General features: G+C 50.6%; 2 protein-coding genes, 1 long non-coding RNA gene and 1 pseudogene across 5 annotated transcripts; 1 reads left to right on the top strand and 3 right to left on the bottom strand.

The window, feature by feature from the left end:
• Positions 1–27,683: 27,683 nt before the first annotated feature.
• Positions 27,684–45,209, bottom strand: Parvg (parvin gamma). 2 transcript variants are annotated; one of them, XM_048444973.3, is made up of 14 exons: positions 45,067–45,209; positions 43,128–43,206; positions 42,798–42,893; positions 41,789–41,853; positions 41,131–41,233; positions 39,752–39,892; positions 39,076–39,191; positions 37,930–37,985; positions 37,543–37,565; positions 36,082–36,140; positions 35,823–35,891; positions 32,766–32,867; positions 29,779–29,851; positions 27,684–29,431 (listed from the first exon to the last, which is right to left on the bottom strand). In XM_048444973.3, exons 3-14 carry the CDS (start codon positions 42,874–42,876, stop codon positions 29,322–29,324), a joined length of 996 nt encoding a protein of 331 aa, XP_048300930.3. In that variant the 5' UTR covers positions 42,877–42,893; positions 43,128–43,206; positions 45,067–45,209; the 3' UTR covers positions 27,684–29,321. The 2 variants fall into 2 exon arrangements, with proteins under 2 accessions (XP_048300930.3, XP_048300928.3); XM_048444971.3 differs by lacking the exons at positions 41,789–41,853; positions 42,798–42,893; positions 43,128–43,206; positions 45,067–45,209 and adding an exon at positions 41,525–41,758.
• Positions 44,157–46,698, top strand: LOC125407403 (uncharacterized). The gene is made up of 3 exons (XR_007234203.3): positions 44,157–44,530; positions 44,634–44,702; positions 46,497–46,698. It is a non-coding gene; the product is annotated as an uncharacterized LOC125407403 (long non-coding RNA).
• A 6,393-nt stretch (positions 46,699–53,091) lies between these two features.
• Positions 53,092–53,584, bottom strand: LOC125407404 (large ribosomal subunit protein uL24 pseudogene; annotated as a pseudogene).
• A 6,982-nt stretch (positions 53,585–60,566) lies between these two features.
• On the bottom strand, positions 60,567–140,282 carry Parvb (parvin beta). Of its 2 annotated transcripts, none has more exons than XM_048444975.3 (13): positions 140,123–140,282; positions 102,186–102,275; positions 100,466–100,536; positions 92,095–92,197; positions 84,452–84,592; positions 82,559–82,674; positions 79,841–79,899; positions 76,059–76,078; positions 70,629–70,690; positions 70,149–70,217; positions 65,101–65,202; positions 61,326–61,398; positions 60,567–61,142 (listed from the first exon to the last, which is right to left on the bottom strand). In XM_048444975.3, exons 1-13 carry the CDS (start codon positions 140,190–140,192, stop codon positions 61,066–61,068), a joined length of 1,053 nt encoding a protein of 350 aa, XP_048300932.2. In that variant the 5' UTR covers positions 140,193–140,282; the 3' UTR covers positions 60,567–61,065. The 2 variants fall into 2 exon arrangements, with proteins under 2 accessions (XP_048300932.2, XP_048300934.1); XM_048444977.3 differs by lacking the exon at positions 140,123–140,282 and adding an exon at positions 117,225–117,366.
• Positions 140,283–142,767: the final 2,485 nt, after the last annotated feature.

Here is a 142,767-nt window from a genome sequence, read left to right as displayed (position 1 = left end):
TATATAGAAGTTGTATACTCTAATATACTGTATATTATATAGAAGTTATGTACTGTAATATTCTGTATATTATATAGAAGTTATATACTGCAATATACTATAGATTATAGAGAAGTTATATACTGTATTTTATATATATATATATACTGTAATATACTGCATATTATATAGAAGTTATATCCTGGATGGTTCTGTCTCTACAACAAGCTTAAAATTTATCGAAGATATGACTAATATATGAATGGTTGCCAGGGATCAGTGGGAGGAGAGGAGGTAAGTGGGAGTGGTTATAGAGAGGATAGGAGGAGTAGGTCAGGCCTTTAGTCCCAGCACTTAAGAGTCAGAGGTGGGAGAACACTGTGAGTTTGAGGCCAGCCTGGTCTGCAGAGCTCCAGGCCTATTTGAGAACAAACAACAGAGAGTACGAGATCACGATGTTAAAACATTTAAACCCAAGCCCCACAGTGACCCCAGTAAACACACGTGAATGGAAAGCTCTAGCAGAAGCATGATGTCTCCACACAGGTACTGTGACATATACATGCATGCACACAGAAAATAAATAAATGAGAATGTTGTTGAAATATTTTTTAAAATAGGTATTTGTAAAAGTTATGCACAGCATGAGTATATATGGGGAAAGTAAAGAGAAAGGACAGGAAAATGTACCATGGTCACTAACCCAAAGCAGCAAACCAACCAGAACTTGTACTGATGGAAGCAAGCAAGGGAAGAGGAGAGAGGAGTGGAAGAAAAGGGAGGGGAGGGGAGGGAAGGAGAGGGAAGGGGAGGAGAGGGGAGGGGAGGTGAAGGGAGGTGAAGGGATGGGGAATTAGAGGGAGGGAAAAGGTCTGAATGACTAAGAAGCAGACAGCTCATGATCAGCAACTGCGTCCAAATTGATGCTGGAGCTTAGCTAGCTGAAGGCTAGTGCGCGAGCCACACCTCCCACAGATCAAAAATAGACTAGTAAGAGAAACACAAAACAGAAGGAAAAGAGCAATGGTAATGAACGCACAACCACGGGAGAAAAAAACCAAACACAACACAGAGGCTGCAAGGCCAAGTGATGGTTTACAACAGGTCGGTTAATACATCTGACCAATCCTCGGCAAAACTCTTCAGGATGAAAATAAGACCCACACAAAGTCCCGGGACCACATGCGAAACAAGCACAGGAAGATATGAGACCGCTGTGGTTGGGTGGACCTGAGTTCCTGAGACTCCCATGGAGGGGTCTGGGGGACCAACCCAACAGCACTGAGGGACAGATCCTGTTAGAGATGAAGCTGAGATGGTGAAGCCCACGCGAACGCGATAGTGACCTTAAAAAGAACTTCATGAAGTATCCGGCTCTATTCTGACTCTTCTGCCCTGTCCCTTACGGCCTCTGTCCCTTTCACTGTGTGAGCACGCAGCGTGCTTTCCCAGGGCGCACAGCTCAGAGATGGAGGGTGGCCTCCGCCTAGCACCGTGTCTGTAGGCTCCTTGATCTTGGCCTTCAAATCCAGTCAACCAGTTGCCTCTGTAGTGCGGTTGGGCAATATGTCAAGCTCCACACATTTTTATTATTTATAAGTGACAGAGATATTTGAAAGTGAAATGTCTCCCCAGGGCTCAGTGTTTTGAACCTTTAGTTCCTGGCTGATGATTCATCCCATTTGGGGAAGTTATGGCACCTTTAGCTGGTTGGATTGCTTTGGAGGAAGTAGGCCTAGGGGAGGGAGGGAGGGAAGACAGGCCTGGAGGATTACAGCCTGGCCCTGCTTCCAGTCTTCTGTCCCCTGTCCCGCTGAGGACAAGCCCCCATCACCATGGATCCACCTGGAGCCATTTTTCCATCCTGATAGACAGGATCACCACAACCCATAAGCCAAATTAAGTTTCTCTTTCCGGACTTGCTGGCTGTGTTTGTTCACAGAGAAGGCAACCGGTGTAAAGAAGTGGAACAGAGACTCAGGGCTGCTGTACCAAACCTGACCACGTGGTTCTTAAGCCTTTAGATCTGGTTTGTGAAAGGAATATGGAAGAGGTCGGAGCTGAGAGTTGAAGAAGCCTGAGACTGCTTTGAGCAAAGATTAACAGACCAGTCACGTGGGAGTTTAGATCAGAAGGCCGAGAAAAGCACAAACAGTAAAGACTATAGATGTTTGGGGTCTGTGCTGCCGCCGAAGGCTGTGTTGAAGTCCGTGGTCTGTGCCGCTGCTGGAGACCGTGTGGAGGTCTCTGGTCCCTGCTACTGCCAGGACCCATGTGGAAGCCGTGATCTGTGCTGAGGTTGACTGTTGGGGGGAGGAAAGCTTCTTTGGCAGTGGCATTGATGATCCCAGACTCAGAATTGAGAATGAGAGACAATGATGGTTTCTCTGACAACTTTGTCCCTCACTCCCCCCACCAAAAAAAGAACTGGTCTAGAGACAGGGAGCTATTGAAGAGAGTTCTTAAAAATTGTGATAAAAATGCTGAAGTGTAGTTTTTCACAGTTGTTCCTGCCTCTGGCAGGATCAGCGGGTGAAGGACTCCGTTTGCTTTAAGGAGCTAGCCACTGGGAGTTTGACCATGCTCCAGCGAGTGAATATACAGACAACACAAGTTGGACTTGGTGGGTTCTTCTCTTTCTCTTTTCTTTTCTTTGGAGAAGGCACTAAGTGAGAGGGTGGACATGGAGGAATGAGGAGTGAGTGTGATCAGGGTGCATTGTATGAAATTCCCAAATAATCGATAAAAATATTATGTTAAAAAAATAAAGGCTACACTCTCAAAGTGTCAGAGAAGAGAGCAGACTCTACCAGGAACTGGGCTGAAGCCAAGACTCTGGCCACATTCTGCTTGTGTCCTGAAAGCTTGTTATGATTGTGTAAGTGGAGAATTCAAAATAATTGAAACTAAACTTAAGTTCAATAAGTAGGCAGAGTAAAACCACACCTACCATTCATGCAAACTCTAATGTGGATCAGTAAGAAGCCACCCCTGCACTGGACTGGGGGAGCTGGGCACCCTTTGTTTTGTCTCCTTGACGATCTATTCTGGTTTGAATGAGACAGTCTCCATGGGCTCATATGTTTGAACACTTGGTCCACAGTTGGTGGAACTGTTTGGGAAGGATTAGGAGGTGTGGCCTTGTTGCAAGAGATGTGTCATTGGGGGTGGGGCTTTGAGGTTTCAAGAGCCCACACCATTCCCAGTTCTCTCTCTCTCTCTCTCTCTCTCTCTCTCTCTCTCTCTCTCTCTTTCTCTCTTTCTCTCTCTCTCTTGGCCAGTGCAGACTTTAACCCTCTGGAACCATAGGCCCAGTTAAATGCTTTCTTTCAGAAGTTGCCTTGGTCCTGCTGTTTTCTCACAACAACAGAAAGGTAAGATTGGCAGGAAGTGAAGCGAGGAGTCCTGCAGAGACATATAAAATTGCAGGACACGGGGAAATATTCCTAACCAATACTAGATGCCCTGAAGCTACAGGAGACATGATGAACATTAAAAAAAAATGCCATTTCTACTGATAGAAGGCAGCAGAGCACAGTCAACATCAGCATATAAAGCAGAGACTCAGAGCACAAAAGCACAAGCAAGTCTTGGTTTTAACATACTGCAAACATGAACACACTGACAGAAGGGACATGGAGAGGCACTGATCATGAGAAACTGCCGTGAGACAGGGGACCTGGTGAGGTGATGAGGTTGCACTGGGCACCCTCCAGGCTGGCAGGAACAATTCTACAAGCCCTCTGTAGCCAAGGTTGTGGAGGAGGGCCACCTATTCCGAACTCTAAAAGACGAGTCTAGAAACTACCTGAAAATATTCATTCTAAAAGGAGCACCCCCTCTGATCCCGCATGAACAGAATGGAATTCTTTATTGAGAACAAATTGTGTGTGTGTGTGTGTGTGTGTGTGTGTGTGTGTGTTCTATCTACAGGGGATAGGCTCCAGGATGTGTGAACAACTAACAAACAATTTTCCATCTATCACGCTCAGTGTGATAACAGCCAGTGTGACTTTCACTCTGAGACAGAAGTGAAGCGACGGTGTGGGCAGAAGCCTCCCTCCTTGGCGTGAGCCCCCTCTTTCTGGGTGGAGTAAGAGTTTCCAGATCTCAGAAGAACATTTCTCCAGCTCCATCCTGCTCTCCATGACACAGTAGCCACAGACGTGACGCACCTTGAAGTTGACCGGGTTGGTAATGTTCCCTCTGTGACTTGCTCCAGTCTAGACAGTCAACAAAACAATCCATCTGGCCCTGAGGTGCAGCGCTTGCCAGGCTCCGTGGGGCACAGACGGCCCATAGCCAACTTGAAATGCCAACACGTCATCCTGGAGTACTATCCTGGGAGAGATGTGCCGTGCGCCGCTGGGTCACGTGCCATAGCAACAGTCAACAACTTCCAGAACACTTACCATGGCAAAGGAGGCACAATCAATATTCTGAACATGGATTGCCTTTGTTTTTGATATAAAGTTTTTATTAAATGTTATTCATTCTTCGAGAATTGCGTACAATGTATTTTGATCTTATTCTTCCCCCGTCCTTCTCCAGCTCCTCCCAAATCCACTTTCACACCTCCTCGTACAATCCAAATCTCATGCTCTCTCTCTTCTTTAAAAGATATCCCCTGAGTTGCACGTATGCTCTCACACGTGCGGCCATCCACAGGAGTGTGGTTGACCTACCAGCAGCCAGTGACACCCTGAAAGAAAACTGACCCTCCCTCCCCCGAGGCCCCTTCCCTCCCTGCTTCGGCGTTAACTGACTTGATCTTGGGCAGACAGCCACAGCTGCTTCAGATTCATGTGTGCAGTGGTCCCTGTCATTTCCAGAAGACACAGTTTCATTCCGGTCCTCCCTGACCTCCATCTTACCATCTTCCCACTCCCTATGGTCCCTGAGCTGTGGGCGGTGGGGTGGGGTGGGGCAGGCATAATGTGCCTATGGAAAGTTCCCATTATGAACCTTTGCTGACTCTAATAGTCGAGTCATAAGCTCCCTGGGCATGCACAATCTACCATCACAGGCATCCACATTGCCTCAGGCCACTGCTGACTGATGGAAGGACAAGGAATTCCCTGCAACTATTTAGAAGGATGCGTTGAAGGGTGTCATGAGGTGGCTGTAGAAGGATTGTCACAAGGAATTGTTAATCAAAGCAGAGAAGATTTAAGATGGTGGAGATCACACTGTTGGTCATGTTTTTACAGCTCTGTGGCCCCTGGCGCCTTTCTGCATGCATCTCTGAACACCGGTGCCCAGTGCCATAAGCCTCAGCAGAATAAACCAGAGCTTGGTTGTCCCAAGAATGAGCTGGGTAGGAAAGAGAAAAAGGAGTCAAACAAAATAGGAAAACAGAACCAACGAGGCGGCCAAGAAAGCAAACGGTGCATATGTTAACCCATTTGGCATTTGCGTAAAATCTATGGATGCATTTAGTTTGTTTATGTTGCTTAAAAATCCACTTTTCAGCCAAGGTCCCTTCTGGGCAGTGGTTTAGAGTCTCCGCCTGTGCTGCGAGTCACTCCAGCTTCAACTGGTTCTTTGGTTTGAAATGCCCCCCCCCAAGCATTCCTCAGCTGAGAAATTGGTCCCCCAAGTGACTGTACTGTGAGGTGAAGGTTTCTCGAACATGCTTAGATCTCAGCAGCTGTACCTTCAGGAGTGGACTCATGCCACCATCAAAAGGTCTGGGCAAGCAAGGGGGCTTTTATATTCTCTTCTGCCATTCAAGGGTACAGCAAGATGCTGGACTCTATCTTGGACTTCTGGGCACCAGAACTGCAAGAACATAAATTTCCATTCATTAGAAAGTACTGGCTGTGGAACATTCTACTGAGCCAGCATGGCACAGAACAGGCAGCCCCCCGTCACCATGTTCTGTGGCAAAGCCATAGGTTATGCTTACTCCTATTGCTCTGTGTTGTGTTGGTTGGAGTGTGATGGCGTAAGGCTCCACATGACCTTCCTTGGCTAGTGGATCCCACAAATGTACATTGGCTGCCTACTGAATACCCTTAAAGGACCCTCCATCCCAAGAGTGGGGGACGGAAAAGCAACAATAACTAATTAAATATGGTGTAATGGGAGACGAGAAGACCGAGTAGAGCGAGGCAAGAGTTTGCAGTGTGGGGAAGGGTCACAACCAAGAAGGTGAGCAGAATTAAAGCTGGTGAAGGCGTGAGTCCAGTAGGGATCTTGGAATACGGTATCCAAGAAGAGGAACGTCCAGTGCAAAGGTCCTGGGGTGCATCTTCAGGGGAATCTCAAGGTGGGCAGCATGATTACATGAAGAGGGGAGGAGAGGGCAGGGAGGTGACATGAGAGGAGACACAGGAAGTCCCTGGAGTGGACACTGAGGACCTTGGTAAGGACGTGAGCTATACTTCCAGTATAATGCAGGATGACTCAGGAAGTTAGAAGGCTAGGGGTGGTGTGCTGTGGCTTGACATTTATAGGAATCCGGAGTGCTGAGGAAAAGCTGATTGCAGAGAGCCAGGGTGGAGGAGAGAAGCCAGCAGGTTCCCATGCTTTCAGAAGACAGAGCTGGGTGTGAGCCTGGTGGATGAGTCTGGGCTCTTAAGCTCTGAGAAACAGGAAAGATGGGAGCTGCTGTCTGGTTTGACAGGAGGGCTTCATTGTCCTTGTGAAGACTTAGCTCTGACACACCAGTGTCAAGGCCCTGGGGACAGGTAGAAACCCAACTGGAGGTGATGGTGGAGACCTGAGCATCTTGGTAGCTTATAAAGCTACCAAGTAAGATCAGGTCAGCAAGACAAGGAGGAGGGGGAAAAAAGGATACAGAAGTTAAGACCACGCCAACACATTCAAAGTCAAGGGACCAGCAGGGGGATGGGGCAAGGAAGACTCATCAGGGAGGTTGGAGCAAGTCACATTGTGCAGCGCCCCCCCCCACGGGGGGAGCCAGGGCAGGTAAGGGAGGTGACTTAGCATCGGGAACAAATGCTCCCGAAGGCTAGTGTGGCCGAGGAGTGATGCAAAGCTCTGGGTTAGTTCTGAAGAATTAATTTGCCTTCCCAAAAACTCTTTAATAAAAACACACGACCTGTTCTGGCTATTGCACAAAAGGGAACCGGCCATGAACGGAAATCCCTGTTTGTATAGGTGCATGGCCCCAAGTTACACTTGGAGCCGTTACACGTGCTCCATAGAGACAGAGCTCCAAGGTCTGGTTGTCAGGACAAACGGGGAGATTTGCAATGTAGAAATATTTACTGCCATAGTTATCCCAAGACAGACCAAGGCTGCTTTTCCTGGGCCAGTGCCAGAGTTGTCCTGCCCACCTGGCAGAATTATGTTCTTCCCAGGAAGAGGCAAAGGGCTTAACAATGGACCAGGACTTGATGCAGCCCTGACCTGGTATTGTCCCCTTTGAAGTGCCCTATAGAGGTTCCTCGATGTGGGGGTGGGTCTGATGTCTGGCAATGAGCCAAGGGTGTCTCCTTGTGCTATGAGAATAGAGTCCAGTTGGCAGCAATCTTAGTGAACCTACGACACAATCTTAAGAAGCATGCTCTTGGCAAACTTAAAGCTTAGTTATGTCAGAGACACAGAATTTCCTTCCTGGCATTTCTATGATAGTCTTGGTCGGTGTATGCTACTCAGCGTTGAACACTCCTTTAGCTAAATTCCACTTTGCGTTACTTAGTATTTTCCTAGCATATCCTTTATAACATCCAGTTATATATTATTATATATGTATATCCAGATATATATATATATATATATATATATATCCAGTTATATATTATTTCCAGTTTCTTCTATACCATTCAGACCAATCAATCCCTGCGCATCCTGCCAGGAGTTGGTCTGAAGAGTTACAACCTGGAGCTTTCCTGGGAGAAGGGAATGGTCAGAAAAGAGAAGGATGGATGAGCTAAGAGAAACAACAGGGCATGAACACAGCTGCCGGGAGCCAAGGCTGGAAGGGAGTTATCCTCGCACGGGTCCTGAGCTGGGTGTGGACTGAGACGGACTCTGGCCAAACGCACAGAGAAGGAAGTCAGTGTGCTGCACCCAATCTGAAGCCCCGGCTTTGCTAGGGGGCCTCCCAGCCAGAGGCCCTCATTCCTCATGGTTCTTTTGTCTGCTGCCCGTTCCGAAAGGAGGCCGGTCTCTGCACATGTGGCCTTGGTGCTCAGACGGAGGGGACATCCGTGCTTTCAGAATAACATCCTGCCAGCATTCGGACGGCCCACCTTCTCATTAATCCCCCCAGGAAATAATCAAGCAGCTGGCAAATATCCAATTCTCCGAGCAGGAGGTGGCAAGATGCAATGAGTGAGGAAAGTGAGAGCCCCGCAGGCAGGAGCAGTTGCTAGAGATGTCTATTTGTGGCTCTCCGTCTAATGTCTGAAGACGATAATGAATAGCTGTCCTTCCTTCTGCGGCGTGTATCTGCATGGCTCAGACACGGGATGCTGCTACCTCTTGTTTTTCAGAACTACAGGAATGCCTGAGGAAGGATAGGGGTCCTTCTTGGTCTTGAGGGGCAGGGGGACACAGGCCGGAGGCATTTGTCTCTAGAAGCAGCGTACACGCCACCAGGGTAGGGAGCTTGCAACTGTCTGGTGGTCTCTGTTGTCAAATGAACCCAACTTCTCTGTCTGACAAAGTTCTTTTTGAGACCTGGGGAGAGACACAGAACCACGGCAGTCAAGAGAGAGAGGTGATGGCAGAGAAAGCCAACATGGGACAGAGAATAAAGGGTGACTTAGGAGAGTAATGGGGTGGCCAGAGCTGGGATCCAGCAGGCAAAACACTAGGCGACAGAGCGGATTGGGGATGCACTGTAGACAGAGGGGTGGGGCTGTGGTGATGGGCTTGTGCCCTCAGCGAGTAGATACCCCCACTTCTCCCACCGTCCGGTGTTGCCCTGGAGACCCATCCCTGTCCCTAGGGACAGCCCTACAGAGACCCCCAAAAAAAGTCTTCAAAAGAAAATCTTGCCCTTCCAGGGCCCTCGCCAAGACTCCATCAAGTTGAAGAATGTCCCTAAAAGAAGTAGAGTTCATACCCCAGGCCCCATAAGTTATGATGTAAGCTGTTGGATCTTTGAAGATATGGTTACAAGGCAGCTGTGTCTAGACTCACAGACTAACAAGAGACAGACTCCCCAAGTCATCCAGAGGCCCCCATAGCGGCAGGGGTGCAAAGAACAACCACCTTGTGGCACTGCATGGTCTGGGCCCAGACTCGTTAAAAGCTGTGTTCCTGCCAATTTCCACGGGCAACTCTGCTGAGCAAGTGACAGTGGCCTGCCTTTCCCCTGTGTGTGTGTCCCAGGGACTGGTCAAAGTGGGGCCAGTGCAAAAAGGGAAGGAAATGGCCAAGGAAAAGCTGGGTGGCCAGCCCTACACACGTGGCAGCCATTGCTGGTCACCTCTGACTAAAGAACACGAATAATCATCTTTAAAAACTATTTATTATTTTAGTGTGCATTGGTGTTTTGCCTGTGTGCTTGTCAGTGTGACAGTGTCAGATCCCGTGGAGAACTGGAGTTACAGACAGCTGGGAGCCGCTGGGAACCGAACTCGGATCCTCTGGAAGAACAGCCAGTGCTCTTAACCACCGAGCCATCTCTCCAGCCCCTGCAATAATAATCTTTCACCGCCTTTCAAGGTGGTACCGAGGAAGCAGGAGAAAAGACTCAATTCATTAGAACATCTGAAACCATAAAAAGATGACCTTGGTGTGCCCACTGTAAATACTGCCCAGTGCCACCAAGGAGAAGCTACCTTGATTCCTCAGTGATTGGCTGGGGTTTTTTGTTTGTTTGTTTGCAGTATTAGGGCTTGAACCAGGGACCTCTGTCTCACTTTGTTTTCTATTGCTGTGATAAAACACTGACCAAAAACAACGTGGAGAGCAAAGATTTATTATTATTATTATTATTATTATTATTATTATTATTATCATTGTTATTAGTAGTAGAATTTGGCTTACATTTCATTACAGTCCATCTGAGGGAAGTCAGGGCAGGACCCTGGAGGCAGGAGCTGAAGCAGAAACCTTGGAGTCATGTTGCTTACTGGTTTTTCTTATACAACCCAGATTCACCCACCCAGTCGTGGCCTCACCCACATGGGGCTGGCCCCTCCCACATCAATCATTAATCAAGAAAATGCCCCACAGGCTCACCTACAGGTCAAATTGATGGAGGCATTTTCTCAAATGATCTTCCTCGTCCCAGATGAGCCACATCCTCTGCCTTTTCTTTTCTTTCTTTTTTTCTCTCTTTAGTTTGAGACAGGGTTTCACTAAGTCCCTTAAGGGGGAACTTGATCTAAGACTACAGGATGGCACCAACAGACCCAGCAGGGGTTGGTTTTCCAGTACCCCACCGTTCAGAACCCTGCCCTCACCTTGGTTGTGTTTTCAAAATCGAACACACCCCTGCAGCTGTGAATTATTTAAACAGCGCAGAATTGTTCCCCTATTAAGCTTCTGCTGTTAAATTAAACCCATGAAAGCATTCATTTCAAAACCAAGGATTTTCTTTTATGGAACACATTGATTAAAATGTCCCCCTGAAAAGACATTCAAACTCTTATAACAGAAGTGAAATGCGTACAAGCATCACGGGCTCGGCTGGGGAGCCTCACTTCTTGGTGCACCCCCAAGGTGGGGGCTCTGTGGCCTCAGCTGAGGGTGGAGGGGTTTGTTCCTAGGAGGGCAGGCAGCCTGCAGAAACCCAAGCCCTGATCAGCCTCCTGGGGGTAGAGAATCCAGACTTTGTGGACGCGGAGCCGCCTGTGAGTCATTTTGTTATCTGATGATATTGAGGTCACCTCCTTGCCCACAGTCCCTGTCAGCACTATCCCTTCCCAGAACAGCCAGAGGTGCTCCAAACTCCCCTTTATAATTTGATTTTTGTTTATTGTTGTCATTTGGTTTTGTTTGGGAGTTTTGAGGGTCTTGCTTGTATAGCCCTGGCTAGCCTGGAACTACCATGTAACCCAGGTTGACTTTAGATTTGTGTCAATCCTCGTGTCTCCGCCTTCTGAGTGCTGGGATTACAGGTGTACATTGCCGAACCCAGCCGTGTGTGTGTGTGTGTGTGTGTGTGTGTGTGTGTGTGTGTGTGTGTGCCCGACACCCTCCACCTCAGTTTCTGAGAGGGGCCTTTCACTAACCTGGGATTCACCAATTAGGCAACATTTGCCGACAGCAAGCACCTGTCTATCACTGCCCTCCCAGCCCCTGGGATAGGAAGTGTGTGCCACAGCACCTGGCTTTTACATGGGTGCTGGGGGCTGGACTCAGGCCTTGAGTGGCAAGCGACTTCGTAGACGAGTCCTCTCCCCAGACCTTTTGTTTATATTTTCAAATGGTGAAATGAGTGTTTGGGGGAAGAGCTCTGAGCCACACAATGTGGAAGAGACCCAGAGGGGCAGGTATATGAGGGTGGGGCAGAGAGGCAGCATTGATGAAGCCGAGAGTCAGGGAACCACCAAGATCAGGGAAAGGCCTGGAACAGATTCCCTTGAGGATTCCAGATTCCAGGGATCCACAACCTAGCACTCACCTGAATTGCAGATGCTACTCCAGAACTGTGAGCGAAGTCAGCCAAGTTCTACGAAGCTGCCCAACTTATGATCACCTGTTACCACCCTTGGGGAGACCTTGCCTAGCATTGGCAAGACCAGAGTTTCATCTTCAGCACCAAGCGGGGGGGGGGGGGGGGAGCTAACGCAAAAAAACCTGCTAGCAAGACCAGGGCTCCACAAACATTAGCGGGAAGGGTGATGAGTGGTGATTGGCCCAGCACAGGCAGAGTCAAGCATCCCTCAACCGGCCTTCCTGCTGTTGCTCACCCCAAAAAGTCCCTCTCATCTGGTCCCCTCGGAAACCCCAGCCTTGCCCAGCACCTTCCATGTGTGGTTCTCCTGGATCAACCTGTCACTCTGTGGCCTGGAGACTCAAGCGTATGTGTGGGCTTCTGCTGTGGGCAAAGTGGGGGGGGGGGGGCTGGAAATACACAGCCAGGAGCGGCTCACAGTAGCTGTGCAGGCAGCAAGCACCCATGTGTCTCCTCCATCTCGCCAGGAAGCCGTCACTATCCTGTGCCTTGCACCAAACACAGGGTGTTTTTGCCTGAGGTTGATGTTTTTCGTGTGTGATTTTGTTCTTTCCCACAGAAACTGTAGAGCTAAGCGTGTTTGAAGGATCTTGCTGTTGTGTAAAACGTTCCCTCAAGGTATTCAGAAACCGAGGGGCAGGATGTCCTTTGATGCATTGCACAGCTGAAGTCCAGCCAGGCGGGATATGTGGTTCTCCTTCCCCAATGCTTTGAGAGAATGGGAACTCTCTGTTTGTGCCTGGAAATTAAACAGCCTAGAACTTCTCAGCTTCTGGCACAGCTCCCTTGGGTTCGTGATGTCAGCCCATAGATGGTCTTGAATCTGAGCTCTGAGGAAACCCAGGTCCAACACATCATTCTCTGCCTTTACTCAGAGAAGGACTAGGCTGGATCCTGGAGGTGACGGTGTGACCCACTCTGCCACTTACAGAGCCCAGTGGGGCTCCATCTCCTGCTGGATCTCAGGCCCCCTCTGCTGTCCACAATCTCTCGAAGGTCCTTTGGTTTTGATCAGTTGGAAACGAGACCTGCTATATATACTCTCACCACCAAGTGTGACAACGGGAAAGGCTCCTGACACCGGTTATACACAAGAGTGCTCCCCCATAAAGCAGGTGTGTGGCTGGTTTCAGTGGTGTGTGGTGCAATGCCAGTTCCTCCCCCCTCCCCGAATCTTAACATTTTCGAAATACCTGAGGCAAAGGAGTTGGGTATTTTTGCCTCCAGCACAGTTCTAGGCTGGCCCCAGGGCTGGTTTGGTCCTTTATATGGAAGCTGAGCCAGGCTTCTATGGAAACACAGCTAGGGTAGAGGGAAAGTGAGAAGCGTCTAGAATGTTCTAGGCCAACATGGTGGCTATAGCTCTAACTCTGACATCTGCTGGAGCACAAGGACATACAGCAGAGCGGAAGGAGAATCCTTTCCACCAGGATAGCAGGATGAGGCGTGACAGCTGGGCTTCTCTGCTGGTGTGACCTGAGGACAACTCGGAAAGCAAAGGAACGACCTGGGAGTAGATGCTCCAAGGAGCCCTGGGCTATGGGGCAGGGCTGACCATACGGCGCCTTCCTGTGGTCCTGGATCCAATCCCCACCACCACCATGGCCCTAGAACTCACCCAAACTGCTCTACTTGAGCCAACAGCAGATGGCCCGACAATAGGATGAGCTGACTGCCACACTGACCACGACCACCTCTCCAGGCTGGACTGGCATCACCTATGTGGCTCAGAAGGACACACACCAAGTCAGCTAACCAGAAGCAGCAGACTGGTGTAGTCAGAACACCCCAGGGTCTCTCCCTGGCCCCCATCCAGCCATTCAGCAGGTCCTCATTCACTGTTCTGATCTGTTCTAGGGTAACGTCACATTCAGCCAGGAGATAGATCCAGTCCTGGTCCAAGACCCCCAGAGACATGGCAGTGTCCCAGCATGGATGGGGCTGTGTTTCCGGGCCACAGAGCACATAACAGAGTCTAAGACACATTTACCGCCCTGTTTCAAGATCAAAGCTAGAAGTGATTCCTATGATCCAGAGATGGCTGCTGGAGTCAAGGTCCAAAGCCAAGGACACATAATAAGGAAATGGAGGTGGCCACCCAAGGGCCCCGGGAGGCATCACTAGGGCTTTCTTCTCTACTCCTAACAGGTTTCCTGTCGAAGGTGCGATGGTCTCTGCTTAGCAAGAATGAAAAGACTATGAAATGGCTGTGGCATTGTGGTAAAGGAGCAGCTGGAGCTTCTAGAAAGAACACATCCAGACTGCGGCAGAAACAAAGTGAGTGATGGAGCCACGGCAGTCCCCGCTCATCGAGGTGCACAGGTTTGGCGCACCAGCTGCTGCAGCAAGCACCAGACGGTGAGTCTGGGTGTTGCTTGCCCGTGTAGAGGTGGAAACAGGTGCTCCTGACTACCAGGCCCTGCTCCCTGGTGCGTTCGTCTGTGACCTCACCACCTTGCGCACACAACCTCCAAGACTGTCATGTTGGATCGCCTCCCCTGAGCATCAGAGAGCCCAAGCATGGGCCAGAACCAGACTCACAAGCCTACGTCTCACTTTATTCTTCTCTATTGACTAGGCAGGCTTTGCAGGGCTAGATCAGATTGCAAAGGACGCTGGGTAATGTAGTCCGGTGCAAGCTCAGTGGGAGGAAGAAAGGGGATTGGTAGATATCCAGCCTGTCCAGGGTGTGGCTGTTGATGGAAGGGGAGGATCAAGCCAAAGCGGACTGTGGCCTTTGTCTAGCACATTGCCCAGCTCAATTATCATCATCATTATCTCAGTTGCTCTGTCAGCTCCCTCCCTGCTATTTAACCCAAACAGGGAGGATCACCCCCATTTTTGACACAAGGAAACTCCAGTTCGGAGACAGGCCATGATTTACCCAAGAGCACACGGCTGTTAAGAGGCCTGGTTGGAGATGATGGGGCCAGGCCTTCCTGCTTTCCACTGCTACCTCTCCCTCTAGACAGCAGGACAGGGAAGAACAAGAGCAGTTGACTCCTTTGTCCCCATTCTCTTGGCTGAGCTGAGGAGCCTACAGCTCCAACCCAGGGGCCAGGGAAGTGCTAGGAGTCGGTTCCCACTTCAACATTGGCATCCTGGGGTGATAGGGTCTCAGACGTTGGGGGCTGGGAGGCAAGGTAGCATGTACAGACCTGCCTGACCTGGAAGGTGTAAGAGGTCATCATCAGTGTGTCTTCTACCAAGTATGACACAGTGCCACCTGCATGTCCACAGGCAAGACTGGGACAAGGAAGCTGTCAATCAGTATATAGGCATGTGGATGAATGAAAGAATCCAGGTAATTGTTGGCCAACTGTGTGGGGGAGGGTGGCAGTGAGCCATCCTTGAAAGATTTATTTCTGGGGTATCTTCCTTGTCTGCTCTCCACCTAACCACGTCTCTTCAGAATCTGAGGCTTCATCTCAAGTAAGACCCCCACTGACAGAGGAGGCCAGGATGCTCCCTACGCTACGGCCCCCCAGCTGGTGAGGACCCTGTGGAGACCCTTCTGGAATGGAAGGAGCTGCACAAGACTTATAAGGAAAGGAACCGGAGGCCGTGGGGGAAGGGTGACTTTGATCCGTAGCCAAAGGAGTGGGGAGTGGGCAACACTTCAGCAGACAAGCTGTTCCTCACCAGCTGACTTTGGTAAAAGAAAGGAAACTCACTAACACCATCTGTTCCTAGAGCGGGGCTAGCGTGGGGCCGGGGGCTCCCGCGGCTCCCCCGGACAGACCCAGTTTCAGAAGCTGAGACAGCTGCCCCTGGATTATTTTGGGAGTCGGCTCAACTCCGAGGCACCCCGGCCTTCGAGGCATTTCCCGGCACTCTGAAGCTGTTCACATGCCCCACCGGGGCTGCCAGCTCCTCTCTAGCCCTGGCCGGCTTCCCATCTTCCTGTTCAGCCCACTATAATTATCCTGCTTCCAGCTTCGTCTTCAACAGCAGTTGCAACTGGAGTCGGATTTCATGGCATGAAGGAGGCAGGAGTAGCCTCTGGATCGTGCAGAGAAAGCATGGGAAGGGCTTCTCTCCACTCACCCCCCTCCCCCAAGTATCCGCTCCCAAGTTCCAGGGATACCCCCCACGCCCTCGGGGGATGGTGTGTTTCTGCCTAGATGGCATGGGGCCTCTTGGGCAGAGATGACATCAGGCATGCTGGAGAGAGCTTGGGGATGCCAGGCACTAGCAGAGGCAGGAGGGAAGCACGAGGAAGACTAGACCGTGAGTCAGCAGCTCCCACTGTGCCCAGAGGGTTAGAACAGCTTTCAAAGAGGCCAGTGAAACAGGGTCACTCGGGCTGTCGGAGAACTGCAGTCAGAGAGGATAAAGCAGGGAGGCGAGAGATCTAGACTTCATGGGTGCGGGGGTGGGAGTGAGAAGAAGGTGAGCTGGAGGGAAGCATGGGGGTTTGGTACCCAGATTCTGGAAGAATGGGCTGCTGATCTCAAGTATGGGGGATCATGTCACTAGATCAAAGACAGCAAGGCAGGGAGGTCAGAGGCAGGGTTGGAGAGAGCAGGCTCTGACTTGGAGGTGAGGGGTTTGAATGGCACCCCAACAGAAGCCAGCCTCTGGGCAAAATATGTGAGCTGAGCCCAGAGGAAGTAGCCTGGTGGCTGCCAAGAAGGGGTAAAGGGGGCGGAGTCGCCACCTAATAAGGACAATTTTCATAAAGAGGGTGGTGCTGGTCCTTCAGGGACTTGAATGAACCACACAGTTAAAGGCAGTTCATCATGGAGACAGGGAGATGGCTCAGTTGTTAAAGCCTTGGCCTTACAAACATAATGACCTGAGTTCAAATCTGCCTTAGGGTTTCAGAAACAACCATGACCAAGCAAACTTGAGGAAAGGGTGTACTTAAGCTTAGGGAAGTCAGAGCAGGAACCCAAGCAGGTACCTGGAAGCAGAGACCATGGAGAAACACTACTTACCTGCCTGCTCCCCATGGCTTGCTCAGTCTGCTTTCTTCTAACACCCGGAATACACCAGCCAAGGGGTGGCACCGCCCGCAGTGAGTTCCGCCCTCCGCATCATTAAGAAAATGCACCACAGGACACTCTGGCGGGTGTATCCTATCAACTGACTCTAGTTTCTGTCCCTTGTGCCAAGATGATATAAAACTAGTGGGCACAAACCCCACTTGCACAAACCCCACGAGTCTACCTTCGAAAGGCTGTGCAGCGGTGCGCACGCACACGCACGTCTCTAGGCTTCCGGGCAGCCAACCTAGCCTACTAGTTGAGACCCTGACCAATAAGAGGCTGTGTAAAAAAATAAATAAGAAGTAAACAGCACCCGAAGAAAGACACTCCATAGTGTGCTGGAAAGAACTCTAGTGTTCTTTCCAGCACACTAGAAAGAAGAAATACAGGCTAGAGTTAAGCTGGGAGAGTGGCCCTCGTGAGTGGGGGAGGGGTGGGAACTGTCAGGCAGGGGAATTGAAGGCCTGGGAACACGGAAGGAGGGACCAACACTCCCTCCTCCAGAAAGCAAAACAACCAGAGGAGCCTGCTGAATTGAGGCTGGGCCCTGACAGAGACCCAGGAAGAGGGGCGGGGCTTATGTGGGAGACCATCGAGGCCCCCAGAATCCGTGGGTCAGAGCACCGGAAGTGGGAACTGCAGAGAGAAGAGGGGGGTTGGCAAACTCTGTCCTTCATCGCACGGGTCAGGGAGAGAGCTCCCTGGTGTGTTCTGCTGAGGAAGGAGCCACCAGCAAGAAAAAATGACACAGCCTTCAAGATCAGGCTGGGCTCCCTGTCATCCCCCAAGGGTAAAAGCCGCCCAACACAGGGAGGGTCTGTACTGCCTCAGTGGTGAGGCCCCTAAGCTCCGGACCCACCTTACAGGCTCCTGCTATGTCTCCAAGGACCAGATGAAAGTGAGGGTGTGACTCAGTACCCGGAAAGCAGGAGGCAATGGGCTTGAGACCTGCACCCACAGATGGAATGGACTCCCAGTAACTTAACTGAATCTCAAATGCATGTAAAGAAATATTTTAGGGGGGTTAAGAGCACTTGTTGCTCTTGCAGAAGACTCAGGTTTGATTCCTAGCACCCACATGGCAGCTCACGACCATCTGTAACTACAGTTTCAGGGAATCCAACAACCTTTTGTGGCCTCTGTGGGCATCAGGCATGTATGTGGTAAACACACGTGTATGTATGTAAAGCATAGACATATATAAATACACATAAACACAAGACATAGATGCATGTATAGCATCCCTACACATAAAATAAAATAAATGACTCTTTTTAAATGCTTCGTTTTTATTTTGCGTGCATTGTGTTTTGCCTGCATGTGTGTCTGTGTGAGGGTTTCGCTTCCCCAGACTGGAGTTACAGACAATTGTGAGCCCCCATATGGGTGCTAGGAACTGAATCCGGGTCCTCTAGGAGAGCACTGCTCTTGACCACTAAGCCATCTCTCCAGCCCCCAAATAAGCAAATCTTAAAAAAAAAAAAAGAAGAAAAGAAAAGAAAGAAATACCCTATTGCATCTTTATTTAGTTGACAGCTACCATGTGCTTGCCACCACATCTATGTGGAGGTCAGAGGACAACTTTTGGGACTTGGTTTTCTTCTCCTACCACCCAGGTCCCAAGGGATTGAACTCAGATACCAACCAGGTGCTTTTCAGTCAGCGAGTCATCTCACGAGCCCCAGGAACTACTGCAAAAGAAAACCAGTGCTCAAGGATTTACATTAATCCGTGATGGCGCACAAATTCTTTTTACAAGACAGACAAATATCATAATCAGAAGAAGAAGTGGTCAAAGGAAAGAATCCCAGAAGTATCACAGAGTAGATGGTAGTCTCTAAACACAAGTAAAAATGGTCGATCAGTAGCCGGAAGTGTTTAAACACAAATATAAATAGGCCTCAGATGCACAGAAGGTAGAAGAAAGCGTGGCGGGAACTGGGAGTTATTTTACATGACCTAAATGAATTCCCAAGGTGACAGAGCGCGGCGTCTGAGGTTGGAAACACAATGGAGATAAAAGCAAAGGAGACTGTGCTGGAGAGGAGCGATCGATGGATCGATTGATGGATGAACTTGCAAACAAAAGAAAGGCTGACAGGAAGCGAAGGCGCCGCTGCACTACAGTGCAGACGGAAGCGCTAGCCCAGCTACAGCTGCAGAGGGCGAGCCCAGCAGGTCGGATTCCTTCACTTTGATCCCCGGCACCAGAAAAGAAAGGAAAAAAACAAAACTACAGCATTCGCATGTGACAGCATCAAAAGTCACTTAACCTGGAATTCAGGAAGGGTCAGAGAGAAGGGAACAGGAAAAAACAGTTTGCATAAATAACGGCCAAAGTCGTCCCAAATTTAATAAAAATCATAAACCCACAAAACCAAAATTCTTCACAGACTCAAAACACAAGACAGATGTACGAACTCGTGCTAAGGCTCCTCAAACACAGGGAGAAGCTGGGCAGTGGTGGGGCCTTTAATCCCAGCACTGGAGAGGCAGAGGTAGGCAGATCTCTGAGTTCAAGGCCAGCCCAGTCTACAGAGCAAGTTCCAGAACACCCAGAGCTACACAGAGAAACCCTGTTTCGAAAAACAAAATAACAAAACAACAACAACAAAACAGAGATAAATTGAAAAAAAAATCACATAAAGCAGCCAAATAGAAAAAGATTCAGTGGGCAAGAGGGAACGAGTGGTCAGTTTCTCACTACAAAGTTTAAAAGCTGGAAGAAAGAAAATGTAAAGAAAGAAGAGCAAAGGGGATGGGGCGATGACTCAGAGAACCGAGAGCACTCAGTGCTTAAGCGCACTGGCTGCTCTTCCAGAGGACCTGGGTTCAGTTCCTAGCATCCACTTGGCAGCTCACAGCTGTCTGCAACTCCAGTTCCAGGGCATCCGACACTTCACACAAATGTAGATGCAGGCAAAAGCACCCTTGCACATGAAATAAAAATAAACAAATTTTAAAAGAAAGAACAACAAAGAATGAAGAGGGCCAAAGAGGTGAAAATAAATACTAAATAAATGAATAAATGGGTGGAGAGCTGGCTCTGTGGTTAAGAGCATTGGCTGCTCTTTTAGAGGACCTGGGTTCTGAACTCTCAGCACCTGTGCAAGGTAGCTCACAACACACTGTGATTCCAGCTCCGGGGGTTCTGGCGCCCTCTTCTGGCCTCTGTAGGCACTGCTTTCATGGGCACATACCCATACAGGAATACCCATAGTTGAAAATAAAGTAAACCTTAAAAATAAATAAAACGAGAAGAAGAAAATCCTGTTCACCTGGAATTTCACACCCAGAGACCTTTCTCTTTAAAGTGACCCAAAGATACAGACTCCCTAACAACTTGCTGGCACTGTGATGAAGGCCAAAGGGAGTTGCTCTGCTTTGGGCTTAGTTTGTCTTGGAAACCCATAAGTGGAAACTTAATCCCCCATGTAGGTGTTGGAATAGAGGTCCAATAAAAAGTGTTAGGTCATTGAAGCTCAACTTCATGAGCAGATGCACGACCATTATAAAAGGGCTCGAGGCTGCCTCCCCAAGGTCTGTTGCTCCCTTTACCCACCTGCCTTCCACCCAGGGGTGGGGTCCCTTTCACCCCGGATTCCCCAACTTCCAGAACTGTAAGAAACAAACCTTCATTCTTTATGAATCACCCAACCGCAAGTATTCTGTGAGAACAACAGAAAACGAATACGCACCATCACACTTAGTGTTTTTATACAGGTTCTAGGGACCAAACTCGTGTCTTTGCACTTACAAACCACATACTTAGTTGGATGGTGGTGGTGTACACATTTAATACTAGCACTTGGGAGACAGAGGTAGGTGGATCTCTGTGAGTCCTAGGACAGCCTGGTCTACAGAGCTAGTTCCAGGACAGGTTCCAAAGTTACTCAGAGAAACCCTGTCTCAAAACAAAACAAAACAAACAAAAAACAAAAACAAAACAGCACATACTTTAGCAACTGCGCAATCCTCTCATTTCCTAGTTAGGGAGCGTGGCATAAAATAGGCTCATGGGTGGGGGTTATAAATCCCACGGCAAGTGTTCTTACAGGAGACCCAGGAAGAGGGTTCAGAGAAAGAACTAGAGGGTGAGGCAGGGTGACACATACCTTTAATCCCAGCACTTGAAGAGGGGCAGAAGCAGGCAGATCTCTGTAAGCCCGAGGCCAGCCTGGTATATATAGTGAGTTACAAGTTAGCCAGGACTAAATAGTGAGACCCTGTCTCAGAAAGAAAGAAAGGAAAGAAGGGAAGGACGGAAGGGGAAACAAGAAAGACAGAAATCAGACAAACAGGAAAAGATAAGGAAAGGAAGGAAGGTATAAGAAACAAGCGGCTTGAGGCAACTGTGGGAGCAATGTGGCCACAAGCCTAAATATGCAGATGTCTACCAGGAGGCGATAAAGACGAGGGACAGATGCCCTCCTTGAGCACAGCCCTATGGGCCTTCATTTCAGGCTTGCAGTGTTTAGAACTGTGAGAGCCCAGCAGCCACGGGAAAGCAGTACGGATTCACCTTAGAGATGCCAAAGAAAAGGGAAGCCAAAAGGCTGGGGAATCCAGTGATTGAACCAATGATGGGAATTAAGCAGGCTGTGAAAATGTCCCCAGTCCAAAAGAAGAGCAGATATGAGCAGGACACAGCAGGAACCAGTAAGGCACGTGGCAGGGATGCCACTTTCACATGTGCCAGAGTGCCAGGCATAGTTAGTGCTGCAGAGATGGGACACAGAAAGGTAGCCACCCCAAGGCTGGCACGGGTACTGGGGATGAAGACACAGTGATGCAGCATCTCAGCCTGCAGACCCAGGTGCGGGTGGGCACAGAATGGTCGGACAGCAGTGTGAACACACTTGGTGCCACAGAAGTCAGGCGTGAAAGTGATGACGTGGTGAAGTTCATGTCACAATCAGTTTGCTGCAATAAAGAAATGTGAGAGAGGCCCCCAGAGATGGTTCAGTGGCTAAGAGCATGCACAGCTCTTACAAAGGACCTGAATTTGATTCCCAACACCCACATCAGGTAGCTCACAACTGTCTCTAACTCCAGCTTCAGGGGATCTAACCTCCTTTTCTGGACCTTGTGGACACCTGCATTCATGCACATACACAGACTTTAAAATATCAAAAAATTTTGTTGTTGTGAGATAATCTTTTTGTACACTGTGAAGTGTCTCTGCCAGGGCACCTTGTGATTGGTTGGATAAAGAGCTAAATGACCAAGGCTGGAAAGGATAGGCAAGACTTCCAGGCAGAGATAGAAACTCTGGGAGAAATAAAATAAAATCTTTAAAGAAAGAGTAAAGTAATATAAAAAGAATAAGCTACATAAGAATGGGAAATACACACGGCATCTGGATCCTATATAGTGCTTTATTAACTTCAGATTTTAAATGCTAATAAACAAAAAAACAAATGCTGCTGAGAGAAATTGGACAGTAGAAAAAAATTACTCAATTAAACCAGCCTATATTGTTTAAGGATATCTTAACTACAGAATGAAAGTCAGTAAATGTGTTGCATTGGAGAAGAGGTTATGACTTTGTTTCCACAGAAAACAAAAGCTGTAGATTTCTTTAAAATTAACAAAGACCAGACTGAGTCAGGGAGACCTCCTGAAAATCTTGGCTGCAGACAGGAAGGAAGAAACCAAAGAAAACTGTAAGACAGGTGGACAGGTGGCATATGCTGATCCCTCCACATGGAACAGCTCTGAGACTGATGAGACGTGTTAAAGCTTGCTGGCTGCAGAGTCCTCATGACTTATTATTATATGCTATCCTTTTGTGGCATGAATGAAGATTTATATTACATTTTGGTTATGCAATCTAAAAGGAATTATAAAGTTAACAGATGCCCTTTACCTGCTCAAATGTAGAACAAAAAAAATCATCTTTAGCTGACTTGTGCACATTGCACATTCCATACCTGTGTTAATGCAGATATGTCTGCTACCTTTAAAAGGTTTTGGGAAAAAAGCCAGGCACCAATAAAGACAAGTAACTAGGTGGTCCAGCTTCACAGAATGCCTCTGTTGTCATTCCCTCAGAAATCTGCATCCAGAAAAACTTCAAAGCAGCCAGTTGAGATGGTCCAGCCTCACAGATGACTACAGTCAGGACTGTAGATAAGTTCTACACTTTCCCACCATACAGAGACTGAGCAACAAATGATATTGCTAGCTTTCCCAGGACTTGGCCATTATCCCAATTTTCTCAGGGTCTTATAAAGATGCCATAACCCCCAGACAACAGTAATTTTAAGAACATAATGCCCACATTCCCAAGAGGTGGAGTGGGTGGGTTTTGGGAGTTCAGTGCATTATGGGTGTTTGTCACTGTTTAGGAGGGATTAGTTACAAGTTGTTATTGATCAGGGTCAGGGAGGAAGCTAAACAAAGAAAGTTAGATTAAAGGATTCCTTTCTTTTTTTCTTTTTCTTTTTTCTATCTTCTTTCTTTCCTAAATAGTGTTGAAAATAGCGGAGATGAAAAGAAAAAAAGGAGGGATACAGGAATGATAGGATAAGAGGGTAGATTATTGAACCTACCTTTAGACTAAAAACAACTACTAATTTCAAATATTTTACATTGTGATGGATTTTTATATATTAGTACAAATTTAAGGCTAATTTTGTTGCAACATACTATATAAGTTATTATAGTTATGAAACTCATTTAAAATTTTAATGTAAAGTTCTAGTCCTTGAAAACTACTATTACAAGCTGTTGAAGATAATTAAGATAATCAAACTTGTAGTCATGTTAGGTATGTTTTCAAGGTCAAACTAATATATTTAAGACAGGTGGTCTTCAAATACTTCAGAGATCTACAGACTATGGCATTTAAATGGTATTAATAACATAAGCCTTTCCATGACAGTGAGACATGTCTGCTCCTGGCAGCACCAATCTACTTCAGAGAAGATGATGGGAATTGAAGAGCCTCCTTGTGGAGTTTGCTTTCAATGTGGCAGGGCTAGCCATCTGGGCAATAAACTGCCTTTGCTTTGACTGCTGATAGTATGCTGTCCAAATTGGACAAGGAGGACACACAAAAAAAAATGGTGACTGATAAACTTGCCAAGACAAGATAGGACAAGCCTTCAAAATACCTGCTTCCCAGGAAAGTCTGTCAGATATTTTAGACCTGTAGGCTGAAAATGGGTGCACCAACATTGTAAAGGAACTTTGGGTGACTGTCCAGGCAGTCAGCTGTCTCTTTCATTTCTATAATTTTGGGAGTTGTTTGCTCTGCACTTCCTGTTTACTTAGGTAATATTTTTATCCTTTTTGGCTCTCTGGTGGGAGCTGAAGACTAGATAGTTTTAACATTTTCATTGTTACCAAATTTAAAAAAAACTCACAAAAGAGATGTAAAGTTTATAAAGGTTGAGAGACATAAAAACTTAAGTTGCTTATCTAAGAGAATGTGCTAAGGTCTATAAGGTTATTTTTTGGTTGGTAATACAAGTTATGATAAAATTGGTTTAGGTATAAAACTATGAACTCACTACAATAGATAGATAATAGAGTATTTTCTCTGAATTTGCCAAACACAAATGAACTAGACATCATGATTGTACTTCTTACTGATAATTGTTCTTATTGTGTATAGTTTTACTGTGTTTGAGTTAAAAAAACGTTTCCTTTTTATTTTAAATAAGAAAGAGGATATGTTGTGGGATTATCTTTTTGGACACTGTGAAGCTTGTCTATATCAACCTTCTGATTGGTTTAATAGGGAGCTGAATGTCCAGTTGTTTGGCAGGAGAGGATAGGCGGGGCTTCCCAGAAGAAAGAGAACTCTGGGAAGAAGAGAGGTGGGATTCACTAGCCAGACATGGAGAAAGTGGAATACATGTACTGAGAAGAGGTAATGAGACACATGGCAGGATGTATATGAATATAAATGGGTCAATTTAACTTTTTTAATTCATTTGTTTATTTATTATGTATACAATATTCTGTCTGTGTGTATGCCTCATTACAGATGGCTGTGAGCCACCATGTGGTTGCTGGGAATTGAACTGAGGACCTTTGAAAGAGCAGGCATTGCTCTTAACCACTGAGCCATCTCTCCAGCCCCTCAATTTAACTTTTAAGAGCTCGTTTGACCTGCCTGAGCTAAGGCCAAGCTTTCATACTTAATAAGAAGTCTCCATGTCATTATTTCAGAGCTGGCGGTACAAAGAGAGACCGACGACATCTTTTACAAATAAAAATAGACTAGACACCATAATCAGAAAACAGGATTTTAGATTCAGGCATGATGGCTCACACCTGTACTTCCAGCACTCAGAGGTGGAGTTGGGAGGATCAGCAAGGCAAGGTCATCCTGGGCTCCATGATGATACCAGAGGCCAGTCTGGGCTACATGGGGTCTATGATGGCTATTCTTGGTTTTGACAACTTGACTATATCTAGAATTAAATAAAACCTAAATGGCTAGGCACACCTGTGAGGAAGGGAGTTTTTCTTTTCTTTCTTTCTTTCTTTCTTTTTTTTCTTTTCTTTTTTTTTTTTTTTTTTTGGTCGGGGGATGGTGTATTTTGAGACAGGGTTTCTCTGTATAGCCCTAGCTATCCTAGAATTTGCTCTGTAGACCAGGCTGGCCTCAAACTCAGAAATCCACTTGCCTCTGCCTCCAAAGTTCTGGGATTAAAGGCATATCCCACCATCACCTCACTTTTTTTTCTTCTTCTTTTTTTAAAGATCATTCTCTATTTTTATATCATTTTAATACTAATGATTTACTTATTTTTATGTTGTGTGCATTTGCATGTTGCCTGCATGTAGGTCTGTGTGAGGCTGTCAGATCCTCTGGAATTGAAGTTATAGGCAGGTGTGAACTGCCAAGTGGGTGTTGGGAATTAAACCTGGGTCCTCTGGAAGAGCAACCAATATTTCTAAACCATAGAGCCATCTCTCCAGCCTGAAGGAGTTTTTCTTAATTAGCTCATTTGAAGCGGGAAAACTCACTTCTAATCTGAATCTTTGAGGTAAAAAGATACATCTTTAATCCAGATCTTTTGAGGTTGAAAATCTACCTTTAATCTGGGCCACACCTCCTAGAGGCAGCCTATAAACAGAATATAGAGGAAAAAAGTGTTCGCTCTTTGCCTACTTGCTCTCGCTCTCACTGGTAGGTCCATTCCTTCACTGGCATTAAAGCCTACTTCTTCAGGATTCCAGCACACACTGAAGGCCATCTGAGACATCCTGCCTCATAGACTGAACAGGTACTGGATTCCTGGACTTTCCCTTTGTAGGCAGTCACTGTTGGACTGGTTGGACCACAGCCTGTAAGCTCTAATAATCTCTAATTATTAATAATCTCTAATAATCTCTCTTTCTATATAAAGAAAGATTTAGTTCATAAATTCTGTTCCTCTAGAGAACCCCGACTAATACAAGATCTTATATCAAAACAAATAAACAAACAACAAACCCCGCCCCCTCTCCTTACTAAGGAGCTATGGACAAGTTGATGGTTTTTGGGAAGGGAGAGGCAGTTTTCTTTAAGGGTGTGGCTCTGGTTGCTGGACCTGCTCCAATGGATGGCCACACAGCAGGAGTCTGTGGACTGCACAGCGGGTTTAAAAAAAAAAAAAAAAGGACATGAAGTTGGGGACTATGTAGGTAGGAATGGGCCTGGGAGGAGATAGAGGAGAGTTGGGGTGAATGAGATCAAAATACATTGTATGAAAGTCTCAAAGAATTGATACAATTATTTTAAAATTACAATAGAAAAAGGGAGGAGGGTGGAGAAAGAAGAGGAGGGGAAAGAGATGAAGAAGGAAAGGAGGGTGAAAGGAGGGAGGAAAGAGGAGGTGCGCAAGTCAGTGACCCAACTTCCCAGAGTTCTAGGCCGTCAGCTGACCCCCCAGCCCCTCCGACTGAAGGGTCAGCAGAGCTCCAATCAAAACCTCAGAGGCTTTTTTTAAAATTAGAAAATGACAAATTGATCCTAATTTTACGTCGAGATTCAATGAATTAAAAGGGACTCCGAGGAGCCAGCGTCACTTTGCAAAGAGAGAACAAAGCTGGAGCCCCACTGCTTGGTTTTTCACCGACTCCCCAGCAGAGAAGACCTCGGCGCTGCCACCGGGGTGCACATTGCGCACAAATGAGCGCCGCCCGGAAGTCATGCGGCAAACCAATTTTCCGCCGAGGCACCGCAGAGATTTGGTGGGCGAAGGAAAGTCTTTCCAACAGATTGCTCTGGAATAATGAGGCGCCCAGCGGGAAAAATTACAATTCAACCCTTGCCCTCTATGTAAAAATTAACTCAAAATTCATCCAACGCAACATACAAAGCTTAAATTACAATAATTTTTCTACACTTAAAAAAAAAAAAAGGCAAATGGGGCCAGAAAGAAGGCTCTGCAGCAAGAGCCCTTACTGTCCTTCCAGTGGACCCAGACTCCCTTCCCGGCACTCACATAAGGCCTGTAGCTCCAGGCCTGTAGCTCCAGCTCCAGGGGAGCCAACCTGCGACTATTTTTAAGGCTAATGATTGAAACCAACTCTTTGCCCAGGAAGAGAGGGGTGGAAAACACAGGAGAAGACGTCGCCCCGCCTCAGTCCTGTTTTGACCTCCTCCTGCCCCCGGGACACCATGTGGAGGGACACTATGTGGGGTTGAGCTTTCCGGTGATAAGATTCAGATGAAGGTGGGGTTCCCAGAAGAAGGTGAAGCCTCTCTTTCTCTCTCTCCTCTCTGGCAGCACCGCCCTCTCCCCGCCCCCACCCCACCACCGCTCGCCCTCATGAAGGAGACACAGAAAGAATAACATTTCTGGGCCAAGAGGAGGGTTCTCATGGGTCACCAGATCTGCTAGCTCTTCTGGCTTACAAGTCCCAGCCACCATAACTGTTCAACAGACTGTCAGTTATTAAACTGCCTGGGCTGTGGTGTTTTGTTACAGCGTCCAGAGCTGACTAATACAGACTCTCAAAACCGGCAGTCATTAGAGGAAGGGCATGTTAAATCACACGGTGAGATACCACCACACACCCTCCAGAATGGCTAACACCGAAAAGACAGACAATGCCAAGAGCTGGCAAGATGCAGAGTAACTAGAACTCTTGGGCATTGCAGGTGGGAATAAAAACAGTATATTTATTCTTAAAAACCGTTTCACAGTATCTTACAGAATAAAACAGACAATTACTGTATGAATCAATCATTTCAGTCCTGGGGAAGTGAAGGGGATTATTATCATTATGATTTTTTTTATTTTTTTAAATCTTTATTTATTTATTATGTATACAGTGTTCTGTCTGCATGTATGCCTGCAGGTCAGAAGAGGGCACCAGATCTCATTACAGATGGTTGTGAGCCACCATATGGTTGCTGGGAATTGAACTCAGGACCTCTGGAAGAATATCCAGTGCTCTTAACCTCTGAGCCATCTCTCCAGCCCTATCATTATGATTTAAATTTGCTATTAGACAGGACATGGGGATGTGGAAGTGAGGACATGGAGGGGCCAGGTGGGCAAGCAGACCATGAAGAAGGAGAAAGTGAATCAAGAGCCCAGGAGGTGAGGGTGGACTCTGGCCACCATGGCTCAGGATGCTCCAGAGAGAACAAATGGGGCATAGAGGAAGGTCTTCGTGGAGGGGTTACCTGAGGTAGAGACACCTAGGCACTGGCTACTGTGATGATGCCCCTGCCATGGGAGAGGATCACGTCACAGAGACAGTGAGACAGAGGAGACATCTGATGGCACCCTCACTGTTAGAGCAGGCAAGGGGACAGGGCTGGGTGGAGGGAAGAGCCTCTAGACCGCTCACACCAGAAATCAGTGCCGCAGGTCACTCCTAGCTCCACCCACTGTCCTGTGAGGGTGTCCTGTCCTGTGCAGACTCTGCTTCAAAGTCCCCCAAAGTAAAGCTGTTCCACTATACCGCCCCAAACCTAGAAGACCTGGAGCGGGGCAGGCAGGGGAAGTCCGAAGGGGTGACAACTGGGCTGGCCTCCCCACATCCCTGCACCCCTATATGTTTGCAATCCTGCACTGCATGCACTGCATCTCCCCCCAGTAGCTTCTCATCCAGCCCAAATGGATCCAGCTCAGTTCCTGAAGCTGTTTCTCTCTGCAGGACACACGAAGTCTCATAGGACAGAATGCCCATGGCTCCCCAAAGACGACCAGAGAGAGCCTGAACTGAGGTACCAACTATAGGCTCTCTTCCCTGGGGCTCGGGGCAGAGATCAGGACAGCAACTGAATTCCCTTCTCCCTCATAGGGCTCCGGTCTTTGGGTGATGACCCTGGGCCAAGTGGGAGGTAGACAACCAGGGACAGAGTGCACTGAGCCTCTGGCTGGGGAAAGTCAGCTTTGTGGGAGACTGGGCAGCCACTAACTGTCCAGGTATAGCCATAGCAGACAAACTGGGAGTTGTTGTGGGCTGGTCTAGCCTGGGAACCAAAGTCTTTCCACCACAGTTAAAGGCTCACCCAGAACCCCAAAGGCACCCAGAGTGCCATCCTCAACAGAAATTCTATTCATACAGACATCAAAATACACTGAGCAAAGCAGAGGTGGACTCAGAACAGATCCCCATCCGGTGGGGTCAAAGGTATCAGCCCACGTATACATGTAAGCAGGACAGGTGTGGGAGGAAAGCGCATCACCAACCCACAGTACCAAGGCTGGGATGGGAGGATCTGGGACTGCTGGGTCCTCCAGGAGCAGCAGGTCCTGAGACATGGCTCAGGGAGGCAGAGATGACTAGTTTGGGGTACCATAGGGCGCCCTGTTGCCCTCTGCCCTCAGTGCATGCTTCTGGAATAGACTGTAGAGTATCCTCAGTGTGCTCTTGGCATCCTTGTTCACAATATCTGTGGGCAGAGGAAACAAGGCAGCCTGTCAGGCCAGGACAGGGAGGACCATTTGTCCCCGAGGATGGAGGAGGGTCCCTTTTCTTGTGTGAGCTTTCCCTGCATCCGTGTTCCCTCCCCAGCGATGACTGGAAGTCTGACTGCTCTGGACACTCATCCCCAGGGTCTTCAGTCCTGCCTACAGACACGGGGGCCACAGCACCCCTCCTAGGAAACCCCACAGTCAGTATCTCTTTATGGACCAGCAAGCAGGGGGACCCCAGGTGCAATGCTTGCCCCTCCGCTGTCACAGCTGCTCCCAGTCACATTCAAGGCAGGTCATCCAGGCAGTGGGCAGCCATGCTCACCTTCAGGGTTGACAGGGTAGCTAAGCAGACCTTCATCCTTCAGCAGCTCCAGGGCTAGAGTGACATTGTGCAGCTACAATGATAAAGGCGATCGATGTCAGCCAACGAGGCCCTAGGTCCGGGTACCAAACCCATGCTGTCTCCAATGGCATCTGTCATTGCCCATCCAAGGTTTGAATCCCTGGACCACAATAGCAGTCAGGGGACACCCAGCATCTCCTTCCATGCCCACTCCTTCACACAGAGGCCCTCATCAGCACACAGCCCTCAGCAGATGCCACGCGCTGAACTTGCGTGATCAAGCAGACATTGCTAGCGGGAAAGACCTTCACTGAGGAGAATCCATGGGACGGGAGTGGGGTGTTCTGGTGGAGGTGACACTCTGCATGGGAGTCTGTCAAGCGAGGGGATTTTGTCTCAGATGGAAGCCAGGGCATGTAGGTGGTAGAGCCCCCTTAGAAGGTGGTAAGCAATATTGTTTGCTTGGCAGGCCATTGGAGGAGTAGGGCCATGCAAAATCAAAACACTGGGACGATGGGTCACTGTACAGGGCTAGCGACCCTCAGAATGGTACAGACCAAGATTAAGCAATCTGAGTAAATGCAGACCAGAGCCCATGGCTCAGGCCTGCCCCTGTGTTCCCAAGTCCCTCCCCACAGAACATTCTGGGAAGGGGGACTCCCCGTTGCTGACACATTCTTATCGAAAGTGCTGCTTGTCGGCAACCCAGGAAGGAAATATCAGAAAGAGGAATTCCAACTCCCTGCTCTGCATCTCTGCATCTCCAAGTCCCAGCTTGAATGCTCTTGACAAGGCAGCCTCTCCCTAGAAAGGATCGGGATGTCAAGGAAGAGGTGACTGCGGCCAGATGGTTTTGGAAACTACGGCGTCCTGCACTGTAGGACCTCTAGGAGCCTTAAGCACAGCAGTGTAGGTCAAGCTTCCAGGGTATTTATATTTTCCCTGAGTTAACTGACCGCAGACTCCATTTGCCACAGCACCTCATGTGGCCAGTTTTAGGGACTGCTTTGTTCATACACTTCTTGGGATTGGCTTCAGGGCCTCCCACGCAAACTCTACCACTGAGTCATATCTCCAGGCCTAGATCTACTTCTTATTTTGAGGCAGGGTCTCACTAAACTGTCCAGGATGGCTTTGATCTCACTCTGTAGCCCAGGCTGGTCTCAATCTTGTGATCCTTTTGCCCCAGCCCCTCCAACAGCTGGAGTTGCAAGCATGCACCAACCATGAGGACTCCTCCACTCCAGTTTCTTCCACTGGCCCCTCCTCTCTTGGGCTTTGAGCTAAGCAGCTGCCCTGTTTCCCTCGCTTATTCCAACTCGAGTTTCAAAGCAGGTTCTGGTGTCCTGGGGTTGAGAGCTGACCGTGCCAGGAATATCGGATGCCTGTGTGGCTGCCCTGGCCTGTAACTGCCTTTATTTTATTTTTACATTTATCAGCTGATGGAGGGGAGCGTGTGCCGCAGCATACGCGTGGGGATCAGAGGACAGCTTGCAGGAGTCAAGTTCTCTCCTTCCACCACGTGGGTTCTGGGGATCAAACACGGGTCATCAGGCTTGGCAGTAAGCACACTTAGCCACTGAGTCATCTGGTCGGTCCATCACTCATATTTTTAAAAAGATTTGTTGCCCAGTCAACTGTGAGCCTGCCATGCACAAGACCCAGAATGGGGATGGCACCTGCTCTCAGGGAGTCCATGCTGGAGGGCATGCATGAGCGACTCAGAGAACATCAGCCTTCCCTTAGCATCCTTCCTCCATGAAGCACATGAACCAACGATCTGGTCAGGCTCCCGAGAGGCATGCTTAACTCTCCCTAGCCTGTCCTTTGCTTCTGAGCCGTTTGAGATGATGACGAGAAAGCTCCGTGCTCTACAGAGCCAAGAAAGGCCAGGACCCAGGAGATGCGTCCCCATCTTCCTGAGAGATAATTGAACGTGGGAGGAAGTCAGAGCTTCCTTGTTCTGGTGCTTTGATTTCTGCAAAGCAAATGATCACCTCTCCTCTCCTCTCTCTCTCTCTCTCTCTCTCTCTCTCTCTCTCTCTCTCCCACTCTCTCTCTCTCTCTCTCAATGAGCGGTGGTGCCCGTGCATCCATGATGCAATCATGACCCCCTGAGAATGAAACTGCAGCACTGGGAGGTCGCTCCATAAGAGAATCACCTGGGGTTCCAGCTTCCAGCTAAGAACCTGTGAGCATCATCAGCCATGTTCCTGTGCCCAGTCTCCTCTACAAACTCCAAACTCCCCTTTTGAGCTCTGAGCTAATGCCCTATTTCTGCATCTATTCCCTTAAATAGGATCTAATGGTGGGATCATGAATGCTAGACCTCTGCCTACTCTCCTGGGCTGGTTTGGAGCCTGTAAAGTTGCAAGCACAGGCCTTGGGTCCCAAGAAGCCTGGTTGCTGAATGACATGGACATTGGTCCACATTGCTGAGCCTGGGTTCTACCTCCCTCCAAAGACTCTTCTCATGATTCATTCCTGAAGTCTCATGTGATGGATGCAGGTTTGTCCCACACTGTGAGCCTCCCGTTGGCTCACCCTGCTCCAAAGAAGGGTACCAGGGTGAAGGGATAAGTAAGTACACAGGCATTGGATGAGGAGATGGGTAGATAGGTAGGTGGATGGTGTCAATTGATAAGTGAGTGGATGAGTAGATGGATGGATGAATGGGCGGATAAATAGGTACATAGGTGTTGGATTCATGGATGGGTACATTAATTGGTGGACGGATAGGTGGGTGAATGGTGTCAATGGGTGAGTGGGTGGGTGGACACCTGAATGGGTGGGTGAATGGGTGGGTGAATGGGTGAGAAGAGAGATGGGTAAACGGGCGTACGAACAAACTTCTCTTCCATCTTCCTCACGGCTTGCAATTGAATAAAGACTGTCAGGCCAATGCCATAAATCTGTCCACCACCACCACCCCAAAAAAGTCATGGAGGGAGACCTTGGCGACTTACCATTTCCGTGGGAGAGCTGGGAGTGAGATAGAATTCTTTCAGATGTAAGAAGAAGCCTTCCAGCTGTCCGATCAGCAGCAGGAGGATGACGCCGTCTGCAAACTATGGGTGTTGCAAGTCAGTCCTAACCCTCCCCATGGCATGCTATGAACACCTGGTTCCCAGCTGGATACTCTGTCGGGTGGGGCCTAGCTATAGGGAGTCGATTACTGGGGGGTGGGTCCCTGGCTCCTTCCTACCAGACTCTCGGCTTCCTGTTCACCATGATGTATACAGATCTACCAGATACTCCTGTCCCCATCATATTCTGCCCCAGCATGTGGGGCCAAGCAAAGAGACCAAGCCCGAATCTGTGAGCAAAATGAACCCTTCCTCTCTTTGTCCCAGGCGCTTGTCACAGTGACATAAAAGGAACTAACACGCTAAAGAAAGGAACCAGGGCTCCTGTGCGGGAGAGGCTGACCCCGCAGAGTTCCATGCTGCCGTTTACGTGCTGTGTGAGCTGAAAGAAGTTGTACCACCTCTCTGAGCCTCACATCTCTTCTGAGAAGTGGGGATGCCATTCCCAGCTGCATGGGGTTGTCAATAGCAGCATGAAGTGGTTTGGAGCTTTCTGGCTCTTAGAATGCATTCAATTAAAAGAGCTGTTTCTAAACTTACTATGGAATAGTCTCATGTTCTCTCTCTCTCTCTCTCTCTCTCTCTCTCTCTCTCTCTCTCTGTATGTGTGTGTGTTCATGTGTGTACATGGATGTGTGTATGTGTGAATACCCATGCACATATATGTATGTGCATCTAGATGCCAAAGGACAACCTAGGACATTTATTATTTCTTAGGAACAGCCTATTTATTTGGGAGAGGGAGGAGACAATCTCTCACTGGCCTGGAATTCACCAAATAAGTAGGATAGTTGGCCAGCGAGCCCCAGGGATCCACCTGTCACTGCTTCCCCAGTACTGGGTTTAACTCTGTGTGCCAGGGCCTGGAGACACGGCTCAGCAGTCAAGACCACTCTCTGCTCTTACACAGAACCAGGCTTTGGCTCCCAGCACCCACACAGCAGCTCACAACCATCTGTAACTCCAGCCCCAGGGCACCCAACACCTTCTTCTGGCCTCTGCGGTAATCAAACACACATGTGTTACACACACAGCTGCTGGCAAGCGCTCACACCTATAAAAACAGACACGTGTGCCACCACACCCCAGGATTCTGACCTGCCAGGGAAGCGCTTCGCCAGCTGAGCCACCCCCATCACGTCCACTTTGAGATGACAAGTTATTCCACGAGCTACAGAGAGCTGTGTGCAAAACTGAGTTTGTATAAAATCCCCCCGTCAGGATAGGCAGAGAGGGGCACACAGGCCCATTAATATTTCTGTCTGTTCTGTCTGCATGGGCTGAGATAACGCCGCCGTGAGCGTGCCATATGCTAATGTAATCCTTCTGAATCTCCTCAAAGATACAAAGCACAAGATGGGATGCTGCAGAGAGATGCCGCTCTGACTTTAATGGAATTTCCCCCCATTAAGTCTGTTCGGATGCTATTAGTTTGGGCGTGGAAGCTTCACTACTGCTGTCCTCAAAATGTAGCTGGGAAAACCTAACTCTGAGTCTATCTCTACCATCCCGGCACGTCTAAATGTCACCTTTGCTCACCCACTCTTGTCTGACCGAAGGAGGGAAGCATGAGGAAAGCAAGTAAACCAGGGATCCTGTCCTGTGTCTCCCAGAGAAAATGCAGTCAGAGATGAGTGTGTTGCTTGGTGGGGGAAGGGAAGCAACAATGAGTCAAGAGACAAATACGAAATGACACTAAATAGCAATGCTCCCTGACTCACAATTCCAAGAGGTGGAATTGTTCCCCTTTTATAAAGCAAGGAGCCAAAGGTTCAGAGAAGTCCATAATTCACCCAAGGTCATACAGGACAGCCATATGGAAATGTTGTCAGGGTCCAGGGGCACAAATTGGCAAGCATGGGAAGGAAACACACAAGCATATGGCCCTTAAGTCTGTGTTTCCACCTCACTATGTCGCCACAGCGCTCACAAAGCTCACATGACCACCCACCATGCTCAGTGGCTATGAGCATATACTTGAACACTGACTGCCTTGGTCCAAAACCTAGGACCACGCCTTAATCACTGTGTGACCTTAGATAAGTTGCCTAACCTCTCTGTGTCTTAAAAGTCTCATCTATTGAATGGGGTTTCATCAGTTCTCACATAGGGTGAGAGGTATTGCAGAGATGATGGCTGAGAGAACTTTGTTCCAGGCAAAACAGGTACCAAGAACTTTCCTGTTTGGCCCCAAACTCAGGAATATGTGGCCTGGCCCTCCCTAGAGAACAGCCACCCACTTGTCCCTGAGAAGACAGCAGCTGTGACCCAGTGTTGCATAGGTCTTGAGACATGACTGATATCCACAGTCTGTGGGAGTCTGCCCAGTGTTCACCAGACTCCATCACCACCCGGTAGGGCCCAGGCAGTGTCTGATCTCTGCATTCCTTTCTCCTTGTGTTGTAGGAACACTAGAGAGACAGAATCTCGGTGGAAGGCATGGCTAGGTGAGACACTTTGGATCTGCAGGCTTCTGCTCCCACCTTAGGGTGATTGAGTTTGTGTCCTTATGGTGGGCTAAGCCCTCGGAACTCAGGACGGAGCCCGCTGAGGATGGTGCTGAGTCTGTTTCTCCAACCACTCAAAAAAGGACCCATCATGAATCTCGGTGCTACATCCGAATAAACATGATCACAGGGGAGGACCCTCACTCTGGCTTCAGCACGCCCTAGAGTATCCCATGCCCTAAGAGTCATTCTGATACATGAGTAAGAACAAAGGCAGCAGTAGAGATGGCTCAGCCTTCACAGCTTCCCACAGGTCCCCTGCCCAGGGGCCCAGGAGCTGGCTCCCTATGGCAATACTGCCTGTCCGCAGCCCATCCTATTAGAGAGGGCCCTGACATCTCTGAAGGTGATACCTTGCTTCTAGTCACACAGTAAGTTTCTGGGGCCCAGGAGCCCTCGTCCCTGCATGGGGACCCAGAAGTGTCCCTACCTGGGTGTCCAGACTCTGCACAGACAGGCCCAGACGCTCCAACTTCTGGTTGACAAAGCTCACGATGGCCTAAGATAGAGAAGCAAGGACCTCAAGACTGCTCAGGGACCCTCATGCCACCTTCCAACCTGGGGTGACAGAAAACCTTCCCTTCTATCACCCAGCACCCAACTAAAGTGGAGTGAGACCAGCATCCTCCCCATCACCCCGAGACACAGGCAGGTCGGTGGTGGGCGTGGGAAGCCTTGATCTCCCCTACCTCTTTGACAGCGTGCACTTTCTCCGGAGCCAATTTAAATAATTCATCAAAGGCGTCCTCTGCAGACCAGAGCGATAAACAGTTCATTACAATGCTGTTATCTTTGCGCCAAACAGAGCGTTTTCATGCAAAAGTTTCTCAGAAAAAAAAAAAAAACAGTCCCACAGGAACCACAGCTTGATCATCAGGTTCCTGAATGAAACAGGCCCGAGTCTGGGACATATGGCTCCCTGGCTGAGGGGAAAACAGGGGGTTTCCCTCTCTGTACCTTGATTTCCTCATCTCAAACACCCAGTGAATGATGCCAGCTAGGCATTTTAGAGATCAAAATGGGGGATGGGCATGCATCCCTTGGTAACTTCAGGGGGGATAAGTGGGTGATAGGTGGGGGATGATTGGGTAGATATATATCTGACTGGCTTTGTAGAGATGGATGAATGGATAAATGGATGTGTGTGTGCATGTGTATGAATGACAGATAGATATGTATATGAATAATGGATATGTATATATATATATATATACGACAGATGAATATATATATAAATGAATGAGGGATGTTTGTGTGTGTGATGGGTCGATATATGTGTATTTATGAAAGAATGGATTGGTAAATGGTTGGGTAGATAAATAGCCAGATGTATGTATATATAGATAGATGAATGAATGAATGACTAGATAGATAGATGGTTAAGTAGATGCTCAATGGATGGATGGACAATGGGGGATGGATGAATGGATGGATGAACATATAAATGGATGGGTATATAGATGAATGGATGGATGATTGTATAGGTGTATAAATGGATGAATGGACAATGGATGCTCAATGGATGGATGGATGAACATATAAATGGATGGGTATATAGATGAATGGATGGATGATTGTATAGGTGTATAAATGGATGGATGAACAATGGATGCTCAATAGATGGATGGATGAATGGATGATAGAAAGATGAGTGGGTGGGTAGATAGATGGACAACTGGAAGAAGGAATAGATTGGTGAATGGTTGGCTCGTCCAGCTACGGAAGAGATAAGTGAAAGAAGCAATAGGAGGTCAGTGTACTGACTAGTGAACTGCTTGTTACATTGGCAACAGCCATGTTTGCACACACACCATTGAGAATGCCCCATGCTAAGCACACCCACCAGCTAAAGAGGTGTTCCAGATGAGGGAACTGAGGCACAGACTATGTGTTAATGAGTGACAGAGTTAGCGGCATTCAGCATCAGCACCCCCCTTGCCCTCATGGTGTGGACTGTGGGTCTCTCCCCATGAGAACAGTACTAAGAAAACTAGCTAAAGGCCAGGAAGACAGAAGGAAGGACAAATTCGTGAACAAATCCTGCCACAGGAGAGTAAGAGACAAGAGAGGAAACGGTTAACCCCTCCATCACAGTTGCTTTGACCCCATCAGAAGGGAAAATTTTTTCCTTCAGTTACCGAGTTACTTACGTGAAGGCTGGTCCTTGTGTGAGCTAGAGGGGAAATTGCAGGAGGCAGGAAAGCAATCAAAGAGTTAGCAAAAAGTCTGCAGCTCCCTTCATCACCTAATCTAACAAGCTTGGTGTCAGCAGGTGGCGAGGAGATAGGCTCATTTTCCTGGGCAATCAAGGCAAGGGAGGTGCAGAGACCCTGCGTGCGGAGAGCAAGGCTAACAGGCTGGCAGCCTTGTCCTGCACGCACACATCTCAGGACACTTGGATACTGTGGGGCTGAGGATGTCGGGGCTGGGGGGTCTCTGCAGCCTGCTGGGGGCTGAGAAGCAGCAGGTACAAAGAGGGTCTGCCTGCCCAGCACCCCCTAAACCTCCCACCCAGCCAAAGCCCGGCCCACCCTCACCGGCGTTCTGTGAGCTGCTCTACCAGCTTGTCAGATTTCAGGCCGGTCCTGGTGCTCTACAGTAGAGAAAGGGGGAAGAAATGATGTCACTCAGAGAATCCCAGAACCAAACCCATAGGGTCAAAGCTGTGTAAGAGAACTTAGTGTACTCTGCATTGCTCCCATCTCAGGATGCTACCATGGGCCAGCTTCATTGTCCACTTTCCCTGTGATTATTGAACCCATAAGGATAGATAGTACTGTGGATGTCTCATTCCAAAAACACCCTAGAGGGGTATGCGTGTGTGTGTGTGTGTGTGTGTGTGTGTGTGTAAATGAATGTGTTTTGTGTGTAAATGAACACACAAATAAATAGTCACCTCTGATTTTTTCCTACTTTTTTAGTGTGTTTGTGTGCATACACACGTGTTTGTGGGAGTACACACATGCCATGTTGGACATATGAAGGTCACAGACAAGTTTCTAATATGTGGATCTCAGAGATTGGACTCGGGTTGTCAGGCTAGACATAAACAAACACCTTTACCTGCTAAAGTATCTTACCATCCTTCCCTGACTTAGGTAAGTTTGAGAAAGTCACGTAACTGCTCGGTAGTGAACTTTAAACACAGACTTGGGAAAGGTGGGGATGGGTTTGACAAGGCCCAGCTGGATACAACTAGTTCTGTAAGGCAAGTAGAAGGAACACACACACATACACACATGCATACACGCTTTTACAAACACACACACAGGCATGCACGCTTGTACAAGCACACACACACACACACACACACACACACACATGGAACACAATCTAGCACTGCCAGAGAGCAAAGGTTTCTCCAAAGAGGAGACAGGATGTGGCCATGGGAGACAAATGAAAGACATGACACTGAAGATGGCCGTGGAGAGATGGCCACCTGTGACCCACCAGCTGACCTCCCCATCCCCGCCTCTGCTAGGCAGAGCTGGCTGCTGAGAGCAGCACTGACTGGCCAGGGCCCTCCTCCTACCCTCCTTGTCTTCACCAGCCCAGCCCCCTGACTGCTGTCCTGATGTGATGTTCCTCAGAGGCCCCTGGAGCCACTCCCCAGGCAATGACCCCCTGTAGATGTGGGGGCATGGAGCAACATGCTCAGATGACCTGCGCCGTTTCACAAGTACCTCAATGTGGATGACTTCCACCTGGACATTGTCTGGAAGGGGCAGGTCCGGCTGGAAGCGTTTGGCCAGGGCCACCAGGAGATGCAAGGTGGCCAGCAGGTCCTTGTTGAAAATGGCTAAAAAGGAGAAGACAAAGTCAGAGCTGAGGGACCATCAAAACCTGAAGACATCCTCAGAACTGTCCTGTGCAGGCTACCGAGGTCAGTATCTCTCTCCCTGTCTCTGTCTCTCTCTTTCTCTCTCTCTCTCTCTGTCGGTCTCTCTCTCTCTGTCTCTGTTTACCAAACTATCATGGGAAGCATGCACACACAGCACACTCATTTGTTAACAGGCAGAAAATTAATGTAGCTGGACTGTGAGTACCACTGGACCAGGCTGAGAAGAGTGGTGTGTTCTTAGACTCAGCAGTGGCTGTATTGCTAGGAAGGCATTCTCCTTGGGCAGTACCGGCTGCAGCTATACACCCAGGGTCATGTGTATAGGTCAGTTTCTCTCTCACCAGACACCCGACTTTGTGTCCAGCTTGTGCTCACACTATGGACTGCCTAAGGCCTCTGTGTCCTTCCCGTCCCCTGACGGTTCTTGGGTCGAGGAGTGTGTTGATCATCAAGTGAGAAGCCAGGGCAGATGGTCCCGCCTCCCCTCCCAGGTACCAGCCAGGCTCAGCCCCCCGTACCCTCCACGCTCCACTTGGCCTGTTGCTCTTCAACCTGCAGACTCTGGTTGGCGGCCTCCAAGACGACCCCTAACTTGCGCCTCTGGCTGGCTGAGGTCAGAGAGATTTCCTCCACTTCCAGTTTGAGGGCTGCCAGCTTCTCTAAAGCAAAAAAGCAGTAAGGACCAGGAAGCGCTGAGCAGCTGTCACGGGGACTCTCTGCCATAAGGACAATGCCATCCTGTTGGAGTATATGGATTTGTGAGATATATACAATTTATGCTGAGCCCTATGCAACCCCAGAACCCTCAACCAAACATAATCAATATCCAAGGAGTCCCCATTCACATGGGAGATGGAGCGTGTATGTGAGCTGGTTGCAACCGTTTGTGCCATCCCCTCTGGCCCACCTCGCCTTGATCATTCTGCCCATACCTTGGTCTCTGTACTGCTGTGGCCATGCCATTCTCACAGGGCAGCACCCTGTTTTCTCCATCGAGACCTGGGCATAACGTTCTGTGTCTAGGAGCCTTGGTCTCACCCATAGCCAGAGAGAAGAACAGCGGTGAACTGTACAGAAAGCTGACAGTGCCTGCCCCCTGAGAAGTACCCAGAAGCCTCAGCAGAGGCTGGAGGATCACTCTGGGGCCCGTGTGCCAAGCTCTGCAGAGTAGAGCCTTGAGGAGGTCCTGAGAATATGGGTCTGGGTCCTACTACTTCCAAGATCCCCTTCATTGCACAAGACATCTGCAGACCAGACACCAGTCAGAGGCAGGCACTTGGCCTGACTTTGGACATCACTTCCACGCACAATGGGATCCACCAGGCAGAACCATCCCTGCCTCTGCCTCTAGAATGCCCCACTCAGGGTAGCCTGGGTCCTTCCAGAAGCACAGGGTACTCTGAGGTCAGGGACAGTTGATGTCCCAGCTTCTTAATTATCAGACATGCCAGGTGGTGGTGTCACACACTTTTAACCCCAGCACGTAGGAAGCAAAGACAGGCAGATCTCTGTGAGTTCTAGGCCAGCCTGGTCTACAGAGGAAGTACCAGGACAGGCTCCAAAGCTACAGAGAAACCCCGTCTCAAAAAAAAAAATTATCAGACACTTCCTAAATGCTGGATATGCCACAGTGTGGCAGAAGAGCAGCATTCCAGACATTAGATACCGGGTGGAACCATAGCTCTGTCCTGCCATGCCCGGGAGTGGGCAGGGTCTCCACCTCTGCCGCTCTGCAATCTGGAAAGTCATAGAAGGGTTTCTTCTCCTGGAGTTGTGGTGGGGACTGAGGCAGGAAGCCACTTGAGGGGTCGAGGGGGTACACTTGACTCCAAAGCCCCAGGAGCAGCTGCTTAGGAAGCACAGGTGGGGATGAGGTGGGGCCTGGGCCTCTGCTTACGGAACAGGTGGTGCAAAATGAGTCCATCAAACATGTCCTCCTCCAGGCTGCGGACCACGATGTGCTCCGGAAGGAGCGTGGCATTGATCCACTCCATCAGCACCTGCCAGGCACAAGGGCACAGCTGACAGGGTGGGAGTTGCCTGGCCAGGCTGTCATTTCAGACTAGAGTGAGCTCTTCTACCCGGTAACTGCTACCAACTCTTCAAGGCCTGGCTAAGCGATATCTATTCCAGAAGGTTCTCCCTGATCTCCCTGGCCATGTGGAGTCTGCTCTGAGCTCCCAAAGACGCCCCTCCCAAGATCTCCCAGACACCTGCCTGAACCCTGAGGGGCTGCCATCCTGGTTCGTGGGGTTTTAGTACCTGGGGATTGCCATCGCTGTAGCAAATACCTTAAAGCTGGGCACATGGCTGTGGAATTGGGTGATGGCAACAGCTGGCAATGGGTACTCTGTTACAAAGCCTAGACTGCCTCCACGAGCGGGTTGTAGAAACATGGAGGTGATTCGAGTGATGTCTCAGGAGGAAAGTAGGAGTGTGATGTTGGAAGAGAGGAAGGCAATGTCAGGGTGTGGTGTGCACAGGGGTGTGGTGTCTATAAGTCAGGGCCACCAAGTCTGGCTTCAGAGACTTCAGGGCTGACCATGATGGTGTACCTTCTGCAGTTCTTCAAACTTGGGGTCCCTCCGGGAACTGGGGGACAGGTATTTCTTCTTTCCTCCTGGAAGCAGAGGAGGGTATGACATGTATGAGGACCCTGAGGACCCTTGGCAGATATCTCCCTGCAGGTCACCCACTGAACCCAGGCCCTGGGGGGAGTCCTAGCCCCGCCTCTCACTCACACTTTCTCAGGAGCCCTGGGAGTACACACTGAGACTCAGAGGTCACCCCTTACCCTGAAGGTCATGAAGTAGATGTGTAGTATCTCCTACCTATACCTGCCTAGGAAGAAGGCATAGTCCAAAGGGGCAAAGGACATGTCAGACTGAGGTGGGCATCACCTATGCTGCCAAGTAGCTCTGGGCAGGATGTAGCCCCAAGGTCCCCTGTGCCCTCTTTGGCTTGGTCACTCCCTTCCATGAGGCCTTGGTCAGCAAGGTCTCCTCCACATTTTAAATTCTTAGACCCCACAAAGCATCAGGCCCAGAGGGGCTTTATAGGCCAGCTGGCCTCGATGCACATGAAGAAACTGAGTCAGCACATGGGGCTGATTTGCCCAACCTCGTAAAATATAACCTGCTATGTGACCCACCTGCCATGTGACCCACCTAGATGCTAGATCTCCCAAAGCCTTGGAGCGTACCCACCAGCCCTGACAGGAGAACCAATAGAACATGGCACTCGTGGCTTGGGGTCAGCTACTGATAACACGAGTGGATAGTAAGTGAATATGGAGGGGAGGGGAGGAAGAGTAATGGAGGGGAGGGGAGGAAGAACGATGGAGGGAGGGAGGGAGGGATGCAGAGAAGGAGGGAGGGACAATATGTGAATGGATGAAAGGATGGATGGTGGTTTATGGAGGGGACAGATGAATAGAGGGTGGGTGACAGATTGACAGATGGCCACATGGGCAGTCCCTAGGTACAGCCTGCTCGGCCTAGTGACCTGGTCACATGCTCTCTCCCTCCTCTGACTCAACAACCCTTGTCCCTCCAGGACCAGCACCTCGTGGGAGCTCCTCCTCTGTGGGTGGATCCACCTCCTTCGGGAGCTGCAGCAGGTTGTAAAGGGGCTCTGACTCCATCTTCTCCCTCGCCTTCCCTGGAGGAGACAGGTGACAGAGTGCATCACTGTCCCCAGAATCACCACACGCTTGTTCAGACTGGGAGGATGGGAGTGTGACAAGACAGAGAGAGTCAAGCAAGGGTGAAGGGAGGGGTGAGGGGAGGGGCCTGGTGTCGAGACATCTGTAGCCAAGCCTTGCAGGAGATGGTGCCAGGCTGTGACGATTAATAGATTAATAGTGATTGTCACCGCAGCAGGATCTAGACTCACCTGATAGATAAGCAAGGCTCTGGGCATACCTAGATTCCCTCAGTGTAAGGAGAGCGCCATCCCACACACGGGTTCTAGGCTGAATGAGAGAAGAAGGTAAACTGGACATCATTTGTCCCATCTTCCCGACACATTTTGACCTGCTGCCTCGTGCCCCCGCTACTATGACTTCCCGTCGCGAGGGGCTATCTATATCTTCAAATTATGAGCTAAAGAAGCCCCTCCTTCCTTAAGTTCCTTTTGTTGGGGTGCTAAGTGATTAATGCACAGTCTGAGGGCAAAGCACAGGCAAAAGCTTGGTGAGGAAGTGGGTTCCTTTTCAGCCGGGCACACAGAAGCCTGCCCACCACTCCTGGCCAGGAGGCCCAGCCCTCTCTTGTCAGACAGTACGGAAACCCAGCTCCCACAGAGCCTCAGACAAGTGTGGGAGGAGAACTCTGGGTCAATCTATATCAAGATGAACACCCGCCAGTGGGGTAGAGTGACTACCCATCCCTTCAGGGCCCCTGAATCCAAGACCAGACTCCCTCAGCTGTGAATGGGGTGGACCAGGCTGCAGGCCAAAACCACCCGGACCTGTTCCCCATTCTATGCTGGCTTGGCTTGCAGAGGGAGACTGGCCCATCTGGCCTCTAGTTCTGAATGAGGCTTTCTCGGGTGGACTTGGCATCCCGACTTGGGGTGTGGTCTCTTGGGACTTTTGCTCATGAAGCACAGAGCACATGCTCCTTATGAAGAACAAGCATTTCCCAACCCCTCAGACTTGCAAGAGGCGGTGTCAGGCCTGAGACCAGCAATGCCTTCATTCCCAGCCTCATGACGACAGTGTCAGGTTCGAAACCAGCAATGCTCCCCACCCCCAGCCTCGTGATGGGCAGTTTCAGGCCTGTTTCCCACCCCCTGCCTCTTGATGGACAGTGTTAGGCCCAAGACAAGCAATGCTCCCACCCCCAGTCTTGTGATAGGCAGTGTTAGACCTGCTTCCTACCCCCAGCCTCGTGATGGGCACCAGAGAGGATCAGACTCAGAAACTAATGGCCCCCTTCTGGTTCCCTAACCCTACTTCTAGTTCTTCTGCCCACTTCCTCTCTGAAAGTTTCCCTTGGGGCATGGCCACCTTTGATGCTCCTCTTTGGTCCCTCATTCAGTCTCTGTATCTGCCCCATATTCCCAGGATCACTCAGATGTTTGAGGGTTAGGCTCAAACCAGAAAAAGCTAAAACAAGGAGCCCCAGAGTTGTATGGAGGGAGAGGGAGGCACTGATGGGGCCTGGGAGCAACTTTCCTCAAACTGACTGCAGTCTGGGGACCTTGAGAAGCTGAGCCCCACCCTGGAGCCAGAAGCAAGAGGACAGAGCCCCTGGGAATGAGTCCCAAGCCCCACCAACTGAAGAAGTGGAGAGGTGGGTTGGAGTGGGGAGCCTGGCCCCCAGCCAGCTCCTCCTTGCTCAGGCTGAGTGACTACAGGCCAGTCTGCTCTCTCTTTGACCTGATACATCTTTACAGGAAGGGGCTGGATCCTGTGTCCAGCCAAGTACACACAGACCTGAAACTGCCCCTGCTGACCAGTCCCAGGTGAGTCCCTTCCCTGACCCGTTCGACAGTTCCTTCGTGGTGGGGGAAGCTCAGCTCTCCCTCATGCAGTGGAGAGCTCTGAAGGACCCTAGTCCACAAAACTGCTTCAAGAGAGGTAAGTAGGGCCCATCTGTGTAGACAGGGCTCACAGCTCATCTATAAAATGAGGTGACAGCCTCAGCAACACGGCAGGATTTGGGATTCTCCGCTGACAGACCCTCTCACTGTGAGGTCCCTGCTGAGATGCGGCTCTGGGTTCCTATTCATGATGCATCTCAGCCTTTCTCCAGTACCCGGGCATGTAAATAGGTAGAAGATTCTAGTAGCTCAGGAATCCCCAAGGCCAAAGGCCAGATCCACTCACCAGCCACTTCTTTTCACACCAGGAAGTGAAGCCCACTAGCTCAGAGGGTGACCAGGTTCCCAAGAGACAGGTTCCGGTCCGGAGGTGGAAGGCAGGGCTTGTACTCACTTCCTCTGCCACCCTGGTGGCTGCAGGCAGCTTCCTTCTCCGAGCTGCTAGTGAGTGAGGCACCCTAAATCCACTGAGAGATTGTCAGAGCCCCCAGCCCTTGCACTGTGCCTAGTCTTCCAAGACTCCAGGGCGTCTTGGGGAGTCTCTCTTATTTCCCTCCCTGCCTCTGCCTCTCTGTGTCCAAACAATGGCTGTCTGAGCAGAAAAAATGAGGTTAGGGCTCCCAGAGCAAACTGTGAGCTCTCCACCACTTTTGTTCCGTAGTGCCCAACCTTCACCTCTGCCTCCATCTGTGCAACCCACCCATTGAGCAGCCCCCGGGGCTGTCCACTATCTAGTTTGCTTGCTTGCTTGCTTGCTTGCTTGCTTGATTGATTGATTGATTGTGAGACAGTCTAATGTAGCCCAGGCTGGCCTCAGACTCATCAAGCTGAGGTTGACCTTGAACTCCTGATTCTCCTGCCCCATCCCATTTCTTGCAAGCTTGCCTGCCTTACAGGCATGGACCACATCTTAGGTCTTCTGTTGCTGTGAAGAGACACCATGACGACGGCAACTTATATAAAGGAAAACATTTAATTGAGTTGGTGGCTCACAAGCCAGTTCAGAGGTTTCGTCCGTTACCATCCTGATGGGAAGCAAGGCAGCACGCAGGCTGACATGGTGCTGGAGAAGGATCTGAGGGTTCTTACATCAACAGGAAGTGGTCTTTGAGACACTGGGTGTGAGTGGAGTATATATGAGACCTCAAAGTCCACTCGCACAGTGACATACTTCCTCTAATAAGGCCACACCCACTCCAACAAAGCCACACCTCCTAATGGTGCCACTCCCTTTGGGGGCCATTTTCTTTCAAGCCACCATAGGCCACTACACCTAGCCAAAGTCTCCTAAATAAAAGCCAGTAGTCCTCTGGTCCCAGAGGCGCTGTACCCATAACCTACCTGCCACATCTCCCTGACCCCCGCATCCTCTTCCCACCCATCCCACCCACACCTGCCTGTTCTCTGATGGCGCCACAGGCCTTTACTTTGACGTCACATATTCTGTCCCCACGTTATGTAAGCTTTGCTTAGCTCTTTTTTTAAAAAAACTTTATTTAACTTTATTTCATGCGCATTGGTATAATGATGTCTGATTCTCTGGAACTGGAGTTACCGACAGCTGTGAGCTGCCATGTTGGTGCTGGGAATTGAACCCGGGTCCTCTGAAGGAGCAGTCGGTGCTCTTATCCACTGAACCATCTTGCCAGCCTCTGTTTAGCTCTTCACATGGCTCAAGCTCATTCCCGACATGAACTTTGGTGTCTCCTCCTCTAGGAAGTCTGCCACAACATCCCTGCAAGCATGCTGGGTCAGCCAGTGACATTGGCTGGTGTCTGATGGCTGTCCTTCCACCAATCCAGGAGCTCTGCAGGGAGGGGCCCATCTCTCCCACTTGCTATTAAAAGTCAGTGCCTACAATAGAACCTGGCAGAAAATGGGCTCAATGAATACATTTTGATGGCTATTGTTGCTTAAAGGACTGTGCTGGTCACTTTTTTTGTTGGCAATGATACAATTCGTGACAGAGGCTGGATACGTGGCTCGGTTGGTAGAGTGCCTGCCTAGCATGCGGGACGTCCCGGGTTCAAGAGTACATGAGACACTGTCTTTAAGAAAAGGAAGAAAAATTGAAAAGAGAAACTTAGGGAAGAGCATTTATTTGGGTTCACAGCAGAGTGGTTGAGGCAGGGGCATGGCAACAGGACTGCGAAGTCACTGATCCTGTCACATCCACAGTCAGGAGGCAGAGCCATGAATGCTGGTGCTCAGCTAACCCTGTGGCTTCTATTTAGTCTGGACCCAATGGTGCCACACACGTTCAGGATGGCCAATGGTGCCACACACGTTCAGGGTGGGTCTTCCTTCCCCAGTGAAACCTTTCTACAAACGCCCTCACAGACAGATGCACCCAAAGGTGATTCCAAATCCAGTCAAGTTGACAGTGAAAATGAGTTGTCACAGGAACCAAGTGGGCTTTCTGGAAAAGAATGCCTTGGTGACAATGATGTTGGAGGTGGGAACCACCATGAAAAGGCCGGAAGGACATTGGGGACGTAGTGGATTTCCTAAAAGTCCAGCTTCTAGGGATCCCTCCCAGGGTCCAGTGAAAGACACCACAATAAGCTAAAGGGGGGGCTAAGATCTAAGGGTTGAGAAGTCCACTCACGACAGGTTCTGTCTGTCCACGTGTCTTTATTCTTCTCTCTGTTCTTGTTCTTCCTGCTACAAACGTTCCCAGTCATATATATCCTTAAAACCAGCAATTCCCCAGCCCTAGCAGGTTCCAGGGCTGGGATTCTTTTGCTCCATAAAAGTCAGATAGGAGTTTTCACACATACACACAGATCCATGGCTGTCAGCTCAAAGGTGGGGGTGATGGATGCGCATCCGGTGAACTCCTTATTGGTGGAAGTTAGTTAAGAAAGGAATTAAATCATCATGGAATTCTAGAGGGGAAGGTTAGTGTGCTACGCTACATTCTTAGGCAGTTAGAAAGAGCTAAAGAGGTCGATTTTCAGTAAAATTATGAATAGGGCACGGCACGGATTATTTAAATCAGAGCGCCACTTTCTCCCAGCATGCATAGAGGACACCAAGTAACCAGGCAACCTATGTAAAACAGTCAGGGGGCAGTTATGACTCCTGAATTCAATAGCACATACACTAGATGCTGTAATTTCTACAGCCAGGAGTTAGACTTATTGCTCTGAGTGAAGAAGAGACCCAGACCTCTAAATCATCAGTTCCAGTGTATGCTGTTATCAGTCGTTCTGGTTGTGGGGTAAAACCACAGCAGCAGCTTGGGCCAGTAGTAATTCTATGTCCTTGGAATATCTTAAATGGAACGCCCTATGCCTGGACCCTAAGCACTGATCAAATGTCTGCTGATGAAGATAATCGCAGGAAGGCAGATCTCTGTGTTTACCTAGGAGAGAAGAATGAAGATCCGGCAGTGGGAAACTGTTTTTACTCATAACTAGGGGGAAACAGTTCTGAACTGTGGGAATTAATCCCCAAATATGTCACATAAAGGGAATTAGCTAAAGAGAAAATCTACAGCAAAAGACAGCCGCTTTATTCACAGAGCAATAACACCAAAATTCCTTGAATCTTGGTTTCAAAACCTTTACCAAAGCTCCTGGCTCTGATAAGCCGCTCGTGAAAAGATGGCTGAGCAATTACTGTACAGTGACACTTACAGTAATCTGTAAGTGTCTTGTAGCAGGGACAATCTGGCTTGTAGCAGGGACACACAGCACAGTGGCTCAGTCGGGAACACTCCTGAGCCCAGCTGGTCTCAGAGCTTGAATCTTCAGGATCTGGCCTGAGTTAGAGAGTTCCATCACGACAGGTGACAAGCTGAGCAGGCAGGAAGCTAGCCACCCTTGCTCTGTGATGCATCGTCACAGAAGTGGTCGGAACAGGTGGGAGGCAGAGGTAAAGTGTGCAAACACACTAAAAGGGACCCACTCAGAGTGGCAGTGTGGCAGCATGGGCACTGTCATTGCTGGTGCCCAGCTGGTGGGAGGGCTGTCCTTGCATGGAACTTACTCTGCAAAGTAGGTATCACTCCATGGTCACCTCCACTCCTCAGGGGAACCCGAGACTCCCGGCTTCCCACTGCCATTCCGACACACCAGTGCAGGACCAGAGCTCATGAAGAAATGGGAGAGCAGCCATGCCCAAGACCCGCATGCCCAGGACAGCACCTCAGTCCCAAATTCAGATTCCATGTTCTGGGTGGCTTCTGAGCCCTCTGAGCCCTGCATCACAGCCCAGAAGTCAGTGTTGTGTAGTGCAGTTAGCACACTCAAATGTGGAAACCAGAGTGTGCTCCATGGTTCCATGAAGGAAACACAGCACCAGATTGCGGGGGTGGGGGGACTAGAAAAGATTACTCTGTACCCAGTTCAGTCATGGGGGGAGGAGCTCTGGAGGCCAGACAGGAAGCGATCAATGCATACTGAACCCAGAAAGAGACAGTCACTAGGGAAAGGGTGAGAGAGGGGCGTGGCCACGAGTAATGACTGGTAGGGTACAAGGAGAGGAATATACCCCAATACCCATGACAGGGCCTAGTGAGAGGAGTATACCCCAACACCCATGACAGGGCCCAGCGAGAGGAGTATACCCCAACACCCATGGCAGGGCCCAGCGAAAGGAGTATACCCCCAACCCATGACAGGGCCCAGCGAGAGGAATATACCCCCCAACATCCATGACACACACCTCCCTGGCCACAGGCCCTCCCACAGTAGATACTGCCAGAAGCCAGGGCCAAGGAAAGCCCAGCAATGGCATCCACTGAAGTCATGACACAAAGCAGAATAGGTATTACCGCTTCCTACCCTGGCAGCTTGTGTCCCAGGCTAACTCTGTAGTGGGTACCGCTCGCCACCAGGAGCCACCTGTAGCCTGCCCCTTGGGCCATGCATGGACTTTCTGGGACTGAGTCGGATTCTTAAAGAAATGGGTGATCAGTCTCACTCACGGGCTGTGTAGCTTTAGCGAGAGGCATCTGGGGTTGGTCTCTTGCTTTGGTGGATTTACAAGTATGAGGATCCAGTAGTCCCGAGAGAAAGGAGCCCTGGGAGATTCCCAGAGATGTGGGGACACAAATCCCATGATCACTTGCAGCCAAGGTTGGTTAGGTCCACAGCCTTGACTCAATGGGAGATTCTAAACAAACACTAGCAGGGGGTGTACTCCAACATGGCAGTGAGCTTGCTCTTGGTGGCCCCTGGAGAGCCTCACACACGAAAATAACCTGCCCTGCCTGGGAAGTCCCAGCAGCCATCTGAGATGTCTGTCCTATTGGGAATGGCATTCTCCTCCGCTCCAGGCTCTACCCCCAGGCTCTACACATTTGCCATAGGAGCCATTCATTTCTGGGAGTTGATGGGCCATAGAGGCTCAACCCAACAGCCTCCCCTTTCCGGTATGGTTTTGAATAGGTTGGACAAGGCTGGGCTGGATTGGGTGGCCCTGACGGGCTCTCTCCATGTCTGTAGCCAGCTGACAGTTGGTTATCTCTGACAGCTTCTCTCCCAGACTCCTGTGAAGCAGGGTTTCTGGCTGTTGACTGTACGACTCCCACTCACAGCAGGGGAAACAGGGCCCAAACACTTGGCAAATCTCTTTCGGTTTCACTTTTACTATTGTCCCTTTGGCCAAAGCGAGCCACACAGCCAATGCAAGAGGCAGCACAGGAAGGTGTTACCCAAGGGCAAGGATAAAGGGGAGGGAGGAATTATGCCAGCATGTCTACCAACCAACATGTGGGCGCTGTGCTTGGATGCCCAGTCAGGGCCGTTCTCAGCAGGGTCTAGCCCAGGGCCCTCAGGCTGTGGACCATTGATCCAGCCCTGAAAGAGATGGCCACCCACTGCTCAACCAACAGCAGAGAAATCCAAACCAGTTCAGCAGCCCTGAGTGCAGCTGCTGTGACAGAGGGTCACAGCCAAAGCCAATCCTAGGCCTGGGTCCACAGAATGGCTTGCTCCCCTGTGGTGGGGGGGAGGTGGGGTAGGAGCAGGATTAAGCATTTGTTTAAAAGGCCAAACCAGTACCTTGATCTCCCAATCTTTGCCAAATTGAAAAGGCAAAAGGCGAAGCTGACGCTTTGAGGGTGCATCTCCTGCCTCTACAGACACATGTGGCAAGGGACTCTCACCAGTAAGGCTTTCAGGGGCTTTAGCTGCTTCCGTGTGATCTTACCAGAGCTCAGCTCCTCACCGGCAGCTCTAAGCCAGCAAGTGGGACTCTTGATCTAAATCAGGCAAGAGAAGGCCGGAGCTCTTGCGGGACTGGGCAAGCAAGACACTCTCATGCCCGGAGGTTGCCGCAGAGATGGCCTCATCCAAGGGACAACCAGCTCTTCCCTTTGATGGCCGCCATTAAGTCAGCAGAAGCCAGTGGGCCAGTCAGAGCAAGTAAGCTTCCCATACGTGGATTATAGTATGCCGATGTATGGCTCCCAGGCCAGACACTGTTCAAGTTCATCTTTGTCACCTCTGACTGTCCTTCCAGCGTGCCCTGAACATTCTGTTTCTTTCTATGTATCTGTGGCACAGCCACAGTGAGCGGCCCTGTTCTAGATGCCCTGTGAGGACACCTGTATGCTGGTCCAGGGACTTGCTGCCCCACGGCCTTCTGGGAAATCTATCTACTTGTCTGGAAATCTAAGAATGACCCCTCCTAAATAAAACTGCACAGGCTGAATCTTCCTTCTCTTCCAGCTAGGGAGGAGGCCCTGTGCTTGGTGATGGTAGCTCTTTGGACGTCAATGCCATATATGCCATGTCTGGGCCTCAGCGCTCAGGAGGCTGCCTACTGGGGACAGATTCAGAAGATCTGCCCCTGGTCAGAGCAGCACTGTCCACAGGTCAGTCTCCCGGCTCTTCTGAGCCAGCCAGGCCATGAAGGGTCCATGTGTGCAAAGTGAACCAGGATGATGGACGGACAGCGGGCAGTGGGGATGTCTCAGTCCTGGCTTCAGAGCTGTGGGGTGCAGTAATGTCCAGTGATGTCATGACCCCTCTGTTGAGAACTCACCCCGCCCCCCGGCCCAGATTGCCACCAGTTCCCGTATGGGCTAAAGCCTGAACAGGCTGTGGTTTAATTGTGTCCCCCACCAAAAGCTCATGTGTTCCTGATACCTTGACACATGCTAAGGGTGTTTCGATACAGAGCTTAAGGGATGAGATGAGGTTCTGAAGGTGGGATTCCCAGGCGTGGCTTTGTAGGAGAAAGGGTGACCTAAGCTTGCACGATTACTTTGTGCTCTGTCCCGTTGTCCTGGGAGGTTCCTAAATAGACGTCAACACCGCTGGAGAGCTCACTCCCCAGCCTCTAGAACTATGAGTCGAACACTCCTCTGTGCTCTGTAAATTACCGTCTTGGATGTCCTGTCATAGCAACAGGAAGCAAAACTAAGACAGGACCCCAGGCCACCATCGACTGTGAGTTGCTTACCAGACACTGGATGTCATTTGATAGCTCAGTCTACAAAACCAGTGAGCCAAAAATGTCCCATGGCCAATGGGAAGAGAGACACAAGGGGCCAGACTCCGGCGGGCCCTAGTCACATATGTGGAGCTCATGAGCAGGTGACTGGTACGGCCTCTCCCTGGGATCCTTCTGAGGACTCATGGGAAATTCCCAGCATCTAATCACAGAAGAAGAAGAAGAAGAGGAGGAGGAGGAGGAGGAGGAGGAAGCAGGAGGAGGAGGAGGAGGAGGAGGAGGAGGAGGAGGAGGAGGAGGAAGCTTGACTAGTAGGTGGCCTTCAATTGTGACAGCGGGAAGCAGGTGAAGTTGCAGAGTGACAGCTTCATTCTGCTCCAACCCTAGATGCGCACTCTTCTCTGCCAGTGGGGAGCCCTTAGCACCCACGAACTACAAAGCTGGGCTTGCGTTTTTCTTCAGACAGCAGCTGGACAGATGTAATAAGATCTGCAGGGCTGATAATGCTGCTACAGTTGTTACTTCCTGAGGAAGACACTTGTACTAAGTTCGTATCACAGAACAGCATCAGGGAAGGCATATACACAGATAAGTGTGCAACACGTGTAAAAGGACAAAAGAGCGATGATGGGCAGATACAGGGGAGTGATAGATAGATGATAAGTGTGCAACTGGAGGTCTCTTTCCCGCCTGCCAGTTCCTGAAGATCCTCTCTGAGGCTTAGTAGTAATTACAAACTGTTTGGCCGATGGCTCAGGCTTCTTACTGGCTAGCTCTACATATACATCAACCCATTTCTAATAATCTGAATATCGCCATGTGCCCCGTGGCTTACTGGTAACGCTCTGACATCTTTTTTTTTTTTTTTTTTTTTTTTTTTTACTCAAGCAGTCTTTAATGAAAACTGTATGAGACGCCCCTACTCCTGCATCTTCTCAATTGTTTCTTCCTTGTATTTGCCCTTCTCCTTTCCTACTTGTCGAGACTTGGCTTTCCTTTCCAGGATCTTCTTGCGGTCTTTGTCCAACTTTAGCCTGGTGATCACCACCTTGCTGGGGTGGATGCCCACGTGGACAGTTGTGCCATTAGCCTTTTCTCGCTGCACCCGTTCAATGTAGATGACGTATTTCTTCCTGTACACTTGGACTACTTTGCCAATCTGCTGGCCTTTGTAGTGTCCCCGGACAACCTGAACTTCGTCATCCTTCTGAATGGACATCGATCGAACATTGTACTTCTGTCTCAGCTCTTTGGAAAGGGGGGAAGACATGATCTTCCTCCGAATGTGAGAAGGTGCATTGAAATGCCGTTTGCGGTTCTTGCTCCGGTCAGAAGTCACAAAGGGATTGAACTTCATTTTGGCGGCTGCGATCCAGCCACGCTCTGACATCTTACTCCTTTGTCAGCTGCTGGCGTCTCCCTGACTTTGCCTTCTTTCTCCCGTATCTCTGTTTGGATTTCTCGTCTGGCTATATACTGTGCTGCCATGGGCCAAAGCAGCTTCTTTATTAACCAATGGTAGTAAAACATATTCACAGCATACAGAGGGGCATCCCACATCAAGGTGGGAGTGAGTAGAAAGGTGGGATGGATGGACAGACAAACAAGCTAGATGGTAGCAGATATGTATAGAGGATATATGGGGGATAGACAGACAGACAGACAGACAGATAGGATGAGTCAAGTCCAAAGGAAACTCCACTTTCCCAAACTTCAAAGACAGTCTCACTATCCAGAAACAAGCTCTACCTGGACTACAGGAGGATTTCTGGAGGTTGGATAAAGAACTTGTGAAGCCGGTTCCCCTCTACCAAGAGGGGTCATTCATTTCCTTGCCTCTGGCAGAAGGGACACACAGCTACATGAGGTGCCTATCAGCATATCAAAGCGCATGTTGGTATCACAAGCATCTCTCACACATTTCAAAGCCCACCCTAATCCTAGCCCTTCTCACCTCCACCAGCTCACAGGCTCCCTTCCCGGACAGGACACACACACACACACACACACACACACACACACACACACACACACTCCTCTCCTTATGACCCTGCTGTTCTCACTGTTTGCTCTGCTCTGCTCCTGCTCCTCTCCCTGTGCGTTCACTATTCCCTACCCACTGCTATTCTCCCCTCTCTCACAGGTAGTTCTGGTGTCGTCTGCTGACCATGTTCAGTTCTCTCTCTCTCTCTCTGTTCTGAACTCTTCCAGATTCTCTGGCTGTTCTCTCATATCTACAGTAAAAGCCTTCCCCTTAGCCATATCATGAAGTGGTCATGTCATCAGTTTAAACAGATGGTAGGTAGCTAGGCAAGTATGGATGGTAGATAGAGAGTAGACTAATATAGAAAATAGATTATTAATGGATAGAATAGATAGATGATAGATAGATAGATAGATAGATAGATAGATAGATAGATAGATAGATAGATGATACATTACATGGATTGATTGATACATGACAGGGGAATAGATCAGAACTCATTTTTAAATATCAAAAAATAGAGATAGGAAGGAAGAAACAGTACAATGGGTTAAAGCAGTGGCAGGAACAGCAGCATGTACAGGCATCCGGTAAACACGGGGCTTTGTACAATTCTTGTGACTTCTCTGTTAGTTTGATACCATGGAAAGACAGGATGTTAGGAGAGAGAAAAAGATCCTAATACCATCCTTCTCATCAGTACATACTCATGGAGACCTATCCATCGTCTATCCATTGACAGTCTATCTATCATTCATCAATCTCTCATGCAGATAATACCTTTGGATTTGTTTGTTTAGAGGCAGGGTCTCACTCCGTAGCCCAGGTTGCCCTTGAATTCTCTATGCAGCAAAGGCTCCCTTCACTCCTGCTTTTGTCTCTCTAGTGCTGAAGTGAATTACAAGCATTTGGTATCATGTTCCTTCTGATGCTCAGATCACCCCGAGCCCAGGACACCCTGAGCCCAGGTCCCTCTGGCCTACGCCACCATCCCTTGCCTGTTTCCAACTTGTCTTGACACTGTGTTGGGGAGGACTCCAGCTATGCCACCATCCCTTGCCTGTTTCCAACTTGTCTTGACACAGTGTGTAGGAGAGGACTCCAGTGCGTCTGGCAGTACATCAGAGTCCCTAGCCCTTCTGAGAAACATCGCGCAGCGAAGGTGCTGTGTGCTTCAGGCGTGAAGACATGACTCAGAGGCAGCGTGACAAGTGTTCTTGCCTTAGGTGTCAGCTTCTGGGATGAGCCATGTGGCGCGCTGAAATGTAAGGGGATGGGGACCCAACAAGTGTGGGGCTCAGTCCAGTACCTCTCTGGCTGCAGCTCCCTCACCGGGGGCCTGTCTCACGGTTCATCTTATCTATGGTCTTCCCATGTTCCCGCTCCACGTGGCCCTAGCTTGTCTTCCTACACGGGCCATCTGACCACATGTTCTGTGTCCTCACTTCCCGCTGCACCCCGGTACAGGTAGCATGAAGTGTGGCACAGAGTAGCAAACAGATCCTCTGTGTGGTGCCTACACGGGGTTCCCCACACCTTGCCCAGGGCAAAGACTACCCTTGCTGGCGCAGACAATAACGTCCTGAAGCAGAGACAGGGGATCCACACAGTAGCCTTCATCTTCCCAGCTGTCAGACTTGGTCCCAGGACAGCACTGACCCGGCTCTCAGCCTGGGAAGGGTTGCGCGGGTCAGAGCAGGTGGCTCCTTCCTTGTCTGAATTCCCCGTGGTCCCATTCCCCAGACTGGCTACAAAGGAAGGACTGAGGATCTGTACTGAGTGGGCTTTCCTGGGGGCCTGACGACAGACTGTCAGCCCATAGAATGGAATGAGACGTTTTTTGTGAGAGATAAGGACTACAAAGGCCTGAGCTGCCCACGAAACCCTCAGCTCTGGTCCCGCCTCAAAGCTGCCTTTGCGCTCCTACACCGTCTAACCACCGTCTGCGGCGCCTGTCACCCTAATTCCCCAGGAGTCATCCACAGGGTCTCCGGCTTCAGAACTCAGCTCTGAATCTGGCTCTGACCAACCAATCAGAAGATCCATGGAGGGTCACGTGTCATGGCTGGTCTCAAAAAAAAAAAAAAGAGCTAGTGTCAAGTATGTGCTAGCTTGACTTTTTCTTTTTTCTCCAACTTGACACAAGCTAGAATTACCTGAGAAGAGGGAACTCCCCTGAGAAACACTTCCACCAGACTGGCCTGTGGACAAGCCTACCGGACATTTTCTTGATTAATAACTGATGTGGCAGGACTCAATCCACGGTGGGCAGTGTCGCCCATGGGCAGGAGGTCCTGGTTTCTATAGCGAAGCGAGCAAATGAAGAGCAAACCCATAAGCAGCACTCCTCCATGACCTCTGCTTCAGGTCCTGCCTCCAGGTTCCTGCCTTGCTTGAGTTCCTAGGAGCTCTGCCTTCCCTCAGTGAAGGACTACCATGGGGAACTGTAAACCGAAATTAACCCGTTCTTCTCCAAGTTGGTTCTGGTTGTAGTGTTTATCACAACAATAGAAAGTATAACCTTCCCTCCACCACATACACACACACACACACACACACACACACCCCGCACACACACATACACAAACACCACACATACACCACACACACCACACACATATAGCAGAGGGTGTGACCTGGAACTCCTGATCCCGCTGGTGCTGAGATTATAGACATATCTCACCACATGTGGTCATATAGCACTGGGGGTGGAGCCTAGCACAATGTAGCCTGTTCTGTTCTTGAGTTCAAGGTACTCCTCCTGCCTCACTTCCCAACAAGGGCCTGAGAACTCTATCAACTGTGCTGTGTGGTCCCAGTTGCTAAGGGGAAAGGTTTTTTGGTTTTTTTTTTCATCAATAGTAACAGAAAAATCCTGTACAACAAAAAAAGTTGAGATGGACTACCCCAGGAGCTGACTATTTACCTCAGGGTGTCCCAGACTGAGCACAGTAACATGTGGGGACACTAATCCTTTGTTGTCCCGTGAGCTGTAGGGTGTCGGTAGTAAGCCAAGCCTCCACAACAGGCCAGTAGCTCATCCTTCCCAGCTGTGACCACCAATCCACTTCCAGACATTACAACACATTGCCCGAGGGACATGCTATTGAAGATGGCTAATTTCTGTCCCTCAGAACTGGGAGGCTCAGGCAAATTAAGCCACCAGCAGTCACTGAAGAAACAAAGCTGGGCTGGAGCCCAAGAGTCCATCCAAAGCCTGAATCCTTCCCAGCCAGAGTTTTTAATTTTTAGCTAATAATAATAATAATAATAATAAATAACTATGTGTGTGTACACATGTATTTTTGTTGTGCATGGGGGTACACATGGCATGTATGTAGTGGTCCGAGGACAACCTTGGGGGTCAGGTCTCACCTTCTACCTCCTTTGAAGCAGGGTCCCTTTGCTGTTCCCTCCTGTGCTCACCAGAGTAGCTCACCAGAGTAGTTTCTATCTCTACTTCTCATCTTATAGGAGGTCTGGGATTATGCACACCCAGTGACACACCCATCACATAAAGCTAGAGATTCAAACTCAGGTCTTCCCGATTACATAGTAAGCACCTTACCCATTGAGCCATCTTGAACCCCAGTCTATTTAAATAGCATCACTGACTTGCTATCTAGGTCAGATAGGCATTTGGGGGGTAGTAAAACTGTTTTGAGACAAGGTCTCACTTGATAGTCCAGGCTACCCTGGAATTATGTAGCCCAGGCTGGCCTTGAACTCTTGGCTTCCCAATAAGCATCACTCTGTAGAGAAAAATCCGCCCAAGGAACGGGATCCTTCAGGAAAGGGGGTACGGAATGCCAAAGGTCGCCATCACGGGCTGGCTTTGACTTCCACTTCTTTCATGGAGAGAACAGGGAAGCCCATCCCCCAACCCTTCTGCTCCTCACGAGCATCTTCCTTGAGCTTGTGCCTGGTATCAAGCAGGCATCAAAAGGGAGAGTTCAAGTCAGCCTGGCAATGTGAAATGATTCTCCCTGCCCAGAGCCCGGCAAGGAGAACGGACATGGAATGTGTGAGAAGCAGCCCCGCGAAGAGCCAGAGGCCAGCTGGTGCATCCGAGCTCATTGCCAGAGTAAGTCAGAGCACGCTGTGACACCCCTAGCTTTGTCTCCCGCCTGAATGTCTGGCACAGGAAGCCATGAGTTTGAGCTGTCGCAAGCACGCTGTCCCTGCTGTCTGCCAGGAGGGTCTGATCAAAGCACAGCCGGGGGTTTAGTGGTTTTTATTTAATATCCAGAAATCCAGAGGACACTTTGCTTCGAACAATTAAAAAAACAATAAAGCGCAGCAGCATAGAGGGGGAGCGGATTCGACTGTTTGAAAGTAAGATCCCGTTTCGTCAAGCCGGTGAGGACGCAGGGGCCCTGGGCCCAGGCCTTGCACAACTGAACAGAAGGGGAACAAGAGTTGCCTGTGCAGGTCCACCCAAGTCAGCAGGACTCGGGGGAGAGCGTGCAAATCCGTGTAGGACAGGGGGGAGCAATCCCAGAGCTGGCCTGCAGACCTGCGGGAGGAGGAGGCACAGACCTGCCAGACCCTTCCTTGTGACTTTGTGTGGAACATGACAGACGATGGCATTTCTACCAGTTTTGGTGGCCAGACCTCTCTTCAAATAAATATAATGAGAGACTGTAGATCCAAGCAGTGGAATGTTCCAGAACTTCCTTGAATTGACAACTCAAAAAGAAGTATTTACATTCCAGGGTGCCCCCAGTGAGAGTCATGGGAAAATTGAGGAAGGGGTCATTAATTACCAGAGGGTATGGATGGGGACAGTCCTCCCTAAATTAATGGGGCAACAACTGGCTATTTGTGAGGGAAGCCTTGCCCTACACAGGGGGCCCTGAAGTTGGCCTAGGAACCTTGGTTCTCAGTCCTCTGTCCAGGTTGAGGGATGAGTGCCTGCTCCACAGAGCAAAGAGAGCAAAGCCATTAGGTAGCCCTTCACTGGTATTTCAGAACCACTTCTATGCTCAGCCAATGGGGAAGGTCATGCCTTCATGGGACCCTGACTTCGTCAGTTCTCCTGCAGGGGAAAGAAGCCCACTTGGATTCCAAGTGAGACATGTGTCCTCCAGATAGGGATGCTCAGGAAACCACCACCCTTCCCAGACCAGCCCTCCCCCACCCCCTCAGCACTATAGGTCTCTGCAAACCCTTCACATCAAGGCTCCCTGCCCCGGGGATGTGAGACACCCTTGCCAAGACCACCTGTGAGCTGGGCAAGATGGACCCAGCAGCTCCCAGATGCTGCTGTGGTTCTGTGCAAGGAGGGAAGGCAGCACAGAACATTCCGATCCTGGCTATTTTGTCAGTGTGGCTCTTTAATGTCACCGCATCCCACAGGGAGACACGGTAATGCCGTTTTAATTATCTCTTTCCCCTGCTGGGAAGCCACCTCCATCGGAGCGGACTATTCCAAGCCCATCCCCAGCTTAGCAACAGCCGAAACAAGGGACGATATTAAACTGTTTGCTGGAACTACACGGTCGGCATTCTGTTGAGTATCAACACCTCACTCCATAGCCCCGGTCTGCGGCAAAGTGGGAATCAGAAGAGGGAGGTTCACCGTAGCTGCCGTGAACGCTTAAGGCTCAAGGAAGAGGGTGGTGGTTCAGAAGGCTGGAGGTAGGAGGAACTTGAGAGGGGGTGAACCACAGAAGTAGGGTTCCTGAGACAAGAAGCCAGTCAGCCATGGCATCCCCACTTCTCTAGAGTCAAGGAGTATGAGTGGGGACGGCTTGTGGGAACAGCAGCGTTTTCTTTTATAGGACGTGCTGCAGGGGATACCAGTAGTGTTCTTGGAAGGACGTGGACATTTCATACGCCCAGCTCAGACAAGCCCCACAAACCTGCCGTGTCCGAGGGAGGTTTCCCTGGAGACAGGGACCTTACAGCTGTCATGGGGCAGTGAGGCCATACAGGGGATGGGATTTCTATCAGAACTAGGAGGAGGCTAATGCAGGGAAAGTCAGAGAGGAGCGGTGAAACCGAAGCCTCAGAAACCAGCCCAGCCAGCACCTCCACCACCTTCTTCCAGCCTCCAGAGCTGCCAGATGTACGCCTCTGTCATCCTGGCGGCCGGTAGCCTGTGGTGAGGCAGGCCTAGTAATAGATACCCACCCCCTTGTAAAATCTCTAAAAATGTGTCCATTCCCTAACAGGGCCTCAGAGACGCAAGGTTCCGGCTCCAGGCCGGCTCAAGCTGCACATTCAGAGCTAGAAGACACCCAGATAGGCTCTGTGTAGCTTCCCTGGGGGCCCGAGGCATTCTGGGTCCTGAGAGTTTATGTAAAAGGTCAGTCAAGACCAGTAAACCGCAAAACGGATGTGGGGGGTTGGGGGAGACACACGTCACAAGTCTAAGGCTTCTGAGACAGGAGTGAAAAACTGCAAGGATCTTTTTACTAAGACAGGACCCCGCTTCCAGGGAGAGCCCAGCCCAGGGGATTCCTGAGGACAAGTGGGGCGGAGTCCCCGGAGCAAGGGCTGCTGTGCTCCTGCCAGCAGTAATTGCCCTGTGGGTTGCAGCAACAGGTGGACAGCCCTCTCCAGCTGAGGACTAGGCTGGGGCTTCGTTCTTTTTTTTTTTTCATCTCTTGATGGCAGCAGAGAAAAAAAGGAAGTGAGGCCTCAAACCTGAGAGGGTGTTTTAAGCACCAAGTTCTCAAAGGCCTAACCAGTTGGCTAGGGAACCACAGAGGAAAGGGGATTAAAAACAACAACCGAACCAGGCAGGGAGCAGAGAGGAGGGACATTACACAGCTGGGATGGGAAGCCTGAGGCCTCCCTGGGGAAGCATCTCCTGGGGAAGCAGGGGCTGTGGATGGACACGCCCATTTTCCTTGCCTAGAAATTGCCCTGGAAGGATCAGCCGCTGGGTCACTCCACGTCCTTGTACTTGGTGAACAGAGTGTAAAGGACCCGCAGAGTGGATTTGAGGTCCAAGTTCACCACATCTGCAGAAGGAAACAGACAGACAGTTGGCCGAAGAGGACAGACTTCCAAGAGCTGGAAGCTGCGTTGCCACACGTGCAGCGGGGGAAAAAAACGTCTGCTGCCCATGGACACACAGGTTGCCTGGGGCCCTGGCCCCTGCTGTCCCTCTCTTTGTGCTCTGAGCTGCTCAGGTGGGGTGTTACCTTCAGGGCGGGCCTTGGGCTTCTTGAGTCCTCCATCCAGCATCAGTTCAAAGGCAAAGGCCACATTGTGCACCTGCCGGAGACAAGGCAGCAACAGGGTCAGTGACGGTGAGGTCCATGTCCCCACACCTGACCACATCCACACATTCCTTCCTTCCGTGTGGAGAGACTGACTGCTTCCCTCTGTACAAGGTCCACCAGGACACAGGACAGGACACAGGGACAGCACACACAGTGCGTTCACTAAGGGTAACTATAGTTCCTGTTCCCCTGGTCACGGATCTGGGTTTGGGGAAGGGAAGGATGCCAGCTTCTAGCCTGCCCTCCTTCCCCAGGGCTGATAGCCAAGGGCCCTCTCTGAGCCAGAATCTATCACCTGATGAGAAATGACAGCTTGAGAAATTGAGGCTTGGGGCAGACAAGTCCCTTGCAAAGGTCTCATCTCTGGACAGTCCTCTGAACACAGGGCCGCTGCTTGCTGTCAGATAACTAAGGAGCTGGGCATCCATAGAGGTCTGACTGTGTCTCTGTGGGATGATAACGCTGTTCCTGAGGCAATCGGGAACCCTGTTGAAATTGAGGTTGGCCTAAGGGTCAGTGTGGAGATCCCTGGTTCCAGGCCTGACCACCTGCCCGCCCACCCTGCCCTTCCCTGCCCGCCCAACTGAACCCTATTGAGACTTCCATTGTGCTAATGACGACTCCCACTCAGAGCCTCTCTGTGATGTTTAACGTGTATAGAAGTCAAGACCAGCCAAATCATGTGCAGCTTCTACCTGCCCTGAACAGAGGAGGGTGGGAAGATAGACCACCAAACCAGCAAGGGCACAGACACCAGCTGGGCAGGCTTGACGGCTCACAGTGACCAACTGTCTCTCCAATAGTAGCACTGTCTGTCACTCCACTGTAGGTGAGCAAGGAATGCCAGCGATAATCTCCCTGACAATGTCAATCATGAATTAACAGAAGGCGGGAACCTCAGGGTCTGAGCTGCCGGTCTTGTGGCTCCCCCTCCCCCACCCCAGTGCTGGAGAGTGAGCTCAGTGTTTGGTTTCCTGCGCACTAGGCACATGCTCCATCGATGAGTTATTCTTCAGCTTAATGTTGGTTGTTTTTGCTTTTCTGAGACAGTCTGATTTAGCCCAGACTGGTCTCAAACTAAGCTATAGGAAGATAACTTTGAACTTCTAACCTTCTGCCCCCACCTCTCAAGCGCTGGGATTACAGATGTTTGTTATTGTGCCTGTTGATACAATGCCAGGGATCGAACCCCAGGACCTGTTGTTATGTTAGGCAGGTACTCCACAAACTGAGCCACATCCCCAGACTAATGTCTTTGATTAAAAATGCAGGCTGCTGCTTTACTTGAGAGTGCACCTTCTGGTACATATCCTACTCTGCTTGCTGGATCTCTGCCGCCTTCAGCACTTTTGAGATGTCAGCAAGATGCCTGGGACCAAAGCAAAGGACCCTCAATTTTAGGCCACAGAGCTGATCAGAGACACTGCCTGCCCCAATGCAGAGCATGGCCCTCACAGCCATGAGGAATAGGAGACAAATACAGGGGTCAAGGATCACAGAGGTGATGACCACCCCTAGGAGGAAGAGGTCAGATTCTATGTGTGTGTGTGTGTGTGTAGATATATGTAAATATATGCAAATAATAAAGGGACCCAACTCTCATACCTCCCTGAGGACAGGGCCCCAGATGCCTGCAGAGTCACACACCCCAACCTCCTGTCTCCCTAGAGAATGGGCAGACCCTCTGGATGTGTGCTCATCACCAGAGGCATCCTTGAAGCCTTCTAGGCCAGGGCAGTGGCTAGCATAGATGTCAATCCTGGTTACAAAGGGAAAAAGCCAGGCTGAGGAACGCGGCTTCTCTCATATTTATACAAAGTCTTGTTTAGACAAAGACCCAGTTCTACTGGTTATCCACGGCTCTCACCAGCCTTCTGATTAGTTTAAACAAAGACAAGATTTCCCAGAGACAATACAACCACACAGGGGTCTGACTATGCAAGAACCCATTCACCAGACACTCTGACCTCTGATCTCTACAACTACATCAGGCTCCATGATCCTGGTGAGCTCTGAACCATTCACTGCTCACTGCACTCGCTCTCTCTCCATCCCCAGCGTGGACTCCAACATGCCAAGACCTCTCTAATCTGCCCAGTTCTATCTCTGCAGGCACGATAGGAACGGCATTTGGCCATGAGCAGACAGACTGCTCGGTGCCAGGAACCAGCAGATTGATAAACACTGGCCTGTCCCTCTGCTGCTACCCTGACTCCCACTGCAGCTGCCACCGTCTGCCCCGTGCCTCATGGGCCTCACACTTTGGAAAAATAAAGTGGCAGGTGCCATGAGTCCCGAGAAGCCCAGCCTGGCCTCTGCCAAGCCCGCAGAAGTGCAACACTAACTCTTTAGTTGCAGACCTAACTGCAGGGAACCCGGGAAGGACAGACAGCACAGAATGAGCAGAGACAGGAGCACATGTGCTGTGGGGTCCATCCAGAGGGTCCTACAAGGGGAATTTTCTGGGAAACCAAGCACAGCAATAAAGTATACATACATACACACTGCCCCACCACATACACAAATATACTTACATACACATGTATGCTCATATACATACAAACACATACATACACATACATATTTAAATCCACAAGGCATACATGAGGACACATACACACATACATGTGTACATAAACATAGGCATGTATATTTATATAAATGAATACACATACATATACAGGCACATACACATACACACAAACAGAGACATATACATGTACACACACCACACACACACACACACACACACGCACACACACACATATATATATACACTGACGTACACACAGAGAGACATATACATACATGGCCACACACAGTCATGTGTGTATACACACCAAGAGACCTCCATGTACACATATGTAGACATAGACATACTCATGCATACAGACACAGACACACACATACACACGTGTGTGCGCATGCGCACTCATCTTCAGATGACACAAACCGCAGATGGACAATGTCGGGGAACTGCAGCATACTAAACAAGCATCCTCCACCGTCGCTCCCTAACAATATAGAAAGCAGCTACTTTGCATAGCATTTGCATTGCATTAAGTATTATAAACCACCAGACAGGATTTAACATCCACAGGAGGAAGTGCGTAGGCTCCGTGCTTTATACGACATTTCACATGTGGGCCATGAACATCTGCAGGCTTTGGTACCCAAGGGGCCCTGGAACCTGTCCCTAGCAGATTCAGAAAGACAATTGCAAATATTTGGAAAAAAGCCCTATTGTGGCAGGAAGAAAAATAGAAGCAAATCGACACAGCCAAGAGCGTGAAGCAAGAGACATATGCAGGCACATGCCACAGAGCCACACATGTGTCACCCAGGAACCTAACATTTGGAGGCTTTCAAAACAGGGACGCCCAGAGGGCTGTGTGCGGCATTTGACCAGAGTCATAAAAACAAGCAAACATACAAATAAAAAACAAAACAAAAAACCCAAGCCTGTGGGAAAGACTTGGAGAGATGACAGAATAAACCCGGATGTACTGCGTGACACAAAGGAGTTTTCTATTCTGTCTTCAGGGAGCTATAGCAGACTGAACCCCATGTGTTGTGTAGCTTCACATTCTAAAGGACACTGTAGGGTTGCGGTCAGTCAGTCGCATCGGGGGACATTCCTCTGTCTAGTTCAGTGAGCATGGCTAGGACCATTCTCAGGAGACAAGGCACCTACCTTCTGGTCGAAGCTGTCGGGAGTCAGGTAGAAGTTGTGGAGGGGGACGAAGTAGTCCTCAAGGAGGCCCAGAAGCAGAACCAGGTACACGCCATCTGCAAACTTCAGAGAAAACTCAGTGACAATTCTGGGGCGTGTGTGGGGTGGACAGACACCCTGCATGTGTGTAGGAAGGAGTGGGAATGCCCACAAACTGCAATGCCCACCCCAAGACCCGGTCCTCACTCAGCACTCCCACCCTGCACTGAGAACTCTCAGCAGAGCTCAAGGGAAGAGGCCCATGCCCTAGTCACCCACAGGAGGGAACCAGGGGCTCCGAAGAAAGGGTTCTCACACTCCTGACACCCATACTCCTCCCTGAGCAAGTCAGGAAGGGGCAACAGCTGCTTTGCAATGGTAGCAATGGGCCCCTGAGATAGAGAATACAAAATTTCCCAACTTAACCAGTTTTAAACAATTTGAATCTTTAGAGTTATTTTAATGTATGAGTGTTTTGCCCGCATGTATGTATGTGCACCATGTATGTGCCTGGTGCCCATGGAGGTCAGAAGAAGATATCAGATCCCCTGGGACTGGAGTTATAGCTGTGAGCTGCTATGTGGGTGCTAGGAATTAGACTCGGGTCCTCAAGAGGAACAAGTGCTCTGATCTATCGCTTCAGCCCTTACATTTTTAGTATGTGTGTGCACACATGTACCACAGTGCACATGTGGCGTTCAGAGGACAAGTCTCCTCCCACCATGTGGGTCCTAGGAGTTGACCTCAGGTCATTGCCTTAACCTGGTGATGGGCCACCTCACCAGCCCCCATCTTTGCTGCTTTCAGGTGTTCCAGTAGTGTGAAGAGCATCCATACTGCCGTGCACTGCCACCACCAGACATCGCCATTAAACACTGACTGCCAAGGAACCCCCGCACTCCTTCCACTGTTATTGTCGTTATTGTTATTGTTTTTTTTATTACTGATTACTTTATCTTTAGATAATGTATCCCAGGCTGGCCTCAAATGCAAAATGATCCTCCTGCTCCAGCTTTCTGCATGCTAGCATTAGGGATTTGGTTTTGGGTTTGTTTTATAGGGGTTGTTTGTTTGTTTTCTGCGTGTGAGAGAGAGTGTGTGTGTATGTGTGTGTTATATTGTATTGTGTGTGTATGCATACACCTACAGGCAAGCATGCAGAGGTCAGAGGGCATCAAGTGTCCTCCTATATTGCTCTCAATTTTATTCCCTTGAGGCAGGGTTTCACACTGAGCCTGGAGCTCACCATTTTCTGCTAGTTTGGCTGACCAGGGAGCCCTACAGATCCTCCTCTCTGGCCCCCCACGGCACTGGGGTTACAGGTGCACATGACCACACCTGGAACTTTTTCCTGGGTGGGGAGGACTTGAACTCAGGTCTTCATATTTGTATAGCATGTGCTCTGGCTCATTGAGCCTGCCCCCCAACCTCAGCCAGTTTTTTAAAAACAGGTTCTCACTCTAGCCTCACCTGCCCTATAATTTTCAGCCATTGTCCTGCCTCAGCTTCCCAAGTATTGATATGAGGAACATATACCATCAGTCCCCATATCCTTTCTACCTCTGTTGACTTTTTTGTTGACTAACCATTTTAATGTGGCTCTCGGTACACTTTCACCACTCAGACAGCTGGCAGCATCACTACTGGGCAAGTAATATTCAGATCTCCTGAATTTGACTCTATTTTTTATTTTTAGATTTATGTCGTGTATGAGTGTTTTACCTGCAATTCTGTGTATGTATGTATGTATGCATGCATGTATGTATGTATAAATGTATGCATGCATATATGTACAAGCACAATGTGCATGCCCATTGTCAATGGAAGTCAGAAGAGGGCACTGATCCTCTGGAATTGGAGTTAAAAATGTTTGTGAGCCACTGTGTGGGTGCTAAGAACCAAACCTGGGTCCTCTACAAGAGCAACAATGCTCTTAACTACTAAGCCACCTCTTCAGCCCCCTTGATTCTCTTTCAATTACATTATTTATTTGGTGAGTGTATAAGTGCATACATGCACATACGTGCCACAGTGTACATGTGGAAGTTAGAGCACAGTCTGTGGGGGGCAGTTCTCTCCCTTAACCATTTGGGTCCTGGGACCAAACTCAGGTTATCAGGCTTGGCAGCAAGGATCTTCATCCTCTGAACCATTTTGCTGGTCCCTGAATTTGGCTCTTTAAAAGCTTATTAAAATACAGAAGGTAGCTTCTGGGGTTACTGGATGTATTTCAACCTCACCACACAGGGCCAGTGAATGGCAGGCACAGCCACAGAATACCTCTACCGTTGGAAGGATCCACCAGTCAGACTTTTAAGATTCCCAGGCAGGACTCCTGGAGAGGCAGGAGCAGTTAGGACACCCCAGCGGCCGTCAGTTTCCAGGGACTAGCACCTCCAAATATATAAACGAGAGCATGAAGGGGAGGTACCCCTTTAAAAGCTTAGATCCTTTCAACCCAGTCCTCCACTGTCCTGAGAGTCTTGGAGACTCCCGCCTGACAGCATTTAAATGGAAAAGGGAACATCACAAATATCTGATTTTAAGACCCAGGAGCTTAGGGGGAAATGCTTTTAAGAAGCAAAAAGTCACTTGTGAGTGGGTAACGGGGCCAGTCACCAAGCACAGACTTAATAGGATGGCCAAAGCAGACTTTGCCTAGTTTACACTGTGTGATAGCCAGGAAGAAAAAGAACAATGAGCAAAAATGCAGATTTCCCCTGGTCTTAGATGCTCTGACTGATGGGTCCTGCGGGGCCACATAAGAAGTGGGCTGCCGTGGATGTGGGGCAGCTGCCCACACAGCCGATGCCAGGCCTCACAGCGCAGGCTGCTTTGCTCTTACACCTCCTCGTCCGCCTCCATTTCTAGATGCTAGCCTCAAGGAAACAGAAAGGTCACAAATAACTGCGGCCAGAACACCTGCCACTCAGTACGCTCGTGAGTGGGAAGTGGTCCAATCCCAAGGCTGCTTTCCGCTAGTGCGGCCTCGCACCTGAAGGCACCTGAAGGGAAGGTAATTATTTCAACAGTGCTGTGGAGGGGATCAAGCTCTGCGACTGAGTTGCATCTCCCAGCCTAAGAAGGTTACGGTTAAAAGGCCAGCGCCAGGCATGGCGGTGCATGTCTATAACCTTGGCATTCAGGAGTCTGAGACAGGAGGAACAGCAAAAGTTTAAGGCCAGCCTGATCTACAAAGTGAATCCAAGACCCTGTCTTGAGGAGAGAGGGCGAGAGAGAGAGAGAGAGAGAGAGAGAGAGAGAGAGAGAGAGAGAGAGAGAGAGACAGACAGAGGAGAGACCGAGAGAATGAATATGACTGAAAAGTGAAATAGCTTCAGACAGAGACATCCATCTCTCGCCAAAAGATGCCCAAATGTATTTAGGGAGGGGAAAAAAAACACAACACATTACAAACCAGCTGTCCAGTGTGATCGACTGCTATTAAGGAGAGTGTGTTGTTTTATGCATGAACACTTTGAAAGAAACCCAGGCAGAGTTGGGGGAGGGGTGGGCAGTAGGGACTGAGAGACACAGCTTTTCACATTAGCTTCCCAGGCTTCAGGAAATCGAAAGTGTCACGCAGCAAGTGCCTCATGAGCAAACAGCTAAGGATAAGCGCTGCTTTTGCAAATCACGGGCACGCGTGTGCACAAGCACACACACGACATACACAATCTGCTCCCTTCGGCAGACCACACTGCACACACCCAGAATCCCCGGGAGGAGTGCAGTGGGGTGATATACTATGGTGACTTCCGTTTATTTTCCTTATCTTCATTTTCAGACATTTCTGCGATGAACCTGAATTACTTTTTTAATTAGAAAAGCAAATGAGAGAAGTTAAGAAAAGAGAAAGCAATAGAAGAAAACGCCCAGGGGTTTAGGAAGGATCAGCCGCGCATTAGGGATGTCTTCACCGCCGAGGATTCAGACTCAGAACTCACAACTAAGCTGGGGAGAATTCTGTGGGACCCGCAGGGCTTGTCTGCTTGGAGACTGTCACCACGATGGTGCTCTAGCTGGAGAAGGGAGCATATGAGATACATATGGCAGAAGTGTTTTGTCCCTATTCCCCAAATGGATGATTATTTTATTTCTATTCTTGTAAGTTGTATGATGTGTGGGGCAGGCAAGCGGTTCATGCCCCAGTGCGCATGTAGTCACATGACAACTTGCAGGAGTCAGTTGTGCGTCCCTGGAGATCAAACTCAGGTCATTAAGTTTGCTTGGTAATCACCTTTACCAGCTGAGCCATCTCGCTGGCCCCTGGTTGGATGGGGCATTGTTCCCATGCTGCCACAGGACCAAATGTGAGGCTGCAGAGTCTTTGCCATAGAAGCAGAGGATGCAGAATGTTTAGGCCCATAGACCTTTGAAACAAAGGGCCCCGTGGCAGGATGGGATGGAGTCTTGGGGGTGGATAATAAAGTTGAACTGCCTCTCCCCAAAATAAGTTTGAATCCTAATCCCTAGACTCTGTGCATGTGACTCCGTTTGGAAACAGGGTCTCTGTTACATTTGTGCCATTAGGGTGGGCTCTAAGCCAGCACGATGTTTCTCTGCTCTCAAGCATCCATTTCTAGACACTAACTCTGGGGAAGCAGACGGGGTGGGGGTGGGAGGGGCACAGAGAGCTGTGTGCCGAATGCAGATGCACAGGCGCAGAGAGGCAGACGCAGGAGGAGGCCACAGAAGATGGAAGTAATACATCTACGGACCCAAGAACACCAAAGCCCGCCTGCAGGAACACAGCAGAAACCACACAGGGGCTGGGAAGGAGCTAAACTGTAACTCTGGACCCGAAGCTTGCAGAGTTCACGGCTTCAGCCTTCAGTCTCTGGCTGCCAGGGCTGCAGGAAGCAGAGTCTGAGCAGCCAGCTTGGTCGGGCGGAAACAATGCAATGGGGTACATACCGGAAGCTCCCCCTGAGAGAGACAAGGTGGTCCCACTGGCTCCCGCACCCTACCTGAGTCGAGAGTTACTAGACACACAGGCCAGAAGGACCCTTCACCGAAGCCCTACCTACCTGGGTCTCCAGGTCGGTCACCTCCAGGTTCAGCTTATTCAGGTGCTTGTTCACAAATGTGATGAGAGACTGTCAAAGCAGAGAAGCAAAGGCCCTATCAGCAACCTTCTGCAGAATTCCTCCAGTCCCCAACATGGCGGACTAAGACCCTGCAGACCCTTCTCTGGTGGCTAAACAAAAAGACTGTGTATCAGACACCATACTCTTAAGACAGGCCTAGTCTTGATGGCACAGTGCCAACAGGGATCAAGCTGTACATTTGGTCTGGTCGACGTGAACCTATTGTAAAAGAACCATGCCATGCCATGCCATGCCACACATTGCTGAGGGTGGTCTCAACATACAAGGCAAACCTTAGAAATTCCAAACACCTTTCATCCCATCTCAGCCTGCCTTGGGTCTGCAGAGAGTCTAGGTGGAGTCTACACAGGTCCCACGAAGGGTGGTGATGGGAACCGGGGCATTGAGGCGGGGAGTTACCTTCTTCACAAGGTTGAGCTTGTCCGGTGCATGGTCGAAAAGTGTGTCGAAGGCATCCCGCTCTGCCACGACATGCAAGAGAGAACACAGGCTAGTTCTGGAGAGGACTCTGCTGCCCTTGGTTCTGGAAACAGCCACCCTGACCCCTCGGGATGTTCTGCCTGGGGCTTCCAGCCTGTTCTGTCCCCCTAGTTTCTGCCAGAGCAGAGGAACTAGAAGACCGGCATTGCCCGAATGTAAGACCGGGATCGCGATCTGGTTTATGAACCGAGGGTGCGTGGGGCTTTCTCAAAATCTTTTAACTATCTGTGAATCTTTGGGCCTGGGGTCACACATGGCCACCTACACACTCCCATGGAGCTCTTGAAGCATCCTTGTCTCTCCTAAGATCTACCACTGCACTGTTTGTGAATCCCACCACTTCTCCACTTGGCCAGGTCTGCTGTCCCCATGTCTGGTTCACCTCCGCTTCCCTGGGGATGCCCACAGCTTCCAGGGCAACTGGCCTCTTCCCCTTCAGCATCCAGACTCTAAAAGTGCAACTGGATGTCCTCTCAGCCTCTTATCACTCTGAGACTGTGGTCATCCTCTCTTCCCAGGCTCTACAAAATGGTCTCTCTGCAGCCCGAGGTAAAGCCCTGTACACGGCCTTTAATACAGCCTCTCTGCCCCCAGGTTGCTCTCCAAGGTCACTTCCTCTGAAGGACTCCACATGAAGGCATCTGAGCCCTTGATATCCTCTGCAGGATCCCTGCAGGTAGCCTATTTCTCCCTGAGAACCCTAACACCTCTCTCTTCCCTGGTGAACCACAACCTGTTCTGTCACATGTACAAGTGGCCACCCCAACCAGCACAGAAGTCCCCATTCTTTCTTACTTGATTAGGGCCACCAGTGGGCAGTAAGCCTTGCAAAATTAGTATATGAAAAAATAAAGTTGGCAAAGAGGAAACCCTGAAACTCCTCCCTTCTCACAAATGGACACCCCCAGTCCACCAAAGCTGACAAAGAAAAAAAATTCCTTTTCTTAATCTGAAAATCTGCCTGTGCCTCTAGCTCAGGACCCAAGCACTCCAAAGTGTCTGTGGGCGGCCTGGGGCTCCTTGTAACAGTGTGGCACTCCCCTGGGGGCAGGTTTAAGATGCTAGTGAGAGATGATGACATATGAATTTGTGTGAACTACATGTGACAAACAGAGCACTCAGAAAAGCCTACTCTATGCAAATGAACCAAAATATCCTTGCTATGCAAATGAGGGGAAAGCCGGCTCTAAGGTAACAGGAAGCCCAGCTCTGCAAGCTGGAGGCCCCACTTCCTCCCTTGGAAGTGGATCGTTCCTCAGGAAACCTGCAGCTCTGGCTACAACTCTGTTTCTCTCTCTTTCTCTCTCTCTCTCTCTCTGTCCTTTGTTCAGGGTCAGGAGAACCCGGAACCCCTCCAGAGGGGCCCTCTGAACCTCTATATCTGCCAATATTTGAAAGAAGTAGGAGACACAAGTCTTTGGGATAGATGACCACAGCCCAGGTAAAAGCAGAGGCCTGGGGGCTCCAGGGCCAACAGAGCGCTGCGGAGGAAGGGGAAGCCCTGGAAAGGACCTAGGTCCTGACCTCTGTCTGCTTGCTTCTTGGGGCACTGTATGTTACTGGGACCGAGCCAGCAGAGAGGCCATCCACTCCCAGCTCCACCGTGGAGTCCCTGTGGGAGTGGGTGCACAGGGAGCCTTCTCCTATCTTGGGGAAGGGGCAATACTGAGGAGGAGGAAGGAGGAGAATGAAGAAGGCTGGGGTGAGCTGAAAAAGCCAGTCAGGTGATTTAGAGGAAGCCTCCTACCCACCTAGCCTGGAGAGGAAAGTGCCAGAGATTCAGGCCAGGGAAGGGTCTGGAGACCTCTCCATCCAACCTGGGGCCTCGTTGTAAGCCTTGGGAAGGGGAGAGGCTAAATGAAGAGAAGGAACACTGTGTGTGTGTGCGCGCGCGCGCGTGCATGCTGGAGTGTGTCTGTTGGGGGAAGGGAGGCAGCTCCTTCCCCTCAGAGTCGGTGGGGACAAAAAGCTACCCTCTGTTAGCGCCAGCTGTCACTCTCTGCCACAATCAGCTAAGTCAGATTATCCCCGGGAAAACAATCTGTAAAGGGGCAAAAGGAGCTTAGTCCTCGTGAAGCAGCGCAGCCCTGTAAAGCCGCTTAGGCAAAGCCCCAGGAGCCAAGATGCTTGACGTCACTGGTTTATTTAGCCGGGCCACCGCTGGGCTGGCAGAGCGCTATGTGGGCGGCTGCTGGGCGCCTCCCACACTTGGCTGCTCACCTGGGTCTAGAGGACACATCAGAGTGTGTCCTGTGGCCAGAAGGGACCAAGGACTCGAAACAGGGTTTGGGGGGAAAGGGTAGAGCTGGGTTCATATCCTCACTGTGTGATATGAAAGCCCACAGACTTCAGGCCACTTCCCATAGTCAAAGGGTTTCTTCCTTTGTAAGTAGGAAGAACCCAGTCTGTTACCCCACTACCCTGGTGAGCATCAGGAGCTGGGCTGGGGTCCGGGGACAAGTCCACCCTCAGGCATGTCTGGGTCTCCACAATTTCCCTCTTGTGCTGAGAAAGTTACTAGTTGGGAAGGGCACAGACAGAAGGGTCTCAGATCTGCCTTGAGCCTCACTCAGTCTCCTTCAGACTAAAGGTTCTCCCCAATCCACATTTCTGAGTCCCCTTGAAAGCAAAGGCTAAGGCCACAGTGAGTCATACATCCACCCAGTGTCAGGAACCCAGGACAGGGTTGGGGGTTCCTATTTCTCAGTCCTGCAGCCCCTGTTCATAACGCTCAGCTTTGGAGCTTTGACTAACTCTTCCAGGCTGGTCTCTGGCAGCACCCAAGTGTGTACATGCGGACAAGAGGTCAGAGTCATGGAGGGGTGGAGGAAAGGGCCTCGAGGTTCAAGCCAGGTTTGCTGGAGCGATCAGAAGGGGACGGGCATGGCAGCCAGAGTGGAGAAACCATGCAAAGAGATTTAAGAGTAGGGTGGCTCGGGAGGGAGGCTGACAGGAGCTACATGGCTCACTGCGGCATCCTGGGTGAACGGTGACCAGCGGGTGTGAACAGGGGTGTGAACCCCAGGTCAGAGTTTTAGCACGAGTTCTAGCAGAGAGGGGAAGGGGGGAGACTGAGTCACAGCAAACTAAGCGTGGGATGAGGGAGCTGCTTCCGTTTCTTGCCCATCCCATCCTGACAGCATCAGAAAGGGCTCCTGAGAGGGGGAACTGGGGAGGAAGGGCCACCAGCTAGAGAAAAGGCAACTGGCAAAGCCGTTGCTATGGAGACCAGGCTCTAACCTCCCAGCTCCCAGGAGACTTGTTTCCAGGGAGAGGAAAAACCTGCTCCCACCTCAGCCAGGACAAGACGATGATGGGAAGTGGCTGGGCACCCCTTTTTCTGCTGGAAAGGTGGAAGAGGGACCAGAGAGGATCTGTTCAACTCCTCACAGCACTGGAAGGCCAAGCAGGCTGCGGGAACTGGTTCCAGCAAGGCTCAGCCTAGGAGGGTCAGCATGCTGTCTCGGACCCTCCTCAAATGAGACAGGGTTTAGGGAGGGCGGCTGAGATCATGCAGCCTGGGGGTGACTGACTACAAACTGTCCTGGGCCAAGGGAACACACTCCAACACCGAGGCTCCTGGGAGTAGGGCTGATGGATGGTTATAGACACAAAGAAAACAACCTGAGAGTAGAGGACCAGTGTGTGCTGGCTGGTGGCAGGGGATCCCTGGTGAGCGACAGCCGAACCAATGCAGGAGGGAGCCATGGGGTAACTGAGCGGGAGGGCAGCTCAGCCGGAGAGCAATGGAACTGAGGAAGCCACAGGGTGAGGCCTAGATACTCGAGAGGCCACAGGGGATGTGATGTCTGGGACATCCTTAGAGGCCACTGCAGGGACTGTGGACAGTAAACAGATATGACAAGGGGTGTTTGGGGACCTTCCTCCCCAGCAGTGTGCAAAGAAGCAGAGGGCTCAGTGGAAATAGACATAGCAGAGGGCACTGTGGTAGCACTAGCAGTAGTGTGACAAGACCCTGGCAGGGCACTGAAGCCAGATGTGCCCAGAAATCTTGTGTCACTCACTCCCCACCAAGAGGATGCCTGGGAGCCCAGGGACTCACTGCACCGAGGCTAAGGCTGTCAGACGTGTAACTAGGAGACCTCTTTGCGTCAGCAGAAGCACAAGGCGGGGGCGAAACTAATTGCCTGTCACTAGCTAATAGCCTGTTTCATCTTACGCCAGAGCATGTGAGAAGTGAAATCAGTACAGCCTCCGAGGCCTCTTATGGCCTCGGATGTCCCCAGCGCTGCGGCTGAGTCCTGGTGCACCTGGCTTTCCCCTTGGGAGCCACACCCTGTGTGCCTTGCCAGGTGTTCTTCCCAGCTGCCAGGGCTCCCAAGATACCGGCAGGGCCCAGGCTCCCCTCCCCACAACCAAACCAACTCTTTTCAAATCCTCTGAACCTGAAACAGGGCCAACCCAAACACAGAAGTGACAGTTCCACACTCAGAGGCATCTCAGGCCCCCTCAGTTGCCATCTTCTCACCTCTGGCCTCTGTATCCTCAGGGGAGGCGATAGGGAGAGGGTGGCTCGAAACCAGCCTGCACCCGGATACCACCAGGGGTCCCGCGTGGACCCACGGCTACCTCCACCCTGCCTCTCCTTCACAGACTGGATAAAGGCTCCCTTCTGCCTTCTTTATTTGGGTTTAATAACAATGACATTACAGCCTAGGATGGAAACGGGAGAGCTGAGTTGCTTTATCTCCAAGCAGCCGTAGCACCTGTCCATTGGAGAAGGCGCAGGGCCACATGGCTGCGGCTTTCTCTCAGACTTAAGACCTTCCAGGCCATCAGAGCTGGGTCTGCTCCCCACAGGGGTGACACACATCCTTACACCCTCCAGATTAGAGAAGAGCTCTCTGTGGGGTTGTGGAGGAGGCACCTGAACCCCAAGGATTCCCTAGGGTCAGGCACACATCTGGAACTGAGTTGGAAGCTTCTAGCTGGCTTCTGTTTTCCTCCCCTCCTTGCTGGCTGGAGAACACCATTGTGGTCAGGGACTTTTTGTTTTGAACTGCCCACATCAGCCTCCCTCCACCCCTAAGCCAGGAGCCAGGCTTTTGCTTCAGAGGGCTTAAATGCTGCCCCTCACAGGTTTTTGGTTCCTTTGTCTGCCCTCTCTTGCCCAGGGGACAAGGACAGGTGAGAGGGTAATTACCTCCTTTTCTCCCTCCCTCCTAAAAGTAAGCTAGAGACATTCTCCAGGCTGGCACTCCTCCCTCCCTCCAGCCTCACCCCTCCTGCCCAAGTTCACATGCATGACCTTGAGAAGCCCAGAGCTTTCTGGCTGGACCCTGCGCGCCCATAGTCTCAGCATGTCCCATCCCAAACCAGGGTACTTACCAAACCGGCCCATCATGATCCTGGAAACAAGAACAAAGAGTCAGATGGTCACTTGGACCAAGTCTTAAGAAGGGGACAGGTAGAGCCAACCAGACCCCAGCACCCAGCCCCAGGGCCCCCTGGTGAGGAACATGTACAGATGGCTGGCCTCAGCACATGAATGACAGCAAACTGCCCTCTTTCCTGACACAGTGACCACCCTGGTATGGAGGGGACAGACATAATGGATCATGGGACGTAGGAGTATATTGATCCTGGTCAAATTGTCTCACAGCCGTGCCCATCAGATAGAGCAGTGTTTCTCAGTCTGTGAGTTGTGTGCCCTTTGGGGGCTCCAGTGACCCTTTCCCAGGTTCACCTATCAGACATTTTGCATATCAGATGCTAACGATTCATAACAGCAGCTAAATTGCAGTTGTGCAGTAGCACCGAAATAATTTTATGGTGGGGGTCACCACAACATGGGGAACTGTATTAAAGGGTCGTGGCATTAGGAAGGGCGAGAAGCACTGGGCTAGAGGCAGAAGGAGTCTGGAACTTTGGGCTAGAAAAGCCATTTGCTTAAAGATTAATGAGCTGTTGTGAGAACTTGGAAAATAATGCTGGGAATCCTCACTGGTGACGTTTTGGAGGGAATTTTGAGAGTCCCTCAAAGACTCCATGGGGCTCTTTTATTTTTACCTTTTGCTGCCCTGCCTGTATGCACATCTGCGTGGGGGTGTTGGATCCATGACCTCCACTTCAGTGTCTACCTCCAGGTTCTCTCCTTGAGTTCCCGCCCTGACTTCTCTTCAGTGTGAGACTACAGCTGGAAACTGGAGTAAACGATTTCCTCCCTCAGGTGCCTTTGGTCACGGTGTTTACCACAACCATGGAAAGTAAACTAAGACAGTTTGGCTGCAGCTAGCCCAGCCACCATGAGTCATGGTCCTGGAGCCAACTTCCAGCTGCCACCCACATGTGCCCTTCCTGAAGCTAAGAGATGCATTCAGTCCCTAGGCAGCAACCTCTAGAGCAAAGGCTTGGGCTCCGTCTCAGTAAATACTTACTAGAAAGGCCCACAATGTGCAGGAAATAAAGACACAGAGCCAAACACCCTGAACCTGAACCTAGCCAGAGTTTCTCCTCCACAGCTCAGAGCTGGTAACAAGAAAGATCGTGGAAGACTATGGGAGTGGTAAGACCATTCACTCCTGTTCAGCTGGCAAGCTGGAAGGGCTTCTTGAAGGGAGAGCCCTCTGGGAAAGACAGATGGAAAATAGGAGCTAAGTGTTAACAGTGTGCCTGGTGTAGTATGCATAACTTTGATCCCAGTACTCGGGAGGCAGAGGTAGGGAGATTTCTGTGAGTTCAAAGCCACATAGTTAAGACCCTTTCTAATAAATAAATAAACAAACAAATCAAAACAAACACACACACACACACAAACACTAACCTCGGGCCTGTGCATCCCCAAAGGTAAGTGCACCAGAGAAGACACAGACAGGATATAGCCAGAGGTGCACAGCAGGGATGTTGATGGCCCATTATAGTTTTGGCAGGCACCTGATGCTCTGCTTATCCATCAGGACTGTTGGGGCCACAAGGATGGGGGTGGGGGTGGACAAGAGAGAGTAAACTCCAGGTTGGACAAAAGGAGGATGGCAGACAAGGGACTAGAGACATCTCAGCTCCTCCGTTGGCTATTGAAAAGAGTCTGGCATCCAGCAGAAATGGCTCAAAGGAAGTGTCCCCATCCCTGACTCCAGGGTGCTCCTGCCCCTGGAAACACCACAATGGCACAGAACTTCCCAAGCTCTCCCCCTGCGTCTGATCTTACATTCTACCCAACTGCCTCCTTGTCAGCCCTGGAATGGATGAACCGTGTCCTCCACCTGCCCTGCTCTTCCATGACCAGCTCTGGTGGGCACACAGCAGGCCTCTGGAGTGCCGGGCACAGATGGTGGGCAGTTAGGAGGGCATTGGCCAAACCTCTCTCTGCTTTCAGGTTTTGCCCCTGATGACTGTGGAGCCCCCAACACCTCTTGCTGCCTTCTCTGGTCCCCCTTGCCCTGAGCAGACAGCAATAGATGGCTTCAGCTACTTCCCACAGCCGTACAGGCCCCGACCCACTCAAGGTCATTAGGTGGAGTATGTTCTCCCAAATCCCTATCTCAGAATGACCCGAGACTTACTGTGACCCACAAAAAAAAGGCACGGGTCAGGAATCCAGGATGGGGCCAGGATGAGGGTACTCAGCCTCTCAAAACACAGAGGGAAAGAGAGCTGAAGCTCAGTCTGTGAGGAGGAAAGGCAGTATAAGAGGCTCCCTGGGTCCATCAGGACCTGGGAAGCCCTCAGATACAGATACCACAGGACCCGTCATACAGCAAGGTTAGCAAAACTGCCTGGCTGAGCCCATTCACATGACTGCCTGCAGGCTTGTGAGGAAAATAAGATGGCTCAGGGGTTGTATCTCGAGTCAGGCCACCAAGCCCCCACCCGGCTGTGCATTCCCCAAACTCACCCTTCTGCAGCCACAGACCCACAGTGCTGACACAACACACTCACACCTGACATCACTACACTCCCTGCCCTTCCCTGAGGGCTGCGGGAAGAACACACACACATCACAGGGCACACTGCCATAACTTCGACTTCTCTGGCAGCCCACTCACCATGCCTGAGTGGATTTCGTGCCAGTCAGCTGCTGAAAGGCTATGGACACACAGCCGTAGCATCTCCGTGAATGGAGCTGGTGAGCTAGCTCTGACACCAGCAATGCTTTAAATATTGAAACAGGTTTAGTCAGGAGGGGCAAAAGCAGTGAGTGCCTAGGATCTGTCATGGGCGCTGTGGAACCACACATGATGCACTGCCTGATTTATTACTAGGGTGTAGTTCCTCTAGGCTTTAAAAAAGTCTAGCTTTCTCAAAGAAACCAGAAGACTCAACAGTGTCCACCATAGGTCAGTTCTGGCTGATCACATGGTTCCTCCCTCTAAAGGAGCAACTGGTGATTGACAGATGAAGATTGGGAAACAAGCAAGACACGACAGGCTCCATGGCCATCCTGGGCTAGCCCACCTGGTACCCCTGACATTCTTTTAAATTTGGGGGCAGAGGATTGAGACAGGCTTTTATATGTAGCTCTGGCTGCCCTGGCACTAGTTCTGTAGACCAGGCTGGCCTCAAATTCACAGAGATCCACCTGCCTCTGCCTCCCGAGTGCTGGAATTCAAGGTGCATGTCACCACTGCCTGATGTGATTTTTTTAAATTGTATGTAATGTATGTGTGACGTGTGTGCCGAGGGCAGAGACTGACTCATCACCTTGTTTTTGAGGCAGGGTCTCTCACTGAACCTGGAGCTCACTGATTTGGCTAGACAGGCTGATCAACGGGCTCCAAAGATCCTCCTGTCTCTGCCACCCCAGCGATGGCATTACAGACATGCACTCCTGCACCTGAATGTTTTTTTTTTAAATGTGGGTGCAGAAGATTAGTTTCTCACGTTCACACAACAAGCACTTTGCTGACTGAACCCATCCCTTCAGTTCTAAAATAGGGATCAGCTTCCAATGGTAGAGACTGACACGGAAAGCCCAGAAGGAAATGTGTGGAGAAAGGAAGCACACAAAAAAGCATACACTAAGACTAAAGAATATGGCGAAATACAGGCTCCTTCAGGCCAGTGTCCCTGGCTGAAGCCAGAGTCAGGGCCTGGCTTGCATGGGGCATGGGTCCCTGAGGGTCGGTTGACATGAGGTACAAAACCCTGAGGGGTAGTTGTCATCCACTTACTCCGTGGTCGTGGTCAGCTCCTCCGAGACGTGACTGGAGTGCAGCAGGCCTTCCCGCTTCTGAAAACCCCAAAGCAAGCAGATCAATGCATAGACCGTGGATCAGGAGTGCAGAAGCGAGCACCTGCTGACTTCATGGGAAGTCCCCTCACCCTGGGCAGGATGCCAGCCTAGAAAGGGTCACACACCCAGTGCACTCTTCATGCCCAGGGAAGGTATACTCCCGGTGACCACAAAGGAGACCCTTTCAGTGCCTGTGACTGTCCCTAAATTGTTCACCATGGTTCCCTGCGATATGGTTGCTAAGCAAGGCTCAAGAGAAATGTCCCAGAAAGGACACACTAAATAACGCTCCTATTCTGCAGCTGGGATGGGGAACATGGGTAATCAGAGAGTTCATGAGGCATGCTGGGAAACACCAGAGGAAGAACATGTGAGCAATGGGCCATACAGAAGGCTCCAAATGCATCTACCCAGGGCCTCGGAACTTGTTCTTTTCCTTGGTGGCTTCCAATACCAATGAAAAGAGGCCACAGAATAATGAGTAGCGATGAACTCTGAAGCTGGGGTGAATGGCACTCTTGAAGACGAAGGAGCAGAACAAAGGACTACAGCCATGAACCTGGGACACTAAAGACAGCTGGCAGAAGCCGATCAGGGCCAAGAGGACTGCTTCCTGAAGACAGCGGTGCTGAGAGAAGAAATCCACCTGCCACTTGAAGCCCCACTCACGCCCATTAATGGTGCTTCACCCCAGCAACCCTAGCAAGCACACAGAGGTGCCAGGAGGAGGGCAGAGGGGACGGTGGATGGCAGCCCAAATACACTGGGACTCCCCGGAGGTCAGCCAAAGTAACTAGAACCACAGGCTTCTGCTTGAAGCTTCTAAAGGACAGAAATCTGTTCTAACTAGAAGCCCCTCGCATTTTTCCCTGAGCTGGCCTGTAGGGATCGTTATAATAAGACTCGTTCTTATTAACAAGTAACGGCAGCTGGTGACCTCAACTTGGCTCACCCCTGGCCTTGCGCCAACTGATACTCAAGAGCCCGCCAAAAAAGACTCTAGGTGTTTGGTTCACCTGTTTACATGCTAAGCGTGAACGCGGTGCCTATCAGTTGCTGGGCATTAGGGAAGTCATTGGTAAACTTAGCGCTGGATAATCGAATGGTTAGCAACATCACCCGGAGTTTGTAGGGAAATCACGGCAACCCTGAGAAATCAAGAGGCAAAAGAAATCGAAAGCCCAACGCTTCCACTGCTGGGGGTGATCAAGGCGTGGGCTCCATGCCTTCCTGCTGTGAAATGCCGCATGTCTCACTTTGCCCCATCTCAAGCAAGACAGTGGGTTACCCGAGCAAGCGTATGGGCAGTCCAGAGGACCTCAGGAGAGGCGGAAAGAAGTTCTGAGCAGGGCCTGGGGGGTGACTTCTGACTTCTGAGAAGCTGCTGTCCAGCTGGACCTCCTCACCGAGGTCTCTTCTACTTTGGAGTCTGTGCTAACAGCTCAGGAACCCTGGTCAAGGCACGGCATGCTGGAGGGGACTTGCCGGAGGGGGTCAGACTTTCCAAAAACCCAAGCTTGTCTTGGACCAACGTGTAAGAGTGAAAGGAAATACTTGGACAGTGAGCCCGCTCGGCACTCTTGGGGCCTGGGGCTGACGTAGGTAGGTTTAGGAACCATTTTTCCCTTGTGTCCTTGGGAAGCCTTTCCCAGCCTGCTGCCTGGGAGCCAGCAGCCAAGACTAGGGCCACAGGAATGGTCCCCCTGGGTCTGCGTCACTCTCGCTGACCACAAACATCCTGATTGGGAAGGAAGCAAGGAGAAATGGCAGGTGACCTTCACTTAATATCAGAAAGGGCCTTCCCAGCAGGGTACAACTAAGCTCCCAGGGTAGAAGAGAGGTCAGTATGGCTTCAGAAAACACAGGCTCAGCCAGGTTGTCATGGACCACAGACCACAGAACAGATAAGTTAAAAATTCAGAGAACAGAGTGAAACTGAGCGCCTCCAGTAACATAAACACCAGTGACACACAGGTCCCAACAGTGACCTCAGACCTTTGGCAGACACAGTGGCTCTTCCAGGCCAAATGGGATTTCCTCACTCAGGGTCTCCACAAATTCAGGCGTATGCCCGGCACCCAGTAGGTATTTAATACGTTTGAAGTCGTGCACAGGAACCAAGTCAGGCCAGCATCTGTGTGTTTGAATGCTAAAGCCCAGGACAGCACGCATGGAAAATCCAAGCCTGGCCCCATTACCAGGACCCCAGGTCTTGGCTCACTTCTCTAAGTAAATCAAGAGAAATGAACCTAAAAAAAGAGATAATGGGGAATGATGGCTTATAATACGGAGCAAATGTGGAGAGCCTTTAATTTGGGTGTCTAGTTCGCTCTGCCGGTCGCAGCCTCCTCCAGTGTGTAATAAGCACATTCAAGGGGATTGGATTCCGACTCGGTGGCTTTGGAGAGAAATGAGCGTTCTTTTCAGAAATCTGGGAAATTAAACCTCAACACCCGTGCGCCACTCTTCAAATCAACGCCATTGTTCCGGCTCCAATCATTCCTCAAAGAGCCAGGGTGAGATATGCATTTTATCAAGAGGGAAAAATACAAGGTAGCCTCTTGGGATGGAAAGGGCTGGAAAACTACAAGAAGAAAAAGAGGCAGCTCGCCTCGCCAGCAGAGAGACGGGCAAAGAGACGGCCTAGTGTACTCACCCGGACGACCACCACCTGCACGGTGACGTGCTCAGGAAGGTGGATGGGGGCCCTGAAGTGCATGGCCAGGGAGACGAGGAGGTGAAGGATGGACACCAGGTTCTTCCCATGGATAGCTTTGGGTGGAGAGGGAAGAAAGAGCGGCCTCAGGTCAGATGCTGTAGAGAGTAGGGGACCATCTCGAGGGCAGGTCTCAAGGAGACCTCTGGGGGAGGACAAAAGGACCTCAAATAGGGAGGCCCCAGAGGGCTTCTGCCTGCTTCTGCCTGGCTTCTCTCTATTCTTTCTTGTTGGCTCAAGGTCACTTGACAATCATTTATTTTTTTATTTTGTTTTTTATTTTTTGGCAGGGTCTCACTATGTAATCCTGGTAGGGCTAGAACAGCTGGCCTCAAACACACAATGATCCACCTGCCTCAGCTTTCTGAGCACTAAGATTAAAGGTTTGTGTGCCTGGTCCTGGCAGTGACTTTTAAAAGCCTTGTGTTCTTTAAAGCAGAGAGTTGCAGGTTGCAGAGAGAAGGGGCAGGTCATAGCCACATACACAAGAACACGTGTCATTATCATTGGCACTAGGCAAACTTCTGCCACTATATAATCAGCTGTCCCCATGGGGGTGATTGACAAGGGTAGAGGCTGCTCTGGGTTCAATTCAGTCCTGGCTGCCTGCCTTGGCTCTCACCGAATAGAAAGTTTCAGGCCAGGTTATAGTAAATCTGTGGAGGGGTTTTCAGCTCTTAAGGCACCTCCTACCCATAGCCCCAGCACCTGAGTTAGAAGGATAGGTCTACCCAAAGTCATGCCAAGAAACCAGGGGCAGGGTCAACCCCATCCCCACAGCCAAGATGTGGGCTCTCTATGCAGGCCACAGAGCCCTGGCCCTGAAGGGCAGTATTTGGCATCACGCCACATCACACCTGCCTTGCAAGGAGCCAGAGGAGGTGGGGGCATGGGCAGGACAGAAGCCATCGGCTTTTTCAGCCGGCTCATCCCCTCCTGTTCCCTCTGAGCTAAGAACTGTGAGGCCATAAACCCCTCAAGCCAGCTGACACATGACATTCCTGAGCTAGCTATGGGCTCCTTGGCACCTGCCTCAGTAAGCCACCCCCACATGGATTCACTTTGTACCACTACACTGGGTGTTTGGTGTCAAGTCCCAACAAAAAAAAAATTCTTGGACCAGGCATATAATCCCAGAATTCAGGAGAATCGGCCAGCCTTGATTACATATTGAGTTCAAGGCTAGCCTGGGCTACATGAGACTCTTAAAAACAATACAAGGTCTTAGGAGACGTCTCAGTCCATAAAATATTCGTCACACGAGTATGAGAACTCAAGTTAAAGTTTTTAAAAAAGCCAACTGTGGTAGCCCATGCTAGTAATTCCGGCACAGGGTAGTTGGGGGCAGAAGGAGCCTGAGTTCACTGGCCAGTCAGCCCCACCACACTGGTGAGCTGCAGGTCTCAGTGAGAGGCTCTACCTCAAAACAAACAAGGGGTGTGGTTCCTAAGGAGCACTGTCTGAGGCCTACCACTGGCCTCCAGACACGTGCACTCAGACCCACACAAAATAAACAAACATATGAACAAATAAGAACCCTAGAGGTGAGACACAGTGGGGGTGGGGGAGTGTGTGTGTGTGTGTGTGTGTATGTGTGTGTGTGGTGTGTAAGGAGGTGGGGAGGCAAAGCCCTGGTGTGCGATTGTGCCCTTTGCTGTGTACTCTCCCCCCTAGCATCTCCAGACCTCTTCTCCACCACCCGGCCTCTGGCACAACAGGTCAAGAGGGTACACTGGTTTTACCCACAAGGCCATAATGGAGTGATCGATGTCAACACGGAAAGACAAAGGATGCTTCCTTCCAACCCTCAGTCCCCACACAGAGGCCACTCACAGTCCACATTCCAGCGCAGCGGCCAGCCGTGGGGTCGAAGCAGGTCTTGCACAGCCTCGAGGACCGTCTGCAACTTCTGCTTTTGCCCAATCTCGGACTGTGTCACCTCGGCCACATTCAGCTTGCAGTGCCCCAGCTTTTCTGTAGAGACAAGGACAAGGTCATGAGGCAGAGTGTCCAAGTGGGAGGAGCTGGAGCTACCTGTGCCCTGGCTGGAGCAGGGACACCAGGTGGGGTCGGGCGTCTTAGCCCAGATCCCTGGGACAGCGGTACCGTGCTGAGCCAGGAAGCTCTGGACTTGGGAGGCCATTTCTACTGCGAGAAAGTTACACTATAGCAAATGAAGGGCAGTTAAGAATGAAGCAGGCATTTGGGAGCAGCTTATGTGCACGAAATGGAGAAGACCCTTCACGATGAAGCTGGGGGTCCAGTGTTGTCGTGGTAGCAGTCAGGCACCGGACACCACAGTGGAAGAACAGAGCTGTTCAAAAGTTGTCCTCTGGCCGGCTGCCAGGTAGAACCCTCTAGGTGTGCCTGGGAAGCTGCACCCATGAAATCATAACCACATGGCTGCCTCAATAAGACCTGACAGTGGCAACTCCAGTTGACTTGCCGCAAAGCCCCACCCCAAGATAAAGAAGCACAGGCAATTAATGGCTGCTGGGGGAGGGGAACCTGTCTTCTCCAGAGACAGGGAGCCCCCTGGTTGATTGTTCAATACCAAGTGGTCAGCCTAAAGGCACACGTAGGAGCAGCACTGAATACACTCACTGAGCCACAAATACACAGATGTAAAATTAATAATTAAAGAAGAGGTCATGGGCTGGAGAGGGAGTGGGGATGCGGGAGGAGAGGTGGAAAGGTGGCAATGGTGGAAACACAGGGCCTGTTTATAAAATTCTCAAAAAAAAAAACCCTTAAAAATTTATATTAAAAGCTAAAGTTAGCTGGATGTGGTGGCGCATGCCTTTAACACCAGCACTCAGGAGGCAGAGGCAGAGTCTGTCAGGATTACACAGTGAAATCTTGTCTCAAAAAAAGAAAAAAGTTGTCATCTGACCTTTAGGTGCACATGCATTACCCCGCCCCCCCCACATACACACATCATAATATGTGTGTATATTAATAGTAATAATAATAATTTAAAAATAAAAGCAAAAGGCTGGGGGGCTGGAGAGATGGCTCAGTGGTTAAGAGCACTGACTGCTCTTTCAGAGGACCCTGGTTCAATTCCCAGCACCCACATGGCAGCTCACAACTGTCTGTAACTCCAGTTCCAGGAGATCTGATGTCTTCATACCAATGTACATAAAATAAATTTAAATAAATTATTTTTTTTTTAAAAAAAAAGCAAAAGGTGCGATAAGGGAGTGAGAAAGAGGAAGTCCCTGGGTCGTCCTCAAAGGGTGGCTGCAGAGAGTGTGGGGAGGGGAGATGTCCCAGCAGACCCCAGACTGTGAATTTTGATTAACACCGGAAGAAAAGCTCAGCGAGGCTTCCCTGCCTTCCCAGGCTCCTTCTCCCATCTCTAACATTTTCACACCGCAAGAAGTTTGATTGGAGATTTGCCGAGTTTGTGACTGTGTCGTTTCTAAGAACAGGCAGGAAGCATGCTGGAGGAGCCTTGGCGAGAATTTGTCACATTCGCTCAGGATTCAATTACCTAGACAGGGACCCAGCCGCCTGCAATTTCCTCTGGGACTCGGGGAGGCAGCAGGTGAGAGCAGGTAGCCACAGATACAGCAGCCAGCGCTCCGGGGGCCCCTGCTGAAGGCAGGGAGCCCTGTTCCTTCCTAGTCTTTAATTCCAAGATGTGATATTTCCTGACAGGGCTCCTCTGCCAACTAGCGGAGGCGCAGACCCAGGGTGACCGGAGGCAATTTCCTGGAATGTAATTACCATGTCCTTAGCCCGGGATGCAGAGTTGCCATCAGCCACATTGTCACTGAGATCATGAACCCCGCTAAGGTCCCACAAAGTTCTGCCACACGTGTTTTCCTGGGCCTAGGACTTCCGTGTTCTTGCCCTCCCCCCCCCCCCCCTGCCCGGACTTCCGGCTCCTACAGTTAAAATGGTCAGATCTTCTGCAGTCTGCAGGACATGACAGCACATGACCGTCTACTACACACGGTACAACCCTTCAATCACATGTTCCCTCAACAAACGGCTGCTGGGCACAGGTGCTGGAGACACGTGGACAAGAGCGGCCCTCAGTGGGGGGGACAGACAGTGAACATGACAGCCAAGAAAGACCATGGATGGATGGACACATGACAGAATGGGCAGAGGTGAGTGTGATGGAGAAACAAATTGGTGGTTCCACACTGCCTCTGGGGACAAGAGGGCCTGCTTCCATGGATTCTTGCCACCTGTCACCTGGGTCACAGGCCCCAACAGGGACACCCCCAGCTGCACGTATGTGAGCAACAGGAAAACACACAGCAAGCTGGGCCCACAGGTGTGCAGCAACCAAGGACAAGGCAGACCCTGGGAAAGGGAACAGGGAAGAAGGAAGGGGCAAAGAGAACCCAGCATGCCTGCTTGTCCCCTGCCACCAGTGATGTCACCTGGAATGGCAGAGGAGGAGGCAAGAGAGAAGGGAAGGCAACCACATCAGGCAGCGCTGGCCGAGTGGTGGCCTAGAGAGGCTCATTCTCCCAGCCCTGGGAACAGAGGTCTGAGACAAGGTGCTGGTTGCTTTCTTCTCTGTGTCCCCACATGGACATCCCTCTGTGTTCAACTGTCTCCAGAGCTACATTGTTATTTTTTTTTAATGAGATGTGGTCTCCTTATGTAGCTAGGCTGTCCTTGAACTCACTCTCTCTGCCTGAGCAGCTCAAGTGCTGGGATTGGTGGCTATGCAGCACCTCCCCTGGCTAGTTTCTTCTCATAAAGACACCAGCTGGGGCTGGAGAGATGGCTCAGCGGTTAAGAGTGCTGGCTGGTCTTCAAGAGGCCCTGAGTTCAATTCCCAGCCACCACATGGTGGCTCACAACCATCTGTAATGAGATCTGGTGCCCTTTTCTGGTCTGCAGGCAAACATAAAGGCAGAATGCTATGTATACATAGTGAATAAATATTCTTCTTTTTAAAAAAATAAATAAATAAAAATGACACTAGTCATACTGGAGTAGGGTCAGGCCCCATAACCTCGTTTCAAATTAATCACTTCTTTTTAAAATGTGTCTCTAAACACAGTCCCAATCTAAGGCCTGAGGGTTAGGATATTGTCTAACTAACTAACTGGGCCGCTGTTGCTGTGATGAAACACCATGACCAACAAACAGTAACCTGAGAGAAAAGGGCTTATTTTGTTTATATAGTCCAATCATAATCCATCATTAAAAGCAGATAGGGTAGGAATTCAAGCAGGGCAGGAACCTAATACAGAGGCCATGGGGGGAGGGACTGTGCTTGCCTCTCATGACTTGCGGAGTTTTTTTTTTTCTTTTCCTTTTTGAGACAGGATCTCTCTACATAATCCTGGCTGTCCTGGGATTCACTCTGTAGACCAGGTTGGCCTCAAACTCACAAAGATCGGCCTGTCTCTGCCTCCAAGTTCTGAGATTAAAGGCGAGTGCTACCACCACCTGATTTCAGCCTGCCTTCTTATAAAAATTCAGGACTACCAGCCTAGGAGTGGTCCGATTCACAATAGGCTGGGCCCTCTCACATTGCTCACTAATTTAGAAATGCTATACACATTGGGCAATGGTGGCACATGCCTTTAATTCCAGCATTCGGGAGGCAGAGGCAAGTGGATCTCCATGAGTTCAAGGCCAACCTGGTCTACAAAAGTTAGTTCCAGGACAGCTAGGACTGTTACACAGAGAAACCCTGTCTTGAAAAACTGAAAGGAAGGAAGGAAGGAAGGAAGGAAGGAAGGAAGGAAGGAAGGAAGGAAGGAAGGAAGTCCTACCTGCATCAGTGGTGTTCAAGCTTCCTAATGCTGCAACCCTTTAATACAGTTCCTCATGTTGCAGTGACCCCAAACCATAAAATTATGTTTGTTGCTACTTCATAACTAATTTGCTACTGTTACGAATTGTAATGTAAGTATTTTTGGAGATAGAGGTTTGCCAGAGGGGCTGCCACCCACAGGGTGAGACCTGCTGTCCTAGAGGCCTGCCCACACTCTCATCTTAGAGGGGCATTTTCTCAGTTGAGGTTCCCTCCTCTCAGACAATTCCAGACAGTGCCAAGTTGACATAAACCTTATCCAGCGCTGATGTCAGTGTATGAATGCGAGCTTAGGAAGCAGGTCCTGTGCCCCACGGTCTCTCCTTCGGTCTCCATGACGCGGTGACTCTACTAAGCAGAGAAGAGATTTCTCTGCACAGACACCAGGTGTTGATCTGTCAACGGCTAGGGTGGCAGATGTGTCATGGCCTCTTCTTTCCAATGTGGAAGAGTCAGAGAAAGGTTGAGCGACCCTTGGAGTGAAGTACGCGGCTGAGGGTGATGGCACACATGAGGAAGGACTAAAAATGTTCCAGTGGGTACCAGTTGGCCCAGAAGACCCTCAGCATCCTACACAGGCATTCCACCCTGTCCACCAAAGCCAGCCAAGCTGAAACCTGGCCTGCCGCAGCAGTTCCCTGCTGCTTCCAGCAACCCCTGTCAGGAATAGAGGCTCCTCTGGGTTCCCTGGTGGCTCAGTCTTGATGAATGCCACATGGCCAAGTCCAAAGGTCCATGCCATCCTCTCATTTACACTCGTCACCCCTCAAAACACCTCCTCAGGCTGGAGACGTGGCTCAGCGGGTAACACGCTTGCTTCGTGAAACATGGGGACCCGAGTTCGAGCCCCAGAACACAAAAAGCAAAATGTGTTCATGTGCACACCTGTACCCCAGCATTCCTTTAGGAACAAGAAGGAAGGTGCAGGCAAGAGAAGCCCCGGAAGCTAGTGAGTTGTCTAGCATGGAGCAGGCTGAGGTAAGCAAGAGACCCTGCCTCACACACAGGGGAAGGAGGAAGGTCATGTGTAGCTGTCTTCTGACCTCCCCATGTACACCATGGCCCACACATGTCCCCATTCTCATGTACACGCCCATGCAAAAAATATGATTCAAATAAATTTTAAAAAGTACTTCCTACTCCCACGTGACACACCTCGGGGTCCCTTCCTATATGTTGATCTCACCAGACTTCTTTGCTGGATCCCCTCATCTTGACCAGTCCTGGCACTCCCACTGAAATCTTATTGTTCAGCCAGCACCTCTTATTTGATCTAACTCTGCCTTTGGAAAGCCCAAGAGCCCAGCGCCTACACCAAGGTCACCCTGGGATCCCCGGTCTCAGAGGTCATGAGAGCTTTCATTACATCAGAAACAGCAGTGCCCACACAACCAGGCAAAGATGTGCTGACTGACGTCCTCTTCAGCCTTGAATGCTCTTCCCATTGTCCTTTTCTCTGTCCAAACCACTTAACATAAAAGGCTTCCAAGCTGCTTTTTCAAGTACCAACTGGAGATATTCAAATGAGAGGCTATAACAACCACTCCACAGTACAAAGACAGCAGAGCTTAGGCAAGCCTCAAGTCCTCATGACACACGGCCTGGAGAAGCAACAGGACGGCTTCAGGTCAGTGCCGCATCTACCAGGCAAACTGAAGGGGCAGCCAAAAGCACATGCCCAAGAGGTCCTGCTCTCAAAGATGGACCAGGGCAGGCATCAGGGCTGTCGACAGCCAGCCACGGTCAGTGGAGATGCAAAGTCAGAGCCCGCCCTGTGATCCTGAGACTCGGCACCACCTTGAAGGATTGGTCCACGGAAAAGCATCGCCATGGGAGTGTTGGGAGCGGCAAAGGCAAAAAGCAGTGCTTGCTGCTCAAACATGAGACGTTCAGATCCTAGCACCCGAGTCACGTGGCTCGTAAACATCTGAACTCAGCATCGAGGGAAAAGTCTGGGTGTGGCAGTGCCCGCCTGTAATGCCAGCACAGATGGGGGTGGGGAGGCAGGGTCAGGGGAATCTCTACAGCTCCCTGGCCAGTTAATCTTGCCAAATCGGTGAACTCTCAATTCAGTGAGGGACCAAACCTCAGTAAGGTAGAGAGCAGCTGAGGAAGACACCTGACATTAACCTCTGACCTCCACTCACACATGCATACATGGGCACATGCACCTGTGCGCATATGCGCACGCACATACACACACACACACACACACACACACACACACACGGCTCTTGCCAGTCCAATCACCAAGTCCAAGGGCCAAAAAGAAGGTAAGTTGCTCCTACACTCAAACCCCTGGAGAGGAGGCGGGCTGACCACCCAGGGTAGCCCCCCATCTACTGCAACCAGACACACAAACACTCATACACATAAAATCAAATTAAGTACATCTTTAAAAGAGAAAAATAGAAGAGTGATCCGATGAATCTACATGGGTCCATTTTCTATAGGACAAGATGTCTAAACCCTTCAAAGACGTCATCAGAGACAGAGGAATAAAAGGGGAGGAGGGGCGTTGAGAGAAGTCAGGAAAGAACAGGGATAGCATCAAATGCCCTGGAAGAAAAGGGCATTTGGAGACACTGAGTCACTGGGACTGTCCTTGGGCTGCTGTGAGAACCCACTGTGATAAGGAAAGACCTGTACGATCAGGACCTATGCCCAAGGCACCTGACAAACAGCGAAAAGAGAGGAGCCGGTGCAAACCTGATAGCCCATACCTCACCACGTCCCACAGCCACCAAGACTCAGCCAGAAAGGACAGCACAGCCCACAAGATGCGCTCATAACAGCCCCAAGCACAACTTCCCCTGGTAAGAGCTGGTCCCAAAGCGGTATCATTCACGATTTTCTTTCAGAGACAGGCTTTCGCTATGTAGGCCAGGCTAGTCTTAAACTAGTAGTTCTCCTGCCTCAGCCTCCCGAGGGCTAGGATGACAGGCATGAGTCACCACACCAGGCTGAGGCATCATGCATCTCATGGCATTCCCATCCCCCACCCCTGACTTTATCCTTCTCTATTCTCCTGGCCACTCTTAGACTCCAGTGTGTGGTAAGGCCACACACTCTGGCCATATAATATGGCATCTGTGTGGCCTTTATACTCTCCAGACCCATGGCATCTGTCACTGTCTGCTCAGACAGACTGCACACTCCCAAAGGGCAGGATAGGAGATGTCTGCCTCAGGACTCACTGGCCTAGAACCCAGCATTCAGCAAGGCTCAAGAACCTTCGATGGAGAGGCTGCCCACCTGTCCATCTTCTCTTCCATCATTCTATCTTGAGACACATTCAATCATCCTCAGCCACGACTTGGGGACAGTAAAGTCTGGAAGCATGAGTCAGGACAATGACATGTTCCCTCACACGGGGTTGTTGGAGACCCACCCTCTGTCATGTCATCCTAAAAATGCTCATAACTGGATGGGACAAGGGTGGCCAGAGAGATGAGATGAGGGACGCGGCTCCTCTCTGAATCCTGTTTCCTTGGTCCGTGGCATGAGCATCCACTAAAACCTGCTGCAGCCCCATGGCTGGGTACATACCGGCCAGCAGAGAAACCAGAAAGACAGACGGCAAAGAAACCACAGCTAGGGCCACCCAGGAGGTATAAACCAAACTTTGGGCTGTTTCCAGGGCAAGGAGGATGGTGCCACGTGGTGGGGTCCTGGCGCTCACCCAGAAGCTTCTGAAGCACCTGGCCGTCGTAAAGGTCCTCCTCCAGCTGTTTCACAATGATGCGCTCCTCGGCCAGCACGTCGTTGATCCAGTCCAGGAGCACCTGGGGGAGGTGAGAGGCGTGTCAGAGCTGCCGGACAAAGCAGAGCCACAGCAGGCTCAGACGGGCAGCTGCCCCAACATACAGGGGCTACCAGGCACCTGCCTGGTAACAAGGGAGGACAACAGGTATCTCTTGGTCCGTGACCAGAGCAGGAGTGGAGAGCCCAACCCATGCATGGAGCTAGGACTTCCTAACAGTCCCCAACAGAGCCCTGACAGGACCAGGCAGGCTGGGATCCTGCAGGGACCATCGGTAATTGGTGACACATATCTCCCAGCAAAAGGGCTCACGGCTCCACTTGGGCACTGGGTGTTAAATGAGCAAGTGGTGGACAGAGGGAAAAGGGGGCATGAAGCATCAACCCTCCTCCTAGCCTGCACTTCAGCGGTGCTGAGTTCGAGTCCCAGGCTAATGCAAGAGGTCCCAGCCTGGCTCTGCTGTCCACTGCATTCTGTGCACTGTTCAGTCAATGGAGCATCCCCCTGCTGCACCCTTCAGGGATCACAACACTGTGTAACGGTCCCGCCAACCCACTTCAGAATGTTCTCCTGCCCCTGAACAGAAACTAGGCCTTCTCCGCGCGTGACTCGGGTCCTCTCCATCTCCTGATCCTGAGTCCCATCAATGGGATTACACAGTAGGCAAACTCCTCCCTCAGGCCTGGCTTCTCTCAGCACGGTGTTTGAAGGCCATCCCTATGATAGCTCCTCCCTCTCCCCCACTTCCCACTGAGCCCCTTACCACTGCACGACACAAATGTATGTTCATCTTATTTGTCTGCCCCATTGCTGGACATTTGAGCTGTACCATTCTCTGCCCATCACGCTGCTGGAAACACTCATGGTCAAGTTTTTTTGTGTCTGTTTTCCAGACCCATCTTCCCCAGACAGCTTTTCTTAGCAGGTTTTCCCACTCAACGCATTGGGCGGGCACACCGTGGAAGCAATCTACCTGCAGTGCTAATTGTCTCTGGGATAGAGGGATTCTGGGAGACCGTGCTCACTCACATCCCACCCAGAATAAAACAGATACCCACCCAGGCTGCATCTGTGACACTCAGACTGTGACTTTCCCATGCCAGCAAAATGAATTAAGTTATCTAATTGGACCCCTGAGGCCCTGGGAGGTGGAGGTCTGTGGCCACTCTCAGAAGGATCAAAGTGAACAAATCCAAACGCACAGTGTCTTGTCACTCTCTGAGAAAAACAGGGACCGAGAAATCGGTCACAAAGCCAAGTCCCCTTAAGTCCTGACCAGCTTCCAAGTGACCCCAGGAGACTGAGTCGGGGATCTCAGAGCTTAAGAGCCACACGTGGCTAGGATGAAGAGCTACAAAGTCTTGCGGCTCTGCGGACATGTCAAAGCGCCTTCTGAGGGTCAGGGGGAGAGATGGCGCCCTCTCCAGCTCCCTGGTTGATTGGGCTCCAGTTCGACCTGTGTTCTCTGGCCACTGGGCTGTCCCCTCTGGGCAATGAAAACTATGAGGCAGGGCCTGATTGGAGGAAAGAGATCACTGGGGACATCTCCTAGGTGCCCACTTGTCCTCTGCCCGAGGGTCTAAGGTTTGTTCTCACACTGGGAGCTACAAACCACAGCAAGGATTTTTCTCCATGCAGAAAACGACACAGTCTCGGCTTCACGAGGAATGAAAGCACAGCGGTGTATTGAGCTTGCTGTGACTGCTGTGCCGGCTGGTCTTGTGCCAAGTGGACACAGCCAGAGTCACCTGGGAAGAGGGACCTCAACTGAGAAAATGCCTCCACTATGTGGGCAAGCCTGCGGTACAGTTTCTTGACTGATGACGGGTGTGGAAGGGCCCGATTTGGGTTGTGCCTGGGCAGGTGGTCCTGGGCGTAATACGTATGCTGAATACGCCAGCGTTCTCCATGGGCTCCACTTCCGTTCCTGCCTCCAGGTTCCTGCCTTGAGTTCCGCCCTGGCTTCCCTGGACGATGACTACAACCTTTAAGTGTCTTTGCTGCCCAGGGTGCGTTTGGTCAGGGTGTTCATCATAGCCACAGAAACCCCAAAACAACAAACGGATAAGGGTAGGTATTCTCTGCCAGTCATCAAAAAGGGAGGGGAAGTTTGTGCTTGCCTTGCGGTCCCACCTCCAGGTGTAAAGGCCACAGCCATTGAGCCTTCACTTGTAGGGTCTTCCCTGGATAGTGACCACAGCAGGTGTCCCCCGGGGCCGTGACAAGGAAGAGAGGAGGTACAGTGCAGTCCCTGCCCACGAGAAAGGTAACCTACCTGTCATGGGTGTTAGCTGGGGACAGTGTAGGTATGGAAGGCGTATATAGTGGACACAAAGCCAGCCCCACCCCTGTCTGCCACAGCTTTGAGGAAGAGTCGGTCCCTCTACCCTGAGAGCCAACATGAGAAAGTTAGCAATGATCGGTCACCATCCCCACACCCCTATTGCGGTGTCTCTATCCCAGGTCACTCTCCTGCAAGCTTGTAGGCTCTTGTCACCCTGCCCATGTCAGTGGTTGCTAGAACATGCCAAGCAGATGCTTACCGCAGGACCTTTGCACCCGCTGTTGGGCAGTTGGCCACGACCTAGGCACTGATGCAGAGGTCTACTCAAATACCACCTCCCTGGCTGCCCTGCAAGAAACTGCAGAAGGTGGGAGAGGCTTCGAGGCACACCCTGCCACCTGATCGCGTGTTCACTTTGTCCCAATCATGTTTTCTCCCAGGTGCACTGTGAGCTTAGTGAGTGAGCTGTTTTGCTCAGCACTCATCCCCAGTGGCTAAGACAGGAGCAGACTCAAGGTCTCAAACAAACCAGAGGACTGTCTTGGGGAATTCACATCTAGAAAGGACTCTGGGCCCTACAAGCCTCCTTTGCTTCCAGAGTCTTCTTTCCTTAAATGCAAATATTCCAGGAAATCATGACAGAATGTTTCTTCTATGAGAATAGAAAACTTGAAGAAGAAAAACAAAACAAATAAAACCCCCACATGTAGATCTCTGGCCTACTCGGAGCCCGAAGGCAGGAAGAAAAAGCCAAAAGCTCAAAAACGAACTCTACATAACAGGCCAGGCTCTCAGGTCCAGGAAGCAAAAATCCTCCCCAGTCTCACCCCATCCCCACCCTCCACCCCCTACCCCAGTCAGGAGATGCAGCTGACTTGGGGACATGCCTGTCACCCCATCATTCTGCTCCCAGTCTTCCTTCTTATCTTCTGTTTTACAAAGGAGCTTTTAAAGATAGCATCAGCCATTATTTTTAGGGACTCGTTCATCTGCCGAGCCCCAGGTCCTGCGGGTGAATAAGGAGGGACATATATTAATTACATCCTTACACGGCACTCGATCACGGCTGGCTCTATGAGCTCGCCCTAACCAGAATAAAAAATTACTTTCCCCTTGGTTCCTTCTGAATTATAATCAGGTCTGCAGTCTGTCTCCCCCAGAGCCATGACAGTTATATTTTAATCATTTCCAAACAGAGTCCTGTGTTGTCCCTGGGGATGGATGGAGATGTACCTTACTGAACTGGGTGGGAGTCAGTGAGGGTTGAGCACGCCAGAGCGCCTCTACATGACCTGGGCACAAGAGGAAAAAGAACCAGCTTCACAAGGGTAGGCCTTGCCCAGCAACTGAACAATAAGATGTGAAATCTGCCCTTGGAGGAAGATGCACCCAGCTTGAGGTGCCTGGCTGCCCTGACCAGCATGCTTAGGGAGGGCTGTGTGGGTTTGTTGGGTTTTAATTCCTAACTTTAACTTCCAAAATACATCAATCCAACACCGATTCCCTTAGGAGCATCGACCATTGAAAGCCAGCTGGAGGCTCACCAAATGCCCTCATTAGCAGTGACCCAGGTGTGACCAAGAGTGTGTGCTGCAGGGGAGATCGCACGCGCAGGCAACTGTGAGGGTTTCGGAGCTCTGTGCCAGGCCCTGGAAACGAGGATTGAATGGGACACTGAGCACAGAGGCTTCTCCCTAGAAAAAAGGCACGGGATCCTTTCTAACAGAAAGGTTAACGACACAAAGCGTCTCAGCCATAAGCTTCCGACACACTGGCCACCTACAGGGTTGATTGCAGCAGACACCAGAGGAAATGGCCACAGGAAGAAATCCCAGCAGGATGCCAGCGTGAGTCTTTGAGGTTCCTGGGCCCACAGAATGCAGGTCCAATTCTAAGGTGACACCCACTGGCCAGTGCACCCTCCCCACCAGACCTGGTCCCTCTCCATGCCCATCATCAGATAATGAATGGCCGTGGGTCAAGGCCCTTCACTTTCCTGAGCTGGGATTGGACCTTCACCCCTTAATGGTCCAATGAGCACAACAGATGCTCAAAAATAGTTTTTAATGATCAACCTCATTCCCCTTGTCTGCCCAGCCAGAGCCAGGGACTTCAGACAAAAGGCAGAGGGCGACTCACAACATTGCAAAGATGACAATCCCAAAGTAGTAGGGGACAGAGAAGGCCAACAAGACAACAGTGGGAAAACACAGAGGACAGAGGGCAGAGAGGAAGAAACGAGGCCGGCCAAGCATCCTCAGAAACTCAGCCCTGGTCCCAAAGACTGGGAGAGGCTGTGAAGGTCACACGGCCACCATGACCATGCCCGGCAGGACAGGATGTCAGCCAGTCCAAGCTGCCCTCTAACCTGCTCAGGCCAATACACCACATAGGTTTTAAGTTTAAAAATACCTGCATCTAGGGAGGCAGAGGTCTGGTTCAGCAAAACCCCACAAAACCTGTTTCTGGGCAACACCCCCACAGGGGACCATTAAAAGCGGGGTCACTGATCTGCAGCACTCAACGACGTCCTGACACTGAGACACAGTGGCTTTCTGAGGTTCTGGAACCATCTGTATAGAGGTATAATCCCAAGCTCCCAGACCCTGCCCCTTCTCCCACAGTCCACTCCCTAGATCCTGATCCCAAGCGTGACTCCCCCAGGTAGCCATGCCTGTCATCAACTGTGACCTTAAGGACAACAGCTTCCAGCGCAATGGTTCTCAACCTTCCTAAGGCTGCGACCCTTTAATACAGCTCCTCGTGTTGTGGTGACCCCCAGCCATAACATTATTTCAATGCTACTTCATAACTGGAATTTTGCTACTGTTATGAATCATGGTGTAAATATCTAACATGCAGGATGTTTCATATGTAACCCCTGTGAAAAGGTTGCTCAACCCCCAAAGGGGTCACGACCCACAGGTTGACAGCCGCTGTTCCAGTGGGTTCTGGTGTCCTTCTGGTGAATTATCAAGCCTAAGGTATGCTGAGACCTCTGAGATTGCCGGTGTGCCATGGAGGAAACTGTCTCCTCTAAACATACACCCAGAGGGTCCCTGCTCAGCACAGCAGCAGTGAATCCACATAGTAAGTGGAGCAGAGGGATGAAGGGAGGAGGCATGGGATGACAGCGAAGGGTCTGAACAGAGCAGTCCCGAGGTGCCTGGCTCTGCGGTGATCCTGGGGACGAGCCAGGCACTGAGTCCATCCTAGCAGCCGCTGGGAAGTCGGTCATCCTGCACTCACAGCACAAGAGCAATATTCAAGCCAGCTACTTCCAGGACAGAGAAAGGAAGCGTCCACAGACCTACAATAGGAGCACGCTCCAACCAAACCACAGCTTCTCTCACAGCCCCCATAGACCTGACCAAAAGGGCTAGCCCCCAGAGCCATTGCACCCACCTCCCGCACTTGTCTATCTCAGACCCCTTCCTTGCTCAGCAATTTGACACTTTGTATGTTCCACCAGGCATCCACAACCATGGCTAATGAACCCTCTAAGGCCCCAGGACCACTCCCCTGTCCATGGTGTTTAGCCCTAGCTTATGAAAGTGCTAGGTCAAGACCAGCCTGCAGTGAGAGGAGATCTCAGGCTGAGTTGCCTCAGGTCTAGTCTCCACGGGAACAGCTGCAGGCCAACGGGATAGTGGTCACAACAGGGCGTCTCAAGGACTCAGCCGCTGCTGCAGATACACAGCCACCCTGCCTGGCCCACATGGACGGCCAGCTACAGCGGAGGAGATCTGCTTCCTGTGACTGTTCTATGGACTTCCACAACTCCAATGGCTTCCCCTGGATCCTCTCACATGCTGGAGGTAAAAAGGCCAGAGCCAGTGTTACTGAACTGAGGTCAAGTGTCTAGAGAGGTGAGTTAGCCCACTTGGAGGCTCTTAGGACACTGCTTCCTGGCTCCTCCAGCTTCTAGAGGCTCCCACAGACCTCAGAACACACCTTTGCCCTTCTTCCAATCCAGTAGCAGGAGCCTGGTTTCCCCCTTCCTTGACACCTCCATCGGCGGCCTAGGCCACTCAGCCCAGTTGCGATGGTTAATCTTTCATTTGGTTGGTTGGCTGTTTTGTTTATTTGGTTTTGGCTTTTGGTTGGTTCTGTTTCTCCATGTAGCCCTGACTGTCCTGGAATTCGCTATGTAGACCAGACTGGCTTAAACTCAAAGATCCGCCTGCCTCTGCCACCCAAGTGCTGAGATTAAAGGTGTGTACCATCACTGCCCAGTGAGATGATTTATCCTAATTGTCAGCTTGACACAACCGACTGAGAGGAGTATCCACACTGGGCTGGTCTGTGGATATGTCTGGGGTCTGGGGTGGGGGGGCTGTCTTAATTAAGCTAATCGATGTGGGAGGACCAAGCCTACGGTGAGTGGCACCAGTCCCTAGACCTATGGGGTCTCAAACAGGATAAGAGTGGAGAAAGCAACTGAGTACAGCAGGCAAGTATGTAAGTGTGCATACGTTCACTCTCTCTGCTCTTACTGTGGATGCGACTGGCTGCTCCAAGTTCCTGCCATCTTGACAGGCTCAATGTTGGACTGTAATGCAGAACTGCAAGCTAGATAAACTCCTTCTCCCCTACAGAGTAAGACACTGTCTCAAAAAAAAAAAAAATCCTCAGCGAAATAGTGGTGGCACGTGCCTTTAATCCCAGCACTTGGGAGGCAGAGGAAGGCAGATCTCTGAGTTCAAGGCCAACCTGGTCTACAGAGTGAGTTCCAGGACAGCCATGGTTGCACAGGGAAATTCTGTCTCAAAATAAATAAATAAATAAAAATAAAAATAAATAAATCAGCTTCTTTGGGTGGCCATAACAGACATTTCCAGTTCATATTTCTAGAAGGCACAGAGGGCAAGCAGCCCTGATTTCCCTGGATCGGCCCTTGTGAACTCAGTCGCAAGGGTCAGCATTGGGCTCCTGGCTGGGGTAAAGACAGGAAAGCTTATAGAGAGCCGTCTATTTCAGAACACTGTCACATGCAGCATTTCAAAGAGCCTAGGTCACCCAAACCAAGTCTGGGTCTCCGAGGTAGGACACTACCTGCCTGTCTCAGGTGGTGGCCTTCGGGAGTCCTCCTGGGACTTAGATCTGAGCAATCAAAGACTCAAGCTGCCCCTGGACAGGGTCAGGCATATGCTAGAGAAGGGCAGGCGGTTGTCCCTGGGAGCCACTGAGCCACAGCCCTGCCTGCCTGTTACTGTGACCTTCGAGAACACAGCCTTCTGCTCTCCCACCTAGCTGATAGTCACACATGCTCCCCCAGGGGTCTAGCTGCATTCTGTCGCTGTGTTAAAACCTTCTCACCAAAGCAGCTGAGGAAGCGAAAGGTTTATTGGCTTACACTTACAGGTCAATCCATCACTGGGGGAAGTCAGGGCAGACGTTCACACAGGAGCCTGAAGCAGAAATCTTGGAGGAACACTACTTACTTACTTACTTGTGCTGAGCTAGCTTCCTTATATAACCTGGGACTGCCTGCCGAGGGAATGGTGCCACCCGTAGTGGGCTGTGCCCCCCTATATCTATCAGCAATCAAGGCTATCTCTCACGGACATGCCACAGGCCAAGTCTGATCTAAGCAAGGCCTCAACTGAGACTCCCTTTTCAGGTGACTAAGACACCAAGGGCCGTCTTCAGATGAGGCCATGGTGAAGGAAGACAACAACCTGCTCCCCAAAACAGCTTGACCCCATGAAGCTATAACAACCAGGCCTGTATACAAAGTGCAGCGGTTCAAAACAGACCCTGCGTAGCTCTTGTGAGCACTGTGTGACAGCCCCATAGAGGCCTAGGGCTGTCCTAGGGAGCACCTAGAGAACCTATGTTTCATTTCCTTCTTCAGCCCACACCCCGCTCCTCTGACCCCTTTCCAATGTAGTCTTTCAGGAGTCTGGAGGCTCAGCTCCTCCTTGTGTCTACAGAAGTTGCGAGTCCCCCGAAGAAGGCCCAGAGCCAACAGGGATGCTCCAGTCACATCAGACCATACCTCACCTTGATCAGCTCCTTGAACTTGGGGTCCTCCCTGGAGGTGGGATCAATCATGGTGCGTTCCTCGTTCTCCTCTGCCAAAGACAGAAAGGGCCAGAGTGAATGGGGGAGGTGGGGTGGAGCACTGACAGGGACATCAGAGGGTGGAGGACTCCCTGCTTGCTCACATGGGGCAGGAACTGCTGGAAAAGCAGGGACCCATCCTGTTCTCAGTGAGAATAGGTTGCCGGCCTTGCCGGCTACATACCAAGATCAGAAATAAATCATGCAGGACAGCAGAAGGAGATGAAGCCCGGCTCCATCTCCCCAGCCTTGGACTCCAAAGGCTCTAGCAGCAAGTCTAAACCATGCTGGCACAGGGAGAGAAAAGGTGGCATCTGCCATGGCCTGGGACGTGCCCTACCAGAATCAGAGGGTTATAGAGAGCTTTGAACACTGGATGACTGCTCACTGGTCTACCAGAGGCTGTGTGGGGCCAGCGCCATGGAAAATGTATGGGAACAGATGGGCGGGCAGCAAATATACAAAACAATATCTACAGGGAAGCATTAAAAATAGCAAAAAGACACAAAAGGATGACATTTAACCATCTCCCCTATGGGTTTTCCCTCCATGTTCTGGCTTAGATCTGACAGACAGCAAGAGGCCAGTGAAGTTCATTGGGGGAGTGGGATAGCAAGGTGGGGAAGGAATGAAGATGTGGGAGCCAGAAGAGAAAGGACCAGGTCCTAAATGCCTGAGTGCTGTGGACCCATTGAATTCACAGCGGGGAGCTGAAGGTGGGGAGTCCAGCTTCCCAGGCAGAGAATAGCCCAGGGTACCTATTGCAACAATCAGCCGCATCAGCAGTAACAAGCATGCCCTTCATCAGGGAGATACATCACAGACCAGTGGTCTCGGATACCAGGCCACCTCTGGGTCACAAGTTGGGCTTCACCTGCTTCTTCCCTGAGACCCTGATGGCCTTGTCATAGAACCTGGACAGACAGGGATCTTCCTCTGAACTGGTGTTCAGAAATAAGCAGAGTCCACAGTTCCTTGCTGCCAAAACATGAGGCCAGGAAACGGCATTTGACTACCACCTGTCATCGACCTGCAAGGAGTCAGGAGCTCCCCACCCCCCACCCCCCCCAGTTTCCACACAGTCAGCCACACGGCTCTTCAGGGCAGTCATGGAAGTAAATGGGGTGTCTGGAATGTGTGTCCAGTTTCTGAATTTCTTCATGCGCTGAGACATTGGGGCCCACTCATCCCAGGGAGACTGTCCTCAGGGGATGGCTGTCCCCTTGCCTCTACCTCTAGGGACTCATGGGGTTCCATACCCTGAGTCAACACTCTCTGCCTCACTTTCTCTCATCTCCTAGGCCAGCTATCAGCTAACTCAATTCAGTACCTTGTGCCTGGAGCTTACACCATCCAGTCCTCTACTGAATAAACAAGCTGGCTCCTCCTCCTCCTCTTTCTTTCTCTCTCTCTCTCTCTCTCTCCACCACTGCTTGCCCAGCCCTACTGGGCCACCCCCTGGAACTGTGACCATAACAAGCCACGGTCCCAATGCCAGTCATCAACACCTGAATGCCAATGAAATCCACACTTGCTGCTTCTCCCTAGAGATCTCTCTGAACGAGATGTGGGTTCTCAAACACGGCCCACCCATATGTGGTCCAACACCATGGATGGACACCAGGGATGGACAACAAAGGCTGTCGAGTGACCACAGTACCTAGCTGGGTGTCTTCAGGGTGGATGTCCACCAAAGCCGGGGCCATTGGAGAATTGATGGCGCTCTTGCCTTCTTCTTGCAAGTCAGTCACTGTTGAGGTAAAGAGAGACCCAGTCAGTATGCAGAGAGCCCAAGAGGAAAATCCCACGCTTCCAACACGCCACTTACACGCACATCCCTTCATGGTGGGTGGCCGAGAAAAGTCCTCCCGGCCCAGAACACCTGCCATTTTGCTTTGCATCAGGCACTTCTCAATTCCATCCAAGTCTGGCCTGTCTGTCCACACTGGAATATGTGATTAGGATATGGAAGCTTCTGGTTGCTTCTAGTGACTTCCAGACCTGACCGAGGCTGTTGTGGTAGACAGCACTTGGACCCCCAGCAAGGGCAGAGAACATAAATGGAACTGCCCTTCTGTCTCTGGCAGAGCTGTCTCTGGGGTTGTAGACTCGAGGTGTGAACAGGCCTGCTTGCACACACGGGCAATCAGAATTTAAAGTGTGCCGCCTCCTTTGGGACGGAAGTCTGATGGAGGTGTAGTGAACTCTTAGATTCCGTGCTGCCCTTGCCTCTATTTTTAAACAGGCCAGAATCTCAGGCCAGAAACCGGCTCAGCCTGGACATATGCCTCCTTCCTGCTGGGCACAACCCTTCTAGATCTCTGCCCTGGGAACAGTTAACCTCCAAGAGGGCATCCGCATGCAGCCAGCCTAGATGGCCCCTCTCACCTCACTTCCACGTGGACTAAGCCGAGAGTCGTGACAACCAACCCTCACTTGCACTTACTCCGGCCTGCCGGGAAATCTGCTTGGACAATGTCCTGAACCCAGCAAGGCATGGCCCACGGCCCTCGTTCTCCTCACACGCTCCACTAACTCTGCAGGTGCACACATGTGCACCAGTTGGGAAGTCACTAAATCTCCATTACCATCTCCATCTCTCCTGGCCCCTGGAGGGACATGCTTCCCGCTAAGATCTTAAATCTCTACAGAAGGTAACAGGATGGGGATCGAGGGCAGTAGGAAAAGCTACAGACTCTAAGGAAGTGAGTGAGCTTCCATGCTGACAATATGTGTGCCCAGAAACTGCAAGCCGTGCATAATAAGCTCACATGCATGTAGGCTGCGGATGGGGGTAGTCACAGGGTTCAGACACTGCGCACCCTAGTTCTGTGACATCCACCACACAGGTCACAGTCACAGGATGGAGAAGAAGGGGACAGATGCAAACTTGACTATTTCCTGTCTACAGAAAGCTCTACCACGTCTGGAGCCCTAGAACCAGAAATGGTGCCTTCCATACTGCTGGATCTCAGAGTCCAGACTTCAGTTCCAAAATCCAGAGGGGACAGAGCCAGGTCCAGGCCTACACCTGCAGTTTTATACAGCCCTGAGAGGGGGGCACCAATCACTTACTGATCACACATCCTGTCGTGGGGCAGGGTGGGGAATCTCCAGTGACAGGTGTCCCACCTCTCTATGCTTCCTCCTGGGAACTTCTACAGTGATACACGCCTTCTAAACTCTGCCCGGAATACCAGTCACTTCAAAGATTAATAACGTTTTACATGTTGGTCACCTGGCACCCACACCAGCAGATGATGGGGACAACACCGTGTATGATACAAGAGGCTCCAACCTTGCTGGCCGGGAGACCCCAAGTCAGTCTTGTTAACCCCTCTGATCCTGCTGCCTCAGGTGGCATTTCCTGTTTGTTCTCTTAGGTGCCCAGGCAGGCTAAAGAATACAAGTCCCCAGCTTAGAGCAGGACACACAACGGGCTCTTGAAACATGACTGTGGATCCAGCTCTGGAGAAAAGCCACCTCTGCCCTCCACAAGGACGTTAGCAAAGATGCTGATGTCCAGCTTTTTGAAAAAGGAGGCCCTCTAGTAAACTTGTAAACCCATGTTCAAGGCCACGTCATTCATAACAGCCAAAAGGTGGAAATAGCACAGATGTTCTTAGATTCAAAAGAAGAGAGAGAGAGAGAGAGAGAGGGGAGGAGGAGGAGGAGGAGGAGGAGGGAGGAGGAGGAGGAGGAGGAGGAGGAGAAGGAGAAGGAGAAGGAGAAGGAGAAGGAGAAGAAGAAGAAGAAGAAGAAGAAGAAGAAGAAGAAGAAGAAGAAGAAGAAGAAGAAGAAGAAGAAGAAGAAGAAGAAAGTGGGATGGCCTCACCCATTCGGAGCCCTAAATATGACTCAGTCACACACGGAAGGGCTCTTAACCACTGAGCCATCCCTCCAGTCCTCACAAACCATTTCCTAATTCCCCCAGTCCTCACCATGATTCTGTGAGGGAAGCCGACAACTGTAAAACCCTTCACGAATCAGTGACCGCCACGGGCGTGGACTCCCTTTGTGTCGCCTCCCAAAGACACACAGAGATCCATCCTCGGGCACCAGGCTCCTTTAGAAAACGGACCAAACCCCAGCAAATATTTGCACTGTTTAGTGAAATGGAGAGAGTCAGAAATAGGAAGAAAAGAAACCTTCCAGGGAAATTCACTGGCAGCCCAGTGACCAGGGTTTCCCAAATCCCATCCGGCTAACACTTCAGAGAAAAGCACCGAGGGTCCGCTACACCAAGGCTGTGCACAATGGTCAGGATGACAGTCAAAGCAGAATAGAAGACAGTTTTGGGGAGAATGAGGTCATCCAGGGAGGCTCCACCGAGTCATACAGGAGAATCACACCAAGGTGCCACCCCATGGCTCTGGACTGCAGAGATAGCTCAGTGGGTAAAGTGTAGAGACAGCATGAAGGCCCAAGACCAATCTCCAAAATGCACTGTTTTGTCACTAAAAAGTCAGGCACAGTGGCCCCTGTAATCCCAGTGCTGGGGAGGCAGAGACAGGTGGCTCCCTGGAACTCGCCAGCTAGCTAGCCTAATCCATCAGCCTCAGACCCAGCGAGAGATCCTGGCTCAACGAGCAAGGTGGACTGTTCCTGAGACACAACATGAAGTGGTATCACTGGCCTCCATGTGTACCTGCACATGCGTGAACACATAACCACAAATAAAATTTAAAGTGACAATAATAACAGCCAAGTCCCTAGAGTCACTACACACATCAGCCCCCTACCTAGGCATGGGGCATGAAGCCCAGGGCCTGGGGAAGAGAGACTGAGATTGTGACCCTGATTCCAAAATCTCAGAGCTGGGGGATGAGGGAGGGGGCACGGGGAATGCCATTATCAAAGTCCAGAAACTAGGTCACATAAAACAGAAATTTCCACACCGCCCTCGAACATCAAAAACAACACCAAACAGGGCCAGGGACTGGGTGACCTTTATAAACAAGAAGCACACACGCACGCACAGCCTGCCAGACTGTGATCCACATGCTCTCCCCGGGGTGGTCCTTCCTGTTCAAGGCCTTGGGGAAACACTCAAAGCCCAGGGAGAGTGCTGTGATCTTGGCCAAACCTGCCAAATCCCAGCTCAGACCTCACTCTACCACAGACTTGTGACATCAGGAAAGCCCCCTGCACTTCCCTACGCCTCAGTTTCCCACTGTAGCACGGGGTGGGAAGAGTCCCTGCTTCAGAGGTGTTGAGAGGAATGGAGAGGCCTGGGGCACTCGGCACCTGGCTCGGGTTGCCATAAGCTGGAGGGTTAACTGTGACTGAGGGTGGCACCTGAGGAGGCTCAGGAAAGTCACTACCATGGAAGAGCAAGGAGGAGGTACAGGTCCTTCATGCCAGGAGAATCACGAGAGACTCCCTGAAGGAGGCATCCAGTGAACCAGTCTTGAAAGAAGGCCAAACTCAAGAGCAGCTTTGGGAACCAGAGAGCAGTGGGTGGTGGGTGGGGCCCGGCTCAAGGGTCTATAGATACCAACATTGACCCAGCCTGAATCTTCCAGTTCTCACACTCTGTGTTGAGTAGTTTCCAGTGTTAACCCAATGGGCAGCCTCAGAGGACCCTCTAGTCTTCAGAGGATGGTGTTTGGAGAGCCCATGTCTTCCACTCCACTGGTGAACAGTCCACTGGGCTACTGGGTTTTAGTGAATCCCAGAAATACTGAGATTTTTAAAGTTATGGTCCAGTTGCCAAAAGGACACACACTTCAAAGATGTGAAATGCCACTGGCTGGGCACCAGCCGTGTACAGTTCCAGACCTGGGGTGGGTTTGTGAGAACACTGAGTCATAGGAGCCTGCCGGCCTGGCTCTCCCAAGCTTCCTCACTGTTCTGAGCTGAACACCCTGTTCACACAGCAATCCAGCAACCGGACATGAAGAATAGGTATCAACATGGTCCTTCTGGCCAGGAGCCCTCTTGCTGCACTGAATCTCCAGGTTTGTAGCGAGCTGGTTGTACAGAAATACCAGCTAAGGACTAAGAGGAAGAATCCAGAAAAAGAGGGAGATGGAGGACAGAGAGAAATGGTGTTGGAGGCCATAGAGGGATTGATGGAGTTCAGGGGAGGGTGGGGGGAGGAGGCAGGCAGAGAGGAGAGCAGAGAGTGACTGAGGCGAGCCTCTTATCTCCTCACTCCCTCTTCAGAGACCAGAGAAGGCTTAAAAAGCAAAAAGTTAGATGCAGGAATGCACACCTTTAATCCTGGCCTGGGGGAAGCAAGCGGAGGCAGGAGGGCCAGCTAAAGATCATTCACAGCCCATAGTGAGTTGGAGGCCAGCCTGGGCTACATGCGATTTGGTATCAAGTTTTTCTTAATTAAAACTTAAAATATAAAACAATCTGGGGTAGGGGGAGCCATCTCTCTTGACTTATAGTCTCAGAGGGAAGAAATGGCTCAAAAAGTTTCCCACCCCCAACCCCTCACCCCCCAACCCCTGCCATCAGCAAGCACCTCCTAAGAGTCAGCTCAGGTCAAGCCCACAGCCTTGATTTTATCTTTTTATCCTTTTCTTTGCGTGACTCCATTTATTTATTTATTTATAGCCAGACTCTTAAGAAAAAAGGTTTTTTGTTGTTTTCTTGGCAGCCATTTGTTTCCTTTTGACATTATTATGAACACACAGCTTTGAAAGCAGGCTGGCTGAAAAAACAAGCCTCCCTCAAGGTGGAGAAGTGCAAGCACATGCAGCCGCTCTCAGTTGCTCACCCCGAGACAGGGACACAGTACATCTTCTGGGAAAGTGGGGTGCCATCCCCTCACAGTGAGAGGAAGGGTCTGCAGGGACACAGAGGCCTAAAGGAACGGCTGAGGGTCGGGGGCTACCTGCAGAGCAACGGTGACTCCATCCTTTGACATCCACAGAGCAGCGACATCACACTGCCCACAGGGTCTTTCTGTACCATATATATAAATATATTTCCTGGTTTTCACAGAGAACAAAGGGTCATGGCAGGAAAATCTCAGCAAACACACTCTGAACCAGGATCAAAGAAAAATCTCACAAAAGGGGCCACGCCACACCTGCTACACATCAAAAGAAGAATCTGAAACCAGCAGCAAAACTGCCTCAATTTGGGGCACTTAACCAGCCCTCACAGGCTGGTACCCAGCAGTGCCCCGCACAGTCCTGCTCAAAGACAGAGCACTCTACGGAGTCTCAGAAGAGTGAAGGAGACAAAGAGCTCCTTGTCCGTCTCCCCCATCTCTTCTCCTAGCCAAGGGGATTCAGGGCCCTGTGCACCAGCAGCAGAGAACCCAGGACACCTCTGACAGACAAGCCGGGGAAACGGGTTTTCCATAAACTCTCTAACTGCAGAAGTTCTAATTCACCAGACACAAAGGGCTTCTCCAGAGCCGTTCCGAAAAGAAATCAACTTGGGCTGCACGTGAGGCTCTCCCAGCTCAGCCAAGCCAAGAGCTGACCCAAATAAGACCTAAGAGAGAAATGTCATCAGTCTGGGCCGCCGAGGCAGACTGCTGCCAGCGACCTTTCTGACATCCACAGACGTGCAAAAGGTGAGGGGTGGAATTCAAGTGGGAGAATTGTTTTGCTCCTGGCACGTGTACACACGAAGACCTTGATGTGCAAGGCTGGTCTGTGACAACAGAGCTCAGCACCAAACATGAGGACCACGTGCAGGATGGATGAGGCCACGCCCAGTGTGAAACGTGGTAAGGCTAGGGACCCCAGGGAGAGCTTGCTGCTTTGACCCCGATGCGGGAGAGACGGAATGGTGCTCAGACATCAGAGAAACATCCTCTTCACCATCCAGGCCCAACTGAGCCGCCGCTCGTGAGAGATGGGTTTGGCTTCCTCACACAGGCCGTGGCCGTGGGGACTGAGCACAGGATGTTCCAGGGTGTTAACTCGGTCATTTCTAAGAGCAGCTCTTTCCTGCGCTGTGCTGGCAAGGCCTGGGAATAGAATGGGACAGAGACTTGAACCATTGATTTATGGACTTGTTCTGCCGGGCCATAAGGTTCCATTCTACTTCTCAAGACACTAAAAATAAGTTCAGACGCTAAAAAAAGAGTGTGAGCATTTTAATAAGGTACAACGGAAAAGAGGCCATCAGCCCACATCAGGAACTACTGCTGAAGACGGCGTCCCATTGAGACTGTGGCAGGAAGAGCCCTAGAACCTCTGGATCCCGGGAAGGTTGTCGGAGGGTGGGGCCTGCCTCCACATGGCCAACTGCATACTCCAGCTTCAATAGCCAAGCTCGTACTGGCTCATGGCTAAGGAACCAGCGTGATGGAAGAGGAGGCACAGTAACACCCATGCTGAGTCTTTGAGACATACCTGACACTGGGACAATCTGGGTCTTTTGGTCCACTGACATTTTTAATAGAGGGGGTCCCATGGGACACAGCGATCTTCCCAGCACCTCAAGCTGGCCCTGTCACTGACCCAGGGTGGACAGCTCCAAAGTAAAGTTCACACTTCTTGGTACCCAAAGCTTTCTGATGAGGGGCTAACTTCTCACAAATCCAGCTGTGCCGGTCCTTTCCCACTCCTGTATCCGTTGGAGCCAGGGTCTGCCGGCCACACCTTCCCCACACTTGAGACACCCTGCTCTTACCGTAGATATGCCTAAGACATGCTCTCAGTGCGCCCACCCACCCTAGAAGGAGCTAGAGCCACTCCTCAAGATTCCCACAGTTCACCAGCCACGTGGCAACAACAAATGCTTAGCCTGAAACATACTTATCTCCCCGTGCCCAGAATCAGGTCTCAAATCATCACTGTGGTCATGCATCCAGGCCCCGAATGCTTACACAGAAGAGACACAGGAAGAAGAGGGCAAAGGATTTCACCCAGAGAAAGCTACCCGGAACAGAAACCGTAACCGTCAACCACAGTTCACCTCCGGGCCTCTTCGCTGGATGGAAAAGAGGCCTCCCATTAAGGCTCACGTCAGTCCAGCATTTGTGGGCCACCAAGAACCCAATTACAGCAATTCAGCCTCGACAAGGCAAGGGGAAGGACGCTGCCCTGAGATCAGGGGCAGACTGGGGCAACAGCTTTGGGCCACACTCAGCCTTCTCTGCTTTTATAGGAGGGCAGAGCAACCATTCATGTAGGTTTCCCAGAGACAGAGACCCCCAGGCCAGGCAGAATGCAACTGTCTCAGGAACTAGGTCTGATCACTGCACGATACCTGGTATCTGCGTGTGTGTGTGTGTGTGTGTGTGTGTGTGTGTGTGTGTGTGTGTGCTCCAAGCTGAAGCTTGGAGCTAGGGTTAAACAGACAATTCCCTCAGCCCCAAAACACAGTCTTTTTCTTCCCTTTTGTCCCCCGGGGTAATCAAAAAATGTTAGAACTACAGAAAAATGACTTGAATAGGAAGAAAGGTTTCCGGGTTCACAGTGAAATGTCAAGTTTACCATATAGGGCCCCCTGGGCAGGCTGAATCAGGAGCGGGAGGGCCAAGGCCGCCTAGCTCATAGAGAATATGGTCCTTGAAGGATGAAAAGCAGCCTAGCTGTCTCCCCACATGCAAAGCTTCATGGGCCAGCTTCTTCAACCCACCTTCTAAAGACGGAAGGGAGAATTCTGAAGGCTAACCCGCTGTCAGCCAGGCATGAGCTTCAGCTGGTACCCCCTGCTCTAACCCAACCCACTGTGCTCCACAGACACTGACCCACCCAGTCCTTCCTTCTACATAGACCTCTATCGCCTCCAGAATCCAGTCCACACCTGCCACAATGTCACGTGCCAACAGCTACCAGCCAGCAGCTGCCTCCCCTACCGAGCTCAGACCACGGTGCCTTTATTCAACCCAAGCATCCTCGCTGGGGCTACACATCCCACAGCTACCACTGGAAGTGCATCCAGAACTTTCCATCTGCCTGCGCCTGCCCAGAAGTCATCCCCCAGTACAGTCCGGACAGGAAACGGGAGGAAAGCCTCACAGAACATCCGTGAACACAGCAGCATCCTTCACCATAGGGGATAATGACAGGCAGGATCACGTGGCTGTCGTGACAACTGTCTGCTATGTAGAGAATGACTAAGAGCAAGATCGAGGTCCCCCTACCTCCTTCTCACTCCGTCACCAGCACCCAGGCTGGGCCACATTTGGAACACCTTAGACTCATTCACTCCACCTAAGCTCACCTGAACTGAATTATTCAACCTACATTCTGGAAGTCTCAGTTTCTGCCAATGCCAAGGGTGGAGGACCTCACTGAACAATGCTCAGGGGACTCAGAGATAGGGCCAAGGTCACTGATTCTCAAAGGACCCAGACCTCAAACATCCACCCTAAAGACCAGGCTGGATCTATTGGGAAGTCCCTGGATTCTTTACCCAAGCACCTGAGGTCTGGGGAGTGAGGTCTCCAGGAGATGCCCACCAGGCTTCTGGAATAAGCAAGATGAAGTATGGCCCATCCTGCCTGTAGCCAGCTCTATACACACACACACACACACACACACACACACACACACACACACCATGCTCTCCAAAGTCCCTGCAGAGGGCAGGGGTCCCATGTGAACAAGTGCTCCGCCTATGGGAGACTCAGGGCCACCTTGGTTCAAAAGGCTACAGTAACGTTAAAAGGGAGCCGCAGTCCAGCAGGAAAGGAAGTACAGAGGCACAGCTACAGGCTGGGGGGAGCAAGCAAGAGGCACAGGCCTCTGAAGAAGGTCAGGGACCTCTGGGACTGCCGCTACAGGTGCCCAGGTCACCACTAGGGTCAAACCCAGGGCCTCACACACGCTAGGCAAGTGAATTATGATTATGTTCCCAACCCTTATTTTCCAACCTGTCTTGGTTAGGGTTGTTGTTGCTATGATAAAAGGATTTGTTTGGTTTATGCTTCCACAACATAGTGCCTCCCTGAAGGAAGGCAGGACAGGAACTCACATAGGGCACGAGCTGATGCAGAGGCTGTGGAGGGTGCTGTTTACTGGTTTGCGTCTCACGACTGGCTTTCTTGTGGAACTCAGGACCACCAGCACAGGAGGGGCCCCACCCACAAAGGACTGGGCTCTCCCCCAGCAGACACTAATTAAGAAAACGCCCCACAGGCTTGCCTACTGACAGCCTGATCTCACGGAGACATTTTCTCAGTTGAGGTCCCCTCCTCTTAGATGACTATAGCTTGTGCCGAGTTGCCATAAAAAAAAAAAAAAAAAAAAACAAAAAAACAACAACAACAAAAAAAAAAACAGCCAGAACCATCCATGGCTCAGGATGTCCTGGAACTCTCAGTCTTCCTGCCTCAGCCTCCCAAGGGCTGGAATTACAGTATGTGACACCATGCCCAGTCAGGGTCACCATCTCCTCTGTCTAGTCCGAAGGACTTCAGCCTCTGCCTCGATTCCCAACCTCTGACAAACAGCTGAAGTCAGCCTCCTGCTGCCCAGAAGGGGTTCCCTGCTCACCATCCATTTTCTTGTCCATGACCCTCGGCTCAGGCGCCAGTGATCCTTGAATCTAAACTAGGGGCCTCAGCAGGCCTTCTGCTGCCTGCCGTGGAGTCCCTGATTTATGAAAGATGCCTTTGTTACATTTCTCCCAGCCAATCACACCTCTGTTTCGACAAAGCTTCAAAGTAATTTTAATCACTGGTTATGAAAACCTGTCTCTAACTAGAGAGAGAGAGAAGAAAGAGGAGAGAGAGAGAGAGAGAGAGAGAGAGAGAGAGAGAGAGAGAGAGAGAGAGAACGCAGAAGAAGTGGAAGAAAGAGAGGGGCAAAGCCCACAAGAAACTCATAACTATCAAAAGAGCAGAACCCAAATCTCCCTGCCTGTGGCGGAAACAATCGTGTCCCTCCGAGAAGGCTGCACCTGGTGATCACCAAGGCAAGGTGGGAATGAAATCCGCCCATCACCCGAAACAGCAGAACAAGTCTGGCCAAGCTCTACACAGATAGAGAAATGTGCTATGAAGCAAGAAAACAGAAACAGCAGCGGAAGGTTTAACTCCTCGGCAGAGCGGGTGAGGCAGGCTTCCCAACTGTGGAACTAGCATTAATTAATCTGATCGGTAATGTCCCCACATACTCAGGGAAGTCCAAATTGGTTCTGCTGAGAAAATAAGAAGATTAAATCATTAAGCCATTAACAACAACAACAAAAAAAGGGCTCTACAGTACACCTGCCATGGGAAACCCCCTACTGGGGCGCGAGCTGGAACGCTATGGGCATAGCACCCCCTAGCGGTCATCTGCACTATAGCTGTTTATTTTCTTTTGCTGAGGAAAAAAAAAAAAGTAACAGCCTGGACAAGCGGGGCGCTCAGAACTAGCACCGGACTCTGAAGCTTGGCTCCTACCAGACACTCAGGGTGCCTATGTGATGTTTCATCTAGCCCAGGCTAGGAACAGCCGGCTCCACCCGTCCACCGTGGATTCACACTTCAGCCCAGGCCTCTGAGGGGAGGATCCCAGAGTAGGAAGCAGGGCTAAAAGCATGTGTAAACACACTCCCTGCACTGTCTCTCCTCTGCCAGCTCCCTTTCTTCCCAGGCACTGACACTATTTGACACATCTGCGCCGAAGGTTTCATAGCCCTTCTGTAAAGGGCAGGCATGTCACCTGCTTGTCTCCTGACACACAGCATCCGCCTGAGAGCAGACAAACTGCTCAGAGAACATCTGGTTGGTCCCTGGCGAGTTCAGGAGCAAATGGGGCAGCATTGCACAGCCTCAAACAGTCTTCATATTGATTTGTATGGATTTTTCTCCCCATTTTTCTTTTTTAAAGAATATTAATACATAGTCAGGTCTAGCCTCAGGCTCACAATCCTCCTGCCTCGTCGGCCCAGATGCTGGGATTCCAGGTGTTCATCACTACACCTGACTTAGCATTCCTTCCTAGGGACTCTCACTAGAACTCACTGGGCCACTTTTCTCCTGCATCTCCTCCACCCACCCGAGACAGGGTTCCTCTGTGTAGCCTTGGCTGGAACTCACTCTGTAGACCAGGCTGGCCTCAAACTCATAGAGATTCACCCGCCTCTGCCTCCCGAGTACTGGGACTAAGCTACTGAGTCTTTCATAGCTGCATTGTGTGCCCCCTTTTGTGACAAACAAAGAAACAAAAAGGCCTTTGAATATGTACTGCGGTTAGCATGGGTAGTGTAAGTGGTTCCATGGAATTTCCAGGCAGAAGAAGAAGCTGTGAGCCTGGAGCAGAGACAGTCAGGAGATGCAGGGCTGATGGCTGGGGAGGTGGAGGGCCAACCCAGGCCCCTCCCTGAACAGGAAGAGAACAAAAGATGGATCCTCACTGAAGTTTCCAGAAGGCTAGAAGCCCTGTCCTAACCCTGACTGAAGACTCTCGGGGCTGTAAGGTGACAGACCCATGTTGTTCTAACCATGCAGGTTCTGGGGCTTTGTTGCCATGGCAACAACGGTAGCACACTGCTTTAATCCCAGCACTCAGGAGGCAGGAGGATTTCTGTGAGTTCAAGACCATCCTGGACTATACAGTGAATTCCAAGACAGCCAGGGCTATGTAGAGAGACACTGTCTCAAAAGAAAAAGAAAGAAAGAAAGAAAGGAAGGAAGAAAGAGAGAGAGGGGGGGAAGGAAGGAAGGAAGAAAGAAAGAAAGAAAGAAAGAAAGAAAGAAAGAAAGAAAGAAAGAGGGAGGGAGGAAGGGAAGGAAGGAGGGAGGAAGATAAAAAACCAAACAAGAAGGGTTAGCTCCTAGCATGCTTGCACAGCCCCATGTATTCTCTCACTGGCCACTCAAGAGCTATTGAAACTGAAAGACCTGGGTCACACAGCCAAAGGACATTAAGCAGAAAGGAAGAGCAGTTTGACCTCACCATGAATAACAGCACTGATCCTCGCAGCAAGGCAGCCACGGGTCATACTCCATGACACTAAGGCCAGGGGAGGTTAACCTCTAGAGAGCAGATCTCCCAAAACGCATTGATTTTTACTTGCAGACACCACAGGGTGGATCGGTAGCCACTTCCCCTGAGCTGGCTACTCAGAAGGCTTAGCCTGGCAGCCCCGGGGCTAAAAGGGAGACGGGACCAGGCTACCTCCAGCTTTTCGCTTGCCTGGCCATCTCACAGTTCACAGGAGCAGTCGGAGGTGTGCTAATTGCTTGCCCTTTCCAGCCACAGCTGTGCCCCATAAGCCCCCCCCCCCCACACCTCCTGAAGCCACCCCCCTGAACTCTAACGAACGCGAACACGGCAAGTATATCCTCTATCCTGCTGTCATTCCTCAGGCACTACGTCCTTGAGAGCTGCATGGGCATTTTCAAACCCACACACAGGCTGCCAGCTCCTTTGAGGCCCTGGAGGAGGTGGCCTTGCAGCTGTTTTGAAGGTGACTGTCCTGCCAAGAAGATGAGAGGGTTCCAGTCTTTCCTCTTCCTGTTTCTGGCAGGTGGGAGACAACCACGAAACACGCCCTTCCCTGTAAGGTCCTGGGACCAGCATGGGTGTCACAAGCCAGGGGCAGGGAGTGCTCTTCCAACATCCCCATCAGAAGGCTGCTACTTTTCCAGTTGGATGTCCCCAATCCAAAGGGATGAGGAAGATGCTGGGGGAGGGACCAGAGTCTTCAGGGCCAGCTTCATAGAGCAGGAAGCAGACCTCTATCCAAGCCTGCCACCCACTTCCTCTCTGTGTTGTCTGACGGCAGCAGGCTGGAAGGGTGTAGCCACTTGACGAGGGAGCAGCCATGTACCCAGGGAAGGCAGCAAAATGCTGATAACTATCATTTCGTCAGTTCAGAGGCCCTTTCCCCATCACAGCAGCCAGGGAGGGCACACACCTAAGAATGCTCTGGAAACTCGCTCGGCCTTGAGTCCAGTAAGAAAAAAGAGGGGAGAGAGGAAGGCAAGAGGAAGCAGAACCATGCTTCCCGCAGGGCTCTCCTTCCAAACACAGCTCCAGTCAGGCATGGCGGCACAAGCCTGTGATCCCAGCGCTCAGACAGGAGGATTTCCCAGAGGTAGAGGCCAGCCTGGCTACAGAATAAGACCGTGTCTCAAAGCAAGCCAAAAGGGGGGAGGGGGGAGTGAGAGGGCTCAGTGGGTACAGGAGCTTGCTGCCAAGCCTGACCACCTGGGTTCGATTCCCGGGACCCAAATGGCAGAAGGCAAGAACTGACTTCCACACAGCTTGTCCTCTGACTTACCACACACACTGCGGCACATGCATGCACAGATGCACACACAAATAAATGTGTGATAATTTTTAAAAAGAATTGAATCTTGGGGAGGAGAAACGCCTTAGCTCAAAGCGGCCTCCTCCTAGAAGGCCCACTACGCTGACTCCTCTCTTAGCCCACAGGAGTTCAGCACAGGCCCCTGCAGCAAGGACACCAAGGTGAGAAGGATGTGACGCACTACTCCAGAGACAGGAGCAAAGACAGTGGGGAGAGTGCTACGGAGCCGTGGGAACCGTTGGCCTCTGCACGCCCCCGGGACTGCAATACAATCCCCTCGCTGCTAGAGCCTGGGTCCCTCCCCTAACAGCCTCATAGGCCTTCTCCTCTCTCTCAGCAGCTGTTCATCTACAGGAAAACATCCAGCCGGCACCCGGGTGGGACTGTGTCTCAAAGCCAATAGAACAGGTGGGGGGTGATGAACAAGTTATGGGGGGAGGGGAAGCTTCCTCGTTCTACTTCAGCAAGTCCCATATGGCTCAGAGGAATAGGCACCTGACACCTAAGTTCCAATGTCAGAACCCCCATGGTAGGAGAAGAGAACCAATGCTCGCAAGCTGTCCTCTGGCCTCCACATGTGTATCACGTCACATGCACACACGCACGCACACACACTAACAAATAAGGGCCGAGCACCAGCATTCACTTCTCTCTGCTCCCTGACTGTGGACACCTTCCTGCCATTATGGACTGACCCCTCGAAATAACCCTTCCTTCAGTGGTCCTTGTCAGGGTCCTTTAGTAGCATCGACACAATGAGTATTTCTTATGCCACTGAAGAGGCATGGTGTCAGTCACACAGCAGGTCAACAGCTGGGGTTGGCAGTGGAGAGGAGGTTAAGGAGCCCTGACTGGGAACCAGGTCATTTGCTGAGTGACCTGAAGCAGGTGGTTTAACCTCTCTGGCCTCCTGTCTACCCCCGCTGTGAAAGTAAACCTGTTGCGAGAACCCAGAAAGCTTGGTGTGCGTCAACTGTGTCAAAGCTCTCACATCAAAAATGGATGCTGGGCTACCATTCATAGTGTGCACAGAGGCCAGTCTTCTTCTCAGGCCTGCCCAGTGCTAAATGCCTCCCACTGGCTGCTCCAGTGACAAGACAGCGCTGGAGAGACAGTTAAGCAGGGAAATGCTCTCCCTACCACGACTGAGTTCCTTTTACAGGACCCCTATGGGAGATAGAACAGACTCCCCTCTCGTTACACATGTTTGGTGCAGCACGTGTGCTACACACACACACACACACACACACACACACTCTAACCACAGCCTGTCGCTGACAGTGTCCCAAGTCCCACTCTTCTGGTTCCAGAGATCCACATGGCCCACCAGACTGACAGAAGCTGCATCCCACAAGTTAGACCCTCATCCCCCTTGGCTGTCACAAGATGACCAAGGGTCCTCCTTTCCCATCACCAGCGTCCCACCACCTTCCCAGGATTAGGCCAGCCAAGGGTCCATTCTTGCAAAACAACACCCACAGAGCAGGGCCATAGCAGGGCTGGCTGAGCAGGGAAAGGGACAACTCACTGTCAGCAGCGTCCAGCCAAGCGGGTGTCAGAGTGCTCTCTAGACCTATAAGCAAGCAGCCACAAGCGCTGTCCCAGGCAGGACAGATGCATGTGTGTCATATAAGGGTCACAGGGACATCACCATGACTTGCAAACAGGGAGCCCCTGAGGAAGCCACAGAGGCCAGGGCTGTTTGACAAGATAGTGCCACTGGCCACATCAGAAACAACTTCAGGAACCACAGTGGCAATCCCTCCACCCCCAGCTGCTCCCCCAGTAACCCCAGTGGCACTGAGAAGGGAGAGAAGCAACCACTCCATGGGGTGACTTCGTGTTCCCTCAAACTCAGCAGCAAAGTGACCAGGAAATTCCTAACTCTGAGCCACCTCCTGGGGTCTGGGCTGGAGGCTAGGGAAGGGTAGGGGTCTGCCATCTCTCAGGGATAGCTCTATGATCCTCAGAGGAAGGTGCTATGAGCCAGGCACCGGGTGGCCAAGCAGCAGTATCTCCTGGTTGTCAAGTACACAGAAGACCAAACACAAGGATGCTGAGTGCCTGTCACCCGTTACCACGACAACAGAAATCAGATTCCAACGGCAGCTTAAGCTAGGCAGAACTGTGTGTTTTGTGTTTCAGTTTTATGGGGACAGATCCTCTAAATACATCCCCAAATGGCCTGAAACTCCTGATCCTCCTGCCTGAGCCCGCAGAGTACTGGGATGGATTACTGGCATGTACCAGCAGTCCTGACGTGTTTTGCTTTGCTTTTGTTTTTTGCAAAAGAAGATTCTGGAAGTGCGAAAGAGGAAGTCAAAGTAGGACGCTATATCTTTGCCTGCAATATATCCCCTTTTCTGCAGCCACAGGACACTCTGCCTGAGCTCTGAACCCCGCATACTATGCAGCTATCTGTTGAGTGGGGATGGGAACCCCAATGGACCTCTCAGGCCATCTGTGATCAATGAACTCATATGCCTGACATCTCAGAAGGTCACTGGTTGCTATTGGTTGTAATTATAACAACAGTTGTGTGTTGCTTCCTACCCTAGTAGGCAGTTTCAGGTTGAGGACCCCACTTAAAAAACACCTAGACTTTGTGGATCCATTCCAGTGCCACCAAAGGATGCTAGAGACACAAACTGGACAAAGCTGCTGTGTCCCCAGAAGTTCACAGACAGTTGTTTCTGATCAGCAGGCACACTCCGTGCTAACGACGAAAGTGTAGTGCGACGGAACCATGGCGGCCTCACGTATGACCGCACGGAGCATGTGCCCTGTGTATGGCATGCACGCTGCACTTCTATCCCACTGGCAGAGCAGAGGTTGCTCACACAGCATCTCCCCAGATGTGAAGGAATAAGCTGCGCTCTGATGTCATGGTGAACACTGTCTGTGACAGCTGTAGGATCTTCCCGCTCCGTCAGTCTGCCTGACCTGTCAGCCTATAGCAGGCAGCCGGACTCAGAGCCTCTCTCTGTGTTCCACGGATGATTCACAGCCCAGTAGGTTCAGCAAGGAGAGAGGGTGTCACCTCTCAGGGAGGTCAGTATTCCCTAAAGGGCTCAGCTTTGGGACAGGCAGCACCAGGGCCAGGAGGAAGGTCCCACCAAGACGTGCCAAGTTCCCTTGTCGGTGGACAAAATCCCTCTGCACCATGAGCCCAGATAAACCTCCCCTCCTAAGCTACCTACCAGGTGTTTTACTGAGGTGGCAAGGGCATTAACACAGCAAAGAAGACATGCAGGAGGGACGATATGTAGCGTGTCCCCAGTGTGTACAAGGGCGAGGTTGTGGGTTGTATCCCAGGTACTAACGACTGGAGCGCGTTAAGGCCCTTGGGATCCATGTCGAAGAGTCTAGAAACATCATCTCGATTCTTTTTCTTTTTGGTTTTTTTGAGACAGGATTTCTCTGTGTAACAGTCCTGACTGCCCTAGAACTCACTCTGTAGACCAGGCTGGCCTTGAACTCACTGAGACCGGCCTGCCTCTGCCTTCCAAGTGTTGGAATTAAAGGCGTGTGCCATCCTTCCCAGCAACAAATTGCTATCAATTCTTTTTTTTCTTTTTTCTTTTTTTAAGCATGTTTTTAAAATTTATTTATTTATTATGTATACAATATTCTGTCTGTGTGTATGTCTGCAGGCCAGAAGAGGGCACTAGACCTCATTACAGATGGTTGTAAGCCACCATGTGGTTGCTGGGAATTGAACCTTGGGAAGAGCAGGCAATGCTCTTAACCGCTGAGCTATCTCTCCAGCCCCTCTTTTTTCTTTTAGAAACATTTCTAGTCCTAATATTTGGCCTATACCTGGGTCCCTGACCCAAGTTTCTAAAAGCCTTGTCATTCCCCAGGGGACAGGAGCATCTTTTGTTCTAATGAAGCAGCTTATGGAGGTTCCTGTATGGGGACTGGTCCCAAAAGGACCAAGGCACCAGAGAAGCTTAGAAACACCAGTTCCCTTGTCTTCTGGAGAGAGATGGGGCTGGGGTCCGAGTCCCTCATCTGTTCTGCCTTCATGAGACCCCTCTGTAAAATCCCTTACCTAGCACAGTTGGGAGGGCTTCCCAGTTGACACGGCATGTCCTCATGTTGGGACAGTGGCCTACCTGAGCTCCAGAAGGGCTGCTCCCATGTTCAGACTCTCTCAGACTCACCACGCGCCTCCTTAACCCACTACTCATCCAGGGACTTTGCTGAGCTTTTTAAATAAAGCACAAAGGGAACTGTTTCCCAGGGTTCCACAAATGAACTAAACCAGAGCGGGCATAGGAATCCCACTTCCCATCAGCCCCTTCACTGGCTACGGCCTGTACTTGCACATCCAGGAGTGCAAGTGGGGTGATCTTGCAGGCTGAGCCTCAACCCTCAGCTCTGATGCTCTCTGGGTCCATGGTGAACTAGAGGACACCCCAGTGGTGTCCCCAAAGAGCTGCTTGGCGTGCTAAGAGATCCTCTCATGCCTGCCAGCAGCGACAGAGGCACGGAGCCACGTGTGGCCATCTGTCTCCGCCGTGGCTGTCTGTCTCCTGCAGTTCTCAGCACATTAGCCAAATGCTGTACAAATCATCCATTGAGTTCTGGGTTTACAAATCCACTCGCTCAAATCCACAAGCTTGAAGCATGTTCACAGTACTGACTCGGCCACTTGGGAACAAGCTCAGTGAAGTAGGAGGTCTAAGTTCCTGGCGTACATGCGCCCGCTAAGGTCAAGTGGATGACCTCTGCCTCCTTGTCTTCAGCCTCACTTCTGAGAAAGGAACTATTTGGTGGTCTATTTAGGGCAGTGGTACCGTGGTATCGTGCTTCAGACTGGTGACCACTGCGGGTAACACCTGGAGCAGCTGCCAGAGTTCCCACACACAGGACAGTGGCCTGATGGAGGAGCCTGTCACAGAAGCCTCAGACAGGCTGACAGACAGATGGGCTCTGTGAGGCCCATGGTAATAAACCAACAGAGGGAGAAAGAGAGTTTGGTTTTTGGAGACATGTCTCATGTTGAAGGAGGCTTGAATTCGCTGGGTAGCCAAGGATGACCTTGAACTCCCAAGCCTTCTAACCTCCTGTTCCCCAGTCACATGATCACAGCTGTGCACCTCCACTCCAAGCTCTCAACAGACTCCACACACCAGGGGCGATGTCTTTTTGACAGCAGCACACGTGAAGCCTGGTTACGTGTCCAGCGCAAGCCTAGCGCCTCAGAGGTAACTGGTTCACAGAGGGTTAACGGTGGGCCCTTAGAATCCTCACAGAAACTTGAGTGAGCTATCCTGAGAGCCGATCCTCACACACTGGCCTCTTCCAGCTCAGCCCAGGTTTCTCCTGCCTGACTGCTCAAGGGTCACGTGCTGAAGGCATTCTTTAGGGAACCGTGATACATGCCTGTGGTCCCAGCATTTCGGAAGAGGAGGCAATGGAGTCTCAAGTTCAAAGCCAGTCTGGGCTTCGTATGAAATAGGAAGGAGGGAGGGAGGAAGAGAGGGAGGGAGGAAAAAGCAGGAAGGAGGAGGAAGGAAAGGAGGGAGAAAAAAGAAAGGTGGGAGGGAGTGAGGAAGGAAGGAATGAACGAAGGAAGGAAGAAAGAAAATTAGTTCCTCTCAGTCTCGATATTGAGGCTACTGGTTTCCGTGACAATCAGCCCCGAAGTCCTACAGAGGCTTCGTGCATCTCTATGCACTCTCCTGGCCCCTAGGATACAGGGAAGAACAGAACTTCCAACAGGATGAGCAGAGAGGGCCCAGAAAGGGGGAAAATGTGTCCTGGGATGTCACATCCACTGCTCCTCTCTGCTCGGCAAGCATGCCACATGCAGAATGGCAAGCGCTATTTAAAGCCACATGACAGCAGGCCTTGCCTGTGTTTAATGACACACAGCCTGCACCTGTCAAACAAGTTTAGTAAGACTTCTCAGGGGAAGCTGCGCCACGGGCGGGCGGCGCCTTCTTAAGCTGAGGCCATCCACGCACAAGGTGGGGTGGGTGTTCAGCACTCAGCTGGCAACACCAGAGTTTCAGGGCCAGGAGTATCCCTGCACCCCTAAGAGCATACTGGAGTGTCACGCTGGCTCCTTCAGATCCCCAAGGCTAGCAATGAAAACCCTTTAACAGCTTGTATGTCAGAGAAAAAAAAAAAAAAAACCTTATCTCATGGCTGAAATTACACCACAGAAAACAACACAGCAGAGGGAAGTTAGCTTCTGGGGTAGGGTACTGTGGACACAAACAGGGCCTCTGGGTCTTCCTCCTTAGACAAGGGCAAGTCCCCTCTCTCTCCCCTTGGAGCCCGAGAGCCTCAAGCAAACCACTGGGTGCAGGACCCAGATAAGTGTAAGCAGCTGTTTTGACTATCTATCTCCTGCCATTTCCTCACCTCGGAAAAATAAGAGCAAGAACAGCGGTAATAAAACAGGGGCTTGACAATACAGGCCGTCAACCCAGCGCGCGCGGCAGCTAGGAGCAGGAGTTCAACAATACAGGCCGTCAACCCAGCACGCGGCAGCTAGGAGCAGGAGTTCAAAGTCATTCTTGGTTTTATAGTGAGTTTGAGATCGTCCTGACTACATTAGGGGGGGGGGGGGACTGTGATAAACACAATAATAATAATAATAATAATAATAATAATAATAATAATAATAATAATGAGATTTAGTCACTAACAGAATCAAGGTCACTGTGAATTGAGTAAATGTCCTTTGGAACTCATGCCCCCCTGGGACCTGAGAATCTACTGATTTGAAAATAAGGTCTTTGAAGACCTTAGACTCAAGATCAGGGCAGATAAGGGCGGGCCTGCAGCTGCACAGAGGGAACACCACGAGAAGACAGAGGCAGAGGTGCACACGGGAACACTCGGGAGAATGTCATGTGACATGGGAAAGATGTATCACAGAGGTCAGACTTCAGGCAACTGCTGTAGCTGGGAGAGACAGGAAGCCTCCCTGGGTGGCTGGGACAGGGTCCTGCGGCCCCCTGGGCTGTGGTCGCTGCAGAAGGGGTATGTAGTAAAGCCCCGCTCTTCAAGCCAGCTGGCAGTGCTGGGTGCTAGCACGGTGATAATATTGTCATGTCATTTTTTTTAAAAAATGTTCTTGCTACTTTCTTGTGGGTTTTCCTAAAGAATCGTTTTATTTTTAATTCTGTGTATGTGGGGCGAGGATATGTATGCACACATGAGTAGCGGTGCCTCTGAAGCTGGAATTACAGGAGGCTGCAAACCACCCCACATGGGTGTGGGGAACCAAACCCAGGTCCTCTACAGGGCCACTGCACGCTCTTCACCTCTGAGCCATCTCAGCAGCCTGCACGTCCGTTTTTTTTTTTTTTTTTTTTTTTTGAGACAAGGTCTTGCTGCATAACCCAGACTGGCTTGAAACTTACTCTGTAGACCAGGCTGGCCTTGAACTTTCTCCAGTTCTCCTGTCTCTGCTGGAATTATGGGTACCTTCGCCACACGAGGCTGGTTCTGTTGCCGCTGTTGGAGTTCTGAGACAGGGTCTCACTGTGTCTATCAGATTGGCTTGGAACTCGCCGTGTGGCTCAGGCTGGCTCTGGCACTGGGATTCCACTGAACTGAAATTTGAATCCCCCTCCAGGAGGCAGCTAAAATTGGAAGAGGTCCTGCCCCAGCTTCCAGCAAAGTGCCTGCCTGGAGAAGCTGGGGAGATGAGGCTCTGGGGCACCACTCTGGATCCTACCTCACACCACGTGTGTGACCCCACTGTGGCTCCCCAGAACCTAAACCTATGGTCTCAGGACTCAAACCCCAGCTCCAGGATCTATGGCTTCTGGCTTCCCACACAGGCCTTGGTTCTGACTGGCCCTGTCCCCTATCTGAACTATCACGAAGTTTTGGTTTATCTACCCTCTCCTTCCAGTGCACCCAGTTTTATCCACCAGCTCCCTCTATGAGTGGCCAAGGGAGGGCCCCTGCAGGGGCCAGTCTGCTCCGTAGTACTGGCAAATACCCAAGGGCTACAAGGGACAGCCCCTACCAAGGTCACAAAGCCTTTTGAATGACACAGGGGCTCAGTGTGCCAGCTGTCCCCGGACTTCGTCCTTGGCCAAGAGTCAGCATAGAGTCCTCTGTGTTTGGAGGTTTTAGAAACACAAAGGCTATTTTTAGTAGCTGTTACTGCCCCTCGGCTCTTCCATTAGTTTCAGAGGCAAATAATTCCATTCCATGTAACCCGATAGGCTCATGCAAGGATTGCTCTCACCAACAAACACTTATCGAGCATGCCACCACATGCTGTACCCTGCCTGGCTCATTACTGTAAAAAAAATAAATAATTTACTTAACTAATGATCACAAATCCTCTAATTTAATTTGCTCTTAAATGTGTTTAATTTTCTCATAATAGAACCACACACTTCAAAACTAGGCATTTCTGCTGTGTCAGAAACAGGAGGCAAAGAAGTGAAAAGAGATACTGGTGTAGTAGGGGCAAGCCTCTGAACAAAACACTCTGAGGCAGAAGTGAGAGGGTCGTGAGTTCAAGGCCAGCCTGGGCTGTGTGAGGAGGCAACCTCAAAGCACAACAAACAAACAAAACACCACAAGCAATGGGGGGGTGGGGTGAGGCTGAGCCCCACCCAGGTCACTGACCCACCAGGCTGGAATATGCGAGGCCTTTAAGAAGGAAGAATAAGGTGGGGGATGAGGTCGTCAGAACTTCTATTTATTTATTTATTTGTTTGTTTGCTTGTTTTGTTTTGTTTAAGACAGGGTTTCTTTGTGTAGTCCTGGCTGTCCTGGAACTCATTCTGTAGAACCAGCTTGGTCTCGAACCCACAGAGTTCCATCTGCCTCTGCCTCCTGAGTGCTGGGATTAAAGGCATCTGCCACCACTGCCCAGCCAGAACTTCTTTTTAAATACTAGATTAAGAAGAGATGAAACTAGGATTAAGTACCATGGTGGTGTCCCGCTTTTACAAGGATGCTAGAGATGCAAACTCGGATCCTCTTGGTTTGCATGCCAGCATTTTACCCACTGAGTTGTCCCCTCTCCCCCGGCCCTGCACTTTTTGAACTTCTAAGACCACAGATAATGCTTGTAGCAGGTAGGCAGCTCACACAGAGGCCGAGGCTACTGAAGGCAGTACACAGAAAGTACCCAAGCTGGGGGAGAATGTTCAGTTGATACAAGGCTTGTTGTCGGCATGCAAAACTGAGCTCAGGTCTCCAGTACCCACATAAAAGCTGGGTGTGGAGGCTCACACACAACCTCAGTGCTAGGGGCGGAGAGGGGGAGATACTGGGGTTTCACTGGTTAGCCAGCCTTACCAAAATATCCAGCTCCAGATTCAGGGAAAGATTATCTCAAAAATAAGGTGGAGGGCCTGGAGAGTTGGCCCAGAGGTAAAGAGCACCGAATGCTCTTCCAGAGGACCCAGGTCTGACTCTCGACACCCACACAACTGTTAACATTAACCTGTAGCTTCAGTCCCAGGGGATCAGATACATTTTTCTGACCTCCATGAGATGTAAAGACATATATGCAGGCAATATACTCATACACTTAAAAATAATAACAAATAAATAAATAATGTTCACTTATTTGAAAGCAGTTGAGGAAGATAACTGAAGTCGATCTCTGACCACACACAGGCAAGTACATCAAACACACACAGAGAAAGGCTCATAGAGACAGAGAGATCAAAAGAAAGTAAGAGATGCATACACAGATACACACACACAGACTCATGGACACATGGACACACACACACACACACACACATACACAAAATGAAAAAAAAAGAGGGGGCTAAATCATGCCTCTGATCTATGGCATCAAAACTGTGGCACAGACCAAGACTCAGCAGCTGACAGTTCAGGGCAGCTGGCCCTCAGCAGGTGTTTGTCAATAAAGCTTTATTGGAACAGAACTAGACTCATTTGTTTCTATACCACCTATGGTTTCCACAGCACAGTTCAGTGCAAAAGAGACAGCTTGCCTTCTGAAGATGAAATATCAATTAACTGCACCCTTTACAGAAGACCCCAGGTGTAGATAAAGACTGAGAAGTAAAAGGAACCCGGGCTCAAAGGCACAGGCCAATGTCTACAACAGTATAAATTTAAGAAGGTACAACACAAGGTGGCCTTGAGATCACCTCTTGATTAACCAACCCCACCATGGCCAGAGCCATTGCACAACTACAGACATCGAGAGACAGGGGATTCAGAAGCAGGAAGGTTCCAGGGGCCTTGTGTACACCCAAGAAGTCAAAACAGACGTGGAATAGCACTCAAAGGTCCAATGAGCCCAAGGCTGGTTCTTCGTGGGGCAGATGGGAAGACTGAAGTCCTGACTGCTCTGCCCGCTCCCTCAGCTCAGTGGGCACAGACACCAATAATCTCAGTGTGCAGGAGGCTGAGGCAGGAACAGGGACAGTCAAGGAAAGCCTGGGCTACCTGGTGAGACCCTATCTCAAAGCCAGCTCCGTGGCGCCGGCTCGCCTGACAATGCGAACTTGGGTTCAATCCCTAGTGTAGAAAAAAAAAAAATCCATCCTCCTGCACACGGATGGCTAAGCCCCTGAGGAGCCCCTCTCAGGCAGCCACCTGCCTCCGCTCACAGGAACAAGGTGCCACTTTGAGTTTGATTTCCAGTTTCTTCTCTGGGGCTGTTGTGGGCCCCTAGGGCTCTCTACAACACACTCAGTAATGACGTTTAAAATTAGATGACTCCGACATAAGGAAAATAATAACCGGTAAACAGGGCTACAGTGCGGGCACGCGGCCTCGAAGGGCTCCTTACAGCTGGAGGAATCCAATATCTCCCATCGACCTCACCACGCGCTTACTCTGCATGGCCTCCACCGCGGTCACTTGATGGCTATTTTTATGCCTGTTGTTAAAAAGCTTAACCCACGGGGCGGGCGCACGGCTCAGGGTCTCGGTGCTTGGGCAGCCCGCGTGAAGCCCTCTGTTCAGTTCTCAGCCTCCTCCTCAGAAGTGTGGCGCTGGAGCCATAGCCAATTTAATCACACAGAAGCTAAACCTGAGAAATGGGCTTCGATCTTCGCCTAGCATCTTCGTGGAGGAGGGGCTCAGAGGCTGAATGTCCTTCAAGGTCAAGGTCATGGCTGTCCGACTTTCATTTGGATACTATCACATCTGTGAGGGGGCTGGTGAGATGGCTCAGTGGTTAAGAGCACTGACTGCTCCTCCAGAGGACCCGGGTTCAATTCCCAGCACCCATATGGCAGCTCACAGCTCTCTGTAGCTCCAGTTCAAGAGAATCTGACATCATTATACCAATGTGCATGAAACAAAGTTAAATAAAGTTTAAAAAAAAAAAGACTCTGTGAGACCACTCAGCAAGAGACTGGGCTTCTCACCTCTCTGAAGGCCTCAGTCTCCCTATCTATAAAATGGGACTTATTTCAGGCTGAGGAAGGCAACATAGTACTCAGGCGCAAGCCTGGCCTGGCGGCTGGGCTCCCATGATAGGAAGTGGTGAGGGCGGGTACCAGGTGCTTAGGATTCCTGAGAACCCCCCAACACAGCATTAGTTCTCTCCAAGTAGTGAATGGCTGGACTTCTGTTTAGATAGAGTCAGCATCCTACTGGAAGTGAAGGCCAGGGTCCATGAGAAATCATGTGTCACATAGCACACTCGTGACCCTATCTCCTATGGGTGCCTCTCCTACTGGGCTTGGGGAGCACGCAAAGGACACGTGGACTCTGACCAGTCTCAATAAATATGATCCTTGGTCTCCACCCAACTCCTGCAGTGAACCCTTCAAAGCCATGGGCCAGGCAGTGCCTGGGCACTCCTCCCTAGGAGCCCCTTCCACTCGGGGAGTCTCCTCTCTTTAATACATCTTTCACGGTGACCACTCCTTGACCCTGTTTATTTTACTCTGAGCACCAAATAGCAAATCAGGACACTACCAACCTGTGTCAGCTTTGGTGACATCATTGTCTAGCACCTAGCTCCCTAGGTTGAGGTCACTAAGAACAAGAAAGGCTCCATTGACAACCGCCCCCCCAAAAAAAACCCACAGCAGGGCCTGGAGCGATGAGATGGCTCCACAGCTGAGAGTACTGGCCGCTCTTCCATAGGAAGGCAGGGGCAGCAGCTGGTTTTCTATGAATGTGAGGCCATGCTGTTCTTTTTAGTGAGTTCCAGGCCAGCCAACTTGACACTGGGAGATCCCATCTAATGAAAGAAAGAAAGAAAGAAAGAGAGAGAGAGAGAGAGGGAGGGAGGGAGGGAGGGAGGGAGGGAGGGAGGGAGGGAGGGAGGAAGGGAAGGAAGGAAGGAAGGAAGGAAGGAAGGAAGGAAGGAAGGAAGGAAGGAAGGAAGGAAGGAAGGAAGAAAGGAAGGAAGGAAGGAAGGAAGGAGAAAACTGGGAATGCAGCCCAGGGTCTAGTGCTGGCCTAGCCGGCTCACTCATGAGCTCTAGACAGAGGCCAGCAGTGGGCGGGTGCAGCAGCCACTGTCGACATTTATTTGATCGTGTGCTGGGTCTGTGGGTTCTGACCACCAACACAGGGTCAGGAAGAGGACATCACATCTGGGGTTTCCCTGTTCTGAGATTCCAGTGTGGATGGAGATCACATGTGCTCAGAGTCTCATACTGAATGAATACAACCATCTGGACAACACCCACCCTAGACTCCAGCCATGGGGCGCGATAATGCAAGCCTGCTATCCCAGCCTGGGGGAGGGAGGAGTGAAGGGCGCGGGGGGGGGGGGGGGTGATCAGGAGGATCACATAACTTGCTGGCCCAGCCTAGCACAATCACTGAGTTCCAGGGGGACCCTATCTCTAAAAACAGTGCACCTGAGGGACACAACCTGAGGTTGACCTCAGAACACATGTGCCCACACACACACACACACACACACACACACACACACACACTTGGAAGAAGATGCTAGCAAGCCAAAACTTCATGTCTCTGCACAGTCTGCATTTTATTAGCTCAACTGAGACAGATTCAACTCTGCATAATTCCCCTACTTAGGGACACGAGTCAGCGACTTTTAGAATATTCTGAATGTGTGACCACCACCACCATCAACTTAAAAACATTCTCCTCACCCCCAAGCATCTATAGCACTCACTCCCTAGCCCCCAGCCTCCAAGAACCACTTGTCTACCTTTGGGCTCTATTAATTTGCCTACTCTGGATTTTCCATCCCATAATATTTGTCCTTTTGTGAATAGATTCTTAGCATGTTCCAGATTCACCCATGTTGCAGCACATACCAATGTTTCTTCCCTTTTCACTGTTGCAGACTATTCCATTTTGTGGATATACCACCTTTTCCCCTCTCATTATCAGTTAATGGCCCTGGGGTTGTTTCTATTCTTTGGCTATTATGAATAAGCAACACAAATGGAAACCCTATGTTCACATTCCAGTTCTGATCGAGCCAGCTCCCAGCTTTAGAAACTATAGATATAGATATATATGTGCATGCTATATTATATGTATGTAATATACAAACATATATAATTATATATTATACATTAATATTTGACTGTAAGATATTAAGATGTATTTATAATATATAATTACATTGTAGTTAATATATCATATAGTTATATATGGTGTTTATATATAATATATATAATTTTAAAAAATATTCTCCTTCTCCCAAAAGAGTCTCTCAATGAGAACATTAAGAGTGACATAAAAATCAGATCTCTATGAGAGCAAACTAAATAATTGTAGAAATGCATCCTTGCAATGAGGCCCAAGCAAACAAATAAAACAAAACCACCAGCAGCTGCAAACAATAAGATTAAAATTCTGTGTGTGCTGCTCCAACAAAATCTCCCGTCATTAAAATCTCATTATACTAATAACATGTCTCCTGCATACATTTCAGGACAACACTCTCCCCCGGCAAAAGGCTTTCAGACAGCCACACCGGAAGTTAGATGGCGCCCTTGCTGTCCCCAGGAGAGGTACATGCTCCCATCTCATCTCTGTAGAAGCCCACACTTGGACCAAGTTACTCTTGGAAAGAGATGGCAGACATGAGCCCTGGGTACCCTGCTGTACAGGTTCAGACAGTCCCTGCTGGCTCCTCATTCAAGCCTTCCCATTGGAAAGGGCTACCCAAATGCGCCATGCTGGATGGTCCCATTGTATTTTTATTGCTTCCATCCAATGACCAGCCTTTTCCTCTCTTCTGTCATTTCCTCTCTGTCCAATGGGCAGAGGAGGGAGGTGTGGTAAGTTGAAAGAAAATGCCCCCTATAGGCTCATAAGGAATGGCACAATTAGAAGTGTGGCTTTTTTGAATGAAGTATTCCTGGGAACTGGCTTTGAGGTCTTGGATGCTCGATCCAGGCCTAGTGTGACAATCTCTTTCTGCTGTCTGCAGATCAAGAGATAGAACTCTCAGACACTCCTCCAGCACCATGTCTGCCAGCTTGCTACCATGATTCTCGCCGTGGCATTAATGGACTAAATGCTGAACTGTAAGCCAGCCCCAATTAAATGCTTTCTTTATAAGAGTTGTTGTGGTCAGCCGGGTGATGGCGGCACACGCCTTTAATCCCAGCACTCAGGAGGCAGAGGCAAGCGGATCTCTGTGAGTTTGAGGCCAGCCTGGTCTATAAGAGCTAGTTCCAGGACAGGCTACAGAGGATTTCTACAGAGAAATCCTGTCTTGAAAAAAAAAGAGTTGCTGTGGTCATAGTGTCTCTTCACAACAATAGAAACACCAAGACAAGAGGGTGGCAACAGGCTGACTGAGGATGGCATGCTAACAAACAGAAAGATGTTGGCACCTGTATGGCTCATGTGACCTCCCCCCCCCCCCCCCGCCAAGGCCTTATGTTAAAATCCACAAGCTGTGGAAACACATAAAGACCCCCCCACCCTCTGCAGGAGGTCAAGGCTGACATTTTCCCCCTCTCTCATCTCTAGGTCCAGGCAGCAGTCACTGGCGTCCAATGACTGTGTTGAGAAATCATCAGAGATAAAGACTTAAAACCGCACCGACATGCGACCCTGGAGTCCCGGACGTCCTAAGTCTAAACTCAAGCTGTCTTCAGGGCTGAAGCCCTCAGGAGAAGCGCCACGTGGTGTTCTAGCTTCTGCAGCCCCCCCACACCCACACCCTCAGCACTGCAAATCCTCAGCTCTGCTTCCCTCAGCAGCTCCCTCTCTGGCTGCCCTCCCACTCTCCTCCAAGAACTTGTGGGCCTGGAGACAGTGCAGTGGCAGGACACTTGCCTAGCATGTGAGAGGTTCCAGGTTCGATCCCCAGTGGTGAAAAAAGAACGAAGAAGCAAAAGGAAATGGGGTAAGGGGGGAAGAAGGGCCAATGAGAGGGCTCAGCAGGTAGAAGTGACTGCTAACAAGCCTGACAACACACAGAGACATACACAGCCATACATAAATGCACACAGAGACACACATACACACTTCCATACATAATGCACACACAGAGACACATATCCATACATAAATGCACACACAGAGGGGCTGGAGCGAAGGCTCAGTGGTTAAGAGCATTGCCTGCTCTTCCAAAGGTCCTGAGTTCAATTCCCAGCAACCACATGGTGGCTCACAACCATCTGTAATGGGGTCTGGTGCCTTCTTCTGGCCTTCAGGGATGCACACAGACAGAATATTGTATACATAATAAATATTTTTTTAAAAATGCACACACAGAGACACACACATCCATACATAAATGCACACACAGACTCACACACATACACACATCTATACATAGATGCACACACAAAGACACACATATACATACACTACCAGTATGGGTCCCTATAATCCCTCCTTTGAAAGACGATGTTAGTTAAAAAGAAGAGCAAGAGGAGAACAGCAACAAAAGAAGCTTAGAGCAGATGTCCCTCAATACTGATACTAAAATCATCACCTACACCACACAGGCTGAGCTTGGAGGCCGCTCCATCCGAGTATTCAAAGCCTAGGCCTGGGGGTTCCAGCTCCCTGCAGTAACCCGAGCATTAGCGGTTGAGCAGAAAACCCTGGGTCACTGAACCAGACTGCTGCTTCCAGAAACCTCTTGACTTACGCACACAGTGCCCACAAGCACTAGGAGATATAGAAATCACTGCAGCCTCTTTAACTTGTCGATAACTTACGGTTAAAGCCTAGATTCTTGGGGTGTGTGAAGTTTTCAATGAGAAGACGCATAAAGAGCGACACTTTTTAAAAAAAAAAAAAAAGAATAAACTCCCAAGGTGGCGCTGCCTGGCCAAGCCCGAGTGCAGAATGTGGGCCAGTTGACCAGCAAAGAGTCACATAGCAAAGTCAAGGTCGGAATTTCAGAAGGTCTAAGCTTGAAGACCCCTGTCTTCAACAAACAACACACACAAGTCTAAGAATGAGCCTCAGCCGGCACTCATTCCTTTTCTGCTCTTGGCTATGACTATCGTGGCCAGCTAAGGCTCCCTGGCCTTTCTGGCTGGGCTGACAGCCGCTGGAAAGGCCCAGCATAGGATTCCATAGTATCTGCTGCTATGCCAGCTTGCTGCCTGCAGCACAGACCACAGGGGCAGAGCAAAGGCTCCCGTGAGAGGGCGTCAGGGTCACAGTGGCTGGAGACAATGTGTTCAGCTTTCTCTGTCAACTTGACACACTGTAACCGCCTGGTTAGATTGTCAGTGAGGGAGTCTCTAGATAAGGTTGACCTGTGACTGTGTCTGTGTGGGACTGTCTGTGTTTGGGGGCAGTGAGTGCCTGCATGGATTAAGTGTGCCTGGTGCCCAGGGATATCAGAAGTGGGCGTCAGAGCCTCTGGAGCTCGTGTTACAGATGGTTATGAGCTACCATGAGAGTGCAGAGAATCAAACCCAGTCCTCCGAAAGAGCAGCCTATGCTCTTAACCACGGAACCAGAGCAGTGTTTCACAACCTATGGGTCATGACCCCTTGGGGTTGGAAGAACCTTTCACAGGGGTCACCTAAGATCATCAGAAAACACAGGTATTACATTATGATTCATAACAGTAGCAAGATTACAGTTATGAAGTAGCAATGAAATAATTACACAGTTGAAGGTCCCCACAACGGAAGGAACTGTATGAAAGGGTTGCAGCATTCAAAGGCTGAGAACCACTCGTCTTGGTTGCCCTGATTGATGTAGGAGGACTCAGCCTAAGAGTGGGCTCAGAGTCTTTGAGAGCTGAGGACTAAGCCCACTTGCTTTCTCTTTGTTGTTATCTGGGTGTGGCGAGAGCCGCTTCCCGTCCCTTCCTGGACTTCCCAGCAATGAGGGCCATAACCCGCGGCTGTGACTGGATCCGTGTATTGTGTCTGTCAGGGTGTTTACCAGAGCAACAGGAATGCAGCTAGAACAAAGTTAGGGTCCCAACACTCCTCTAGGCAGAGACTTCTTCAGCTGTTCCCAGCATCCAGACAGCTGCCAGGGAGCGCTCTGAAGGAGCGGGATAGGGCAGCCAGAGTCGCTGTAAAGGTGGGAGCCCCAGAAAAGGTTTCTGTTCCAGCGAGGCTATTCACACAGGTGGGGAGGCACGCGGTTCCCAGCCCCGTTTCTCCCAGGCTCCGACACACCCTCGGAAGTCGGCAATAGAACTAAGTTTGTTCGGAAGCGGAAAGAAACCCACTCGACCCCTCGCTCTACCACCAGACCGAAAGGGTCACTCGCCAGCGCTCATCATTAAGTGACACGGCTTAGCAGCCACCCTGTGCTGACAAGGCTTATCATCTCCTTCCTCAAATCCTGCTCGGTCTTCAGGATGGCAGACACTGACTGGTAGAGATGAAGTCACCCAGCCAGGCGGTAAGCACCTGTATTGTGCACCCCCACAATACTGCCCTTGATGCCCAACAAGCTGCATCACTATAGACTAGAACCAACTGAGCTGCACAACCCTGGCATCCCTCTGCCTCCATTCAACGACGTAAGTATGGAGGCGAGATCCCACAGCCAACACATAAATGGGGGTGTATAGGTCCCCACGAAACAAGCACACTTGGCCAGGGCTGGTGGCCCACGGTGGATGCTACGTGCTCTAGATGCAAATTCTTCCTCAGTCTGTACTTAACTCCTAACGAGAAGTCCTGCTTTGGAATATGTGTTACTAAGAATTAATGATGCAGAAGCCTGCAATGGATTGCGCATGTCTGCACTCTCTTACCCCAACAGCCATTAGCATAGACAAGATTAACACCATCAAGCCAAGTTGAGTTTATATTCCACTTCATACGACTGGGATGTTTTCCAGCCCAAACGTGCTCATTAGGCGTTTACTTTCCTGAAAAGCAAAGCCCACAGCCAATGCAAAGAGAAGAAACTGTCTTCTTCGAGTGCGTTTTTCTGTGATGAATCACGCAGTTGCCTAGAAGAAAATAGCTAGGTACAGGAAGCTGACCTCGGGCAGCCACGGCCGGGCGGAATCAATCAAAAGAGCACTTTAGAACCAGCATGGCAGGTGTTGGCCCACTTACACTGTCTAAACATCCCTTAATTATTCTGAGGACTGGACGGGAGCAACGGGGTGAGCAGCTTCGGGGTGTTCGGTAAACGCTAATTCCACAGAGGCGAGATGGGAATTGAAAGCAGAGCGCCTCCAAGGCTCGTGGGGTTGGGTGGATGGTTGACCGGATCCTTCTGAAGAAACTGCACTGTGGGAGACTCACGGAGTCAGAAGAGAAGAGAAAGCCTAGCTCAGAAAGGTAGAGACTGAAAGAGGCACCGTTCTCAGGGCCAAGAGGCACCTCTTGCTCTGCGGAAGCTCGTTCCCAAGAGATCTCAGAAAGCCTCCAAGAAAAGCACCCGGGGGACCATGAAGCATATGAGAACCCTTGGAGGAAGGCCTGGACTTAATTTTATGATCAGAAAAACAATGACGACAAACCTGATGAGGCCACATGCAGCTCCCATGAAAGCCCCTCATGCCCTCTCAGAGAGATTCTCCAAGTCCCAGGGGGAAGTGTCGCTCCTGGATCTGGCAGCATCAGGGAAACAGGTGACAGACAGATGGCTGCGTACTGGGGACCTCAGCTCAAAGAGGTGGCTGGAGAGGGACTGAGGACACAGGAGCTGAGAGCCCAGACCACCAAACCGGACCTTTCTTCCTGGACCAGGAGCTGCCTACCCCAGTAAGATGACCTGCTTACTATGTAGGGAAGCAAAGGGATGAGGCTCGGCTCCGTGGTATGGCAAGAGCTTAGCATGCTCACAGCCTTGGCTTCTATCCCCAGTACTCAGGTCCAGGTTTGTAAAAAGGTTCTGTAGACCAGTTTCTTGTCATTGGCAGGGTCTCTAGAGACTAACAGCCCCTTGTTCCTCTTTCCACCAGAACTTTCTAGAAAGCACAGCATACACACCCCCATTCCTCACCTGCTGACATCCATCGGCTCCCACCTTTCTTCCTACCAAACTGAGGCTGTGAGACTCCACCTACACCCACGCCCACACCAGCCTCCTCACTGTCTACTCCACACTGTGGCCTGCAGGGCCTTTAATGACTGTCACCCAAATAGGTTGGTCACTCTTGCTAAACCCCAGAACCTGCCTCTGTGGCTGACCATGGCCCCACATGCCATACCACAGCCCAGTCACAAGGCAGCTCCCTGTGACTTCCCCAGAAGGGCCTGGTTGAGGGATCTTCTCTGGGGGCGTCCCCTTTCCTCTAGCTAATTTAGAGTTATTTTTTGTTTTCAGTGGAAGATATGTCCTGGTTAGGTTTCATTGTCAAGTTGACACAACCTGGGCAGAGGGAACCTTCACTGAAGAACTGCCCCTATCAGATTGACCCGTGGCCCTGTCTGTGAAAGGTCTGGATGGATGATTGACAGGGGAGGGCTAGGGCTCTGTGTGAGCTCGCTGAACAAGAGCCAGCAAGTGAACCAATAAACGAACCTCCTCTATGGCTCCTGCTTTAGCTCCTGCCCCAGTTTCCATCAATGACCCACTGTGACTGGGACGTATAAGTCAGATAAACCCTTTACTCCCTCAAGATGCTTTTTTTTCAAAAATTTATTTAGTTATTATGTATACAGTGTTCTGCCTGCATATATGCCTGCACACCAGAAGAGGGTACCAGATCTCATTATAGATAGTTATATGTGACCGTGTGGTTGCTGGGAATTGAACTCAGGACCTCTGGAAGAGCAGCCAGTGCCTTTAACCTCTGAGCCATCTCTCCAGCCCCCTCAAGATGCTTTTGGTCAGGGTTTTGACATAGTAACAGAGAGGCAAACTAGAGTAGGCCATTAGCTCCAGCTGGGATCCCAACCCCTCAATTCTAGCAGTGGGTGAAATGCTCGCCCTCTTGTCCAGCATGCACAAGGCAGAGGGTTGGATTCTCAGCACCATGGGAGCCTCGCACAGCGGCCCAATGACCACATGGAGGAAACTTAGTTGTGAGTGAAGGGAGCCAGCATAAAAAGCCACACACACTTGGATTCCACTCATGATTCTAGGAAAGACAAAACACGCAGGTTGTTTAGGAAAAAAAAATTCAAGAATTTAGGGGCCTTGGGGAAGGGAGGGTCAGACAAGCAGGGCAGAGAGGAAAGGGTCTTGGGACAGTGTCACTGTCTGGTAACCAGGCAGCAGGGATCCTTCATTCCACACTGTCTCAGCACTCAGGATAAGAGCAGCCTCACTGTCAACTATGGGCTTCGAGACAGAAACTTAAGTTGGTTTAGGTCTGAGATGAAGTTTCACACTGCCTGGAAGAATTGAGGGGGGTGGGGGAGGGTGCACACTCCAGTCTTTACTCCATTTCTAGGAATCAAAAGTGCATGCAAACAGACAGACAGACAGATAGATAGTTGCCTGATACACAGATTGACAGATGATATAGATAATTGGTAGAGTAGAGAGTTGATAGATGATAGATTGTCTAACTGTAAAGTATTAATGTGTCATGCATTACATATGTGTGTCTTAAGGCAGCTGGGGACAAGAAACCTCTTGTCTGGTGGCCCCGGGCTCTCTGAGAAACCCCAACACTTGTCCCTAGGGAGTGGTGTGTGCCGTTAGATGACTGTCCCAGAAGCAGAAGGGCCTCCTGGGGAGTTGAACCTTAAGTTTCCCCTTATCACTAGAGGACAGCTGTGTCTCAGATCTAAACAGCTGCAGTTACCGTCCGGGCTCCATCCTTGGACCTCTGGGCCTTCCCTCCTGCACTCACAGGGAACCCTGTGTGGGACATCTTTCTTCCGTACCTACCCTCCTCCATACCCTGACCTCCAGAAGTTGTAAGCTGCCTCCTGACCTCTCAGGGCACAGACTCAGGTTCCCCATGGGGAAGCCTGAGTGTTGAAGGCGTTCCCTTCCGTTTTCCAATGTGCACAATTAGTCACACTTCCCTTTTGTGACCAGGCCACCCCGTGCAACTATAGTGCCTCCACTGGACTGAATCACGCCCCGCTCATTCTTAGACACTTCCTGTGCTGGGCACCCTAGCATGCCCCACCTCCTACCCCTATCTCCTAGAACATGACAGAACATTTGTCCCCTCTTTGCTACTCTGCCAGGCCGGGTGGAGCTAAATGTCCATATGTCCCCGAACCTTGAACTTCACCAGCCATCCCCTCCCTACTTCCGAGGTCCTCAACTCAGGAAATGTCCAGAGTCCACCCTGGATGTTCTGACGAAAGAGAAGAAACAGTGTTTGGCTGTCAGGCTGGAAAGCCCCCATGCCCTCCCCCTGGCCATTCCCTAGCAGGCATCCATGCATAAGCTCCCACGGCCCAAAGTCAAGGCTAAGAGCAGTCAGGAGGGCCAGTTGCCAAGGCAACAGGTCTGCAGAAATACTGGCAGCTCTCAACGCTCAATTATTCAAGACCTCATTACACAGTCTTCACATTGGCCCCTCCATTCCTTCTCCACTCCCCAGAGGACCACATGAAAGCCATTCGGCCTTTCCAAGGCTGGTCTGTCCCTCCATTCCTGCCTCAGAAACCAGTTGGGGTTTGTGGCTTTCTGGTTATAGGGAGGACAGGTATTCCAACCTTGAGAACCGAGGCAGGATGGCAACACCAGCAGAAGCGGTAGGCAGAGGAAGGTGCTGCTGGGGTTCTAGGTGCATTTAAACTGGGCCAGACGGGTCCTCTGTCTTCTGAACACATACGGCCTCATACAAGCAAGCAGAGACGCACTTAGGATCGGAAACTGAGGCCAGCTCATTATTTGACTTGTGCAGCCCTTGTGTTCCAATAGTGCTAAGTACCACCTCAGAAAAGTTGTAAGGGGCGGGGAAGGCAGCTCAGTCCGCAAAGCGCTTGCTTGCGCAAGGACCGGACTTCTAGCCCCAGCACTGATGGTTTTTAAAAAGCCAAAAGCCAAGTGTTGCTCACCTGTAATCTCAAGTCAGAAGAGGTAAAGACAGAGGACCTTGGGGTTTGCTGGTCCAAGTCAAAGAGCTCCAGGTTCTGTGAGAGAACTTGCCTCAAAATAACAAGGTGGAACCAAGCGTAGTAGCGCATGCCTTTAATCCCAGCATTCAGATGGCAAGACCAGGCTGGTCTTGTTTCAAGCCAGCCTGGTCTATACAACAAGTTCTAGGCTAGCCAGGGTAGACAGACAGACAGACAGACAGACAGAGATAGAGAAATGGATGGATTTATAGATGATAGATAGATAATGAGGAACACTGAGAAAGATACCCAGCATGACCTCCAGCCTGTACACGTATGTGCACACACATAGAACACACAAAAACTGTAACCATTCACACCCTTATGCGGGTTTTTCTATAAAAGATTATTTTTTGTTAGGTTTCATCCCCAACATCACCACGCCCGTTCCTGGGTCCTCTGACAATTACAGTTTAGGATCATGGGACTTCCCATCGGCTTCCACATTATGGCATCAATTCCCAGGGCCCTGAAGGATTGAGCCTCCCCTCTACTTTTGAAGGTCTGGACAGTATCCAAATCACATCAGATTCACAGATGGTAAGCCACGAGCAGGTGGCAAAATACCTGCAGTTCCTGATACGGGAAGGCTGAGGCAAGAGGCAAAAGTCCTAAATCCAGGACTTTGAGTCCGGACTTGGTGGCATAGCATAACCACAACTCAAAACCAAATAAAAACCAGACAACGGAATGAACAAAGGTCCATCGTGGTCCTAGCTTGTGAGATGAAGAGAACAGACTTCTAGGCAGGATCACAATGATTATACTACACCAGCCAGGCCAGGGAGACAACCGTACATCTCATTCAGGAGACCTGATAGAAAAGAAAGCAATACAGATCGACCTGGAGGGTCTGCAATGGGGATTGGGGGAAGGAGGGGTGGGGGGGGGACTAGGCCTTCATGCCCTCAGGGAACTAGACAATCCAGTTTGATCAAGGGCGCTGTGGGGTTGAAGACCTGGAGAGGCAAGTTTGAGCAGGGTGTGGGAACCACAGGATCTTCACGGGTTCTGTCAAAGTGTAAGTAGTACCACACTTCCACACTTCCAGTCAAGCTCTACAGCTCCCTACGTGCCTTGCCTTTCAAGATACCTTGAAAGGCCAGAGTGAGCCCGCCCATAATTTACAGCCTGAAGGCTCCTTTGTAAATATATCACACTGTCCTTCGGGCCCATGGGGTGATTGTTAGTCAGCCTCCTGGGACTATCTTATCCCTGAAGGTCCAGAAAGGAGTCAGAAAAGAGTCAGAAAAGAGTCAGAAAAGAGTCAGAAAGGAGTCAGTTTGCCTCCTGCGGCTGGAGGAGACCCTCTGGGCAACCTATCAGATGAACCCTAGGCGGCTAATTCCCAGGAAGTCTGGCCACGGGGCTTCTTTCTACCTGCCTTTTCTCTCAGCAAGCCCCTCCCATTCCTGGTGAGCGCCGGGAACCTCAGCCCCAAAGGCAAGAGCCTTCAGGACAAAACAATAGAGGTTGGAAAGTCTCGCTAGGGGAGGGCTAGGAACTCCGGGATGCTTAAGGCACTGGCCAGGGAGCAATTGAAATTCTGTTTTTTAAAAGTTTAAAAAGTTAAAAAAATAAAGAAGAAAAAGAAAAAAAGTTTAAAAAGTAAAAGGATGTTCTCAAACTACTTTTCTGCGCAAGGGGTATGATTGGGGGGCGGAGAGTGGGGGCTCGTGGCCTGGTTCCAGGCTTCCCAGGCTCCTGGCCTGGGTATCTTATGCCCTTTCAGTGACTCCCAGTTTAGGGACTAAGCCACGCGTGCAGGCATCAAGCAGTCAGCAGCCCGTTCTCATTACGCATGTGTCCAATCACTGCGACGAGAATGTCACACGACAAGGGTGGACACAGGAACCATAGCGTGCTCGGTCTGTGTCCAGAGCAGGACTAACGTCCTGGGCACCAGGCCAGCTCTGCAAAGGTCGCAGGGACAAGGACCGGCCCGTCGCAGAGGTTGCGGACAGTGCAGCCTAGCATTGGCGCCGCCAGGGCGAGTAGGGAGCAGATACCCGAGGGACAGAGCTGGCAGCCGGCTGGCGCCAAGAGAACACGGGGGCGCACTCACCCTCCCTGGTCTTCTTCTTCCTCGCCAGTGTGCCGCCCAACTTGCCCAGGAAAGATTCGTCCTTCTTCATCTTGGGGGCCCGCGGGGGTGGGCGATCGTGGCGGCGCGGAGGACATATGGGAGTGCGCGCCACCCACCGCCGGCCGGGGAGTGGCCAGGAGGGCGCGGCCGCGGCTTCCCCGCCCCTGCCTGCTGACCTCGAGGTTCGGCCGCTACAACTGAGCTCCCCCTGAGCTCCCGCTCACAACGCAAGCGGACCCTGTGCGTGGTGCCAGGCACCACCAACCCCCTTTTGTGCGGACCTCAGCGTGCTGGAAGCCCAGAATCAATTAGTCCCACAAACGTGTAAAGTCAGCTGTTGAGTCTCTGCCAGGATTCCCGGCATCCCTTATTGGGTCGATGCTTGGGGGTGTAGTGGGTGCCTTTGTAGGACAGTGGCCTCACACACAGTGACCCTTCCCCCAAGGCAAGCTCAGTCAAAGACTTTCATGGGAGCCACCTACCAGCTCCCAGGGGGCGGGAGGAGGGTCAGGAAGGGCACCTGGAGGAAGAACGAAGACCCAGGGAAGGATGTTAGGTTAACATGTCCAGGTTTGAGTTGCACCAAATTGACTGACGCTGACCTGGGAACAGAAGATGACGAACAGGGATGAGGCCAGGCAGGGAGGCTTACTAGGGGGAAAGTGAAAGGGCTTCTAGGGACTCTGAGAGCCAGGCAGGCACACGCAGAGGGAGAGCCAATGGGCTGTGGTTGCAGGAGGAGGGTGGGTGCACGGTGCAGCAGAGATAGGAGCTATCAGGACCTGGGCTGGAGTGAAGTTGCCCCACCTAATCATAGCGTGGGGATGAGGGTGGCTCCCTGGAGTGGGGCTGAAGGTGGGTTGGGAATGGTTCCCTCTCCCTTTGTGCCGGCTCCAGAGCCTCACTCTGGTGAGCGATTTCAGTTCAGGGCAGGAAATACTAACAATTTACATTGGCGGAAGGGGTGGCCAAGCTGGCCTCGCCTTGGAGTTTGTCATGAAGAAGAGCATGCCCACTACCTATGGAGATACAAGCCAAAGGTGGAATGGGGACAGTGGGGACTCCAGGAGGTGGAGAAGGAGCAGAGGGCCGGGATTTAGGAAGAAATGGGGAAGAGGGTTGTTAGGAAGGCGTGGTTTCCAGAGGCAAAGGAAAGAATGGCCTTCCTTCACTAGCAGAGAAAGAAAACTCACATTCAGGGGCAATCATCTGTCTCCCAGCCCAAGTCCTGGTAGCTGCTGTCTCTACAGAGCCACCTTCCCATCCTCCTGATACCACAGGCCCTTTGGCCTTCCCTGACCGCTTCTCGGTGCTGAGGCTGCATCTCCCTTAACCATGGAGGAGCCTCTAGATCCCAGGATCAAGGAAATCTCACAAATGCAAACTCGCTGCATTCATGCGATGGTCAATCTGATCGTCAACTCAACCAACTCCCCGGGACCACCTTGGAAACAAACCTCTGGACATACCCAGGGGATTACCTACTCTGGGCACTGAATGAAAAGGTGTGATGACTGTTCTCGGGTATCATCTTGACCACATCTGGAATTAACTAAAACCTAAGTGGCTGGGCACAGCTGGGGAGGATTTTTCTTAATTACATCATTCGAGGTGGGAAGAACCACCCTAAATCATTACATCATTTGAGGTTGGAAGATTCACCTTTAATCTGGGCCACCTCTTCTGCTGGCGGCCTATATAAGGGACATGGGGAAAGGAAGCTTTTTTCCCTCTTTGCCTTCCCCTGTTCTTTCTGGCAAGTCTATTCCTTCACCACTGGCATTAGAAGCCCACCTCTTCAGGATTCTGGCATATACTGAAGACCAGATGAGACATCCAGCCTCATGCACTGAGCAAGTACTAGATTCTTGTACTTTCTGTTGGTAGACAGCCATCATTAGACTAGCTGGACCACAGCCTATTAGTCACTCTAACAAATCACACACACACACATACATACATATATTATCATTTGTTCCTCTAGAGCAATGGTGGGTAGTGACCCCTTTGGGGATCAAATGACCCTTCTGCAGGGGCTGCCTAAGACCATCAGAAAACACAGATGTTTACATTATGATGCATAACGGTAGCAAAATTAAAGTTATGAAGCAACAATAAAAATAAGTTTACGGTTGGGGTCCCCACAACCTGAGGAACCGTATCACAGGGTCGCAGCATGAGGAGGGTTGAGAATCACTGCTCTAAGAACCCTGACTAATACAAAGGAGAGAGAACCGAGCAGCGGCACTCATCTCTGCTTCCTGCCTGTTTTTCCTGACTGCAGTTTAAAAAGCTGCTGCACACGCCTGCCGCCATACCCGCCCCATCTTGACAGACTATCCCTGCAAACCACAAGCCACACATTAAACCCTTAAGTTGCATTTACAGCAAGGAAAACAACTAACGAGTGTGATAAGGGCATGGCAGACGGAAGGCAGACAGAGAGGAGAGAACTTGCAGAGACTGCAAACCTCGCAGAGTGCATGCCAGGGTTAGGGATGGGAAGGTCCAGAGGGCTCTTGAAGGCATTTCTGTCTCAAGAGAGAATCTGCATGTTACTAGCAAGCAGGGAGAACGCTGATAGATCACAAATGTGGTTACTGATACTCCTGTGAGGTGGGGAC

This window comes from Myodes glareolus, chromosome 19, assembly GCF_982192425.1.
Source record: "Myodes glareolus chromosome 19, mMyoGla1.1, whole genome shotgun sequence".
Classification (NCBI taxonomy): Eukaryota; Metazoa; Chordata; class Mammalia; order Rodentia; family Cricetidae; genus Myodes; species Myodes glareolus.
The sequence above is the reverse complement of the archived record's forward strand: the minus strand, read 5'-3'. Positions and strand labels throughout refer to the sequence as shown.

What these genes read in the sequence shown, in the direction of transcription:
- Parvb (XM_048444975.3), bottom strand. Translation starts at nt 140,192, where the DNA reads ATGAAGAAGGACGAATCTTTCCTGGGCAAGTTGGGCGGCACACTGGCG. An exon ending in GGTGCTTCAGAAGCTTCTGG is followed by an intron (nt 84,593 to 92,094) that starts GTGAGCGCCAGG and finishes TTGTCTCTACAG; the next exon opens with AAAAGCTGGGGCACTGCAAG. An exon ending in TGCAGGTGGTGGTCGTCCGG is followed by an intron (nt 79,900 to 82,558) that starts GTGAGTACACTA and finishes TGGGGTTTTCAG; the next exon opens with AAGCGGGAAGGCCTGCTGCA.
- Parvg (XM_048444973.3), bottom strand. Translation starts at nt 42,876, where the DNA reads ATGGAGTCAGAGCCCCTTTACAACCTGCTGCAGCTCCCGAAGGAGGTG. An exon ending in GGCCAAGTGGAGCGTGGAGG is followed by an intron (nt 39,192 to 39,751) that starts GTACGGGGGGCT and finishes TCTCCTTTTTAG; the next exon opens with CCATTTTCAACAAGGACCTG. An exon ending in AAGTGCACGCTGTCAAAGAG is followed by an intron (nt 35,892 to 36,081) that starts GTAGGGGAGATC and finishes TCTCTATCTTAG; the next exon opens with GCCATCGTGAGCTTTGTCAA.